Source organism: Mytilus californianus, unplaced genomic scaffold (assembly GCF_021869535.1).
Source record: "Mytilus californianus isolate M0D057914Y unplaced genomic scaffold, xbMytCali1.0.p SCAF_4, whole genome shotgun sequence".
NCBI lineage: Eukaryota > Metazoa > Mollusca > Bivalvia > Mytilida > Mytilidae > Mytilus > Mytilus californianus.
In genome coordinates this window covers 79,227,171-79,340,288 of record NW_026262690.1, presented here as the reverse complement: position 1 = coordinate 79,340,288, position 113,118 = coordinate 79,227,171, and the positions used below count along the sequence as shown (strand labels likewise).

General features: G+C 33.1%; 2 protein-coding genes and 2 long non-coding RNA genes across 4 annotated transcripts; all 4 read left to right on the top strand.

Moving 5' to 3' along the window:
• The first annotated feature begins 7,938 nt into the window (after window positions 1-7,938).
• LOC127738579 (uncharacterized) lies at window positions 7,939-37,266 on the top strand. The gene is made up of 30 exons (XM_052249887.1): window positions 7,939-8,010; window positions 9,425-9,466; window positions 11,425-11,585; window positions 12,941-13,189; window positions 13,361-13,513; window positions 13,809-14,004; window positions 14,213-14,459; window positions 14,910-15,075; window positions 15,426-15,599; window positions 15,888-16,037; window positions 16,252-16,827; window positions 17,075-17,418; window positions 17,905-18,087; window positions 18,375-18,636; window positions 19,084-19,228; window positions 19,662-19,919; window positions 20,341-20,598; window positions 20,815-21,049; window positions 21,566-21,782; window positions 22,493-31,114; window positions 31,565-31,897; window positions 32,212-32,374; window positions 32,555-32,739; window positions 33,231-33,481; window positions 33,675-33,768; window positions 34,258-34,345; window positions 34,863-35,065; window positions 35,312-35,639; window positions 36,148-36,347; window positions 36,861-37,266. Exons 1-30 carry the CDS (start codon window positions 7,959-7,961, stop codon window positions 37,146-37,148), a joined length of 14,823 nt encoding a protein of 4,940 aa, XP_052105847.1. The 5' UTR covers window positions 7,939-7,958; the 3' UTR covers window positions 37,149-37,266.
• Window positions 37,267-65,102: 27,836 nt separating this feature from the next.
• Window positions 65,103-66,286, top strand: LOC127738632 (uncharacterized). Its single transcript, XR_008000126.1, has 3 exons — window positions 65,103-65,292; window positions 65,489-65,735; window positions 66,146-66,286. It is a non-coding gene; the product is annotated as an uncharacterized LOC127738632 (long non-coding RNA).
• A 7-nt stretch (window positions 66,287-66,293) lies between these two features.
• On the top strand, window positions 66,294-89,365 carry LOC127737090 (uncharacterized). The gene is made up of 22 exons (XM_052247624.1): window positions 66,294-66,311; window positions 66,657-66,830; window positions 67,119-67,268; window positions 68,307-68,650; window positions 69,137-69,319; window positions 69,609-69,870; window positions 70,205-70,349; window positions 71,767-71,947; window positions 73,671-73,887; window positions 74,702-78,023; window positions 79,644-79,768; window positions 80,306-83,323; window positions 83,713-84,045; window positions 84,297-84,459; window positions 84,638-84,822; window positions 85,313-85,563; window positions 85,728-85,821; window positions 86,311-86,398; window positions 86,988-87,190; window positions 87,442-87,769; window positions 88,253-88,452; window positions 88,967-89,365. Exons 1-22 carry the CDS (start codon window positions 66,294-66,296, stop codon window positions 89,252-89,254), a joined length of 10,272 nt encoding a protein of 3,423 aa, XP_052103584.1. The 3' UTR covers window positions 89,255-89,365.
• Window positions 89,366-94,554: 5,189 nt separating this feature from the next.
• LOC127738634 (uncharacterized) lies at window positions 94,555-97,453 on the top strand. Its single transcript, XR_008000128.1, has 3 exons — window positions 94,555-94,635; window positions 96,822-96,919; window positions 97,243-97,453. It is a non-coding gene; the product is annotated as an uncharacterized LOC127738634 (long non-coding RNA).
• The last annotated feature ends 15,665 nt before the right edge of the window (window positions 97,454-113,118 follow it).

Below are 113,118 nucleotides of genomic sequence, written 5' to 3'. Positions count from 1 at the left end.
AATATAATAAGGTTTGACACATACGGTTAAGATCACATGACATGCATGTTTCATTTCCCAGTGGCTTTCGACAATTGTCGTCTTTTCAGTGATACTTGAGGTAAAAACAAATATTTGAAGGATTGATTGATTGACGTCCAGTGGCAAATATTTCATGCGTGTTCAGAACGACAACAAATTGACAATAGATACGATAGCTATAGGTCATGTAATAGGCGGCCGACCAGGATGAAGTGCAGGAAATGTAGACTGCTACTTAAAAATGAAGGTACATTGGATAAGGACAGAAAACATTTTTAAATTCAATACCTAACATATACGATGAAATGCTGATGAAACTAAAAAGTATAAACAAAGACGGAACAAAGAATATGAGGTAGATCCATTTATTAGATAAAATGATTTCGATAATTCTATAACTGCTAATGAATTGTTTTTCAAGTTTCATTGCGAAATTAAAATTTTCGGTTACTAATTGACCCAGTCATCTCTACAGGATTATTAGCAGGCTCATTGGCAAGATAAGATCTGCAAATAGCCAAACATCTTCGAGATCGCAATTCCACTCCTTTATAGGAGTGAATGCCATTTTCTCGTTTTATTGCAGGAGCTATAGTAGATAGAGATATCCTCTGCATAAGATCTACTAATAGATGAACATGGCCGAAAGCTTCAGTCAACTCTTTATAGTTCTTGTCTTAGAATGAAGAGTTTTGCTTTTTTAAAATAAATTATAGTAGATCATAGAGAGAAACTAAAAAGCAAAATTGATCATCAAACTTATATCTATAAATAGGTCAACGTCAGTCGACTCCTTATAGGAGTTATTGCCCTTAAATGATTTTCAACCAATGCTGTACCTAATATCTTCAAAGCTATATATAATAGGCTGAATAGATGAACTGATAGTTTGAACAGCAATATAATGATAAGCATCGCTAGGTAATATGAATTAGCATAATCGTAAATCGATCCACTTACAGGTGCTGTTACCCCTACATCAAAATGAAATCCCATTTTGCTTATGAAAAAACCCGTGGATAGACAAAAAGTCTTGTTGCGTTGTAAAGGTATCAGTTTTATATTGAAATACCGGGTGAATGGGTATAGGTCCTTGGAGCCTCTAGTTTTATATCCAGGTTAATATTTTTTTGTTCGATAAACAATAGGTATTTTTATATGTAATATTTTCTTGGGGTATAACCATTTTTTTTTATATAGGTAGTAGAATCTACACTCAATTTGTTTTAATGAAAACAATTCAAACCTGACTGAATAATGCAATAATTTTCCAATTTTTAATAAAAGCACCCGTCACATATAATCATCGAATTTTTTTCCTCAAAAATCACAAATTCGATCTTTATTTAATTTGCTTAGCTTTACATTGTGGTTTTCGATGCTGAACTGAAACCTGTGAATTTGTATACCCCCCTCTGGGCAATTAAAAAGAATCATGTTAGTTGCAAACATGTTTATTTTTTTTAATTATTTTTTTTAAAGTTGATTGAAAGGTAACTTATTGAAACAGGAATTTGGAATTGATTGAAGAATACCAGGAGCGGATCCAGGATTTTTGAAAAGGGGGGGGGGGGGGCGTAATTCTATAAAACACAATTGATACCGCTTAAAAAATCTATAAATCTTTAACAAAGTGATATAACTATTTTTAGCGACCAAAAGGGGGGGGGCACCCCCTTTTTCCGCCACGGAATACTGAATACTAGTATACAACGGGAGCTTGTTTGAAGTAAACTTGAATAAATTATATACAAAAAATAAGAAGATAGGGTATGATTGCCAATTAGACAACTCTTCAACAGATACTGATTTTTTTTCACTTGAACTGTGGACCGTTTCCGATCTGCCTAATCTGCGGAAATATACTAGTTAAATATAGATTATAACGTACTTTATTTAATTGTGATCAAAGATACTGCTCTGTACAATGTCATACTGATATATAGTAATCAGATAATGTACTTCCGAATGTTAACTTCACACGCACACGATGCTGATGAAATGTACTGGTAATGGAAAAACGGGAAAAAAAGGAAAAAAATGTGTCAAGTTGAAAATGCTTGAACTTTGATATTATGACTCTACTACATATACATTGTACAATTGCTCCCACGAGATTCAAGTTCATATCATTTATCGCCTTCAAATATCCATAAAAACTAATGTGCGGTTAAAGCATCAGTTAACATGAAATGCATGTATATTCGGCCTTCCTTGTAATGTTTGCCAGCAAATCTTTCCCCTTCTTTCGTGCCAATTTTAAAAACCGTCGATTTTAATAGCATTTGTTAGTGGTTGTGTTATAATTCATTTCAAGTCTTTTCACATTTTGTTATTTAGCGGCGGCGTGAACTACTTATACAAACATCTACATTTCAGAAATAAAAGCTAGACAATATAGGGACAATTTTATTTTTAAATTATCTACCTCAATGGTATGGTCCAATAACTTTTACTACAATCAACGTTAAGTTTCCTTTATTATGACGCTCGTACCAGTATTTCAAAATGCCAATCTAACTAGTCTTAATTTGTCATTGTTGATATCTTCAGATATCTACATCTGAACAATACAAAACCAGAGGAGGATAGAATTTTCTGAACTCTCTTTAACAATAAAAATTATTGCTGTTGATTTTTAATCATCATAATACGTAAAATATAGTTACTTAACTGTTTGGTTGGTTTTTATCAGTACATCAATGTTCTAGAAATTCAAAATTGAATTTATTTCTACTTCGCCTTTATTTTTATTTCACCAATGAGGCATAATGAGTTAAATTGGAACTAATACGTCAGAAACTCCCTTTCAGTCCTTGCAACAATGGTACAGGCAGACATAATTTGTAAATGACTACCCATGACTATGTCAACCTGTAGTTACAACACAACATCGATATTACGCAACGCCATTTGCGAGAGATATTTACGACTGTAACCCCTGTAATTGCAAAAATCAAGGCAATGTGCTAGATGGAGTCAAAATCAGCACAAACGAAACTGAGCTCAAATCATCCGGCATTGCTTGTCGACTTCTTTGTCAACCATTAAGGTGTAGGTTACCATCAGTCATTGCCTTCGAAGGCGATGGACACGTGGCTCCCATTGATAAGGAGAAAACCAGGTTTTCAAGGCATACAACATGGTTTGAACATTAAAAGTGACAATAATTCTACTTTCGAACTGCATTTTTTTTCTAGACGACGAAGTAATGAATGACATGTATGTTTGTATATATATTTTACAAGTATTGTATATTTGAGAAAAAAGAAAGAAAAAAAAGAATCTAGTGTTGCGTCAAGTCAGTATAGCATTGCTTTTTGAAATGAATTTTTTTAATATGTGTTCTAAAATGGAAACATTTTTGGCTTCCCCACTGTGGGCTTCCCCAACTTTTTGTCATGCGCGTTCCTGGAGAGGGTTATTACAGAAACACGTGTTGTGTGCACAGACCTATAATTATTGATGCAATTATTATTTACTAATGTTATCCTTGCATGCCCCGAGTATTACTGTAACAGAACAAGTAAAAAGTACAAAAAAGGATATCTAATTTTCATGAAGTCCTGTTTTAAACCAGTAAGTTCTTTAAAAAATGTGTTGGGTTGCATCACGCAATGACATCACATGTCAATAATGTAATTCACATTGAGTGAGAATCTTTCGGCCCTTATTTTTTTAATTCACAGAATCAATATAAGGAAATTGATGATAAGTTGATTGTTTAAGAGTCTTTGCAATATATTTCAAAGATTTTTCAACATTTTAATTAAATATCTTTTAAAATCCAAATGATATTCAGTAAATAGCATTTAAATTTTTCATGTTTTGTAAAATAGAATTTAAATTTTACTTGTTTTGTAAAATAGAATTTAATCTTTTTGTCCCCCGCGTAACGCGTTGCGGGGGACATGGAAATACCGGGCGTCCGTCCGTCCGCCCGCGCTCTCACGGGTACAATTCTTGCCAGATGTTTATAAAACTTATACTATAGGTTAATATCAGCAATATCTCGGACAAGTTATATAATGGTGGCCGATCAACTTTTTTTTTAAAAGAGTTATGCCCCTTGGAAATATTAAATTTATGGAAAATGGCCTCGTTAGCGCTCTCACGGGTACAATTCTTGCCCGATTTTTATAAAACTTATACTATAGGTTAATACCAGCAATATCTCGGACAAGTTTGATAATGGTGGCCGATCGACTTTTTTTAAAAGAGTTATGCCCCTTGGAAATATAATTTATGGAAAATGGCCTCGTTAGCGCTCTCATGGGTACAATTCTTGCCAGATTTTTATAAAACTTATTCTATAGGTTAATATCAGCAATATCTCGGATAAGTTCTATAATGGTGGACGATCGATTTTTTTAAAAGAGTTATGCCCTTGGAAATATAAAATATGTGCAACGCGGGGGACATTGGAACTCTGTTCTTTTATTTTTACATGTTTTGTTAAATAGATTTCAAATATTTACATGTTTTGTAAAAAATTATAAGTAAGGACATCCGAAGGACGAAATGAATTTTGCCATACTTTGTATACAACACATTTTAAATTTTATTAATATTTCAGTGTTGATTTCTATTGCCCTTCCACATTTATTTTTAAGTGCACTAAAAATTATTTAAACAGAACAGCAAAATATCGTCCATGCCCATATCTATGATGTCTCAGGTTAGGAGGAAAGGGGGGAGGGCTATTTGGGGTCAAAGTTTAAAAGTCAAACTTCAATACGAGTCTCGCATTTAAGTCTTTAATGCATTTTTGTTTTTTGCATACGGGGGATTCGTCCGCACTCCCTTGCTACAAAGCTCAAAACACTGCAAGCTTTAACACATGTGCAGTTTTGAGACATTTATAATCATTTGTAAGTTATTTAAATAAATGTTCTCAAATGCAAAAACATCTAAATAAACAACTGAAGTTATGACACAGATAGTTTTAGGAAATATCCATAGATTTTTTTTCAGATGACCAACCTAAAAAAATGAATGCAGAGAGAAATGGTCCAGCTTATTTCCTCTGTCAAGCATCAATACACTAAAGACTAAGGTACAAGGGTAATTGCGGCTGATTTAATGTTATAATAAAGTGACCAAACTACTTCTTATGCCACTGTGATCTTGAAAAATAGAGAAAAAAATACTGTGTTTAACTTCTTTAACAACATCATTTATATTTGTTGATATTTTAAGTCGGTGTCGTTTAGGTTGCTGTCTCATTGACGTATGCCCCTCGTCTTCTTTTGTTAATAACTCGCATGTATTAAGCTTACTGCAAGTCTTTAAAAGTCCCATTTTATGTTATGTGTTAATTTATTGTTTAATATTATGAATTATTGATAAGATACGAGAAGATACAATGCATTCTGTAAAATTATGTCATTGTGATAACAGTTTATATCAGTTGTACTTTCGAGCAGAGATTTAATATGACTCATGATTTACACAGAGAGCAACCAACTTTTACGTGCGTCCAATCTAACATGAAATGTTTCGATATCGGTTTTGATCAAATTGGGTCGAAATTCGTGTGTTCGCTAACTTTTGATTTATCCTAAATAAAGGAATGTTTCGGTTAAACATCAATAAGACAGCAACCCACAAAACATTTAATTAAAATTCAAAAGCCATCACATGTCATTGTATAGAAAAATACTATACAATACAGTGCTTGCCAAAAAAAAACATACTTTTGACAAGTTCTTAATCGCCGAAACCCCCAAAACCTTTTAAATAAATGCAAAAGGTGAATACAAAAGTAAATACATGTGTTAAAGGTTAGACAGTAAAAAATTAAAGCATGTCTCGACTTATTTTCTCTTATGAATTTCTATCATTTATTTTCTCTCTTCACCTTTCGTTTGGATGTGGGAATTAACATGAGTTTCTTTTAAGTGAAATACTTGATGGTCAAATAACAGTATTCAGCGCCAAATTTTGAGAGTTCAGTTTAGTTAATTTTCTATTCTCCGTATTTACTGATAAATGGACTTTTTGTTCTTTTTTGCTTTGTTTTTGCAATTAGCATTTAGATACAGCCTAATGTTAAAGTTTTTTAAGACATCAATTACTTTGTCAAACCTGAATGGAATTTTAGGAGACTTGGATATAAGCCTCTTATATAATCAAATGACAGTATTTGGAGCAAAATTTTAAAAGTATTTTTCTTCATTTTTCCCCGTATTTTACTGATAAATGGACATATTGTTTTTAGCAGTTAAAATCAGATACCCCCCCCCCTTTTCTTTTAATCGGTAACTTTGTTAAACATTCTTAGATTATCATGAAATTTTGATAGAGGCTTTTAAATGATTAAGAGTTAACATCTTAAGAAACAAAATTGGAAAGATGTTTTTTGCTTTGCATTTTTCTGAATTTTGCTGATAGATGGATTAAGTTTTCTTGCAGTAACATTTATATACAGTTGGAGTTTAGACACCAATTACGTTGTCAAATCTCCAGGAAATTTTACACAGAAAAAGGATAGAAGTTTCATCATGATTAAGAATTAAAATCTGAAATAAAAGTGTTTTTTTTTCTCCATAATTTACGTATGAATAGACTATTTTGCCATGAACATTGTACTTTCACACGTCAACTGTAATTGCAGGCGAGAAAAGGGGTTCCGCGGAACCCTTATTAACGTATTTATATTATCTATTGAAAATAAGAATGGAGGGGCATCATACATAAACTACTGTTATTTTAATGAACAAGAACACATTAAATAAGGGGCGAAAACAAGTAGAATATTAAAGTACATCAACTAAAAAAATAAAAACAAAAAAAAACATGCATCTAGAAAAGTTGGTTCCATTCCACAAGCTTCTGTGGACTCCATCCTTGAAAAATTCCAATTGTACTTCAGCTAATGTTTTGATAATTCGGAAAATAAATACTCTGCGGAATCTTAGTTTCTTAAGAATTTCTAAATTTTGTACGTAATAAAGTATTGATAGTTATATTTTATTATTTTTTATTTTGTTTTTCCAACTTATCAAATTCTATCAGTAAACATAAAATAAATGAAATAAACCCAGTACAATTTACTGATAATCATACTAACTGTAGCTTTAAGCAATATTTTTTATCCTTTTAGAAATTTAATACAATCCTGGATTTCCCCAGTACAAATCTGGATATCCCAATTTTCACTGATAGATATTGGAATTCTGAGTTTTACTGAAATTTATTTACTACAATAAATCAGAATTCTAGGTTTTACTAGTACATATTGGAATTCCAATTTGTACAAGGAGGATCGTGTATCCTCATGAATTCCTATTTGCACTGTAGCATATACGTAAAAAAAAGTGCAAAACACGGTCGACAAACTATGTGTTTAGTAGTATTGATCAGGCGTAAGAACAAAAAAGAATCACACAATTACATTCTTATGACTGATAACTGAACAGGGACCCCCCTTTTCTTGTTAAGTCATTAAAGCCCAGTCAACACATTTATGTCAGTTTATTTCTATCTTCGTTAACTCTGCGTACAATTAAAGATAAAAAAGAAGTTCAAATAACTTCATCTGAATTGTTTTCTTTCTCAGGTTATTTTCTTTAGCGAGAATAATAAATTGTAAATAACAATCATTCACAGTTTAAAAGCTCATGATCAGGAAGTTATATATTCCTATATTTTCTATAGTGATTATTTATCAAAATATATCACCATATTCAAATGTAAATATAAAAATCAAATAGTACATCGACCTATACTTTTAATAAACATTCACATGTTCGTTGCGTAAATACATCCTGATAAAAGATAACTGACACGGTTACAAAGTCCCAAATATGTCAGCATTAATTACTGGTCAAAATTCATTAGTTAAATGTCACTTTGTACTCTGGAGTAGTATATAAGTGACTAAACCTCACATTGCTTTAGAAAACTGCGACCGAGTACAAACCGCCAGCTCCATAATGGGGCATACGTTTTTCCTACTGCTTGCCTTAGTGGCATCAACTTTGGCGGGTAAGTTGTAATTTTTTTGTGATTTTCATTTGACAGTTGTTTTTCTTGTTTAATTATGCAGAAAATTTTACTTTTTTGATAAAAAAAAAAATATATAAATTAATTTTTATAAATGTGTTATTAAACAGTGGTATATTTTTTTATTTTTTTTGTATTAAATTTAATTTTTCTGTGATAGATTTATTTCTTTCAATTATTTTATTGTCACGTTAATGTTCCTCCCCATCAGTCTTGTGTCCAGAAGCCTTTAGTTTTGATCCATTAATTTTTTTCTTTTTAGTTTTGATCGATTAATGTTTTTCTTAGGCCCTTTATTATGATTAATTTATTATGTTATTGATTTGTGAATTTATTTTCAAATTTTCGAAGGCACGAACTTTCGCGGAGTTGAATAAAGGATTCCAAGCAGTATTGCACTTCATTAATTTGCTAGATTATTTAAAATACTGTATTCGTGTAATCTCATTTATGTGCAATTTGGACGCAAGAGGTTTTTTTTTTTCCATTTTGCCTATTCTTGTATTTATAATTACTTTATCGAGAACGTGTATACTATACACGATATGTATTATCAACTACAAAACCTTTTTATCGGCGTTTTTGCCAATTTATTATCATCTACAAAAACTTTTTTCTTGGAGTCTTTGTCAAAATTACTATCAGCTACAACTTTATTTTGGCGTCTTTTTATGTTTATTGAAGATTTTAGTCAGTTGTGTTTGTATACACAGTTTTGGCTGCTGGATCCCAACATTGTCACATTAATCTATTATGTCTGTTTGGGATGCTCACCCATTTTTTTCTCTCATTATAACGGGACTGTAAACAACTGCCATAAAAGTAGGGGGTTAAGATAGCTATAAAACCAGCTTTAACCCACCATTTTCTTCAGAAAATGCATGTACCAATTCAGGAATATAATAGTTGTTATCCACTCGTTCCGTTGGTTGATAACTTTTGATTTTGTCAGTTTTTACGGACTTCCCCTTTTTGAATTTACATAATATTGGAGTTCGATAGTTTCGTTATACTTTTTCATGAACATTTGTTTTACTTATTATACGGACTGTTTGTGCTTTCCTGTTGTTGAGATCTTGAAAATTCGTTACGTGAAATACATTTTCTTTCAATAAGAAGAAATGGAGATTTTGAATTAACACCTGGATTAGACAGCAGCCCGAAAAATGCAAGCTCATCAAACACATATAATGTTTTGGTGTATTTCAATGAATTTTGTCGTTAAATCAGCTAAACTTTAAGTTTTAAAGTATGCTAAAGTAATTTTATATTATTAGCACATGATCATCAATTGTTAACATTTCAATTAGTATCCGGTTGGTGTTTCTCATAATTGTTCAATGGAGTAGATATTTTATATTTTCAAAACCATTGAACCATTTTTTTCTATTTTCAGGACCAATTATTAGCACAGGATCATGTTCAACACGTTGTACAGGTAAGATTATTTCATTTAATTAGGCGAATAATTAGAGACAAAAGTAGTATACCGAGGTTCAAATCTTCGTTATCTTCGGAAAATGCTTGTACCAAGCCAGGAATATGATAGTTGTTTTTCACTCGTTCCTTTTTAGTCCCCTACCGACGAAGTCGAAGAGGACTTTAGGTTTGCACTCTGTCCGTCTGTCCGTCTGTCCGTCTGTCCATCCGTCAGTCCGGCAACTCAGTTTTCCACACTTTTTTTCTTCGTTCTTGAAGATATTGATTTGATATTTGGTATATAGTTGTATCATGACAAGTTATAGATCAAGTTCGAATTTTGTTCCGGTCTGATGATTTAGTCCAGAGTTATGGTCCATAAAAACTCCATAACTAATGTTAGAGTACGATGTTAAACCATATATCTGTACAAAGGGAGATAACTCATTTTTTAAAAGACATTCTTTGGTAAATTGATTGAGGATTTTTGTGGCAGGTTTATATGTTATTTTGTATATTTATAATTATCTGAATGCTACATGTATATATATATCTGGAGCTGGCATGTCAGTAACTGCTAGCAGTCTGTTGTTATTTATGTATTATTGTCATTTTGTTTATTTTCTTTTGTTTCCTATTCTGACATCGGACTCGGACTTCTCTTAAACTGAGTTTTACCGGCGTACTGTTGTACGTTTGTTTTTTTCTACATTGGCTAGAGGTAAAGGGGGACGGTTGAGATCTAAAAAAACATGTTTAACCCCGCCGCATTTTTGCGCCTGTCCCAAGTCAGCAGCCTCTGGCCTTTGTTAGTCTTGTATCATTTTTAATTTTAGTTTCTCGTGTATAATTTGGAGTTTAGTATGACGTCCATTATCACTGAACTAGTATACATATTTGTTTAGGGGCCAGCTGAAGGACGCCTCCGGGTGCGGGAGTTTCTCGCTGCATTGAAGACCCATTGGTGGCCTTCGGCTGTTGTCTGCTCTATGGTCGGGTTGTTGTCTCTTTGACACATTCCCTATTTCCATTCTCAATTTTATATATATTTTTTATTAAGTGAAATCCTTTAATTAGATAATAATCTATTTTTATTAAGGTGTATATTTCATTACATTACATTGTGTAGATAAAAGTTGTTGACATTTTATAGATAAGTTACAAATCTATATTAGTTTTATGACAAATGAAAGAAAAAATATTTGGAACTACTAATTATATTTGATTGTAATTTGAAAAAAGATATACATTGTATTACATAATATCTAATTTTAGAGAACTATTAATCATATCTAATGTTAGAGTGTTATAGGTTTTCCACACTTTTTTTCATCATGCTTGAAGATATTGATTGACAATTGGTCAATAGTTTTATCATGACAAGTTACAGATCAAGTTCAAATTTTTGTTTCGGTCTGATAATTTTGTGCAGAGTTATGGTTCTTGGACTTGAAAAAATTCACTCATATATTCAGTTTTCCACACTGTTTTTAGTCATGCTTGAAGATATTGACTTGATATTTTCTTTTTGTTTACACCATGACAAGTTATAGAACAAGTTAGCATTTTGTTCCAGTAAAATGAATGTTTACCCGGTAGGGGACTATGTATTGCCATGCAATACTCTCAGAATGCTTGTTTATATAACGTTTGATTTTGACATTTTTTATGGATATCCCCTTTTTGAATTTACATTGGAGTTCAGTATTTTGTTATACATTTTTCTCATAAATCCAATAAGAACATACAAATCAAGATAAAGCAAAACTGAGGATAGCATGAAGTGAGCTCGTATAAATAAAAAATAATTTTTCCATCATTAGGTTCAAGTAATTTAAAAATTAACTCTTTTTTTTCTAATATAAGACAACCTCTATCTCTATTTTTGCTAATCCTATACTATTTCATGTTTGACTTTTAGATTATGCAGATTTAGAAAAAAATATTTTTAGCATATCGTACATACATACATTGCAGAAACAAAGAAATTTGGATACGAAACCGGGAAAACCTACGAATATGACTACACAACCGAAGTCGACACAACAGTACAAGGGGCATCCGAGGAAAAAGCCGGAATTCAGTTGACTGCTAAAGTTCACATCGATGTCGTCTCAAAATGTGAAATGAATCTTCGGGTAAATACTTGAAGTTATTCGTGTAATGAGAATTGATTTTTTCCGCTCCAAAAATTACAATATTTAATTGCCAAGATAAAAAGATATCCATGTATTTATTCACCTAAAATGCGTGAGGAGCCTTATGACTAAAATAAACTTAGAGGGGCATTAGCTGTCAAAATCATGTTCACCGATTTGACTCAAATTCTCATATTTGATTTATAACATACTAAAACTTTTATCCAAATTTTGCAATAATTCTGAAATAAATAGTTAACAATGCATTTACTCGATAATATTTATCAGAATTTCGTGTGTATTTTAGTCTAGACGCCATCTAATTAACTATCGAGATGACCTCCGAAGACTGCCGACGGTCACATAACCCGATATAAACATTTGGAGTTTAGTATGACGTCCATTATCACTGAACTAGTATACATATTTGTTTAGGGGCCAGCTGAAGGACGCCTCCGGGTGCGGGAGTTTCTCGCTGCATTGAAGACCCATTGGTGGCCTTCGGCTGTTGTCTGCTCTAATGTCGGGTCGTTGTCTCTTTGACACATTCCCCATTTCCATTCTCAATTTTATAGACATAAATATAAATAGATAGCGACCTCGTGCAATTGAACTTTTCTATGTCTGTTTGATTTCATGTAATGGGTTAAAAAAATAAGTTAATTATCGTTTTTACCTGTATAAGAATGATTTTTTGTGGATCGAATCAGTGAACGAAATGGTTCACCTTTGTTTCACTTTCAATGTTGACATTTTTTTTCCTTTTAATGGCTAAACACGACTAAAACATGCGTGACCAATCTCTAGCTAATGGGTTAAATTGAAGGTCACATGAATACGGATTGAATGAGGTCGAATTATTCATTTGCAAGTGAATAATATATCAGCTATGTTTCTTTGCTTATTTTGACAAAATTGGACCAAATTGGCTGCTAAAAGCAAATTATTATTTCATTATTTCACTTTTATTAATGATTGAACCAAACAAAATCATATTCTAATTTTTTTCGTATCTCGTAGCTAATGCCCCTTTGAAACAAATAGCCTAATTCATCTAATGTCAACTTTGCCTGAGTTAAGGAGACGGATTTCTATAAGTTTTTCTCGTTTCCGAATTCCTATATTTCTATTGTTTATTTGTCTTTTGTGCTGTTTTGAAAAATTAAACATTGTTCAATCTAACTTTGCCTGAGGGAGTTGTGGGCCGTAGTTTCTTAATAATTTCTGAATTGATCTACGGAGAATTAAAAAAAATATTATCATAAATCATGTCAGTACCTAATAACCAACCACTGAGCTGCAGTTAATTTCTGGTTTTTGATGGAAAATGAAAATTTCTTTTCTCAAATTTATAGCTCAGCAACGTCAGACTATTGGAATCAGACCCAAAAGCGCCTGAAACAAGGATAGATGCCGACAAAAGCGGAGAGTTTAGAACTAACCTTGAGAAATCACCTTTGGCATTCTCCTTCCAAGATGGTCGAATTGAAGAACTTTGTACATCCATACCTGAGAAAACATGGGTACTAAACATTAAACGTGGTATCCTCTCAGCAGTTCAAAACTCAATGGATGACCTGACACAGGATCAAACAGTCCAGGAGGTAAACAGAATTATATCATAGGTTCACTCAAACAACAAAACAAAGATAAATTTATGTTTAGAGCTAAATGATTATTATATCAGAGGTTTATTAATCTTAATAGACACAAAGAAAAAAGAGTATATAAACAACACTTTTACTATATTCACTTAGTTTTGTTTTGTTTAATAGACTGACATTACTGGGGAATGCAAAGCAGCCTATACTGTATCTAACAACGGCTGGTACTCAAGAACAATCAAGAAGAGCAAAGACTTGCTTGGATGTACAGACAGACATGGATACAATACAATGATGCAGGGAACACCATACAGAGTTCAATCTGTAAGTTATAAGTTTTTTTTTATCTTACTACTAATTCTTCTTTTTCTATAGTCTATTTTGATAAGAAAATGAAATTGAATATATTTTTTCATCTGTTTCTGCTTGGAGGGTTGACGTGAATGATCGGCGGGAATTTTTTAATAACACTGAAAAAGTGTGTCTTTTAAGCAAGAATAAAAATGTGACTAGGAATAGATAGGTCTTCCATTCACCCATAAAAGAATTTTTAAACTGTAAACAATATGCAACGTTTTATAACTGACGATTAGACAGCTCTGTTGATATACTTTTCTAGGAAATTCAGTCTCTGCCACTGATAAAAGGTACCCATGAGTGTTCACAAGACATCAGCAAGGCTGGCATACTACAGAACAGTGTATGTGAAGAAGAACATGTTCTCCGACCATTCTCAAGGGAATCCAGTGGTGCTATGACAAAGACCAAACAGACATTAACATATGTAACAGAAAGAACATCATCTTCTAGCTCAAGTAAGAAAACATTCATCGATATATCAATGAAATATTTTTTTTGATGATCGACTCTATTTAAAAATAGGAAATTTTGATAAATATTTATCTCATCAAACTATTAAAATCAAACTTTCTTTTAATACAAAATTTGTAAACAGTTCTTACAATGTATTTCAATGGAAATATATCCAAAGTTCTTATAAAAATCGGTGTACTTATATTACAGTTTCCATTGGGCACCGCGTTCCATTGACGTTTGTTCATTCTAACGATGGTAGGGGTACCATTACGGATGTCATCAGTAAACTGAATGAAATCTGCATATCTACCTCCGACAGTGTGAAACCGGATACTCCACAATTGTTCTCTGGACTTGTAAGACTAATGAAGGCTTTAGAAAGTGATGAACTGGAACAGATTTACAGAAAAGTGAAAGGAACCAGATTCTGTGCATCTAATCAAAAGAGAGTTGAGTAAGTGGCATAAAGCTGTACTTCTCAAATATTAACAAGAATGTGTCCATAGTACACAGATGCCCCACTCGCACTATCATTTTTATGTTCAGTGGACCGTGAAATTAGGGTCAAAACTCTTATTTGGCATTAAAAGTAGAAAGATCATATCATAGGGAACATGTGTACTAAGTTTCAAGTTGATTGGACTTCAACTTCATCATAAACTACCTTGACCAAAAACTTTAACCTAAAGCGGGACAGACGGACGAACTGACGAACGGACGAACGGATGGACGGACGAACGAACGAACGGACGCACAAAAACATAATGTCCCTAGGTGGGGCATAAAAACAATTGAAACGCTTGCTCTTAAGTTCTAGCTTGTATCTGAAGCACTTAGAATCTCAATAAGTTTTGAAATGATGAATTTTTATTGGTATTGATGAAAACAAATACTTTCTTTGTAGAAAATTCTTCCTTGATGCCATTCCAATGCTTGGAACAAAAGCTTCACTGAGATTGATTACTAACTTGATCAACAAAAAAGAAGTTCGTGGAATCGAAGCAAATATGTGGCTAACGACATTATCGTTCATCAAAGATCCAACAAAAGAAATGCTGAATGAAGTCAAAGTAGGTCTAATGTTTGTTTTAAACATATTAGTTACTTCAGATGTGACTTATGAATAGCTGAAACTTTTCACAAATACAAGCCGGGAATTAGTATTTAATACATTTAATGTATTTAGTTTACTTACGTTTAAATAAGCTTTGAATATAGAGGAATTCTAAAAACAAATATTTTGCCCAAATGGAGCCCCTTATATAATCTTGTGATCAATAGCACAATTATTGAAGGTCAAATTTTTATGCACATAAATTTAAAATCAGGAACTTTGTCTCAAGAACATATTTCACTATGCTCAAAATGGTTTTTGTAATAATATAGTTTTACTCTCTTTAATTTTGTTCTTTATTAACAGCCACTCATATCATCTGAGGACAATGAAGAGGCTATGCTCGGTGTATCTTCACTCGTTAATGCCTACTGCAAGAACAATGAATGTGAAAATGATATTGACATCGCCAGTATTGTCTCTTCTATAGAAGACAAGATTGGTGTTGGGTGTTATGTGGACAAAAACAATCTTGGCAAGGTATGTGCAAAGATATAGTGACATCTGACCTTATTTAATATTTATAATTTATTATAGGGAAAAAAATTTCTGGGAGTTAAAAAGCAAATATTTCAAATACTGACATAAAAAACCAAACTACTAATGTTGAGGAATTAAAATTATAAGTTTATAAAATATTTAAGTTTAATCTGACTTTAGAATTAAAGATGCTGTAGTTTATAAAATCAGAAGTATAAACTGAAGTGTTTTTTTTGGTTAAAGAAAGTTAGAGTATCGTTTAAGATTCAATTTTAAACTTTATTTTAGGTGATCCTTAGTCTTAGATCACTTGGAAATGCTGGATACGTTAATAATGCCATCAGAACAATCACAAACTGTATGACCAAGAGAGATAATCCCACAGAAGTCCGCCTTTCTGCTATACAAGCCTTCCGTCGTATGCCATGCTCAATAAGCGTAAGTTTTCAACTAGTAATATTGAAAAATGTACATATTCAGCCTGCTTAAAAAATTATAAATTATTTTTTAGTGCAAATGAATCATAAAGTTGCCTATGATAACAGCCCTACAAATAGTTATGCAAACTTTATCTTATTGTATAACATCATACATTGTGTACTTCAATATCAATAATAATGACTATTCATATAAATTATATATTCCTTTCCAGCGAGACGACGTCATGGCAATCTTCAGGAACAGAGACGAGGATTCCGAATTGAGAATTGCTTCATACCAGGCTCTTATGACATGCCCTTCAGACATTGTCCTGTCTCGTGTTAGATATCTTCTTGAATCAGAAGAGGTCAACCAAGTTGGTTCTTATGTATGGTCTCATTTAACAAACTTGATGGAGACTTCTAGCCCACTGAAACAGGAAATAAAGAATATCATCAACGACAAGGCGCTGAAGAAAGAATTCGATCTAGAAAAACTGAAATATTCCAGAAACTACGAAGGCTCCTTCTTCCTTGAGAAGCTAAATACCGGAGCTTCCATTGACAGCAATGTTGTCTGGTCTTCAAAATCTTTCTTACCAAGATCTGCCATGACTAACATAACATTCGACCTTTTTGGACATTCCGTTAACCTGTTAGAAATCGGTGGACGAATGGAAGGCCTTGAATATTTTCTGGAATCTTACTTTGGACCTAACGGATACTTCCAGAAAGATGAGATCATAGAAGTCACAAAACAGAACATAAAAGGAATCAGTAATAAAAAAATGGAGGACATTGACAGACAGGTTAATTTTATAATCATCAATATCTTAAGTATCCAGTCTGAAAATGTGTTATAGCTTTAATGTCATTTAATTTCTAATATCATTTTGACATTCCAATTTAAAAACTTTTTTGGTAGAAAATAGAGCAAAATTTATAATCTTTTTAAGCTTGGTTTGTTATATATGGCTTGTTTCGATTTAAGTTTGTTTTACTTAATTACTGAAACAAAATACAATCCTTCTTTACAAAATGAATTTACTATTGTAGTTTGACACAGAATCTGACTCACTGAAAGGAGATCTGTATATGAGAGTTTTTGGAAATGAGCTACTGTTTACAAGGTTCACCGGACTAAGTGATGTCACTGATGGTAAATCAATCAATATTCTGGACATTCTAACGACTCTTGCCAAGAAACAAGAATACTCCTTCACACAGAGCTACGTGTTCTTGGATAGCAGCGTCATAATTCCAACAATGGCTGGCTTCCCATTAAATTTGACCATTGATGGATCAGCTACCGTTGATTTACGTGCCTCTGGGAAAATGGATCTGACAAAAATAACCGACAGATCCCCAAGTCTTTCTTTGAATGGATATATGAAACCAAGGTTAGTAAAGTTCGACTAGCATATCAAAATATCAAAACTGTCTGCAGACGAAATCAAAGTAAATAACAAGGTAAAAGGCAAGATGAGTCAAATGGGAAATATCTATAACAGCATTAATTTGGTTAATTAAGGAATATGTTAGTGACGAAGAAAGACGTAGCGAACACTATCATCTGAGCATAGGTGTTGGAATTGTTGCCTAAGGGAACAGTTGTTATAAATGTAAACACTTGTAGCCAAAAAATATTTAAGAGCGGTTACAAAAATTGAAAATGACCACAAAAATCTAATAAAATTCACTCTATTCACAGTTTTTGTTATGTTTATGTATTTGTGTTTTTCATAATCATTGTTTGACAACGTTTTCTGATGTTTACAATACAAAACTTGGGGCCTCCTTATTTTTATTCCCGCCGTAGTGAAAGATATTTTCCACTGCTAGTGTATTTGTATTTTTAAATTCTAATATCGCAATTTTGTCCTCAGTGGCGCTGTCCAGATCAACAGTATGATGAGCGTGGATGCATTTGTTACAAGAAGTGGAATGAAAATGGTTTCTACTATGCATTCCTCCTCTTCTCTCGAAGGACACGTAGAACTGGCAAATGGAAAAGTACTAAGTGCACAGATTAAAACACCATTTGACAAAATGGAAGTTTTCAATGTCAAGTATGCAATATTTTTAATATTTTACAACAATTTATAATTTCGAAAAATTACTATTATTATTTTATAATTTTTATATAGAGCAATGAAAAGTAGTTTAAACAAATTATCTTTAAGATGTTCATTATGGAATTCCAAATAAGTGATTCTGGGCATATAAAAACTCTTCAAAGATTCCAGGCTTATAATTTGGTACGCAGAGCTCGTTTCGTCTTGATTAGAAATCGGGAATACAACTCAAAATACAATAATTTTAAACCTAGTTAACAAAAAAGTATCTATTATCATAGGACTGCTTTCTTCACTGTTCACCGTGAAGTTGAGAGGGAACAGAAAATGATTACTGCTAACAGACAGACAAAGAAAGTGTGTTCTGGAAACAAACTTGCAAAGATTACCGGACTGGAACTCTGTGCTGAACTTCAGTATCCGAACGCTTCATTAATAGCCGATGCTCCATACTTTCCAATGACGGGACCAGTTAGTGCTGGAATCACTCTTCTAAAACGTGACACACATGAAAGTTACAACATGGAATACAAATTTGTAAAGGTACTGCTATATCAATATTCTGTTTTATGATATAGTTAACACCCCGATATCTGTGTATCAGTGAAAGACATATATTTTTTTGAAAATTGAGCTCTTTCCTTGTGTTAATGAATAAAAGGAGATGATTATACATAATAAGACAGTGATAAAAAAAATAATCAACCAAAAGACAAAGAGATAAAAAAAAATTATACAAAAAAAAAAGAAAGTAAAATCACAAAAATACTGAACTCCGAGGAAAATTCAAAAAGGAAAGTCCCCAATCAAATGGCAAAATCAAAAACACATCAAACGAATTACAATTTTCATCAATGAATAAGTGTCTGGTATAATATAATATGCCTAAAACAACGAATGGTTGTATTCCGGACGCTTTTATTAGTGACTTCAAAGAAACAATTCCAAACCTATTAAAATGAGTTTGCAAACGTTCTTCTGTTGTTTCAGGATAAACAAGAAGCCAGAGCTAGAGTAGCCTTCAGCACTCCAGGCTCTACGGTAGACCGTGAATTGAGTTTTGATTGTCTTCTTCGATCTGACCCTCTGCTCGAAATCAGCATGATCTCACCATGGAAGAGAGTTTCAATCAGAGGTAAATGAAAGACATAAATCATTTGAATTTCTGTCGAAGTTTTGTGTTTAAAGTTTACCTTCAGATTTAAAATGCTAAAAAGATATTAACTTTACTTTGAAGATCTGTAAATATAAGGACTGATTACTGTGGTCTTTTTTAAAGATATATATAGGAAATGATAGCAAGTTACGTTTAGTTAAATGTGGTCGTAACTGGCTATCATTTCGTATAAATTAAAAATACAGCATTCAATTCTATAATACAAACTACAAGTTTCATACTTTTATACGGTACGTATAAATCGTGAACCATGATAAAATGAATATGTGTCCGCTTTTCTATGAATTGATATCAATGTTGACGAATTATTTTGAGATGTAATCAATTTATTTCACAAACCATATGAAAATTTACAGAATAATCAAATAGTAAATAAGATTGAAATGTTTAGGAGCCTTGGTTGGTGACAACAAACAGAAGCAAGTGGCGGGAAGAATTGTAATCGACGACAAAGATGAATACTCTGTGACTGGGGAATGGATCAGAAAAAGGGAAGGACAGCTTTATACTTACAATCCATACATTGAAATAATCATACCAAATATGGAAAATATAAGACTCAGCAGTTCTGTAGAATATGTCATCGGCAAAAGTTTCAATGGCGAATTGACCGTAAAAGGACTATCTAAGCAACCCATTCAGTCAAAAGGTATGTTATGGGTTTACCCTAAATATTTAATGTGCTCAAACATTAAAATAACGATAGTATGGGTTACAGGGAGGAAATCAAATTTATGAATAATCAAACCAAACCGAATGTCATCGGTTCAAATATGCTTACAAAGCATGCTGTGTACAATAATACATCAACTGCTGTAAAATTTAAGTAAATGCAATATCCAAAACCTTAAAAGAAAACCATTCAAAATGGTTTGATAATAGTTAGATACATGATGATGTTTTTCTTGGGTGAGGTTTTTGTTTGTCATTGTCCGAGCTCGGTTCAAAGTAGATAACCCATCTGTCACTTATGGAAAATAAAACGGGATCAATAAAACATGGAATACTACTAGTACTTTCAATGTTATTTTTCAACGTTATATTAGTAAACATTTACATGTTATTTTCAGTAAACCTGATTTCCAAGAAATCAATGTCTTCTATAAAAACATCCATCTCCTTTGAACCTGGGAAGGATTACAGTTTTGAAAGCAGATTGCAGAATACACAAACAAAGAAAGCCACTAAGCTAATGCCTTATTTGTCCATCCGTACACCAAAGGAGGAAGTCACAGCCCTTGGAGGATCATTGGAATATAAAAGCGGCTCTCTTATTCTTGTGGACGTTACAATTGACAGGTTATTGGATAAAACCATCAAAGTCTTCAGTAAGTTGTATAAAAAATTCATTTTAGTCATTGTTTATCAATATGATACAGTCTCAAACACCTCAAGCATATGTTCTCTTGAAATATTTAATCAATATAATAAAAGAGTATGTTTATTATAATATAAGAATCACACAACTCGAACAAAGAACTACTAAGAATAGTGTAGCTACCCTTTAGAGTAATTTGAATATATTTTTTTCATGACTGTTTTAGCCAAACTAACAAGAACCTTAAGGAAATCAAACGCCAGGTATCAGTCCAAAGTTGACATCAGAACTCCACTTCTTAGAGCAAAAGGAACTTCAAACATTGTACTGCAGAAAACTGCTGTAGTCACCAGAGTTAATCTTGATTACGTTATCCCAAGAATTAGCAGGGACAAAATAACAGTCAACAGTAAAGTCAATTATGGTTTCACCAAGAGTGTCTGGTCTTTGGCTGGCAAAGGGTAGGTATACACATATACGTGCTATTAATTTAACATGTTTTGCCTGTTACAAAAGTTACTTCCTTTCATAGTGATACGTTTAATTGAGCATCCATGTAACTGATATTATCCCAGTGTGAATTCTCTAATATTTCTGAATATTCGGTTAATGTCGTATATAGAGTCTGTCCCTTATTTTTGTGAGCTATTCATTTAACGTATTGATATACTTGACAGTTCAATCAAAAGTTGCAATCATGTTTATGTCCAGCGTCAAGAATTATTACATTTGACAATTTCATTTACCTAAATCATCATTTAATACATGAAATATTCTGCAAACAATAAATCGCATGTTAATTTCAACCATAAATATCGTCTCTAATATAAGATTGCTAAACACATAAGTTTATGTTATGCACCATAACTGCATTTAGAAAAGAATTTCTCGTCAGTGGTACCCGGAATCAAATACAAGGAATGCAATTATTGAACTAGAAGGGAAAACAATATATAATGATACTGTTATATTAACAGATCTTTAACTTTCAAGAAGAACGCTGACTATAATGTTGTAATCAACACAGACATGAACAACAAACAGAGATTGACAAAAGTGAACTTTGACCTAAGATATGGTGCAAAACCAAAAGATGAAAACAAGCGCATCTTTGTTACATCATTAGTACGTCACGAGCTGGGATTAAAGAAATCTGATATCGATATAACTGGCGATATTCGACATCTGGCTCTGGTAAGACAACCATAAGCTAAAATACGATTATATGCTTAAGTTTTCCTTTGCATTGTCACAATTTTAACTTAAGATAATTTATATTCACGAAGCTAAATGCTGGTCAGTTTTGGGAATCAAAGAGGCAATGACATACAAAATATTATATCAATATAAAATAATGAGATATGGTACGATTGCCAATTAGACAACTATCCATCGGAGTCCAAATGAAGTGGATTTAAGCCCCTGACATTAGAAAATGTAAAACAATTCAAACAAAAAACCATCTGCCTTATTCTAGACAAAACAAATAAACAAAATACAATTATGACAGACAGTAACAAACGACAACAACTGAATTTCAGACTCCTGTCACTTTTGAAGTACAATTTTCTTTAAATAAACAAGTCTGAATCACCCTTCAATGATAGTGATTAAGGAAATAGTTATGTACTGGGAAAACGCAGGACCTCCAAGGCCAAGATTGTACCATAATTAAAAGTTATTTCAGAACGCAAATTAGTCAATTACATGTAATAATACTTGATTGAAATTAGTAAAAATAATCAAGATGGCACATAACACCTGGCATACTAGAAAACTGATTCCTACTTTTCAAAAATCTGATAATGTTTGAGTTGTTCAAAATCAAATGCTTCAACATTTTGAAATATTTTTGTACCTGAGAATATTTGGAAATGATGTTATAATCATATTGCTACTTTCAGGGATTAGATCTTAAACTGAAAGGAAAGCATTCTCACAACACAAAGAGTATTAATTCTAACTTTGGGTTAGCATACGGCAAGAAGCAATCAGTATCCGCTGCATTGGTAGTGAAGAATAAGTCCAAAAAATTTACAGCCTTAACTGGTGATGTTAGCCTGAAATGGAATGATAAAGACTTTTCAATTGCAAACAACTTCGAACAGAAGAACAAAAGAAGATACACAAATGAGTTGATCTCAAATATTGCTGGACACAAAACAAAAGTTGTAAGTGATCTAAAACTTTCTGATGAAGAGTATGACGTCAGCACTGACATTAGTATGTCCGGGCAGAAGCCAATCCATCTAGAAGCACTGCTCAACCTGGATCCTAGAAACTTCCGTGTCAAATCTCGACTTAATAATGACTATTCGGCAGAATTTGGTTCTCAATACAAAAAAGCAGCACTTCTACGACTTTCTGGTGATGTATCTGTGCCCTCAAGAAGAGTCAAAGGTGAATTCGAAGCAAAGAAGAAGGATCCAATCTACGTTGGACATTTGGACATTCAATGGGATGCTAATGCAGACAAGGAAAAACAAATATTTCTTGACACTCAACTGACATACAAAACCAAGAACGAAATTGATGCTGTCCTTGTATTCAAGAGTCCACTGCAAAATAACAAGATCAACATCAATCGCAAAAACGAAAATGCACATTTTGACATAAAATCCGACGGAAAAGAACAACTATCTGTTGATGCATCTTTAAAACAAAAAAATGGTAAAGATCAAGTCCAAATCGAGGGAAGCTTAACAGTACATACTGCAGTAAAAGGATTAAGATATGTTAAACTTGGCATGAACCATTTGTCAGAACCCCGTCAATATAAAACAATTTTTGATGTCAACTGGAAACCAGATAACCAAATATCGGCTGCATTTTCACTAAAAAAGCCATTTAGCATTCGTCAATTCCAAGGATCTCTCAACCTCAAGACACCATTTAAGGGATTCAAAACATCGTTCCTGGAAATTTCTCATGATGCAAAAGACTCGCTGAAGTCCTTTGTAAATGTTCAGGTAAACAAGAATTCTTTACAGTTTGATGCATCTGCAAAGAAGGAAAACAACATATACTCAGGACATGCTGGTGTCAAATCTAACATTCGATCCATCCAAGCTGTTTCTTTAGATCTTAGTCACCAAAGTCGGTATAAAACTAACGAAAACAGTCTTGTTCTAAATATTAATGGAAACGAATACAGATATGAAGGTAAACTCACACATGACAGAGCAGGTCTTATGGTTCAGCAGAGCGGTAAAATAACTCTATCTTCACCAACAAGCCGATACGATTCTACATGGCAACACAGTAATACACTCAATGATGTAAAAACAGTGATCACAACCAACATGAATGGACAGCAGTATGCCTTTAACATTAAGGGCAGACATAATCTTGCATGGAAAGAAGCATCCATCCAGTATACATTGACCTCCGAAACTCCATTTGGAAAGGGACAACTTATGGTTAGTCATTTACATAAAGACAGTTCCATGGACACCATTCTCTCGATGAGCCAAAATAGCAAAAACCTATTTACAAGTGAAGGTCATCTTAAAACCGAAAATGGGGAACTCATTGCTACTGGGAACCTCCTACTTAAAGGTGAACAAATGGTTGCACTAGAAGGACGATTGAAAACAGGATCTCAGAAATATGTTTTGATCACATTATCTACTCCATTTGAATCATTTAGAAGACTTAGAACAGAGATGGAATTTGAAGGAAACATGAAGTCAATGACCTCCTCTGTCAGCTTTGAACTACAACCAATTGTAAGAAGAATTCGACTCTTGTCTACATTCAACAGAATTGGGGGTGTGTCCGGTAATGTAAGACTCGAAACCCAATACCAACAACTTCCATCCAGTGAAATAACATTCTCAAACCGCCCTGAGAATGACAAATCGAGAACCGATATCAAGGTTGAGTACTTACCAGGAAAGATCGTATCATTGACATCCAGAACTCTTTTAGATGGACAAAAGCTAAGTGCTGATGTCAGTATTGCAACTCCTTTTGAAAAATTACAACGTTTAACAGCCAGTATAACACATGACCCAACCGTTAAAGGATGCATAACGAAAGTTGAAATGGAGTATCCAGAGGGAAAATCCTACAATGCTGAGCTTGTTGTTGAATACAGAGAAAACTACCACTCTTCAGTCACAATACGTCTTCCTAATTACCATCCAGTAACCGCTTCTTTGAGCCACAAAGGAACATGGAATCAATTTTTATCTGGGGCTTCCTTGCAGTATGACAGAAATGGCAAACATCAACTGGATATCAGTTTCCATAATGGAAAAAGCCTCCAAGGTTCATTCACTATGAAGTCGTCTCTGGCTGAAGATACCTTTGCTTCCTTCTCTCACAGTGGAAATAGAAAAAGCATTAATTCTAACATTTTGTTAAAATACGGGAAGAATAAGCCAATCAATGTAGACATAGAAATGACAAATGCCAAAAGAATGAAAGGAACATTAAAAGTTGTATCTCCCATCATGGATGATATCACAGTTCTCTTGGTACACAAAGGCAAAAGTACAAGCTTCAAGACAAAAGCAAAGATTGGATGGGGAAAGAAGGAGGAAATTGAAGGAGACCTCACATTCAACTTTATCAAAAATCTGAAGACAGACATTTCAATATCCACACCTTTCAAGAGCATCAGAAAAATGTCAGCTTTTGTATCACATGAGGGAAATTTACGCAACTTCAAATGTCAGTCCGAATTGAAAATTGGAAAAAATGTTTGGGGTGCTAATGTAAAATCAAACGTTGATCCAACTTTAACAACAGAGCTTACTGTCAACACACCTCATGACGGATATGAAAAGATGAGAGCCTCCTATACGCACAACGGCCAACTTTCTGACTTTAAATGTCATCTGGAAGTTACAAAGAACAAGAAAGACATTATTGGTGATTTGCAATTTTCATCTCAACCATTGGTTCTATCTGCAACTCTTCAAACACCGGTGAAAAGGTATGGCAATCTAAAGGCGTTACTTAGCCATGTTGGGCCGCTAAGCAACTTCCAGACTAAAGCTGAAATAACTTACTCTGATTCTAAAACTATATCACTAGATACATCTGTCAGCACAAATGACCGATTGACTGTTTCTGTTGATATCAAGACACCATTCAAGGAATATGGAGAAATGACAGCCAAACTTTCGCACTCAGGAACATCTAATAATTTTGCCTCTCGATTAGAAACACTTCTTCAGAGGAAAAGAAGTCAATTGGACGTTTCATTCTCTAGTCTTGGTCCAATTGAAGGAAAACTTACTCTACTTACTCCAAAATATGAACCTGTAAAGATGTCGTTATCGCATAGTTTTGAGTCATCCCTCAAAAACCAAATTTCAATTACATATGGAAGAAAAGATATTGTTAACAGCATAATTTCGTATCAAAAGGAACCAAGAATGAAAGGAGAAGCTACTTTTATATCCTCCTTTACACCTGACATGTCAGTATCCTTTGAACACAGCGGGAACCTTCAACAATGTGTTTCAAACATCAAAGGTGCATATGGAAGAAAATCAGCACAAGTAGATCTAAATCTTAGTATTACAGATGACTTTTCAGTTCGACTGAACTTGAAAACACCATTCGATATTTTGAGGTCAGGAGAACTGAATATTAACCATAAAGGACAACTTAATGACTTCGAGAGCACAGCAGATATAGACATCAATTCCAAAAAGATCAATGGAATAGCAAAATTTACAAGCAAAAATGGAATTCAAGGAAGAGCCACACTGACTACTCCATATGCAATGTTCCGTACTGCAGAAATTTCATTCAAACATTCTGGACAGTTGAGAGACTTTGAATGCTCAGGTGAATATGTACAAAATGGAAAGAGATCAGAAGGACAGCTAACACTGAGAACTTCTGGAGGTCTCAATGCAAGGGCCTTCTTGAAAACGCCATACTCTGAAGATGTCACTCTTAAGTTAAATCATGAAGGAGAATTAAGACGGTTCTTATCTAGTGGTGAATTGAGTTACGGTTACAAGACAGGATCTGCCCAGGTATCAGTGGATATGGTAAGAGATATCAGAATAAACGGTTTCTTGAAATCTCCATTTTCACGTGATGTAGTTATTAGTACTGAGACCACAGGACAACTGGTGGACTTTACATCCGTATCCCAGCTTACTTACAGTGGACAGAAACAACACGAACTTGAAATTTCATTCAATGTTGAAGGGTCAATCAAAACATGGAAAACAAATTTTGACGGTGCATACAATAAGAAAAAGGTTACTGGAAAATTCTCGTTCAGCGCACCAAATGGAATACAAGAAAAGATTGAAGCAACTGGGCGAATTGAAACACCAATAAGTGAACCAGTATCATTTTCACTTTTGTTCAACACCAACAATGAACAAAGAAACAACTTTGGCGTCCAAACAACAGCTGATCTTACATACAGTGGTCGCAAACAACATGAAATCTCTTTTACCTTTAATCACGATGGATCATTTAAGAAATTTACCACCAGCTCCAATATTGTTTACAATACAAAGAGAGTAACTGCATCAGTATCATTTGATAAGACAAATGGAGTTCAATCCACATTTTCATTGAACACTCCTATGACCAAAGACATTCGTGTATCATTTTCACACAATGGTATATGGGTCGATAATAGAAATCAATTTCATGTGATATATGAAGGGTCTAAAATTTATGAGGTAATTACAGTTTTCAAATTTGACGGCGAATTGAGAAAATTCCAGTCTTCGGGGTCAATAACTTACAACAGTAAAAAGATTTCGAGTGATGTGAATTTCGATATCTTGAACGATCCCGAGGGATCAGTTACTTTAAGAACACCCTTCACTGATGATATAACAGTTTCTTTCTCTCATCAAGGTACTCTACATAATTTCATCAGTCATGGAGAGATCGGTTACAACGGCAGAAAACAGCATGAAGCCAATATTGAACTCCAGAATCGTGACAATAGAGTATTTGTAGAAATGTCATACAACACTAAGGTAGCATCAATAGAAGCAACATTAGAGCAATCTACAGGAATACAAGGCAAAATTATAATCAAAAGTCCATATACAAAAGATATCGAATTGAAAGTAGACCATAGAGGGGAGCTGTTGAACTTTAATACGAAGGGAGAAATAATCGTCAGCGGAAAGAAACAACACGAACTTTATGCTGCATTTGAACACAATGGAGACATGACAAATTTCAGAACTTCAGGTGAAGCATCTTATAATTCCAAGAGAGTGTCATCAGAACTACAATTCGACTCAACAGAAGGTATCAAGACAAAGGGCACTTTGATAACTCCATATACCAACGACATAGAAATTATAATTGACCATAAAGGTACTGCTAGTAATTTCAAGTCACACGCTGACATTTCATATAGTGGATCCAAACAACATGAAGCCGTCATAACATTTAAAGGGTCTGGTGCACTACAAAAATTCCAGCTATCGGGAGACGCTACGTATAATGGCAAGAGAGTCACCACTTCAGTTGAAACCGATTTTACCCGTGGGTTAAAATTAGAGGGACGTTTGTCAACACCATTAACTGAGGATATTGAAATCTTCCTTGACCATCAAGGTACTTCAACTGATTTCAGATCACAAGCAAGTGCAACCTACAGTGGAAGTAAACAACATGAAGTTGTTTCGACATTTAAACGTAGCGGCACACTTAGACAATTTCAAGTATCTGGTGAAGTTCAATACAATAATAAAAGAACTGCTCTAACTGTCGACATTGACACTACCTCAAAATTATCCGCAAATATGGCCCTTCAATCGCCATTATCGAAGGATATTCAACTAGAAGTTTCCTTAGATGGAGAATTTAAAAACTTCAATTCCAAAGCTGAGCTTCAATATGGTGACGAAAAGCATGAACTATTAACAGATTTCAATCTTATTGGAGAAATACGTAACTTTGCAGCAAACGGTAAAACAGCTTATAATGGTAAGGAACTATCTATCGACATTTCTGCAGATACCAGAAAAGATGTTGATGGCAAAGCTACACTAAAACTGCCATATTTTGATGACATTATAGTTATTATTAAAAAAAGTGGAAATATATTTGACTTCAACTGGGATTCACAAGCTGAACTATCTTACAGCGGATTAAAACAGCATGAAGTTACAGCTAGCATGAAACAAACAAAGTCTGACGAAATGTTAAAATCATTCAGTCTTTTCACATACAACAGAAAGGCATTATCATCTGATATCTCCATTGATTTAACTAATGGTTTAGACATGAATATCGACATACAATTACCTTTCAGAAACATGAAAGCATCTGTTTCCCACGAACTCCAAGGTACATTGAAAAATTTCCATTCAAATATCAAATTGACCCTGAATGACAAGGAAATCAAGGCAAAAACAAATCTTGATATTGCTAGTGGACTTGAAATTACGTTGGAGACACCTTTTACTGGATATGAAAGAAATAAGGCTTCACTGACATTTTCAAATGTGCAATCTCTCATTTCTGGAAAGGCAGTCGCGCAAATTGGAAAACATACAACTCAACTTAATGGCAAAGTTGATATATCAACTGGTTTGAAAATCGAGCTGTGTCTAAAAACGCCACTAACGGAAGACTTTGAAGTTATTATCAACGGAAATGGAGGTATGCATGCATTCCGATACGAATCGTCTGTTAGCTATGGAAAAGAAAGAGTCAGAGGAGAAGTCAATCATGAGTGGTCCTCCATGGCAATCAAAGGGAACATGCTGCTATTAACACCTATTCTAGAAGACATCAAAATAGAATATGGCGTAAACGGAAATATGAAGTCCTTCGGAACAACAGTAAAAGCATCCATTGGTAACATGAATGCAATTGAAGAAGTAACAAGGGTCAGACTTGGAGAAATGTTTGTAGACTTCGAAGCAACACTGAAAACCACTTTATCTGGAAATGTTAAACTGTCTGAGCTTAGAATTTCACATGATGGTTACATTTCAAGCTTTAAAACAAATATTGAAGCGAAATATGACGACCAGACAATCAAAGCAGATGCATCCTTTAAACACCTTCCATCTATCGAGGGCTCACTAAGCTTCCAAACACCATTTGAGAAACTAAGAGATGTTAATGTCAAGATTGAACATTCTGGATCTCTGAAGTCTTTCACAACAATCGGAAGTCTTCAATATGCACCAGACAAAAAGATAGAAGGAAATGCTAGATTCACAATGTATCGACCAGAAAGTTTGTACTTAAATGTCGATCTCCAAACTCCATTCACCGTAATTCCTCATTTGAACGGTAGATATCGTCATGATTTGAAAGCAAACAGTCTCATATCATCTGCATATTTGACGCTCAGTGAAAACAATCCTCTAATTAACGGAAACCTCAAAATAACACAAGAAATGATCGATATTTCCTTGAATACACCGCAAAGCAGATACTCCGTCTACGCAGACATGAAAATGCAAGGCGACACCTACTCACTGTCCGGAAATGCTGCAAATGGAGGAAAAAAGATTACTCTTGCCATGGAAAAAACGCTATCCTCATTCAGCATTAATCTTGATACACCAATCCGAGGATATAAGAGAACACAGGTTAAAGCATCTGCATCAAGAAAACCATACCATGCTGCACTGAATATACAGACATCATACCTACCTGAAATTGACTTTGATGTACGCCTAACTGGCAACCAGTTCGATGATTTAGATGGATCTCTTACACTTAAAACAGGATTAGATAATTTGAGAAATATACGAATGTCCATGAAAAATGAAAAAAATCTTGGAGAATTAAAATCCCACATTGAAGCATTTTTCACTGAGCGCAACGGAATAACTATAGATGCGTCTCTCACTAAAACAGACTCCTCACTGTCAGTGTCTACTCCTTGGGAATCTCTTCGAACTGCTTACGGGTATGTAAAATACGACTGGCGTAGCCAAACAAATCATTTGATAGTAGCAACAAATATGAAAATCAACAAAGAAACATTGTACGATGTTGATTTGGAAATGGATGCTGAGAAAAGAGAGGAAATAACACTGATAATTAATGTCAATGAACCGAGACCAATGAGGTTTGAAATAAATAAACTGTTCTCCTCAGAAACATACATGCTTGTAAATTGGAACAAGCTAGATAGAGACAGCAGTTGCAGAATGGATATTACATTCAATTCAGACTGGTCTGACAGGAAACAGATTGCTAGCTATAGAGGTGTGTGCGGGTCTAAATCTTACGCCATTGGAGCATCGTATCACCGTCCTGATGATTCGTCCAAAATTGTTCTATTTATAGAGAAAGATGATGTCAGAACACATGGATTAGAAACAATACATGAAAACAACGGACAAGCCAAATACACTCTACAGCTACCATCTAGGACAGTTGTATTATCAACTGTATCATCATCAGGATACGGAATAAGCAGTCAAGTATTCGATTTCTCGTGGGATGCAGAGAGAGACCAAAACAAAAGAGTAGCAATAAAGACTACAAAAAATACCAGAACTAATGGAGATGAACTTACATTGGGTTTAGAAATGCCAAGTCTCGGGAAGGTAATTCAAAATATTTATTATTTTTTTTCAAAAAAACAAAACAATAATTTAAGTTATCAAAATACGATATTATTTGAAGAACATATGGTTTATAAAGAATAATGTAGAATGTTTAAACTCGAGACTACATTAGTATCTTTTGTATTGCAGCAAATCTAATGATTCAATTATTTAAACCATCTGTAATATTAGTTATCTAATCATATAATATTTACAGTCTAATCTTTTGTATTGCAGCAAATCTAATGATTCAATTATTTAAACCATCTGTAATATTAGTTATCTAATCATATAATATTTACAGTCTATTCTATGGCACAAATATTCAAGTACAGATCAAAATTACTCGAAGGCACTGAAATTCATTTAAAAAAAATACAGTTTTATTTATTTTATTATTTTATTTTCTCATGCATGCAGTTTAATATTAGTGTTCTTGGTATTTTATAGGATATCCAACTTGATTACAAAATGTTAATTGGAAATGGAAACGTCATTTATGATGGCCGTACAGCATTCAGATACTCAAAAGATTCACGTAAAACTTTTACATTGAGTTCAAAATTAGAAGATGTATCAGGACGTGGGGAGGATTACAAGTTCTTACTTGGTATAAGTCACCCATATACTACAGTGGACATTCAAACTAAGGCAATATTCGGAAAATCTGACGACAAACTATCAGCTGGATTTGATATCCAATACCTGACTGCAAGACGTCAAACAAAGAACATCGCTTTAATAACCGAGATTGATAAACTTAAACGTCAACTGAATATACAGGTATGGACTTAGTTAGACTTAAGATATAAATATAAACTTATATTGTGTGAATATGTTTCTGTTCATTTCCTTCCATACTGGTTGAATAAAGGAAGAAACAAAAACACTAATTTTGTTTTGATATTTTGTAAATAACTTTGTTTTTAAATGTTATTTAGCAAACTTGAAGTGTTAATCAATAAAAAAAAATTTATGAGTTTGTGTTTCGTATATGAAGTGAAACTTCTTACTGAAAATCTACTTGAATATACTTTTAATTCCTGATCAAGTGAAAAGTTAACCCCGAATTTTAATCTTTGAATTTTGTACCACAGGTTCGTTCTCCAATCAAAACAATGAAAATGGATGCTAGTGTTGAGACATCACCTTTCAAACTGACAATCAAAAATCTTTATGATGATACCAAGCCAATCAATACAGAGCTGACAGTTGATCCTAATGATGGTAGCCTGGACTTCAACATGAACTATGATATCAGTAAGTCATTCTTCCCAAATAAGTTGCACTTTAGATGCAAAAATCAAAAATAAGCGTTCAATAATTGGATAAATAGAGTCATTATTATTTTTTTTAAGTTGAATGGTTTAAAGTGATACCTTATATTCTTTTCTTACAGAAAATTCTCTCAATTTAAATTCTTGATCTGTCTATTTTCAGAAAACCCAGACAATACACTCCATGTGAATGCTAAATTCTCTGACGAGAAAGGAATATCTGCAGAACTGTACAGAAATGTAAATCAGAAGAAAACTGTAGACAGCTTGCTTAATCTCCGATTAAAAACATCCAAGATTCTTCATACACGTGTTCACTGGCGTCCATCAATTATCAGTGATCTCAAGGTATATTTGTAATTTTTTTCAACAACTTTGAGATATATCAGTTATATACAGATAGCGAACAGGTAACAAAATCTAACTTTGCATATGAATAAATGTCTTATTAATCATTCCCGTAGTGTAGTTAATGTCTTATAGAAATAGGAGCAAAAAGATGACAGGGGTAAACAGGAACAATAAGAATAAGAAAGATATTGAACACCACAAAAAACACGTCCAACCTAAAAAAACCAAAGACAGCTGAAAAGTCAATGATGTCGTACAAAAACGTATGAGCGACACAAACCATGCCAGAATGTTAAAGTTGAAAATGAAAATAGAAACAGTTCATTTTTGTATGGTATTCCACTCCAGTGGAAGCTAAGCTTTATGGACATACACATCCGCTTCGGTTTGCTTTCTGTTTATGCAGTATTAACCATCAACATATAGAAAATTGTTTTTTGAAACATTCAAAGAATTAGCAAACTTCATTTAGTTCGTACATCTTTCAGGCTGAACTAACAAAACGAATTGAAGAATATGGCATAAGATCTGGTATGGCAATTGAAGCGTCTTCTGATGAAATTAAAAAAGAAATATTATACAAGAGACGATTATTCCAAGCTTCCTATGCAGAAGAAGTCAAATCATATGCTGATGCCATCAATGACAAACTGTCTGAACTCAGAACATTGAAAGCAGACAATGCCTTTTATCTTCAAGACATTTGCAGTTCTGTTGATACTACCATGACAAGAATCGGGTACGTTTTTATTAAAATCTCTCCACTGAAATATAAATATCTCACTCGAAAAAAGTTGTTTTATTTAGTTTTTGAATTTTGCGGCCAAACTTTAAAGACTAAATAGCAGTTAGAGTATCGAAGAATACAGATGAACTAAATTGCTTAAAGACTGCCACAAGTGTAACAACATATTTATTTTTATTGTTTTTAGTGAATTTGCAGAAGATTTTAATGAAGCTTGGGGGAGATGCCCAGTCAAACATAAAATTGATGAATATATGAACAGTCTTGAACATCTACAACAGGTTTGTAATAATTTTAACGGTATCAAATTTACTGCACCAGCTATGCATTTTGTCAATGTCTCTTCAATGATGCTCGTGTTCAAACTATTTGAAACCCCAAAACCTGGTATAAACGATAAAGAGACGATAAAACATTTTTGGCTAGTGTCATTAGTTAAATTTATTTACTTTTCACAATTAAAAATAAACTCTTTAAAAATCTGTTTGTACTCCAGATGATTCCTTACTGCATGTAAGAACAATCAGAAATTGTCAACGTATGTATAAACGTAGATCCCTCCGTCATTCGGAGCACCCCCGAGGGCTGAATGTACAGTTGAATCCGTGTACACTCCCTATCCGAATTAATGGAGATGTGTCACTAACGTGTATACAACTTAAACACAGTATACTCGAAAATGTCACAAAAACGACTTTCTTATGAAATTTATTTGGATTACCTGCAGAATGTCAGAAGATTTATTTTACACTGTTACTTTTATGTTTCAGAGACTGGATGCCTATTCCAAAGATACTTATATCAACATGGGTGGCCATTTGAACAGCATTACAGCAAATTCTTATCAGAGATTACTTGGTAATTGTTATCTATTGAATACCTCAATTCATTAAATTAAATTCAGGGGATAACTTACAAAATAAATTTTTTGCTATTTCACTGCACCAGATGCACATTTCGACAATGTCTCTTCGGTGAGACTCGAGGACAACATATATGAAAATCTTCAATTTATTACACACGTAAAGGACGTAAAGTATAGCCAAATCCGGACAAGGAATGAGAGCTTTTATGAGGGAGATATATTCATTTGTTCAAAATGATTTCAAAGTTTTATAACAGCAAATAAGATTTAAGCATACAAAAGCTGCGTGCAGCGTACTACGTAATAAGCCTTACATTGCATCTTTGATCATAAACTCGTCACAGTGTTAGAATCAGAAAATCATCAACAACAAAAGATTGTTGATATAAGTTCACATAAAAAAATAGTTTCGTCTTTTATACAAAGGAACTATATAAATTAACTTTTGTATTTTTTTTTTGCTTACACATCTATATATATTTATATTTATATAAAATCTTATAATTTCAGATTACAAAAACTCTGTTGGAAATCACCAAACTGTTGTCAATTTAAAATCGAAATATAACACTTATATGGATCAGCTTAAAAATATGAAATTAAATGAGCAATGGTCTAGCATTGCCAACCAATACACATCAAGCATATACAACATCAGAGAGGGGATCAACCAAAGACTTGTCAACTCGTTACCGACACCAATGTACAACATGGTAGGCTGATTTTTTAAAAATGTTACGAAAGTTATTTACGGATTAAGAGGTAGGACCGATAAGAAATTAAATTTTAATAGCATAAATGTTATTAATTGCTTGAACAAAAGTGAAAAACTGAAAAAAGATATTAAATATACAAAGATATATTAAAGTAACAACATTTATATATATGATAGTTAAAGTAAAACAACATTTATATATATGATAGTTAAAGTAAAATTAAATTCACATATTCTTTTGAAGGGATCATCTGCATACAAATACTGGGAATTTGAAGAAAACGTAAATGCTTTAGTTGACAAAATATTTGAAGAATTGAAAAAAGATGCTACCAAGGAGATGTCTGTTTTAAAAGAGGTGTTCGGAAATGTACTCAAATCCAAAGTTATTAAATATGATATACCAAATGGAGAGATTATAGTAGATTTGTACCTGCCTGTTGATGTACGCACTCTCAGCTCACTAAAAGACATTTCTTTAAGACAATACTTGCCAGATATGAGCTTTCAAACTCCAAAACTGAATTTCTTTGGATCTTTAGAGGATTACATGCCACACATGACCTGGACAGGTTTGTAATAAATTTTCGAATTTTTGTATACTGAGAAACTCGATTCAATTTTTTGAAGAAAAATGAAGAGAAACAAGGATGTTGTGATAATGCATATATAAATTTATTTTTTTTTTGAAATAAGGACATAATTTCTTTTATCTTATCACTGTACACCTTGGAAATGGAGTATTTCCACTACAAAACGGCTTTATCTAATGGTAACACTATGACTTTTACGAAAAATATTTAGTATGTGTGGTGTATGTGAACTCCTGAATGTGTAGCTATTTGTTAACAGTGTTTGTCTTTTCGTATTTAGTCGCGAAGTTTTCGTTCTTCTACTTAGGGTTTTTTTAAAGAATTGTTATTTATATATCATACTAAACAAACATGTAAAAATTAGCAAAAAAATATAGAATGATGATGCAATTACATGTTTTTTTCTATTAAATTGTATGTTTTTAAAAACTATTTTCTTTATTATAAAAATAAAAAAATAATTGTATATTTAATATAATTTCTACAGCAAGTGCAAAAGTACATGGCCGACACTTTACAACTTTCGATGGTCAAGAATTTGACTTCAGTGGGCGATGTAGCTACGTTCTTGCACGAGACTATGTAGACGGCAACTTCAGTATCATCATGAACTATTTGGGCAGACAAAAGAAGAAGTTGATTTTGACTTCTCGCCATCAAAATGTTCAATTATCACCAAATGGAAAGGTAACTATAGCTCTTTACATATGAGGAATATTAGTCAATTTTTATATTTTCAATATACATGAAATATTATGTGTGTATCCACAAATTTATGTCGAGAATATTCTTTGCAAGACTCCATTGAGAAAATTAAAATATGATGTATGTATAAGTAGTGAAAAGATTATCAAATTGTGATGATTTAAAAATGGCAGTAAGGTTTACACTGCATATAAAAAAAGAAGATGTGGTATGATTTCCAATGAGACAACTCTCCACAAGAGACCAAATGACACAGACATTAATAAGTATAGGTCCCCATACAACAATGAGCAAAGCCCATACCGCATAGTCAGCTGTAAAAGGCCCCGAAATGTAAAACAATTCAAACGAGAAAACTAACGGCCTAATTTATGTACAAAATAATGACTGTATGACTCAACTAGACATTTGAATTTTGCATGTACATGATTGTGTTTTTGCTCTTGAATTATAACAAAAGGATTCACCTTATTATACGTTCTCTCTGACTTGTAGGTCAGTGTCGATGGTGTAGTTATGGATCTACCTTACAGATCAACAGAATTTGTAGTTTTCTCTGTCGATGGTAAGGTGTTCATTGAGGGTCGTGGATTCCAAGTTAAATCCGATCCAACCGTAGATATGGTCGACATTGATTTGAGCAAGTGGTACTTTGGTAAAACAGGTGGACTTCTTGGTACTCTAAACCATGAACGTTACGATGATATGATTATGCCAAATAATCAAATTACATCCGACTCTTTCGCTCTAGGAAACGCATGGCAAGTTCAAGATCGATGTTGAATACACATTTCATACTTTGAAATAACATGAAATAGAAAACTGTGATTATTAACTTTTAATTGATATTTTGGAAATGTTGTGAAATTTTTAATGAAATAAACTAAATTTAAGCATTGCACATAGTATTTGTTAAGTCTTTTCAATTTTACTTGGTTCTAGGTATATCGAACAATTTAGTACGGACACTAGATGAAGATAGGTTATTGATTTCGAGTTGTCTTGTTGGGTTTATTGTGTGTTTTTAGATGTTGTCTTCTTGGGTATACACGATATCTATTTTTTTCTATTGTCCATAGGAAATGTTTAAACACTAATTCTCAATATATCTTATACTTGAATAGGAGAAATAATGAAAGAAACATGCACTCATCAAATCAACTAGGGAAAAACCCCACAAAATAAAAGATATTTACACATATAAAGGATATACTTGCTAAAAAATTGAATTTGACGCATTTAGAAAAATTAAAGTTAAAACACAACTTAAGGTGGCTCGGCCCTTTAACAGTGCGCATATTTAAACGCATGATTCTAACGACGAGTGCCTTGGAAACGGTCGCTTTGAGGGGTTTTCTCAAAAATAGTTTTGACGACATTGGAACGAGGGCGTATATGAGAGCACCCTTTCCCGATGTCAACAAACCATGCAAAACATTCTACAAAACAGGAAATACGTACGGTCAGAAATACAGAGTGGTTCATTTTTCACATAAAAAGGACAGAATTATACTTGATATATCAAAGCATAACATTAAAAAAAAGAAAATATAAATATTGACATGTACGACGGTATCTGGTGCGTTCACTCCGAAAACACATTCTCACCCCTTGGATCCGTTCGCACCCTATTTTCATTTTAATACTGGTTGAATATATCAAAAGATGTCAATTAGATGTATAAGTATATATATATATATATATATATGAAAATATTTTGCCAATGACGCAATGTTTAACTGTAAACAAAGGATAGCGATGTAAACAACTGCATATCACCTTACGGCTTTCAAAAACAAGTAAAACCCATATAGTATGCTATAGTATAAAGGCATCGGGGGTCATCTGCACGCTATAAATAATAAATGAATAATAATAAATAAGGTTTATTTAGAGTCGGCAAAGTATAAAAACAGAGTCAACATAAGCTCTAATGAGCTTTTAACCGTTTTATCCGTCTGGCATATTATAACATTTTGTTACTGTCATAAATCTCTTTTTTACTTGAAATATCTTCATTTCCAAGTATTGGTAGGATCTTATTCCGGAGTATGTGAAATATTTCCCACAGCAAAATTTTGATAAAAGTTACGTATTTTTATTTGCCAAAAAATTTTGAACATAATAAATCCGGAGTATGTGAAATATTTTAACACTGCAAAATTTTGATAATAGTTAAGTATTTTTTATTTTCCAAAAAAATTTTTGGACATTACAATTTTCAAACAAAGACTAAATACTTGACAGTCACACATAACATTTTTATTCAAAGATATATATACTTTATCAAATAATGGGCACGAAAATATCTAACAAATTTTCTCGTATCATGATTCTATGATTTTGAAACTCTAGTCCTATAACATGAGACCGCGGGGCCAATGTTTTCTATTTATGATATTTTCCTTTTACTTATTTTGCTATTTGTTAATTTTCTATTTTCTTTTGTATCTATCAATATGCCAACAGAGTTCGCATTAAAAAAAAAAGAGAAAATATCAGCGTAATAACTAAAATAATTGAATAGGAATGAGTTATTATAATAGTACGGAACTCGAGAAACACATTTCACTAAATTGATTATTTGTTTTACGCAGAAAAAAAAAACCCGACACTTCAATAATTTGCGGTTTTCCACCTTTGATCATGTAGATGAAAATTGGTCAATAGTAACCGGGACCTTACTAGTATTCCGACCTTATATATTGCTCTATGCTATTATTCCTCAATACCGCATGCTTTGCGGAGAAGCGCAAAATGTTTGGTTTGACCTAGTCGGGATTTTGCCTAAGAACACACATCCGCAGTCTACCGGGTAGTTCCAAACACTATCAGTTCGTGTTGCTTAGTCTTTAGTTTTCTATGTTGTGTCATCTGTACTATTATTTGTCTGTTTGTCTTTTTATTTTTGGCCATGGCGTTGTCAGTTTGTTTTCGATCTATGAGTTTGACTGTCCCTCTGGTATCTTTCGTCCCTCTTTTAAAGACATTATATATAAACAAAATCTATACTACTAACTAGGTTCAGGAACAGTTGGGATTGTAATTTTAAAACTCCGCCCAGTACACAGGGATGCTATATTAGTCGGTGATATTGGCAAACTTTAACTTCTGTCTTACTTTTTGACAGCGTTTTTTTTTCAAAAGGGAAGCAAATAAGGAAAGTTCTTGATTTAAAAAAATTAAAGTGGAGTGTGTCATTGCGGCAAAAAATATGAATGACAACTTTTTTAATGATGTGTGAACACTGGTTTGACCCACCTGCTAGCTGCAAAGAAACGTAATTATCGGCCTATGATGATAATATGGAGATGATATTATTTTTTTTTTTTTAATATTGACTTTTAAATTTAAATTTTGGTGGATAGTTGTCTCATTGGCAATCATACCCCATCTCCTTATTTTCATATCGTAGGGTTAACATGGGTATAGAAATATGACTTCCCTAATCTGACAGATAATCCCTTGCTATGACATGGTGTTCATACAGCTGGATGTATAAATACCTTTGGGGGGGGGGGCACTTCAATACTTAATTGATAGGGGTGCCGCTGGAGTTCTGCTACCCCACCTTTTTCATATAATTTATATTTCAAAAATGTATACCTTTTCATATATTGCGTAGGTAACAATGTAACCTTTTCCCATATTGTTTGGGTTTCATTAGGTGTGTAATGTACGAATGGAATACCAAAGTGTCAAAAGATAAAAATTGGTTGATAAAAACACAACCGAGAACACCAAGAAAGATGACAGTGAAGAAGTTATGGGAACTTTATTGACCTTGTCTTATATTTCTGATAGTTTTTTTCCGACCTATACACATATATTTAGGCCTGAAAAGGTGACCTTTTCCAGCGGCATGTCCTATTACCTTGTATATAGGACTAGGGGGGGGGGGGCTACTTCAATACTTAATTGATAGAGGGTGCCGCTGGGGTTCTGTTACCCCACCCTTTTCATATATTGCGAAGGTAAAAATGTATCCTTTTCCCCATAATGCTTGGGTTTCATGTAGTGTAATGTAAGACTAGAATACCAAAGTGTCAAAAGAGAAAAATTGGTTGATAAAATCACACCCGGGAACACCAAGAAAGATGACAGATGAATATAGGAAGTGCTTACCTGCTTTACTAATCATCATTCATTGATTGGTTTTATGTAGATATTCCAAAAGATAAAGTTTTACTACAAGTATCAGAACTAGATGTGTCGGCCCTGTCTCAAAAAGTTTTAAAAACTGCAATTTCAACAACACATGTGGACACAAACATGTTTGAATAGTATCAAGCTCTCAAGACCAATACTAGTTTGATGAAAATATCCTTGATCAATGAGTAGTTAAATTTCAAACTATCAGCAAACAGGAAGTGGATGTACTGAAGATGTGTTGAAACGACATGAAAATCAGCATATCGGAACGAAACATATACTTGATCTGTAACACATCATGGTTAACTCACATACTAAAAATCAACCCAATATCTGAAGGCGTTTAGAAAAAAATCCGTATAACTGTGATTTTCAACAATTTATCAAAGTCCAAAACCCGTAACTTCGTCAAAAATTAGCAGAGCGAAACGAAACTTAAACTTGATCTGTAAATCACCATGGTTAACTCACATACCAAAAATCAGCCCAATATCTGAAGGCGTTTAGAAAAAAAAGTCCGTATAATGGTTTGTTGCGGAATGACGAAATGACGGACAAGGGTAAAACTATATGGCCCCGACAACATTGTTGCGGGGCCATAAAAAATTAATATTATCAATGATCATGAAAATGAGGCCAAGGTCAGATAAACCAATCTAAGCCAGCCTTACACAGTAGCGGAATCAGAATTTTTCATAAAAGGGGAGGGGGAGGGGCTGACTGCCTAAGAAAGGCCTGCTCCAGTCATGCTTCAGTGATTCCCTATATAATCAACAAATGGGCCCTCCCCCTAAATCCGCCTCTGTTTCAATCATCCCATCAACCAAATATTTAGAAACATATATATAGTATGCCAGTAACAGACAAAACCATGACAAGAGGCTGTCAGAGTGACAGCAAACCGGATTTTCCTGCAGAGGTCGAACCCTGAACAGTTGAGCAAGTATAGACACTACATTTAAGCTTAAAACAGCTCTGAATTTGGATTGTGATTGAATATTTGACACAGCATAGGTTTGTGACACAATATACATGTGGTCAAAGAACTGAAATATTTGAAATTGGACATTTAAATACTTATTATGGTCCAATATCCAAAATCTAAATACATATTAGAATCAGCATATCAAAGAACCCCAAGAATTAAATTTTTGATGAAATCAGACAACAATTTAATTTAGGACCCTTTGGACCTCAATGTGGACCAATTTGATAAAGGAGCCCACAATCCAAAATCTCTCAATACATGGTTAGATTCAGCATTTCAAAGAACCCCATCAATTATTTTTTTGTTGAATAAAACAAAGTTTAATTTTGGACCCTGATTTGGACCAACTTGAAAACTGGGCCCAAAAATCTAATATTTAAATACAGGTTAAGATTCAGCATTTGAAAGAACCCTATATATATTTAATTTATGTTGAAATGAAACACAGGTTAATTTTATCCATAATATTTTCTGTGCAAAGGGAAATAACTCAAACTGGATAAATAGTTCTCTAAAATAAGATATGATGCAATTTTTCAAATTATAATCAATAATGTAATAACAACAACCAGTGATGACTAAGTTCTCTAAAATTAGATATGATTTAACATTCAAACATTGTTAGAATCAGCATATCAAAGAACCAAAGAATTCAATTTTGATGAAATTAAACAAAAGTTTAATTTAGGACCCTTTGGACCTCGATGTGGTATTATCTTACCAAGTGTAGATGATCTTGGGTTCTCTCATATGGATTCTGACAGTACTTTGATTATACATGTAGTTCCAAGTATTGTCGATCTTGGCTTCTAATGTTGTTCTTAAGTTTCAGCACTTTACATATAGTTCCCAATTGCAAGACAAGATGATACTGGCTTCTCGTGTAAACTCTGTCAGTTCTTTGCCAATCGTTTTCAACTTCAAGTAAAGTTGAACAATCCAGGATCTTTCACAACAAATCACTCCTTCCTCTTACATGTACTTGAAGCCTGAAATTAAATGTCAGAGAGATTCTGTCAGAAAATCAACCATGATTGACATTTAAAAGCATAATGTAGTTCATATTTTAAATAAATGGGGAATGTGTCCATGGGACACAGATGATGCCCCCGCTTGAATATAAAGTTATAAAGGAACATAACTAAAGAACGGTAAGAGTGACACTACCCAAATTTTTACTTGATCTGAGTTTTGTTGTAATAAGTAATGAGTATTAAGTAATGTATATAAGTTTCATAACATTTGGATGAGGCAAACTAAAGTTAGAGAAGGGAAACAAAAAATTCAGCAATTTTTCCATTTGTAAAGGGGCATAACTCTAGAACAGTAAAAGTGACACCACCAAAGGCAAAGAAAATTCAAACTTGATCTGTGTTTGTTGGTAATAAGCCTTGTGTATAAGTTTCATAACATTTGGTTGAGGCAAACTGAAGTTAGAGAACGGAAACCAATTTTGGGACGTACGTACAGACAGACAAAGGTAAAACTTAATGCCCCCTCCGCTACGGCATAAAAAAATGAAGAATTTGTGGCTACAATAATGAGCAAATAAAATAAAATTACATGCACAGCAAGTGTAAATAGTGATTTTGTTTTTATACATATGTTGAATACAGACTTCTCGGGGTATGCTGTTTCGCTGCCAGGGACAAGTTATGACCAGTTATTTCTCTGCCTAAAAATTCTGAAATGCAGCTGAGATACATTTGTACTCCTCATCAACCAAATTATGCTGAGGTGTCTTGTAACCTGTTTGGAATATGGGATACACAATTTTTACACAAATTTTGTATTTAAAAATACTAAGCACAAAACAATAAGGATTTTTTTAACTCAAATGTATGTGTTATTTGGTAAACAGACCAAAGAGAGACGGGGGGGGGGGGGGGGCTTAATTGTAAACAAATTGTGATCAAGACGAATCCATCAATAAAATGTATTGCCTCGTACTGTAGGGGTTATAATTTACAAATTAGGCCATTTATATTCTAAAGAAAACAAACAAAACAATTGAACCCCTTGAGGGGTTGGACAGGGGTAAGGGAACATGAGAATGAGGGATCAGGAAGCGGGAAAAGGGGGTACCATGTGCAGGTCCGTTAGTTAGCCTGGTCTGAAGTGAAAATAAAAGTAACTAGTTTGGTAGAAGTAAATCTTATGAAGATTATAAATAGAAAAGACCCTTTGATCTCGTGTGAGTCACTTTATTTTAAAACAATAAAAACAAACTTAATATATCTTTATTTTATCATGTTATAGAACTATACTAACAAAGGCCTGATTTAGAATTAAAGGAAGGGTACAAACAGACTGAGGGTGCGAAAGTGTGGGGTGCGAATGTAAAAGGGATGAACGTGAATTGGAGCGAACACGATTTTAGGTGAAAGGACAAGAATTCGAAAAGAGGGGGGATGAATAATCTGGGAAATATATTTTGCCATTTTTTTGTCTGGGAGCAAGGGGGTGGAAGAAGAAGTAAGGGGAGAAAATTTTGGAGTAAAAGGGAAGGGAAATGGGAGTTGGGGATAGGGTGTAGGAATCATGGACCCCTGTCCGAGGGAAGTTATGGGGTACCCCACATTACTAGTCATTAGACGTTAACGATAAATATTTTACTCCATTTGACCCCAACGTGGCTACGAAATTAGATTTTACGAATGACGATATAAAATCAAGACTCATTTGACGCTAACGGTAGCGCATAAAGGACATTGTGGATGCTGAAAATGACCATCCCCTCCTCTTTGGCTGTTTGACACGGATATTTTTCAAAACAGGCTATACATGTTCACAACTTGCCAGTTAAGGGTCAGATAAACACATAAATAAGATACCAACCATAACGATTATACAAAGAACAAATAATAAAAAATTCACAAGAAAGTAATTAATGGAGTGCATTGAAATCAGACCTCATGGGGTAGAGGGGTTAAACAAAAGCTCATAACTTTTTTAAAAGCCTGGTGACACCCATTTTATTTTACCTTTAAATGCTCAAAAAGTTCATAGCTTTGACATATCCGTTTTTAAAAAAAATCTACCGGGGAAATTTTACGAAAAATCGATTTAACCAATATTTTTAGCCTTAAACTTAAATTAGAAAATGCAAAATTTAGACATAAATCTGAAAATAAAAGGATTTTTAAGTCTAAAACAACCAAGGGAAACGTTTACATTTCAAATTTAATTGCTTTTTCACATAATAATCATACTGATATGGTTCTAAAAGTCTTTGAATTTGATGTAGTCGTTATTGTTGAAAGGGTGGAAAAGTTTGGTAATAGGGTCAAAATCGCACATTTCGCTTCCATTTGAGGGGAAAACGAGCCTGGTGACCCCTTTTTTCTTTGCAGTTTTGGATTCAGCATGTAACCACATGATCAATCTACCCTGTATATGCACCCCGAATGGACGATGGTAATGATGGATGGCTGTTTAACGCTCAGTTGCAAATAAAACTGCTTGAATTACTCATTAAAGGGACCAAATTTGGCGGATATTTTTCTTGAAACTCAAATGAATGTTGATGAAAGTGATGGTTTGGAAGTTTGGCTGTACCTTATAAACTTATTCCAACGGGATATTGTCCCTTTCGTGTTTTCTGAATTTTTTAAAAGAAGATATTATATGTATTATAAAACCAAAATTTTGCAACAATCGACCCTTCTTTTTAAATTTGCAGAATTTGCTCATTGAATTTTTGTCTTCAGTGGCAAATAAAACTTTTTGAACTACTCATTAAATGGGACTAATTTTGGTGGAAATTTTTCTAAAACTCAAATGAAAGTCCTTTAATTATTTTTATGACAAGCTGTTAGATCCAAAAAAAAATCAATTCATACACGAACACATTATTCTGAATCAAAGTGGAATGATCTTACTTTTTCTTCTTAATATCGCATGCTTAACAATGAAGCACTTCCTTGTAAGGAGAAAACCTCTATCAAGTAAATCATGACACAAAAAAGTAAAATAACAAAAATACCGAACTCCAAGGAAAATTCAAAACGAAAAGTCATTTATCAAATGGCAAAATCAAAAGCTCAAACACATCAAGCAAATTGAAAACAACTGTCATATTCCTGACTTCTTACAGGCATTTCTTTTGTAGAAAATGGTGGATGATTAAACCTGGTTTTATAGCTAGCTAAACCTCTCACTTGTATGACAGTCACATAAAATTCCATTATATTGACAACAACGTGTGAGCAAAACAAATAGACATAATAGGTAAAAATGTCAAAAATTGGGGTACAGCAGTAAACATTGTGTTATAATCTTAATCACTATAAAAACAAATAACTATTAAACAAAGAAAAAAAATGACAGATAGACGCTCTATAGACAAAGTATATAAGCAAAAATGAAAGACAAGAATACAAAAAATTATCATAACACAATGACGGGATGTGTATACCGAGCCACGTCAAAAGTGTATTACCAAAAATGGACTAGGCAGTAAAGGTTAAAAATATACAAAGACAAATAAAAGGAACACTATAACACGTAATTAAGATTATAAACAACGTCAGTACCTAGAATCTATATTTCAAGACAATCATGTATTATTTGTGAAGTTGATACGGAATTTTTATCAACAAGGTCTTGGTATCTTCCGATGAACTTTTTTAGAAAAAGAACGCAACGTTCATTGACATAACCCTGGTTCAAAAAGTAAAATCACAAAAATACTGATCTCCGAGGAAAATTCAAAACGGAAAGTCCCTAATCAAATGGCAAAATCAAATGATAAAACACATCAAACGAATGAACAACAACTGTCATATTCCTGACTTGGTACAGGCATTTTCAAATGTAGAAAATGGTGGATTGAACCTGGTTTTATAGCGCTAAACCTCTCACTTGTATGACAGTCGCATCAAATTCCGTTATATTTACAACGATGTGTGAACAAAAAAGACATAATAGGTAACATTGTCAAAATATGGGTACAGCAGTCATCACTGTGTCACAATCTCAAAACAAACAAACATTTAACAAAGAAGCACAGAAAGCATCTATCAAATTTAACAACCACATTCATTGCTTACCTATAAATGTATTTTAAATCAACCCATAAAGGATTGAAATATTTAAAGTCCTGTGACTGCATTCACATCTGCTCTTAGGGAGCTACCATTTGATTTTTATGGGGGGGGCTAGGATGAAATTTTTTTTAAAAAAAGGCAGGACAGGAGTTTTGAGTAAAAAAAAAGGCAGGATGAGCAACTTGGCAAAAAAAAAGGCAGGATGACAATTTATGAAAAAAAACAAGGATAAACTATTAAAAAAAAAGGCAGGACCGAATAGAGAATAAAATAAAAAGGCAGGACAGAGATTACAACTAAAAAAAAAATGCAGAACAAAATTTTTCATCCTAGCCCCCCCCCCCATAAAAATCAAATGGTAGCTCCCTTAGTGTAGAGTCGCGGGTTTGACGCCAGAATATGTAAACGTCACACAGGAAGAAATATAAAATAATTTTGTCGCTCAAAGTATTTTCAAAAATTATAATTTCACATGGGGAATAGTGGTATACAGGGTTGAAAAATCAAAAGTTTTTGTTAGAACTAATTTCAGAAAAAGACCGAGATTCAAAATTATGCAGAAGTTCTTTAGAATTTTTAAGAATCCACATATGGTTAATACCACTACGCGAATAAAATAATTTTGTCGTTCAAAGTATTTTCAAAATTATAATAGAACAATAACATAATGGTATTATAATAGAACAATAACAAAATGGTGGGATCTTTAAAAGTACAGAACCACGTCATATGTACCAAAGAAACACATAAAGTCACACATACAAAACACACCAGCAAAAATGAAAGATAATACAAACACATTGACGGGATGTAAAACAACTTTCTGCTCAGACACTGGTGACGTTGTATAAAGTCTGAAAACCAGCTGCAAGCTCTTGAATACCGAATGAGTTGGGAAATGTATATAGAAACGTTAGCTCTAAAATATTCTTTAAGCTGGAGATGTGTACTACATATGCGGCGCTACTGCTGGAATGCTGCTACATAGAAATGGGAAATGCACAATAGGACAGCTGAAATCCCCTCTTTTGTTGTATATTTTAGTTATCAATCAGTTTTCACTGTCAATTTCTAGATTCAAGATTTAAGTCAGAATTAACTGTTTCTATAAAAATAAGAAAATGTGGTATACTTGACAATGAGACAACTCTCCACAAGAGACCAAATGACACAGAAATTAAAAACTATAGTTCACCGTACGGCCTTCAACAATGAGCAAAACCCATACCGCTTAATCAGCTATAAAAGGCCCCGAAATGACAAAACCAATTCAAACGAGAAAACTAACGGCCTAATTTATGTACATAATAATGAACGAAAAACAAATATGATACACAGAAACAAACGACAACCACTGAATTACAGGCTCCTGATTCGGGACAGGCACATACATAATGTTGTATCAAGTTATATGACATAGATGCGTTCAACGTAGTCACAAAAAGTTGAATAAATCATTGAAAGGATAATGTCGACAAGAAGAGGAGTACAGTTGATACATGTCCGCATTGGAATGCAGATTGTTGAAAAATACAACCTCTAACCGTAACGAATAGGTTGTCAAATATGATTTATCTATTCCTTACTCAAGATACTTGTATCTACGTTGGTCGTTCTTTATTTATAAAACGGAGGGAGACTAATTCTTTCAATCTATCTTTAAAAAATGGCGAAGAGAAACTGACAACACCATGGCAAAAAACGAAAGACGACGATGAAGTCCACAAAAGTCTGCATAGAAAAATACAAAATGTGCAACACGAGCACCAAAAAACTGGGGGTGATCTCAGATATTCCGGAAGTGCATTAAGGTCCTGCCTTTTATAAATAGAAAATTTGACAAAAAATCAATCTAAAAGTTTTGAAGATTCTGTGAAGAAATAATTGTTGCCGAATTTTGGTTAAAACTGTATAATCTTTTAAGAATTATGGTAAATGACCCCATTCGGTTTCAACCATTGCTAAATGAATACAATACTTTATAAATTTCGTACGTTTTAAGCACTTTTCTGAATATAACTTCACCCGGAACGCTCAAACCTTAATATTTGAAAGACATGGATATATAAATAAGTAAAAACGTAATATAAGCAAATTGAATCTTATGCTGTGCTGTAACATCACTGTCACAGTTTGTGAGAGGGTTGAGCGCTCACAAACATGTTAAACTATATATATTTACGCCACATTCTATATGTACCTGTCATGAGCCGGTAATTCGGTGGTTTGCGTTGGTTTCTGGTTGTCATTTGTTTTTCATTTATTTTTTGTCCGAAATGGGGCCGTTGAATTTTTCTTTTAAATTATTTCACATTTTGTTTTGTTGGTGCATTTTATTAATGACTATACGGTATTAGTTGTGTTCATTGCTGAAGTACGTACGGTGACCTATAGTTGAATAAATCCGCTTCATTTGAACTTTGTTTAATGTTTGTCTCACTGGCAAATATACCACATCTTCTTATCTTATCTCATAAGAAGAGTAATATTCTGCTAATGTTAACTTCTCTTGACGAATTTGGAACCCTTAGTTTCTTAGTAATTACACCATTAGTTGTTAAAGAAAAGAAAAGCGGGAAAACAAAACAATAAAAAAATTCAGAAAAATTGGTGAAGATTTTATTTTATCAAAGTTTTGTCAATTGATACATGCATGCTCATTTTAAAAGTAAAAATACAACTCTAAATTTGGTATGTCCTAAACACCATCGGGATCTACCTCCACCAGAAACGCACAAACTCAAAATTTAAAAGCAAAGGATTTATAAATACTTGAAAACTTGAATACATGAACAGGTATATGACAAACAGAATTGTGATTGATAACCACAAAATTCCATTATACATGACTGCCATCGTTACAAAAAATAGAGTGAAAGAATACATATATCAATAAAACATTAACTGTTAAGAAATAAAAATGGCTACCACTGTTACAAAAAAAGGAGAAAAATAAAATACAAAACTATTTGGAGGACCAATTGCTAAAAAACTTTGGTTAAATTATATAGTGTTAATCCTCTTTTATGAATTATGGCTAATGACCATATTCGTATTGATGGCTAACACCGTTACTATAATAAAAAAGTGAAACAAAAACCAATTACTAAACACTTCTAAAAAAAACATGTCTTCACACACGACTCCCACCGTTAAAAAAAATAGTAAGATACTTAACCATTAAAACTTTGCGTGTAAACATTAAGGTAAATAACTTCAAAATTTTTCCGAGGGTATCATCAGCTCAGTAGCTACTGCTTTGGTACTGACATGATCCTAATTATATTTCTATAATACTCCGTTCATGAATTAATAATTATTATCACCTTGTGTCAAGGCTTTAAACATGGCTAAGATCGTTTCGGAAAACAGAAATGCAGACTAAAAAAAACCAATCAAATTATTCTGACAATAAAATGTCTAAAACATGATTACAATTGTTACAGCAATAGAGAGAAAAAATAGACAAGACCAATTAAAACATTGTGTATTAAGAATTGAGGCTCCAAAATGGCCGCCACTGTTATAATAATTAAAATAATAAGTAAAATAACCAGAAGTATCTTTTAAAAAATCTTGTCTGACCTTAGAATCTATTAGATGTTGTGTTACTAGGAGGTAGGGCAAGTTCTTGTATAGGTTTAAGACTTCAGTAAAGGAGGGCTGTCTATTGCTTCGAAAATTTAGTATAGAACAACATGAAATCCCAGTAAAAATATAACATGTACAATATCTTTGCTTAAATGAAGATTTTTTGGGGATTTTTACTTCTAGTTTTAAAAAAATAACAATATAAAAAAGAAGATGTGGCCAATGAGACAACTCTTCACAAGAGACCAAAATGACACAGAAATTAACAACTATAGGTCACCGTACGGCCTTCAACAATGAGCAAAGCCCATACCGCACAGTCAGCTATAAAAGGCCCCGAAATGACAATGTAAAACAATTCAAACGAGAAAACTAACGGCCTAATTTATGTACAAAAAATGAACGAAAAACAAATATGTAACACATAAACAAACGACAACCACTGAATTACAGGCTCCTGACTTGGGACAAGCACATACATACAGAATGTGGCGGGGTTAAACATGTTAGCGGGATCCCAACCCTCCCCCTTACCTTGGACAGTGGTGTAACAGTACAACATAAGAACGAACTATAAAAATCAGTTGAAAGAGGCTTAACTCATCAGATGGATAAAAAATACAAATAATACAAATACAAGTGGACGTGGCCGGGTACTTGTACATCCAAACAACAAAAAGACACTCAGTACAGATCTGAGAGTACTCGCATTTACTTACAGCTAGTTCAAAGCCACTTACAACTAATAAAAAAAATCATGCATCTAAGACTAAATGTAGGTCAACCGACTGATATACATTAATGCATACTTTAAATATAACAAATCCAGTATTTTTCACCAATATTCTCATATAGGCACTATGAATGAAGAAAACAGGAACAGGTACAGGGGAAAGAGTTCAAACTTTTTGAACACAAAACACCGACAAAATGTAAATAAATCATATATGTCTGATGATCAAAATGAATCTATAGGAAAACAAGAATACAACGTATTGGAACTAAATGTTTACCAACATGAGAAAAATGTAACGCCGGTGATTAAGAAATAACCTCCTTTCAAAGAGATATAAGAAGATGTGGTATGAGTGCCAATGAGACAACTCTCCATCCAAGTCAAAATTTAAAAAAGTAAACCATTATAGGTCAAAGTACGGTCTTCAACACGGAGCCTTGGCTCACACTGAACAGTAAGCTATAAAGGGCCCCAAAAATTACTAGTATAACACCATTCAAACGGGAAAACCAACGGTCTAATCTATATGAAAAAACGAGAAACGAGAAACACTTATGAACCACATCAACAAACGACAACTACTGAACATCAGATTCCTGACTGAGGACAGGTGCAAACAAATGCAGCGGGTTTAAACGTTTTAATGGTACCAAACCTTCACCCTTTTTCTGAAACAATAGTGTAACATCACAACATAGAAAGACACAGTATAAAATATCAACTGAAATAGCTTAACTCAATCAAATGACATATTAACACCAATGAACATACAATGAACAAATAAATTTGACCTGTGATACAATGCAAATACAAAATAAATAAACTAAGGGAATAATAATAAAAGTAACATGTTATATCGGTAAGAAATGTTAAACAATTAAAGAAAAACAATATGTTCGAACAAAAATATCAGCCATTTGCACTAACTTTAAACACAGGTAAATGAAAATAATTTTGTTGTTAGGTATACGTATACTGTTCCAATAGAGAAAGGAAATATTTTTACAAAATAAATAATTTTGATGTTCATAGTACGAAGTGAAAATTTATAGTAATACCAAACACTTATCAAAGCTGGTATATAGACCATATATAACCCTGGATAACATTAGATAACAAAAAAGCATTACAATTAGTATCGACAGGTCAAATAAACAAGAAAGTACGATTTGAGAGTACTCGCAGTTACTGACAGCTAGTTAAAAGCCAAAACAATTAATAATAAAAAATCATGCATCAGAGACTAAAGGTTTATTTGACATTAAACCGAAATATTGAAAACATCAAATAATGTACGAACCGATTTTTTTTGTAACTCCACTACAACTTATATGCAACAGTGAATATTATGAAAGGATGAGAAACTACAATGCCAAAAATAACAAACTTTTTCTATAAAATCAGATTTGAGACGGCATCTTCTCAGTTAAACCTATTATTTGTCCTACTACAGGGTTTTGGAAAATGTCTTGTGCAATAAGCCATGCATCAATGTTACCAACTTTTAAGACGCAATGGACGTCAAACTGTCATTGAAACAGATATCCGCTAATTCTAATCTAATGTTTGGATTCATTGCTGTCTGGATGAAACTAAATTGCCCTTTTTTCTAATAATCAGTTTTTAGATAGTATTAGGTAATAGCTTTTTTATTCCAAACTTAAAAATAACTATTTTTTGTCCAAAAACAATCTTTATACAAAAGCTATCTTTCCTAATCACAAGCTTTTTAGAAAAGCTATTACTTGTCTATTACAAAGTCATCAGAAAAGCTATTACTTTTGCAGTTACCTACGATGGATGCATTGTTACCAAAATGGCAACGCAATTGGCGCTATAATTCATAATTAAAACGAAAGTCGGCTTATTGAATATGTATAACGCATTTTGACAATTAAATACAAAATAATGTGAAGGATCTATTAATTGCTACTTAACTTTGGTTAAATACTACATATATACAGGTAAATTTGATCTTAAATGGTATTGAATGTTCTTTTTCGATCCCCTATGATTATAAAGCTCCTAAATTCTTAAAACATTCCTCTGTTTTAATTTTGTTTCTGCGTTCCTAATGAAGCTATATACAGAAAAGCGTTTTAGTTGCACTTCATTTCAAATGAAGCACTTGGTCGATACCCCTGCTAGTGGACTGTTAGTCTCCCGAGGTACCATCAGCTTAGTAGTCAAGTGCTTCGGTACTGATATGATTTATAGTCTACATATATCCTTTTAAACTTGAAATAAAAGATACAACAGAAACATTAAAAACACAAATATGGAGATCTGATGGGATTGCCGATGAGACAACTTTTTATTGAAGAACAAGCTACAGGTACAAAGATGTAAACACACTTGCAGGTCAGCATACGGCCTAATCAATGAGCAAAATCCAGGCCGTATAGTAATCTGTAAAATCTGTAATACTTCTTGCAATGGCTAATTGTGAAATATTCAACAAAAGAAAACTAACGGCCGGATTAATGCTAAAACAATTATGGCAAACAGCAACAAAAGGCAAAAACTGTACAGGCTCCTGACTTTCGACATGCACATGATGAATAACGGGGAAAAACATATTTGAGAACTTACCTTGGACAGTGGTTTAACAGCACAACATTAACAAAAAGCTACAAAAGTCAGTTGGAAATGACTTGGCTCATCCATTCGATACTACAAATTGAAAAACAAATTTATATTAATTAATGTAGTTCAATCAGTATAAATACATGGCTTGTACAATGCCAAACTATAAGTATAAGGCTATAGGAGATTAAGTCTGTGTTTATGTTAATAGAAATGTCATTGTGGTGGTCAAGTATTGCGATTGAATCGTGAAATATCTGGTATAGGATCGTGAAAGAAATCTTATCGAGAATACACATGCAGCGGTATTAAATAATTTAATTTAATTTATTATAATGACAAATATTGGGAAAATAAAACTGTCTGTCAAAATGGTTTAACATTATGATCAGTGAAAAATCAAGGTTTAAAAGTACTCCGTTTTACGAAACTAAAGACAGATTGCTCATCGAAATTTCAACGAAATAAAAATATGTAAAGAAACATGACTTTTTTCATATTTTGAATGCATAAACTAATTTTCTCTTAAATATATCGTTCTATATTACTTTTTAAAATGGTTCTTAAAGTTATTTTGTTTTAGTTTTATAAGAAGGGGAATACTAGTAAAAATTTGATATTTCGGATCGTAAAAGATCGGATCCAGCTTTTTGTTGATCGTGAAAAGGATCGTGAAAGATCTGTTGCCGCTTATTCGTTATTGCAAAACATTCTTTTAAAAATTGGGGGGAAAAACATTATTGTTTAAAAAACACAGGAACAACTGTCAATATTCATGCCTTGGCACAGGCATTTTCCTAAGAAAATGGGGAATTAAACATGGTTTTCTAGATAGATTAAACGCCCACTTGTATTAGAGAAGATGTTCTGTAATATTGCCAAATTGGGTGAGTAACCCAAAGACATAATTGGTTAACGGGACCAAAACTGGGATCCAGCAGCCAAAACTGTGTAAACAACATCAAAGACATACAACACAACTGAATTAAACGTTCAAACACACTTACAATTAAATCAAACAAAGACGCCAACAAAAAAAAGTTTGTAGTTGATAATACAGTCAGTATAGTAAAGCATAATGACATAATACAATTTCCCGATAAAATACAAAATAAGTCAAATATGAAAATAAGGGTTTGCTAAATGAAAACAAAACTATAAAACCCTCATGTGTCCGAATCACATCTCTGGACCAAACGCATAAGGAACGTCAAATACCAAAAGCCTGAAAGCTGGATTCACTTATAGCGAACCACAAGAGCCATACGACCAAATGGAACATGATAGTACAAATTCTACACAGAGTCAGCACCTGGAATCTATAACTTAAGACCATCCTGCATTATTTGTGAAGTTGACACTGAACATTTATCTATTAGGTCTTGGTACTTTCCAATGAACTTTTTGAGAAAAAGAGCGAAACGTTCTTTCACAAAACTATATTATGAATACTTATGGTTATACAGACAGCCTGTCGATACTTATGGTTATACGGACAGCCTGTCGATACTTATGGCTATACGGACAGCCTGTCGATACTTATGGTTATACGGACAGCCTGTCTATACTTATGGTTATACGGACAGCCTGTCGATACTTATGGTTATACAGACAGCCTGTCGATACTTATGGTTATACGGACAGCCTGTCGATACTTATGGTTATACGGACAGCCTGTCGATACTGATGGTCATACGGACAGCCTGTCGATACTTATAGTTATACAGACAGCCTGTCGATACTTATGGTTATACAGACAGCCTGTCGATACTTATATTTTGGCGTTGTAAAATATTTCGCTTTTCTAGACTGTTTATGAAGCTTTAATACTTAATTTATGGGAAGTGCATTGATTGATATCTTCAAATGGATTAGTATTCAGTATACATTAGTTGTAATTGTTTTCAAAATAGTGTTCAGTAGCTGCGATTACTCTTAGATCGGTACATGGTGTTCTTATGGGAGTACTAGTAATGGCTGTGCTCCGTGCCAATCAGACGAGTCGTATTGTTTTAATTGTGAGTAAAGATGATCATTTGATAAAATATACTTCTATGCTCTTTATTGACTTTGATTTGGTCATTTATAAAAATCTCTAGCGTAGTAATTCATGCGTAAATTAAGTTCTCAACATAAATTGGCTAAAATATCCGGTAAGAATTTATAGTCTTTATCTATAATACTAAGGACGGAGAAAACGACAACGACGACGATGATGATGATGATGATGATGATGATGATGATGATGATGATGATGATGATGATGATGATGATGATGATGATGATGTATGTCTGATATCCAGCGACAAATATTACATGCAATTTTAGGATGAATATACTTTTTTGTACAAGGCCAGCACGTTTAGTTGCATGTGTATGTGCTAGGAAACACAATAACAAGATAACATACACGCTACAAAGACACACTTTTCTTTCTTCAAGTAAACCAATCCTTGCTCTTACTCATGAATGAATCATGCTGTATGGAGAAGCAGTAAACATCAATTCTAAAGTCATTTGATAGACCAATCAGGGGGTCGAACAAAATTCTTGGACCCGTAATCGAGGCCAACATGCTACCAGTCGAACCCGATGTGGTCAATATTTAATAAAATATCTCATTTATCACTTGTACATTTACGATCTGCTTAAGTTGCAGAAATAAAGTTAAATATAGATTATTACGTTATTATAGTACTTGGTACAATGTCATACTGATATGAAGATATCGGATGTACTTTCGAATGTTGACTTCACACCAACCCAATGCTGATGAAGTGTACTGCTATTGGTAAATGGATCTGAATGTTCAGTCTCTTATGAACTATAATGATCTAGTACTTTTGTAAAATCATCAGTTAAGAAGGTCAGCCCCGCCATCGCTATTGGCCCGAGAACACAGTCATTTCGTAGTGCATTTCTTTTAGACAATAAATGCAAATAAAAAAAACCCCGCAACTTTTCTATCCCAATAAGATATTTACAGCGTAGTGTACCATTTTTGGCATAAATTATATCAAAACTATAGAAAATTCTATCAAAATATGGATAATTTAATGTAAAGGGGGTCTATAATTCCGTATGACAGCTTCAGACATACTAATTCTTTACATTTTTAACTGTAACAAATCACTGCTTTACTTCAAAATTCATGCCCGCAATTTTTTTTACATGTAATTTCATCCCCTTCCTTACTATTTTATGCATAGAATAAAAAGAAATATATTTGGAAGGTATAAGAAATAATTTGCAAGTTATATACTGTCCACACAAGCGACTATATTTATCAAAGCTTTGACAGTCATATGAATAAAATGAGGTAAGGGCATACATAGAATTGAGAATGGAAATGGGGATGTGTCAAAGAGACAACAACCCGACCATAGAGCAGACAACAATGAATGAGACAGCAAACATAAGACACAAATAACCAGATCAGAAAGTAAAATAGAGTGTTGTCAGATCCTTGTAAACAAAGCTTGAACACATAATATGTATTTTGATCAGATTTATTGAATCCATTCTACTGAATTTCGTTTTTCAGAAAATGATAAACTACTTATTTTCTTAAAGAAAATTGCCAAAAGATTGATATAAACAAAAAAGTTGAAATTGCTTGAACATATATCAAACTTGATTACTCCTTTCAAATATTCACAGTGGCAAGCATTGAGTGACACAATTTACCACAATAAGATGTCATTTTACTTTTTTCAATATTCCAAAATTGCTACGCTGTTTTCCCCTTTAGTATCAGTTAACTAAGAATACATGGTGTCAATTTTTTTCTACCTTTTTTGATCGGCAATTTACTTTATCATATTATTCATAATTGTGAATAAGAGGAGATGTACGGTATCTGTCATTGTGACAATAACACAACGACACAAACACTCAAAGGACAATGCTGTTTATGACGTCTTTGCACCAAATCCATTGCAGGTGTACTGATTGATACGTTAGAGAACACGACATACTTATTAGTTGTAAAAGGCTTTAAAATAGCTTTCAGTAACTGCAAATACTCTTTGATCGATACATTATGTCTTTTGTTTTTAAGTTAGTTGTTTTTGTGCTTCGTACCAGTCTATTGAGTTAAGCCATTTACAAAAGTTTTTTAAAGTTTGTTCTTAGGTTGTGCTCAAACACCCCTCTACAACTGTCCCACATTAGGAAAGGGTTGGGTTCTCTCAGACTTGTTTAACCCCGCCACATTATTTATATGCCTGGCCTAAGGCAGGAAACTGTGATATAGTGGTTGTTATTGGTTCATGTCAGCCATGTTTGTTTGTTTTTAATTGTTTTATTATAATTCAGATCGTTCGTTTTTTCATTTGAATTGTTAACTTGTTTGTTATTTTTACATAACGGGGCCTTTACATCTTACTTTACGGTATGGATTTTGTTCATTGTTTAAGGCGATACGCTGACCTACAGTTTTTTACAACCTCGTCCTTTGGTCTCTGGTAGTTAATTGTTTCACTTGCAATCGTACCACATCTCCTTATTTATATATCAAAGTCCTACCATCAACACCGAATTCCTTAAAGGACAACAAACTTAAAGATTCAAACAAAAGACTACAACTTACAAAGTTTCCGACTTGGACGGTATGGGTTTTGGTCCAATCACGAAGGCTATAAGATGACATAAAGTAGCTGACACCTACGTCATTTGGTGTCTGGTGAATAGCTGTCTCATTAAAATTCATACCACAAATCTTTATTTCATATCAAAATAGTAGAATGGACCAGAGCTGTGTCCGTGTTGAAGGCAATACTTTGACCTATAATTGTTTATTTTTCACACATTGTGACTTGGATTGAGGGTTGTCTCATTGGCACTCATACCACATCTTCTTATTTCTATCTATAAAGTGCCTGAGCTGTATGGGCTTTCTTTTCTATAAGGAATGTCGTAGACCCGTATAGGTTACGAAAACAAATATGTAACTGTTTCTAATACTGTTAGATTAGATGATAGGCCTTTTATATATTTAGTGTTAACAATGTAGGATGTCTATATCTTTAAACGTGATGTTTTCAAATTTAATTTTGTTTTCTCTATCGGTGTTGCTAATAGACATCGATAGAGAAAACAAAATTACATTTGAAAAACATCACGTTTAAAGTTAATGCCTCCTCATCATTAAATCAAATTTGATTTTCTTTTTTTTAACAACATTTTATTTCATAAAAATTTAAAAAAAACGCAACACATTCAGTCGTTGTTCTATTAGTATGTGGTATAAGTTCCAATGGGACAACTGTTCAGTCTATACTTTATGTCAAGCTCTACATCGCCCAAGTCGTAAAAAAGTTTTGAAAAAATACAAATTTAATTAAATCCTAAAAAACATCAAAAAACATCAAGATTTGACAACAGACAAACCTCTGACGAGGTCCGTGAATTAAGACAGGCACATAACCGTGTGGCCGGTTTAAACTATTTTTCTTTTTAGATCTCAACCCTCCCCCTGTTTAACCTTGATTAGTGATCTAACATAAAGTACACAAAAGAAGACAAAAAAAAAAAACATTACCGGAAAATTACTGAATTATAAAAAAGTCGTAAAACTTGTGTTCTGTCGAGTTTACTCTCATAACCTACGAGTTTTTTTTTTTTAGCATATTATCCATTATATAAGTTAATGTACTGGAACAAACTTTTCTTGTCATCTTACTTCATACAGAGAGTCGGAGAGATCTTTTTCGGCACGTCTTGGTTGGGCCTTCATTTTTGTGGGATTTAGGGATTAACAGTTATCGTGATACGGGGAATTAATGCTAAATTTTTAGGGATCAGGAAAAGAATGCTCGTTTTTTTTCGGGAATGCCGGATTCAGCGTTTATTTTTGTGGAAATTCGGGATGGTTTTACCAAACCCCACCCTCTATATAGGTTTTCGGCTTTAATATTCCTATGTTCCTAAATTCTAAGTTGAAAAAAAAGAGTTCATCTAAATTGTATTCTCTTTCAACATGTTTAATGTATATAATTTGACGAGAAAAAGAACAAAACAAATGTTGTAGTAAGTGCACAGATAGCAAATTATCTTTCATAATGGACTTCCTAAGCTAAGTATATAAACTCATCAAAGACAAAAAGAGAAAAACTTTGTACGCCAGACACGCGTTTCGTCTACAAAGGCTCATCAGTGAAGCTCAATTTCAAAAAGTTAAAAAGGCCAAATAAAGTACAAAGTTGAAGATCACCAAATAAAGCTTCATATGAAAGTCAAATTTTTATATTTCCTATAATAATTCATTTTTAAAATAGTTCATCATATCTAAATGAACTGTGTACATATCAAAATCAAATAGTACATCGACCTACACTTTTACAAACAAACAAAAAACACAAACATTTACATGCGTAAATATATCTCGATAAAATATGATTGACACGGTTACAAAGTCCCAAATATGTCAGCATTAATTACATATCAAAATTCATTAGTTAAATGTCACTTTGAACTCTGGGGTAGTATATAAGTGACTAAGCCTCACATTGCTTTAGAAAACTGCGACCGAGCACAAACCGCCAGCTTCATAATGGGGCATACGTTTTTCCTACTGCTTGCCTTCGTGGCATCAACATTGGCGGGTAAGTTGTAATTTTTTTGTGATTTTTATTTGACAGTTATTTTTCTTTTTTAATTTTGCAGACAATTTTATTTTTTTTATAAAAAAGAAATATATAACTTACTTTTTATAAATTTGTTATTAAACAGTGGTATATTTCAAATATGAAAAACATTTTTCATTTTTTTTTTTGTATTGAATTTAATTTTTCTGTGATAGATTTATTTCTTGCAATTATTTTATTGTCACGTTAATGTTCCTCCCCACCAGTCTTGTGTCCAGAAGCCTTTAGTTTTGATCCATTAATTTGTTTCTTTTTAGTTTTGATCGGTTAATTTTTTTCTTAGGCCCTTTATTATAATTGATTTATTATGTTATTGATTTGTGAATTTACTATCAAATTTTCGACGGCACGAACTTTCGCAGAGTTGAATAAAGGATTCCAAGCAATTTTGCACGTCATTAATTTGCTAGATTATTTAAGATACTGTATTCGTGTAATCTCATTTATGTGCAATTTGGACGCAAGAGGTTTTTACAATGTTTTTTTTTCCATTTTGCCTACTCTTGTATTTATAGTTTACTTAATATATACTTTATCGAGAACGTGTATACTATACACGATATGTATTATCAACTACAAAACCTTTTTATCGGCGTTTTTGTCAATTTATTATCATCTACAAAAACTTTTTTCTTGTCGTCTTTGTCAAAATTACTATCAACTACAACTTTATTTTGGCGTCTTTTTATGTTTATTGAAGATTTGAGTCAGTTGTGTTTGTATACACAGTTTTGGCTGCTGGATCCCAACATTGTCACATTAATCTATTATGTCTGTTTGGGATGCTCACCCATTTTTTCTCTCATTATAACGGGACTGTAAACAACTGCCATAAAAGTTGGAGGTTAAGATAGCTATAAAACCAGCTTTAACCCACCATTTTCTTCAGAAAATGCCTGTACCAATTCAGGAATATAATAGTTGTTTTCCATTTGTCCCGTTGGTTGATAACTTTTGATTTTGTCAGTTTTTACGGACTTCCCCTTTTTGAATTCTTTTCTTTCAAGAAGAAGAAATGGAGATTTTGAATTAACACCTGGATTAGACAGCAGCCCGAAAAATGCAAGCTGACCAAACACATATAATGTTTTGGTGTATTTCAATGAATTTTGTCGTTAAATCAGCTAAACTTTAAGTTTTAAAGTATGCTAAAGTAATTTTATATTATTAGCACATGCTCATCAATTGTTAACATTTCAATTAGTATCCGGTTGGTGTTTCTCATAATTGTTCAATGGAGTAGATATTTTAAATTTTCAAAACCATTGAACCATTTTTTTTCTATTTTCAGGACCAATTATTAGCACAGGATCATGTTCAACACGTTGTACAGGTAAGATAATTTCATTTAATTAGGCGTAAAATTAGAGACAAAAGTAGTGTACCGAGGTTCAAATCTTCTTTATCTTCGGAAAATGCTTGTACCAAGCCAGGAATATGATAGTTGTTTTTCACTCGTTCCTTTTTAGTCCCCTACCGACGAATTCGAAGAGGACTTTAGGTTTGCACTCTGTCCGTCTGTCCTTCTGTCCATTCGTCAGTCCGGCAACTCAGTTTTCCACACTTTTTTTCTTCGTTCTTGAAGATATTGATTTGATATTTGGTATATAGTTTTATCATGACAAGTTATAGATCAAGTTCGAATTTTGTTCCGGTCTGATGATTTAGTCCAGATTTATGGTCCATAAAAAAACTCCATAACTAATGTTAGAGTACTATGTTAAACCATATATCTGTACAAAGGGAGATAACTCATTTTTTAAAAGACATTGTTTGGTAAATTGATTGAGGATTTTTGTGGCAGGTTTATATGTTATTTTGTATAAACTAATTATCTGAATGCTACATGTATATATATATATATATATTTTATTAAGTGAAATCCTTTAATTAGATAATAATCTATTTTTATTAAGGTGTATATTTCATTACATTACATTGTGTAGATAAAAGTTGTTGACATTTTGTAGATAAGTTACAAATCTATATTAGTTTGTGACAAATGAAAGAAAAAATATTTGGAACTATTAATTATATTTGATTGTAATTTTAAAATAGGTATACATTGTATTACATCATATCTAATTTTAGAGAACTATTAATCATATCTAATGTTAGAGTGTTATAGGTTTTCCACACTTTTTTTCATCATGCTTGAAGATATTGATTGACAATTGGTCTATAGTTTTATCATAACAAGTTACAGATCAAGTTCAAATTTTTGTTTCGGTCTGATAATTTTGTGCAGAGTTATGGTCCTTGGACTTGAAAAAATTCACTCATATATTCAGTTTTCCACACTGTTTTTAGTCATGCTTGAAGATATTGACTTGATATTTTCTTTTTGTTTACACCATGACAAGTTATAGAACAAGTAAGCATTTTGTTCCAGTAAAATGAATTTTTACCCGGTAGGGGACTATTTATTGCCATGCAAAACTCTCAGAATGCTTGTTTATATAACGTTTGATTTTGACATTTTTTATGGATATCCCCTTTTTGAATTTACCTTGGAGTTAGGCGTATTTTGTTATACATTTTTCTCATAAATCCACTAAGAACATACAAATCAAGTTTAAGCAAAACTTAGGATAGCATGAAGTGAGCTCGTATAAATAAAAATAATTTTTCCATCATTAGGTTCAAGTAATTTAAAAATTAACTCTTTTTTTTTAATATAAGACAACCTCTATCTCTATTTTTGCTAATCCTATACTATTTCATGTTTGAATTTTAGATTATGCAGATTTAGAAAAAATATTTTTAGCATATCATACATACATACATTGCAGAAACAAAGAAATTTGGATACGAAACCGGGAAAACCTACGAATATGACTACACAACCGAAGTCGACACAACAGTACAAGGAGCATCCGAGGAAAAAGCCGGAGTTCAGTTGATTGCTAAAGTTCACATCGATGTCGTCTCAAAATGTGAAATGAATCTTCGGGTAAATACTTGAAGTTATTCGTGTAATGAGAATTGATTTTTTCCGCTCCAAAAATTACAATATTTAATTGCCAAGATAGAAAGATATCCATGTATTTATTCACCTAAAATGCGCGAGGAGCCTTATGACTAAAATAAACTTAGAGAGGCATTAGGTGTCAAAATCATGTTCACCGGTTGACTCAAATTCTCATATTTAATTTATAACATACTTAAACTTATATCCAAATTGAAATAAGTCTGAAATAAATAGTTAACCATGCATTTACTCGATAATATTTATCAGAATTTCGTGTGTATTTTAGTCTAGACGCCATCTAATTAACTATCGAGATGACCTCCGAAGACTGTCGACGGTCACATAACCCGATATAAACATAAACATAAATATAAATAGAAAGCGACCTCGTGCAATTGAATTTTTCTATGTCTGTTTGATTTCATGTAATGGGTTTAAAAAATAAGTTAATTATCGTTTTTACCTGTATAAGAATGATTTTTTGTGGATCGAATCAGCCAACGAAATGGTTCACCTTTGTTTCACTTTCAATGTTGACATTATTTTTCCTTTTAATGGCTAAATACGACTAAAACATGCGTGACCAATCTCTAGCTAATGGGTTAAATTGAAGGTCACATGAATACGGATTCAATGAGGTTGAATTATTCACTTGCAAGTGAATAATTCAACAGCTATGTTTCTTTGCTTACTTTGACAAAATTGGACCAAATTGGCTGCTAAAAGCAAATTATTATTTCATTATTTCACTTTTATTAATGATTGAACCAAACAAAATCATATTCTAATTTTTTTCGTATCTCGTAGCTATTGACCCTTTGAAACGAATAGCCTAATTCATCTAATGTCAACTTTGCCTGAGTTAAGGAGACGGATTTCTATAAGTTTTTCTCGTTTCCGAATTCCTATATTTCTATTGTTTATTTGTCTTTTGTGCTGTTTTGAAAAATTAAACATTGTTCAATCTAACTTTGCCTTAGGGAGTTGTGGGCCGTAGTTTCTTAATAATTTCTGAATTGATCAACGGAGAATTTAAAAAAAATATTATCATAAATCATGTCAGTACCTAATAACCAACCACTGAGCTGCAGTTAATTTCTGGTTTTCGATGGAAAATGAAAATTTCTTTTCTCAAATTTATAGCTCAGCAACGTCAGACTATTGGAATCAGACCCAAAAGCGCCTGAAACAAGGATAGATGCCGACAAAAGCGGAGAGTTTAGAACTAACCTTGAGAAATCACCTTTGGCATTCTCCTTCCAAGATGGTCGAATTGAAGAACTTTGTACATCCATACCTGAGAAAACATGGGTACTAAACATTAAACGTGGTATCCTCTCAGCAGTTCAAAACTCAATGGATGACCTGACACAGGATCAAACAGTCCAGGAGGTAAACAGAATTATATCATAGGTTCACTCAAATAACAAAACAAAGATAAATTTATGTTTAGAGCTAAATGATTATTATATCAGAGGTTTATTAATCTTAATAGACACAAAGAAAAAAGAGTATATAAACAGCACTTTTACTATATTAACTTAGTTTTGTTTTGTTTAATAGACTGACATTACTGGGGAATGCAAAGCAGCCTATACTGTATCTAACAACGGCTGGTACTCAAGAACAATCAAGAAGAGCAAAGACTTGCTTGGATGTACAGACAGACATGGATACAATACAATGATGCAGGGAACACCATACAGAGTCCAATCTGTAAGTTATAAGTTTTTTTTTTATCTTACTACCAATACTTCTTTTTCTATAGTCTATTTTGATAAGAAAATGAAATTGAATATATTTTTTCATCTGTTTCTGCTTGGAGGGTTGATGTGAATGATCGGCGGGATTATTTTAATAACACTGAAAAAGTGTGTCTTTTAAGCAAGAATAAAAATGTGACTAGGAATAGATAGGTCTTCCATTCACTCATAAAATAATTTTTAAACTGTAAACAATATGCAACGTTTTATAACTGACGATTAGACAGCTCTGTTGATATACTTTTCTAGGAAATTCAGTCTCTGCCACTGATAAAAGGTACCCATGAGTGTTCACAAGACATCAGCAAGGCTGGCATACTACAGAACAGTGTATGTGAAGAAGAACATGTTCTCCGACCATTCTCAAGGGAATCCAGTGGTGCTATGACAAAGACCAAACAGACATTAACATATGTAACAGAAAGAACATCATCTTCTAGCTCAAGTAAGAAAACATATCAATGAAATATTTTTTTGATGATCGACTCTATTTAAAAATAGGAAATTTTGATAAATATTTATCTCATCAAACTATTAAAATCAAACTTTCTTTTAATACAAAATTTGTAAACAGTTCTTACAATGTATTTCAATGGAAATATATCTAAGGTTCTTATAAAATAGGTGTACTCATATTACAGTTTCCATTGGGCACCGCGTTCCATTGACGTTTGTTCATTCTAACGATGGTAGGGGTACCATTACGGATGTCATCAGTAAACTGAATGAAATCTGCATATCTACCTCCGACAGTGTGAAACCGGATACTCCACAATTGTTCTCTGGACTTGTAAGACTAATGAAGGCTTTAGAAAGTGATGAACTGGAACAGATTTACAGAAAAGTGAAAGGAACCAGATTCTGTGCATCTAATCAAAAGAGAGTTGAGTAAGTGGCATAAAGATGTACTTCTCAAATATTAACAAGAATGTGTCCATAGTACACAGAAGCCCCACTCGCACTATCATTTTTTATGTTCAGTGGACCGTGAAATTGGGGTCAAAACTTTTTATTTGGCATTAAAATTAGACAGATCATATCATAGGGAACATGTGTACTAAGTTTCAAGTTGATTGGACTTCAACTTCATCAAATACTACCTCGACCAAAAACTTTAACCTGAAGCGGGACAGACGGACGCACAGACCGAAAATCATAATGCCCCTAGGTGGGGCATACAAACAATTGAAACGCTTGCTCTTAAGTTCTAGCTTGTATCTGAAGCACTTACAATCTCAATAAATTTTGAAATGATGAATTTTTATTGGTATTGATGAAAACAAATACTTTCTTTGTAGAAAATTCTTCCTTGATGCCATTCCAATGCTTGGAACAAAAGCTTCACTGAGATTGATTACTAACTTGATCAACAAAAAAGAAGTTCGTGGAATCGAAGCAAATATGTGGCTAACGACATTATCGTTCATCAAAGATCCAACAAAAGGAATGCTGAATGAAGTCAAAGTAGGTCTAATGTTTTAAACATATTAGTTACTTCAGATGTGACATATGAATAGCTGAAACTTTTCACCAATACAAGCCGGGAATTAGTTTTTAATACATTTAATGTATAGTTTACTTGCGTTTAATTAAGCTTTGAATATAGAGGAATTTTAAAAACAAATATTTTGCCCAAACGGAGCCCCGTAATATAATCTTGTGATCAAGAGCACAATTATTGAAGGTCAAATTTTTATGCACATAAATTTAAAATCAGAAACTTTGTCTCAAGAACATATCCCACTATGCTCAAAATGGTTTTGGTAATAATAGGGTTTTACTCTCTTTAATTTTGTTTTTTATTAACAGCCACTCATATCATCAGAGGACAATGAAGAGGCTATGCTGGGTGTATCTTCACTGGTTAATGCCTACTGCAAGAAAAATGAATGTGAAAATGATATAGACATCGCCAGTATTGTCTCCTCTATAGAAGACAAGATTGGTGTTGGGTGTTATGTGGACAAAAACAATCTTGGCAAGGTATGTGCAAAGATATAGTGACATCTGACCTTATTTAATATTTATAATTTATCTATAGGGAAAAATATTTCTGGGAGTTAAAAGCAAATATTTCAAATACTGATATAAAAAACCAAACTACTAATGTTGAGGATTTAAAATTATAAGTTTATAAAATATTTAAGTTTAATCTGACTTGAGAATTAAAGATGCTGTAGTTTATAAAATCAGAAGTATAAAATGAAGTGTTGTTTTTGGTTAAAGAAAGTTAGAGTACCGTTTAAGATTCAATTTTAAACTTTATTTTAGGTGATCCTTAGTCTTAGATCACTTGGAAATGCTGGATTCGTTAATAATGCCATCAGAACAATCACAAACTGTATGATCAAGAGAGACAATCCCACAGAAGTCCGCCTTTCTGCTATACAAGCCTTCCGTCGTATGCCATGCTCAATAAGCGTAAGTTTTCAACCAGTAATATTGAAAAATGTACATATTCAGTCTGCTTAAAAAATAATTATTATTTTTTAGTGCAAATGAATCATTAAGTTGCCTATGATAACAGCCCTACAAATAGTTATGCAAACTTTATCTTATTGTATAACATCATACATTGTGTACTTCAATATCAATAATAATGACTATTTATATAAATTATATATTCCTTTCCAGCGAGAGGACGTCATGGCAATCTACAGGAACAGAGACGAGGATTCCGAATTGAGAATTGCTTCATACCAGGCTCTTATGACATGTCCTTCAGACATTGTCCTGTCTCGTGTTAGATTTCTTCTTGAATCAGAAGAGGTCAACCAAGTTGGTTCTTATGTATGGTCTCATTTAACAAACTTGATGGAGACTTCTAGCCCACTGAAACAGGAAATAAAGAATATCATCAACGACAAGGCGCTGAAGAAAGAATTCGATCTAGAAAAACTGAAATATTCCAGAAACTATGAAGGCTCCTTCTTCCTTGAGAAACTAAATACCGGAGCTTCCATTGACAGCAATGTTGTCTGGTCTTCAAAATCTTTCTTACCAAGATCTGCCATGACTAACATAACATTCGACCTTTTTGGACATTCCGTTAACCTGTTAGAAATCGGTGGACGAATGGAAGGCCTTGAATATTTTCTGGAATCTTACTTTGGACCTAACGGATACTTCCAAGAAGATGAGATCAAAGAAGTCACAAAACAGAAAATAAAAGGAATCAGTAATAAAAAAATGGAAGACATTGACAGACAGGTTAATTTTATAATCATCAATATCTTAAGTATCCAGTCTGAAAATGTGTTATAGCTTTAATGTCATCTTATTTCTAATATCATTTTGACATTCCAATTTAAGAACTTTTTTGGTAGAAAATATAGTGCAAAATTTATAATCTTTTTAAGCTTGGTTTGTAATATATGGCTTGTTTCGATTTAAGTTTGTTTTACTTAATTACTGAAACAAAATAGAATCCTTCTTTACAAAATGAATTTATTATTGTAGTTTGACACAGAATCTGACTCATTGAAAGGAGATCTGTATATGAGAGTTTTTGGAAATGAGCTACTGTTTACTAGGTTCACCGGACTAAGTGATGTCACTGATGGTAAACCAATCAATATTCTGGACATTCTAACGACTCTTGCCAAGAAACAAGAATACTCCTTCACACAGAGCTACGTGTTTTTGGATAGCAGCGTCATAATTCCAACAATGGCTGGCTTCCCATTAAATTTGACCATTGATGGATCAGCTACCGTTGATTTACGTGCCTCTGGGAAAATGGATCTGACAAAAATAACCGACAGATCCCCAAGTCTTTCTTTGAATGGATATATGAAACCAAGGTTAGTAAAGTTCGACTAGCATATCAAAATATCAAAACTGTCTGCAGACGAAATCAAAGTAAATAACAAGGTAAAAGGCAAGATGAGTCAAATGGGAAATATCTATAGCAGCATTAACTTGGTTAATTAGGGAATATGTTAGTGACGAAGAAAGACGTAGCGAACACTATCATCTGAGCATAGGTGTTGGAATTGTTGCCTAAGGGAACAGTTGTTATAAATGTAAACACTTGTAGCCAAAAAATATTTAAGAGCGGTTACAAAAATTGAAAATGACCACAAAAATCTAATAAAATTCACTCTATTTATAGTTTTTGTTATGTTTATGTATTTGTGTTTTTTATAATCATTGTTTGACAACGTTTTCTGATGTTTACAATACAAATCTTCTGGCCTCCTTATTTCTATTGCCGCCGTAGTGAAAGATATTTTCCATTGCTAGTGTATTTGTATTTTTAAATTCTAATATCGCAATTTTGTCCACAGTGGCGCTGTCCAGATCAACAGTATGATGAGCGTGGATGCATTTGTAACAAAAAGTGGAATGAAAATGATTTCTACTATGCATTCCTCCTCTTCTCTCGAAGGACACGTAGAACTGGCAAATGGAAAAGTACTAAGTGCACAGATTAAAACACCATTTGACAAAATGGAAGTTTTCAATGTCAAGTATGCAATATTTTTAATATTTTACAACAATTTATGATTTCGAAAAAAATTCTATTATTATTTTTTTAATTTTTATATAGAGCAATGAAAAGTAGTTTAAACAAATTATCCTTAAGATGTTCATTATGGAATTCCAAATAAGTGATTCTGGGCATATAAAAACTCTTCAAAGATACCAAGCTAATAATTTGGTACGTAGAGCGCGTTTCGTCTTGATTAGAAATCGGAAATACAACTCAAAATACAATAATTTTAAAGCTAGTTAACAAAAAAGTATCTATTATCAAAGGACTGCTTTCTTCACTGTCCACCGTGAAGTTGAGAGAGAACAGAAAATGATTACTGCTAACAGACAGACAAAGAAAATGTGTTCTGGAAACAAACTTGCAAAGATTACCGGACTGGAACTCTGTGCTGAACTTCAGTATCCGAACGCATCATTAATAGCCGATGCTCCATACTTTCCAATGACGGGACCAGTTAGTGCTGGAATCACTCTTCTAAAACGTGACACACATGAAAGTTACAACATGGAATACAAATTTGTAAAGGTACTGCCATATCAATATTCTGTTTTATGATATAGTTAACACCCCGATGTATCAGTGAAAGACTGTAAATTTTTGAAAATTGAGCTCTTTCCTTGTGTTAATGAATAGAAGGAGATGATTATACATAATAAGACAGTGATAAAAAAAATAATCAACCAAAAGACAAAGAGATAAAAAAAAATTATACAATTTTCATCAATGAATAAGTGTCTGGTATAATATAATATGCCTAAAACAACGAATGGTTGTATTTCGGACGCTTTTATTAGTGACTTCAAAGAAACAATTGCAAAGCTATTAAAATGAGTTTGCAAACCTTCTTCTTTTGTTTCAGGATAAACAAGAAGCCAGAGCTAGAGTAGCCTTCAGCACTCCAGGCTCTACGGTAGACCGTGAATTGAGTTTTGATTGTCTTCTTCGATCTGACCCTCTGCTCGAAATCAGCATGATCTCACCATGGAAGAGAGTTTCAATCAGAGGTAAATGAAAGACATAAATCATTTAAATTTCTGTCGAAGTTTTGTGTTTAAAGTTTACCTTCAGATTTAAAATGCCAAAAAGATATTAATTTTATTTTGAAGATCTGTAAATATAAGGACTGATTACTGTGGTCTTTTTTAAAGATATATATAGGAAATGATAGCAAGTTACGTTTAGTTAAATGTGGTCGTAACTGGCTTTCATTTCGTATAAATTAATAAACAGCTGCGCCATGAGCGCATGATACGCCCGTCGTCTTGTGTGAATTTTTATGCAATAAGCATAAATAGTTTCTGACATACGGTGTGACATGCGAAAACCCCCTTTTTTTTACAAAAAACTCAATATCTCTAAAATAAAATTTTGAATCAAAAGCAAAACGTATACAGATGTTTAGATTAATATAACTAAGAAGTGTGTAAAATTTTAAGCAATAATCATAAATCGTTTTTGAGATACGGCGCGACATGTGAAAACCCCCCTTTTAAAAAAAAATCAATATCTCAAAAATAAAATTTTGAATAAAAACCAAAAAGTATACAGATCTTTAGATTAATATAACTAGGAAGTGTGTAAAATTTTAAGCAATAATCATAAATCGTTTTTGAGATACGGCGCGAATGTGAAAAACCCCTCCCCCTTTTTTTTACAAAATACTCAATAACTCAAAAATAACATTTTGAATCATCACCAAAAAGTATACAGATCTTAAGGTAAATATAACTAAGAAGTGTGTAAAGTTTTAAGCAATAATCATAAACTGTTTTTGAGATACGGCGCTACATTTGAAAAACCCCTCCCCCTTTTTTAACAAAATACTCAATATCTCTAAAATAAAATTTTGAATCATCACCAAAAAGTATACAGATCTTAAGATTAATATAACTAAGAAGTGTGTAAAGTTTTAAGCAATAATCATAAATTGTTTTTGAGATACGGCGCGATATGTGAAAAAAAACACACACCTGTTTTAGTTACTAAATCCCGTAACTCAAAGTTTTAATCTTATTTTCACCAAAAAGTATACAGATCGTTTGACCATCATAAGAAACAACTATGTTAAGTTTCATGAAATTTGGATAAGTAATTCTCAAGTTACGGTGCGACATGTTTACGCCGGACAGACGGACAGACAGACGGACGGACACCGGACATTTGTATACCATAATACGTCCCGTCAAAAATTGACGGGCGTATAAAAATACAGCATTCAATCCTATAATACAAACTACAAGTTTCATACTTTTATACGGTACGTATAAATCGTGAACCATGATAAAAGGAATATGTGTCTGCTTTTCTATGAATTGATATCAATGTTGACGAATTATTTTGAGATGTAATCAATTTATTTCACAAACCATATGAAAATTTACAGAATAATCAAATAGTAAATAAGATTGAAATGTTTAGGAGCCTTGGTTGGTGAAAACAAACAAAAGCAAGTGGCGGGAAGAATTGTAATCGACGACAAAGATGAATACTCTGTGACTGGGGAATGGATCAGAAAAAGGGAAGGACAGCTTTATACTTACAATCCATACATTGAAATAATCATACCAAATATGGAAAATATAAGACTTAGCAGTTCTTTAGAGTATGTCATCGGCAAAAGTTTCAATGGCGAATTGACCGTAAAAGGACTATCTAAGCAACCCATTCAGTCAAAAGGTATGTTATGGGTTTACCCTAAATATTTAATGTGCTCAAACATTATAATAACGATAGTATGGGTTACAGGGAGGAAATCAAATTTATGAATAATCAAACCAAACCGAATGTCATCGGTTCAAATATGCTTACAAAACATGCTGTGTACAATAATACATCAACTGCTGTAAAATTTAAGTAAATGCAATATCCAAAACTTTAAAAGAAAACCATTCAAAATGGTTTGATAATAGTTAGATACATGATGATGTTTAGAGTTTGGGTGAGGTTTTTGTTTGTCATTGTCCGAGCTCGGTTCAAAGTAGATATCCCATCTGTCACTTATGGAAAATAAAACGGGATCAATATAACATGGAATACTACTAGTACTTTCAATGTTATTTTTCAACATTATATTAGTAAACATTTACATGTTATTTTCAGTAAACCTGATTTCCAAGAAATCAATGTCTTCCATAAAAACATCCATCTCCTTTGAACCTGGGAAGGATTACAGTTTTGAAAGCAGATTGCAGAATACACAAACAAAGAAAGCCACTAAGCTAATGCCTTATTTGTCCATCCGTACACCAAAGGAGGAAGTCACAGCCCTTGGAGGATCATTGGAATATAAAAGCGGCTCTCTTATTCTGGTGGACGTTACAATTGACAGGTTATTGGATAAAACCATCAAAGTCTTCAGTAAGTTGTATGAAAAATTCATTTTAGTCATTGTTTATCAATATGATACAGTCTCAAACACCTCAAGCATATTTTTTCTTGAAATATTTAATCAATATAATAAAAGAGTATGTTTATTATAATAAAAGAATCACACAACTCGAACAAAGAACTACTATGGATAGTGTAGCTACCCTTTATAGTAATTTGAATATAATTTTTTTCATGACTGTTTTAGCCAAACTAACAAGAACCTTAAGGAAATCAAACGCCAGGTATCAGTCCAAAGTTGACATCAGAACTCCACTTCTTAGAGCAAAAGGAACTTCAAACATTGTACTGCAGAAAACCGCTGTAGTCACCAGAGTTAATCTTGATTACGTTATCCCAAGAATTAGCAGGGACAAAATAACAGTCAACAGTAAAGTCAATTATGGTTTCACCAAGAGTGTCTGGGCTTTGGCTGGCAAAGGGTAGGTATACACATATACGTGCTATTAATTTAACATGTTTTGCCTGTTACAAAAGTAACTTCCTTTCATAGTGATACGTTTAATTGAGCTTCCATGTCAATGATATTATCCCAGTGTGAATTCTCTAATATTTCTGAATATTCGGTTAATGTGGTATATAGAGTCTGTCCCTTATTTTTGTGAGTTATTCATTTAACGTATTGATATACTTGACAGTTCAATCAAAAGTTGCAATCATGTTTATGTCCAGCGTCAAGAATTATTACATTTGACAATTTTATTTACATAAATCATCATTTAATACATGAAATATTCTGCAAACAATAAATCGCATGTTAATTTCAACCATAAATATTGTCTCTAATATAAGATTGCTAAACACATAAGTTTATGTTATGCACCATAACTGCGTTTCGAAAAGAATTTCTCGTCAGTGGTACCCGGAATCAAATACAAGGAATGCAATTATTGAACTAGAAGGGAAAACAATATATAATGCTATTGTTATATTAACAGATCTTTAGCTTTCAAGAAGAACAATGACTATAATGTTGTAATCAACACAGACATGAACAACAAACAGAGATTGACAAAAGTGAACTTTGACCTAAAATATGGTGCAAAACCAAAAGATGAAAACAAGCGCATCTTTGTTACATCATTAGTACGTCACGAGCTGGGATTAAAGAAATCTGATATCGATATAACTGGCGATATTCGACATCTGGCTCTGGTAAGACAACCATAAGCTAAAATACGATTATATGCTTAAGTTTTCCTTTGCATTGTCACAATTTTAACTTAAGTTAATATATATTCACGAAGCTAAATGCTGGTCAGTTTTGGGAATCAAAGAGGCAATGACATACAAAATATTATATCAATATAAAATAAGGAGATATGGTACGATTGCCAATTAGACAACTATCCATCGGAGTCCAAATGAAGTGGATTTAAGCCCCTGACATGAGAAAATGTGAAACAATTCAAACAAAAAACCATCTGCCTTATTCTAGACAAAACAAATAAACAAAAAACAATTATGACAGACAGTAACAAACGACAACAACTGAATTTCAGACTCCTGTCACTTTTGAAGTACAATTTTCTTTAAATAAACAAGTCTGAATCACCCTTCAGTGATAGTGATTAAGGAAATAGTTATGTATTGGGAAAGCGCAGGACCTCCAAGGCCAAGATTGTACCATAATTAAAAGTTATTTCTGAACGCAAATTACTCAGCTCTCCTCTTATATTTGATGTGTTTCCCTCAGTTTGTAACCCGGATTTGTTTTTTTCTCAATCGATTTATGAATTTCGAACAGCGGTATACTACTGTTGCCTTTATTTACATGTATTAATACTCGATTGAAATTAGTAAATAATCAAGATGGCACATAACACTTGGCATACTAGAAGACTGATTCCTACTTTTCAAAAATCTGATAATGTTTGAGTTGTTCAAAATCAAATGCTTCAACATTTTGAAATATTTTTGTACCTGAGAATATTTGGAAATAATGTTATAATCATATTGCTACTTTCAGGGATTAGATCTTAAACTGAAAGGAAAGCATTCTCACAACACAAAGAGTATTGTTTCTAACTTTGGGTTAGCATACGGCAAGAAGCAATCAGTATCCGCTGCATTGGTAGTGAAGAATAAGTCCAAAAAATTTACAGCCTTAACTGGTGATGTTAGCCTGAAATGGAATGATAAAGACTTTTCAATTGCAAACAACTTCGAACAGAAGAACAAAAGAAGATACACAAATGAGTTGATCTCAAATATTGCTGGACACAAAACAAAAGTTGTAAGTGATCTTAAACTTTCTGATGAAGAGTATGACGTCAGCACTGACATTAGTATGTCCGGGCAGAAGCCAATCCATCTAGAAGCACTGCTCAACCTGGATCCTAGAAACTTCCGTGTCAAATCTCGACTTAATAATGACTATTCGGCAGAATTTGGTTCTCAATACAAAAAAGCAGCACTTCTACGACTTTCTGGTGATGTATCTGTGCCCTCAAGGAGAGTCAAAGGTGAATTCGAAGCAAAGAAGAAGGATCCAATCTACGTTGGACATTTGGACATTCAATGGGATGCTAATGTAGACAAGGAAAAACAAATATTTCTTGACACTCAACTGACATACAAAACCAAGAACGAAATTGATGCTGTCCTTGTATTCAAGAGTCCACTGCAAAATAACAAGATCAACATCAATCGCAAAAACGAAAATGCACATTGTGACATAAAATCCGACGGAAAAGAACAACTATCTGTTGATGCATCTTTAAAACAAAAATATGGTAAAGATCAAGTCCAAATCGATGGAAGCTTAACAGTACATACTGCAGTAAAAGGATTAAGTTATGTTAAACTTGGAATGAACCATTTGTCAGAACCCCGTCAATATAAAACAAACTTTGATGTCAACTGGAAACCAGATAACCAAATATCGGCTGCATTTTCACTAAAAAAGCCATTTAGCATTCGTCAATTCCAAGGATCTCTCAACCTCAAGACACCATTAAAGGGATTCAAAACATCGTTCCTGGAAATTTCTCATGATGCAAAAGACTCGCTGAAGTCCTTTGTAAATGTTCAGGTAAACAAGAATTCTTTACAGTTTGATGCATCTGCAAAGAAGGAAAACAACATATACTCAGGACATGCTGGGGTCAAATCTAACATTCGATCCATCCAAGCCGTTTCTTTAGATCTTAGTCACCAAAGTCGGGATAAAACTAACGAAAACAGTCTTGTTCTAAATATTAATGGAAACGAATACAGATATGAAGGTAAACTCACACATGACAGAGCAGGTCTTATGGTTCAGCAGAGCGGTAAAATAACTCTATCTTCACCAACAAGCCGATACGATTCTACATGGCAACACAGTAATACACTCAATGATGTAACAACAGTGATCACAACCAACATGAATGGACAGCAATATGCCTTTAACATTAAGGGCAGACATAATCTTGCATGGAAAGAAGCATCCATCCAGTATACATTGACCTCCGCAACTCCATTTGGAAAGGGACAACTTATGGTTAGTCATTTACATAAAGACAGTTCCATGGACACCATTCTCTCGATGAGCCAAAATAGCAAAAACCTATTTACAAGTGAAGGTCATCTTAAAACTGAAAATGGGGAACTCATTGCTACTGGGAACCTCCTACTTAAAGGTGAACAAATGGTTGCACTAGAAGGACGATTGAAAACAGGATCCCAGAAATATGTTTTGATCACATTATCTACTCCATTTAAATCATTTAGAAGACTTAGAACAGAGATGGAATTTGAAGGAAACATGAAGTCAATGACCTCCTCTGTCAGCTTTGAACTACAACCAATTGTAAGAAGAATTCGACTCTTGTCTACATTCAACAGAATTGGGGGTGTGTCCGGTAATGTAAGACTCGAAACCCAATACCAACAACTTCCATCCAGTGAAATAACATTCTCAAACCGCCCTGAGAATGACAAATCGAGAACCGATATCAAGGTTGAGTACTTACCAGGAAAGATCGTATCATTGACATCCAGAACTCTTTTAGATGGACAAAAGCTAAGTGCTGATGTCAGTATTGCAACTCCTTTTGAAAAATTACAACGTTTAACAGCCAGTATAACACATGACCCAACCGTTAAAGGATGCATAACGGAAGTCGAAATGGAGTATCCAGAGGGGAAATCCTACTATGCTGAGCTTGTTGTTGAATACAGAGAAAACTACCACTCTTCAGTCACAATACGTCTTCCTAATTACCATCCAGTAACCGCTTCTTTGAGCCACAAAGGAACATGGAATCAATTTTTATCTGGGGCTTCCTTGCAGTATGACAGAAATGGCAAACATCAACTGGATATCAGTTTCCATAATGGAAAAAGCCTCCAAGGTTCATTCACTATGAAGTCGTCTCTGGTTGAAGATACCTTTGCTTCCTTCTCTCATAGTGGAAATAGAAAAAGCATTAATTCTAACATTTTGTTAAAATACGGGAAGAATAAGCCAATCAATGTAGACATAGAAATGACAAATTCCAAAAGAATGAAAGGAACATTAAAAGTTGTATCTCCCATCATGGATGATATCACAGTTCTCTTGGTACACAAAGGCAAAAGTACAAGCTTCAAGACAAAAGCAAAGATTGGATGGGGAAAGAAGGAGGAAATTGAAGGAGACCTGACATTCAACTTTATCAAAAATCTGAAGACAGACATTTCAATATCCACACCTTTCAAGAGCATCAGAAAAATGTCAGCTTTTGTATCACATGAAGGAAATTTACGCAACTTCAAATGTCAGGCCGAATTTAAAATTGGAAAAAATGTTTGGGGTGCTAATGTAAAATCAAACGTTGATCCAACTTTATCAACAGAGCTTACTGTCAACACACCTCATGACGGATATGAAAAGATGAGAGCCTCCTATACGCACAACGGCCAACTTTCTGACTTTAAATGTCATCTGGAAGTTACAAAGAACAAGAAAGACATTATTGGTGATTTGCAATTTTCATCTCAACCATTGGTTCTATCTGCAACTCTTCAAACACCGGTGAAAAGGTATGGCAATCTAAAGGCGTTACTTAGCCATGTTGGGCCGCTAAGCAACTTCCAGACTAAAGCTGAAATAACTTACTCTGATTCTAAAACTATATCACTAGATACATCTGTCAGCACAAATGACCGATTGACTGTTTCTGTTGATATCAAGACACCATTCAAGGAATATGGAGAAATGACAGCCAAACTTTCGCACTCAGGAACATCTAATAATTTTGCCTCTCGATTAGAAACACTTCTTCAAAGGAAAAGAAGTCAATTGGACATTTCATTCTCTAGTCTTGGTCCAATTGAAGGAAAACTTACTCTTCTTACTCCCAAATATGAACCTGTAAAGATGTCGTTATCGCATAGTTTTGAGTCATCCCTCAAAAACCAAATTTCAATTACATATGGAAGAAAAGATATTATTAACAGCATAATTTCGTATCAAAAGGAACCAAGAATGAAAGGAGAAGCTACTTTTATATCCTCCTTTACACCTGACATGTCAGTATCCTTTGAACACAGCGGGAACTTTCAACAATGTGTTTCAAACATCAAAGGTGCATATGGAAGAAAATCAGCACAAGTAGATCTAAATCTTAGTATTACAGATGACTTTTCAGTTCGACTGAACTTGAAAACACCATTCGATATTTTGAGGTCAGGAGAACTGAATATTAACCATAAAGGACAACTAAATGACTTCGAGAGCACAGCAGACATAGACATCAATTCCAAAAAGATCAATGGAATAGCAAAATTTACAAGCAAAAATGGAATTCAAGGAAGAGCCACACTGACGACTCCATATGCAATGTTCCGTACTGCAGAAATTTCATTCAAACATTCTGGACAGTTGAAAGACTTTGAATGCTCAGGTGAATATGTACAAAATGGAAAGAGATCAGAAGGACAGCTAACACTGAGAACTTCTGGAGGTCTCAATGCAAGGGCCTTCTTGAAAACGCCATACTCTGAAGATGTCACTCTTAAGTTAAATCATGAAGGAGAATTAAGACGGTTCTTATCTAGTGGTGAATTGAGTTACGGTTACAAGACAGGATCTGCCCAGGTATCAGTGGATATGGTAAGAGATATCAGAATAAACGGCTTCTTGAAATCTCCATTTTCACGTGATGTAGTTATTAGTACTGAGACCACAGGACAACTGGTGGACTTTACATCCGTATCCCAGCTTACTTACAGTGGACAGAAACAACACGAACTTGAAATTTCATTCAATGTTGAAGGGTCAATCAAAACATGGAAAACAAATTTTGACGGTGCATACAATAAGAAAAAGGTTACTGGAAAATTCTCGTTCAGCGCACCAAATGGAATACAAGAAAAGATTGAAGCAACTGGGCGAATTGAAACACCAATAAGTGAACCAGTATCATTTTCACTTTTGTTCAACACCAACAATGAACAGAGAAACAACTTTGGCGTCCGAACAACAGCTGATCTTACATACAATGGTCGCAAACAACATGAAATCTCTGTTACCTTTAATCACGATGGATTACTTAAGAAATTTTCCACCAGCTCCAATATTGTTTACAATACAAAGAGAGTAACTGCATCAGTATCATTTGATAGTACAAATGGAGTTCAATCCTCATTTTCATTGAACACTCCTATGACCAAAGACATTCGTGTATCATTTTCACACAATGGTAAATTGATCGATTTTAGCAATCAATTTCATGTGATATATGAAGGGTCTAAAATTTATGAGGTAATTACAGTTTTCAAATTTGAGGGCGAATTAAGAAAATTCCAGTCTGCGGGGTCAATAACTTACAACAGTAAAAAGATTTCGAGTGATGTGGATTTCGATATCTTGAACGATCCCGAGGGAGCAGTTACTTTAAGAACACCCTTCACTGATGATATAACAGTTTCTTTCTCTCATCAAGGTACTCTACATAATTTCATCAGTCATGGAGAGATTGGTTACAACGGCAGAAAACAGCATGAAGCCAATATTGAACTCCAGAATCGTGACAATAGAGTATTTGTAGAAATGTCATACAACACTAAGGTAGCATCAATAGAAGCAACATTAGAGCAATCTACAGGAATAAAAGGCAAAATTATAATCAAAAGTCCATACACAAAAGATATCGAATTGAAAGTATACCATAGAGGGGAGCTGTTGAACTTTAATACGAAGGGAGAAATAATCGTCAGCGGAAAGAAACAACACGAACTTTATGCTGCATTTGAGCATAATGGAGACATGACAAATTTCAGAACTTCAGGTGAAGCATCTTATAATTCCAAGAGAGTGTCATCAGAACTACAATTCGACTCAACAGAAGGTATCAAGACAAAGGGCACTTTGATAACTCCATATACCAACGACATAGAAATTATAATTGACCATAAAGGTACTGCTAGTAATTTCAAGTCACACGCTGACATTTCATATAGTGGATCCAAACAACATGAAGCCGTCATAACATTTAAAGGGTCTGGTGCACTACAAAAATTCCAGTTTTCGGGAGACGCTACGTATAATGGCAAGAGAGTCACCACTTCAGTTGAAACCGATTTTACTCGTGGGTTAAAATTAAAGGGACGTATGTCAACACCTTTAACTGAGGATATTGAAATCTTCCTTGACCATCAAGGTACTTCAACTGATTTCAGATCACAAGCAAGTGCAACCTACAGTGGAAGTAAACAACATGAATTTGTTTCGACATTTAAACGTAGCGGCACACTTAGACAATTCCAAGTATCTGGTGAAGTTCAATACAATAATAAAAGAACTGCTCTAACTGTCGACATTGACACTACCTCAAAATTATCCGCAAATATGGCCCTTCAATCGCCAATATCGAAGGATATTCAACTAGAAGTTTCCTTAGATGGAGAATTCAAAAACTTCAATACCAAAGCTGAGCTTCAGTATGGTGACGAAAAACATGAACTATTAGCAGACTTCAATCTTAATGGAGAAATACGCAATTTTGCAGCAAACGGTAAAACAGCTTATAATGGTAAGGAACTATCTATCGACATTTCTGCAGATACCAGAAAAGATGTTGATGGCAAAGCTACACTAAAACTGCCATATTTTGATGACATTATAGTTATTATTAAAAAAAGTGGAAATATATTTGACTTCAACTGGGATTCACAAGCTGAACTATCTTACAGCGGATTAAAACAACATGAAGTTACAGCTAGCATGAAACAAACAAAGTCTGACGAACAGTTAAAATCATTCAGTCTTTTCAAATACAACAGAAAGGCATTATCATCTGATATCTCCATTGATTTAACTAATGGTTTAGACATGAATATCGACATACAATTACCTTTCAGAAACATGAAAGCATCTGTTTCCCACGAACTCCAAGGTACATTGAATAATTTCCATTCAAATATCAAATTGACCCTGAATGACAAGGAAATCAAGGCAAAAACAAATCTTGATATTGCTAGTGGACTTGAAATTACGTTGGAGACACCTTTTACTGAATATGAAAGAAATAAGGTTTCACTGACATTTTCAAATGTGCAATCTCTCATTTCTGGAAAGGCAGTCGCGCAAATTGGAAAACATAAAACTCAACTTAATGGCAAAGTTGATACATCAACTGGTTTGAAAATCGAGCTGTGTCTAAAAACACCACTAACGGAAGACTTTGAAGTGATTATCAACGGAAATGGAGATCTGCATGCATTCCGATACGAATCGTCTGTTAGCTATGGAAAAGAAGGAGTTAGAGGAGAAGTCAATCACGAGTGGTCCTCAATTGCAATCAAAGGGAACATGCTGCTATTAACACCTATTATAGAAGACATCAAAATAGAATATGGCGTAAACGGAAATCTGAAGTCCTTCGGAACAACAGTGAAGGCATCCATTGGTAACATGAATGCAATTGAAGAAGTAACAAGGGTCAGACTTGGAGAAATGTTTGTAGACTTCGACGCAACACTGAAAACCACTTTATCTGGAAATGTTAAACTGTCTGAGCTTAGAATTTCACATGATGGTTACATTTCAAGCTTTAAAACAAACATTGAGGCGAAATATGACGACCAGACAATCAAAGCAGATGCATCCTTTAAACACCTTCCATCTATCGAGGGCTCACTAAGCTTCCAAACACCATTTGAGAAACTAAAAGATGTTAATATCAAGATTGAACATTCTGGATCTCTGAAGTCTTTCACAACAATCGGAAGTCTTCAATATGCACCAGACAAAAAGATGGAAGGAAATGCTAGATTCACAATGTATCGACCAGAAAGTTTGTACTTAAATGTCGATCTCCAAACTCCACTCACCGCAATTCCTCATTTGAACGGTAGATATCGTCATGATTTGAAAGCAACCAGTCTCATATCATCTGCATATTTGACGCTCAGTGAAAACAATCCTCTAATTAACGGAAACCTCAAAATAACACAAGAAATGATCGATATTTCCTTGAATACACCGCAAAGCAGATACTCCGTCAACGCAGACATGAAAACGCAAGGCGACACCTACTCACTGTCCGGAAATGCTGCAAATGGAGGAAAAAAGATTACTCTTGCCATGGAAAAAACTCTATCCTCATTCAGCATTAATCTTGAAACACCAATCCGAGGATATAAGAGAACACAGGTTAAAGCATCTGCATCAAGAAAACCATACCATGCTGCACTGAATATACAGACATCATACCTACCTGAAATTGACTTTGATGCACGCCTAACTGGCAACCGGTTCGATGAGTTAGATGGATCTCTTACACTTAAAACAGGATTAAATAATTTGAGAAATATACGAATGTCCATGAAAAATGAAAAAAATCTTGGAGAATTAAAATCCCACATTGAAGCATTTTTCACTGAGCGCAACGGAATAACTATAGATGCGTCTCTCACTAAAACAGACTCCTCACTGTCAGTGTCTACTCCTTGGGAATCTCTTCGAACTGCTTACGGGTATGTAAAATACGACTGGCGTAGCCAAACAAATCATTTGATAGTAGCAACAAATATGAAAATCAACAAAGAAACATTGTACGATGTTGATTTCGAAATGGATGCTGAGAAAAGAGAGGAAATAACACTGATAATTAATGTCAATGAACCGAGACTAATGAGGTTTGAAATAAATAAACTGTTCTCCTCAGAAACATACATGCTTGTAAATTGGAACAAGCTAGATAGAGACAGCAGGTGCAGAATGGACATTACATACAATTCAGACTGGTCTGACAGGAAACAGATTGCTAGCTATAGAGGTGTGTGCGGGTCTAAATCTTACGCCATTGGGGCATCGTATCACCGTCCTGATGATTCGTCCAAAATTGTTCTATTTATAGAGAAAGATGATGTCAGAACACATGGATTTGAAACAATACACGAAAACAACGGACAAGAAAAATACACTCTACAGCTACCATCTAGGACAGTTGTATTATCAACTGTATCATCATCAGGATATGGAATAAGCAGTCAAGTATTCGATTTCTCGTGGGATGCAGAGAGAGACCAAAACAAAAGAGTAGCAATGAGGACTACAAAAAATACCAGAACTAATGGAGATGAACTTACATTGGGTTTAGAAATGCCAAGTCTCGGGAAGGTAATTTAAAAATATTTATTATTTTTTTTTCAAAAAAAGAAAACAATAATTTAAGTTATCAAAATACGATATTAAAAAAGGTAAATTCTAATGGCTTTTGAAGAACATATGGTATATAAAGAATAATGTAGAATGTTTAAACTCGATACTACATTAGTATCTTTTGTATTGCAGCAAATCTAATGATTCAATTATTTAAACCATCTGTATTGTTAGTTATCTAATCATATAATATTTACAGTCTATTCTATGGCACAAATATTTAAGTACAGATCAAAATTACTCGAAGGCACTGAAATTTATTTACAAAAAAAATACAGTTTCATTTATTTTCTTATTTTATTTTCTCCTGCATGCAGTTTAATAATAGTGTTCTTGGTATTTTATAGGATATCCAACTTGATTACAAAATGTTAATTGGATATGGAAACGTTATTTATGATGGCCGTACAGCATTCAGATACTCAAAAGATTCACGTAAAACTTTTACATTGAGTTCAAAATTAGAAGATGTATCAGGACGTGGGGAGGATTACAAGTTCTTACTTGGTATAAGTCACCCATATACTACCGTGGACATTCAAACTAAGGCAATATTCGGAAAATCTGACGACAAACTCTCAGCTGGTTTTGATATCCAATACCTGACTGCAAGACGTCAAACAAAGAACATCGCTTTAATAACCGAGATTGATAAACTCAAACGTCAACTGAATATACAGGTATTGACTTAGTTAGACTTAAGATATAAATATAAACTTATATTGTGTGAATATGTTTCTGTTCATTTTCTTCCATACTGGTTGAATAAAGGAAAAAAACAAAAACACTAATCAAAAAAATTTATTTTATGAGTTTGTGTTTCCGTATATGAAGTGAAACTTCTTACTGAAAATCTACTTGAATATACTATCAATGAATGATCAAGTGAAAAGTTAACCCCGAATTTTAATCTTTGAATTTTGTACCACAGGTTCTTTCTCCAATCAAAACAATGAAAATGGATGCTAGTGTTGAGACATCACCTTTCAAACTGACAATCAAAAATCTTTATGATGATACCAAGCCAATCAATACAGAGCTGACAGTTGACCCTAATGATAGTAGCCTGGATTTCAACATGAACTATGATATCAGTAAGTCATCCTTCCTTATTAAGTTGCACTTTAGATGCAAAAATCAAAAATAAGCGTTCAATAATTGAATAAATAGAGTAATCATTTTTTTTTAAGTTGAATGGTTTAAAGTGATACCTTATATTCTTTTCTTACAGAAAATTCCCTCAATTTAAATTCTTGATCTGTCTATTTTCAGAAAACCCAGACAATACACTCCATGTGAATGCTAAATTCTCTGACGAGAAAGGAATATCTGCAGAACTGTACAGAAATGTAAATCAGAAGAAAACTGTAGACAGCTTGCTTAATCTCCGATTAAAAACATCCAAGATTCTTCATACACGTGTTCACTGGCGTCCATCAATTATCAGTGATCTCAAGGTATATTTGTAATTTTTTTCAACAACTTTCAGATATATCAGTTATTTATAGATAGCGAACATGGAACAGAGGCTAATTTTGCATATGAAGAAATGTCTTATAAATCATTCCCTTAGTGTAGTTAATGTCTTATAGAGATAGGAGCAAAAAGATGACAGGGGTAAACAGGAACCGTAAGAATAAGAAAGATATTGAACACCATAAAAACCACTACCAACCTAAAAAAAAAAGACAGGTGAAAAGTCAATGATGTCGTACAAAAAAGTATGAGCGACACAAACCATGCCAGAATGTTAAAGTTGCAAATGAAAATAGAAACAGTTCATTTTTGTATGGTATTCCACTCCAGTGGAAGCTAAGCCTTATGGACATACACATCCGCTTCAGTTTGCTTTCTGTTTATGCAGTATTAACCATCAACATTATGAAAAATTGTTTTTTGAAACATTCAAAGAATTAGCAAACTTCATTTAGTTCGTACATCTTTCAGGCTGAACTAACAAAACGAATTGAAGAATATGGCATAAGATCTGGTATGGCAATTGAAGCGTCTTCTGATGAAATTAACAAAGAAATATTATACAAGAGACGATTATTCCAAGCTTCCTATGCAGAAGAAGTCAAATCATATGCTGATGCCATCAATGACAAACTGTCTGAACTCAGAACATTGAAAGCAGACAATGCCTTTTATCTTCAAGACATTTGTAATTCTGTTGATACTACCATGACAAGAATCGGGTACGTTTTTATCTCACTCGAAAAAAGTTGTTTAATTTAGTTTATGAATTTTGTGGCCAAACTTTAAAGACTAAATAGCAGTTAGAGTATCGAAGAATACAGATGAACTAAATTGCTTAAAGACTGCCACAAGTGTAACAACATATTTATTTTTATTGTTTTAGTGAATTTGCAGAAGATTGTAATGAAGCTTGGGGGAGATGGCCAGTCAAACATAAAATTGGTGAATACATGAACAGTCTTGAACAGCTACAACAGGTTTGTAATAATTTTAACGGTATCAAATTTACTGCACCAGCTATGCATTTCGTCAATGTCTCTTCAATGATGCTCGTGTTCAAACTATTTGAAACCCCAAAACCTGGTATAAACGATAAAGAGACGATAAAACATTTTTGGCTGGTGTTATTAGTTAAATTTCTTTACTTTTCACAATTAAAAATAAACTCTTTGAAAATCTGTTCGTACTCCAGATGATTCCTTTCTGCATGTAAGAACAATCAGAAATTGTCAACGTATGTATAAGCGTAGATCCCTCCGTTATTCGGAGCACCCTCGACAGCTGAGGGTACAGTTGAATCCGTGTACACATCCTATCCGGATTAATGGAGATGTGTCACTAACTTGTATACAACTTAAACACAGTATACTCGAAAATGTCACAAAAACGACTTTCTTATGAAATTTATTTGGATTACCTGCAAATTGTCAGAAGCTTTATTTTACACTGTTACTTTTATGTTTCAGAGACTGGATGCCTATTCCAAAGATACTTATATCAACATGGGTGGCCAGTTAAACAGCATTACAACAAATTCTTATCAGAGATTACTGGGTAATTGTTATCTACTGAATACCTCAGTTTATTAAATTAAATTCAGGGGATAACTTACAAAATAAATTTTAAGTCAAAAAGGAAATTGTATTAGGTATTTCTGTATATAGAAAGTTTAATCATTTGTTATAACATTAACGGTATCTATTTTACTGCACCAGATGCACATTTCGACAATGTCTCTTCGGTGAGACTCGAGACCAACATATTTGAAAATCTTCAATTTATTACACTCGTAAAGGACGTAAAGTATAGCCAAATCCGGACAAGGAATGAGAGCTTTCATGAGGGAGATATATTCCTTTGTTTAAAATGATTTCAAAGTTTTATAACAGCAAATAAGAGTTAAGCAGACGAAAGCTGCGTGCAGCGTACTACGTAATAAGCCTTACATTGCAGATTTGATCATAAACTCGTCACAGTGTTTAAAATCAGAAAATCATCAACAACAAAACATTGTTGATGTAAGTTCACATGAAAAAATAGTTTCGTCTTTTATACAAAGGAACTATATAAATTAACTTTTGTATTTTTTTTTTGCTTATACATCTATATATATTTATATTTATATAAAATCTTATAATTTCAGATTACAAAAACTCTGTTGGAAATCACCAAACTGTTGTCAATTTAAAATCGAAATATAACACTTATATGGATCAGCTTAAAAATATGAAATTAAATGAGCAATGGTCTAGCATTGCCAACCAATACACATCAAGCATATACAACATCAGAGAGGGGATCAACCAAAGACTTGTCAACTCGTTACCGACACCAATGTACAACATGGTAGGTATAAGTTTGTGTTCATTGATTTGAGTGGCTGATTTTTTAAAAATGTTACGAAAATTATTTACTGATTAAGGGGTAAGACCGATAAGAAATTAAATTTTAATAGCATAAATGTTATTATTTGCTTGAACAAAAGTGAAAAACTGAAAAAAGATATTAAATATACAAAGATATATTAAAGTAACAACATTTATATATATATATATATGATATTTAAAGTAAAATAACATTCACATATTCTTTTGAAGGGATCATCTGCATACAAATACTGGGAATTTGAAGAAAACGTAAATGCTTTAGTTGACAAAATATTTGAAGAATTGAAAAAAGATGCTACCAAGGAGATGTCTGTTTTAAAAGAGGTTTTCGGAAATGTACTCAAATCCAAAGTTATTAAATATGATATACCAAATGGAGAGATTATAGTAGATTTTTACCTGCCTGTTGATGTACGCACTCTCAGCTCACTAAAAGACATTTCTTTAAGACAATACTTTCCAGATATGAGCTTTCAAACTCCAAAACTGAATTTCTTTGGATCTTTAGAGGATTACATGCCACACATGACCTGGACAGGTTTGTAATAAATTTTCGAATTTTTGTACTGAGAACCTCGTTTAAATTTTTTTAAGAAAAATGAAGACAAACAAGGATGTTGTGATAATGCATATATAAATTTTTTTTTTGAAATAAGGACATAATATTTTTTTATCTTATCACTGTACACCCTTGGAAATGGAGTATTTCCACTACAAAATGGCTTTATCTAATGGTAACACTATGACTTTTACGAAAAAATGCAAATTCCTGAATGTGCAGATATTTGTTAACACTCTTTGTCTTTTTGTATTTAGTCGCAAAGTTTTCGTTCTTCTACTTAGGGTTTTTTAAAGAATTGTTATTTATATATCATACTAAACAAACATGTAAAAATTAGCAAAAAAATTATAGAATGATAATACAATTACATGTTTTTTCTATTAAATTGTATGTTTTTAAAAACTATTTTCTTTATTATAAAAATAAAGAATAATTGTATATTTAATATAATTTCTACAGTAAGTGCAAAAGTACATGGCCGACACTTTACAACTTTCGATGGTCAAGAATTTGACTTCAGTGGGCGATGTAGCTACGTTCTTGCACGAGACTATGTAGACGGCAACTTCAGTATCATCATGAACTATTTGGGCAGACAAAAGAAGAAGTTGATCTTGACTTCTCACCAACAAAATGTTCAATTATCACCAAATGGAAAGGTAACTATAGCTCTTTACATATGAGGAATATTAATCAATTTTTATATTTACAATATACATGAAATATTTTGTGTTTATCCACAAATTTATGTCGAGAATATTCTTTGCAAGACTCCATTGAGAAAATTAAAATATGATGTATGTATAAGTAGTGAAAAGATTATCAAATTGTGATGATTGAAAAATGGCAGTAAGGTTTACACTGCATATAAAAAGAAGATGTGGTATGATTTCCAATGAGACAACTCTCCACAAGAGACCAAATGACACAGACATTAACAAGTATAGGTCCCCATACAACAATGAGCAAAGCCCATACCGCATAGTCAGCTGTAAAAGGCCCCGAAATAAAAAATGTAAAACAATTCAAACGAGAAAACTAACGGCCTAATTTATGTACAAAATAATAACTGTATGACTCAACTAGACATTTGCATTTTGCATGTACATGATTGTGTTTTTGCTTTTGAATTATAACAAAAGGATTCACCTTATTATACGTTCTCTCTTGTAGGTCAGTGTCGATGGTGTAGTTATGGATCTACCTTACAGATCAACAGAATTTGCAGTTTTCTCTGTCGATGGTAAGGTGTTCATTGAGGGTCGTGGATTCCAAGTTAAATCCGATCCAACCGTAGATATGGTCGACATTGATTTGAGCAAGTGGTACTTTGGTAAAACAGGTGGACTTCTTGGTACTCTAAACCATGAACGTTACGATGATATGATTATGCCAAATAATCAAATTACATCCGACGCTTTCGCTCTAGGAAACGCATGGCAAGTTCAAGATAGATGTTGAATACACATTTCATACTTTGAAATACCATGAAATAGAAAACTGTGATTATTAACTTTTAATTGATATTTTGGAAATGTTGTGAAACTTTTAATGAAATAAACTAAATTTAAGCATTGCATATAGTATTTGTTAAGTCTTTTCAATTTTACTTGGTTCTAGGTATATCGAGCAATTTAGTACGGACACTATATGAAGATAGGTTATTGATTTCTAGTTGTCTTGTTGGGTTTATTGTATGTTTTTGGATGTTGTCTTCTTGGGTATACACGATATCTATTTTTTTCTATTGTCCATAGGAAATGTTTAAACACTTATTCTCAATATATTATACTTGGATAGGAGAAATAATGAAAGAAACATGCACTCATCAAATCAACTAGGGAAAACCCCACAAAATAAAAGATATTTACACATATAAAGGATATACTTGCCAAAAATTTGAATTTGACGCATTTAGAAAATTAAACACGACTAAATGTAACCACATGATCAAACTACCCTGTATATGCACCCCGAATGAACGATGGTAATGATGGATGGCTGTTTAACGCTCAGTTGCAAATAAAACTGCTTGAATTACTCATTAAAGGGACCAAATTTGGCGGATATTTTCCTTGAAACTCAAATGAATGTTGATGAAAGTGATGGTTTGGAAGTTTGGCTGTACCTTATAAACTTATTCCAACGGGATATTGTCCCTTTCGTGTTTTCTGAATTTTTTAATAAAGAAGATATCATATTTATTATAAAACCAAATTTTTGCAACAATCGACCCTTCTTTTTAAATTTGCTCATTGAATTTTTGTCTTCAGTGGCAAATAAAACTTTTTGAACTACTCATTAAATGGGACTAATTTTGGTGGATATTTTTCTAAAACTCAAATGAAAGACGATAAACAAGGTGTTATATCTAAAAAAATCAATTCATACACAAACACATTATTCTGAATCAAACTGGAATGATCTTTCTTTTTCTTCTTAATATCGAATGCTTAACAATGAAGCACTTCCTTGTAAGGAGAAAACCTCTATCAAGTAAATCGATTCACGCATAGGGTCTTTGCATCGGAAATAAACACATTTATTCTAAAACCAGTTGTTGGCATGAAACGGGTTATGTTCTTCTCATATATTTTATGATGGTGTGATACTAAACCCCTAACGGGAGAGATTGTACTTGTTTTTCATATGATGAAGCCATAATCTTTCAATCAGTTTAAGTGGGGTCTGGAGCTGACATGTCAGTAACTGCTAGTAGTCCTTTGTTCATTTATGTATCATTGTCATTTTGCTTAGTTTCTTTTGTTACCTATTCTGACATCGGACTCGGACTTCTTTTAAACTGAGTTTTACTGTGCGTATTGCTATGTGTTTCTTTATTCTACATTGGCTAGAGGTATAGGGGGAGGGTTGAGATCTCAAAAAGCATATTTAACCCCGACGCATTTTTGCGCCTGTCCCAAGTCAGGAGCCTCTGGCCTTTGTTAGTCTTGTATGTTTTTTAAGTTTAGTTCATTTGTATGTTTTGGAGTTTAGTGTGACGTCCATTTTCACTGAACTAGTACACAATTTTATTTAGGGGCCAGCTGAGGACCATCTCCGGGTGCGGGATTTTTTCGCTGCGTTAAAGACCCATTGGTGGCCTTCGTCTTTGTCTGCTCTTTGGTCCGGTTGCTGTCACTTTGACATATTCCCCATTTACATTCTCAATTTTATAAACAGTATCAATTTCACTGCCCCAGGTGCGCATTTCGACAATTTATGTCTCTTCAATGATGCTCGAGGTCAAACTATTTGAATATCTTAAATTCATCAAACACTTTGGGGAGCTAATCAAACCTAAAAAGGACCTAAATACAAATATAAGTAGATGTTGTATGGTTGCAAACGAGACAACAATCCACACAAGTTCAAATGAAGTGTATGTAAGCAATCATAGGCAACCGTACGATACCCATGCCGTATACTCGGCTATAGAAGACCCTGACATGAAAAATATGAAACAATTCAGTTGAGAAAACTAACGACCTAATTTATAACAAAACAGTTCTACGAAAAACAAGTATGACAGACATTAACCAACGACAACCACTGAACTACAGGATTTCTGACTTGGAAAAAAAAGTAAAATAACAAAAATACCGAAATCCAAGGGAAATTTAAAACGGAAAGTCCTTTGTAAAATTGCAAAATCAAAAGCTTAAACACATCAAACGAATAACAACAGTTACTGTTATATTCCTGACTTGGTACAGGCATTTCCTTATATAGAAAATGGTGAATTAAACCTGGTTTTATAGCTAGCTAAACCTAGACAGGCACATAAAAAATGTGGCGGGGTTAAACATGTTTGTTAGCGTTCGACCCTATCCCCTGGGATAGTGGTGTTACAGCACAACATAAGAACAAACTATACAAATCAGGTGAAACTGGCTTAACTCATCGGATCTTTACAAGGCTCCGAGTTGAAGGCCGTACTTTGACCTTTATTTGTATACTTTTTACACATTGTGACTTGGATGGAGAGTTGTCTCATTGGCACTCATACCACATCTTCTTATTTCTATAAATAAAAAAAAAAATCCAACAAAAACTCAGACCGGATATAGCAGGGTACTTATATATCCCTTACAACAAAAAAGACACAAAGTACAGAGTATTCGCAGTTACTAGCAGCTAGTTCAAAGCCAATAATAGCTAATAAAAGAACTCATGTATCTATAACTAATATATCAATCAGTACACATCTAAAGTATAGCCAAATCCGGACAAGGAATGATAGTTTAGCATGCGGGAGATATATTCCTTAATTAAACAAAAAATATGACAGCAAATGAGTTTAAAGCAGGCGAAAGCTGCGTCCAGCGTACTATGTATAAGCCTTGTATCTTTGATCACAAAATATGTACTATTTTAAGAATCAGATGGTCATCAACAACAACAAATTGTTAATATAAGTTAACATAAAAATATATTTCTTAACAAAGAAACGGAAAAAAATACTTTTAGTATTTCTTATTGCTTACATTTTTTTTTTAGTATTTCTTATTGCTTACATTTTTATAAATTAATATTTATGTAAAATCTAATAATTTCAGATTATAAAAACTCTGTTGGAAATCACCAAACTGTTAGCAATTTAAAATCGAAATATAACACTTATATTGATAAGCTTAAAAATATGAAATTAAATGAGCAATGGTCTAACATTGCCAAGTATATATACACCCCAGAGAGGGGATCAACCAAAGACTGGTCAACTCGTTACCGACATCAATGTACAACATGGTAGGTAGAAGTTTGTGTTCATCAATTTGTGTGGCTGATTTTTAAAATATGTTACGAAAGTTACAAACATATTTAGGATACGACCGATATGAAATTATATGGGAAAATGTTATATATATATATAATAGTATAAATGTTATTATATACCTATATGGATTTGTTTCCTTTCAGAACGACCGGTCATTCTTTTGAAGAAACAACCTGGACGATATCAAGGCATAAAATAATAACTGCGTCAGGTCATGATTTACCCTGATTAAAATGCAAACTACAGTGTTAAACATTTAGAGCATATTGACTTGAGTGTGTAGGTAAACGGTACTATCTTTGGTTAGCTTGCTTGCTAGCTGAACTATGAAATCATTATTAACTATGGTATGACCATTTTGTTGGAGTCAATGGTTTAGCAGGGAACCAATCAAAAGTATTAACAATATATAAATCTTGTGAAACCAGTTTTACAAATTAGTTCAAAAACATATTTTCAGGTTGTAAGTTTGTTTAATTTGTCAATTTCATTTAAATCAATTACCTAGATTGTTTACATGTGTAATTCTATATAACATTATGATTTAGTCGATTAAAAAAAACCTTTCAAATCTTATTCTATATGTAAGGATATCATTATCTTTGATTATGATGTGTGTTTTACATGGGAATTGCTACAGAAGGTGAAACATATCTTTGATTATGATGTGTTTTTTTACATGGGAATTGCTACAGCAGGTGAAACAATAAACTTGGTTAACAATGACTTGGGTCATTTATCTTTGAGATGTTCCTCTCACCATGCTTTTATAAAAATGGTATTGTATTGTTTTTGATTAAAATGAAATTGACAAATCAAACACACCTACAACAAGATTGTGAATTAGCTTATAATGGACAATAGATTTTAAATTTAGATTGAAAACATATTTGTAAACTGGTTTCACACTGTTTATACACTGTCCTTACTCTTGATTGGTTCTCTACTTAAATATATCGTCCGCCCAAAGGGAGGTGGTACCGAAACTAATAACGATTTCATGGTTCAGCTAGAAAGCAAGCTTACTTTTACCTACATACTCATGCTGCGTTCACACGTAATTCGATTAACTCGCTTTACTGTCCGAACGTCGTCAACTTTTAATTCGCATTATCAGTTAATTAATTATAAATTAATTCGAATTACAATTAGTAAAGTGTCCATACTACAGTTTAATCGAATTAAATCGAATTAACTATTCGCACCAACGAAAAGGAATTTCTAATGGGAATTGAATAATGCGAATTGGATAATGCAATTCGAATTCGATTCGAATTAAAAAAGATAGAAAAGAAGAATGTGTGAACGTGATTAGCGAATTCGATTCGCATTCTATTCGAATTTAATTCGAATATAATGTACGTGTGTTGTTGCCAATTGGGTTTTATTGCACAATTTTCTATCTTGAACATTTTTTTTAAATTGTAGACAGAAACAATCTTTTCCTCCGTTTATTAGGCTGAAAAAAATACCGTTTACCTTATCAAATGGCAAAATAATAATATAAGGGGGAATCCCAGCAGGCACACAACGTTGAACCAACGTTGAAAATATGTTGAAATTTGGTTGTAGCGTTGATCAACGTAAAATCAACGTTGTATCAACGTCAATCCTATCAACGTTTAAATCACGTTGTCGAATCAACGTTGATTTGTGGTTAAAAAATATCAACGTTGAACTGTCAACGTTGAATCAACATTGAGTTTAAGTTGATGCTTTAAATGCTTAATTAGTTGAAAATATAACGTTGAAAAAAGATTTATTTAAGGTTGATGACTTTAATGTCGACCGAAATTTCATTTAAGATGAGATTGAACCAACTTTATATAGTCCTTTTTGCTTAAATAATCACTTTTTATTTATATTGGTTTACTGATGTTTTTGAATCAATTCAATGATTACTGTTGCATATATAAATTAATCTTCAAATTGCGATTCAATATTTTAATAACGCGAAACGGATTTCTTTTTCCGATTGGCGCATGCGTATGAGGCCGACATTTCGAATTTATTTGCGCCAATTTGATTACCACGACAAGTTAACAGTTGCTCTAAGCAGTGCAAAGTAAGTATAATTTTCATTTATAATTTGCTTTTTTAATAGTTATATGATAATTTAATGTAAACAGTATTGTAGCTGTAATTATTCGCTGTCCCCGCAAGTATGAGTATAGTGATTTAAGCAGATCTATCGGATATAGTTTATAATTATACACGTAGTTGTCATAATCCAGCAGATAAGATACAATTTTTTGAAGCCTCGGGGAACACCTTAATCTTAAGATATATTTGTACAATTAATTGGGTGAGGCAACTTATAATGTATAAACTTGAAAAAAAGGGGGGTGGTTATATATGAACAATTATTTGGTAAAAAACAAAAGCGTTTGGCAAAGTATTCTATCATTGCACATTGCAGATACAGGGAGGGTGGACTTTTTAAATATCATGGAAAATCGGATGAAATTGCAGAATTTATTTATCTGGCAAATAATTATAACCAATTAATATTGAAATTCACCTATGTGATCTCAAACTCGCTCTTTTATATGTTGATGTAATCAAAAGTCAAAGATTTACAACACATGGCATTCTTGACCTTGAAACACATTTAAAACAAACACATTCTTTTCTCTAGATCAGAATAGATTTCACTCACAGCATGTATTCCGAGGATTTATTAATCATGGTATAAGTGAAGCAATACGGCAGATAAGAAACATGTGTGACCGTAACAAATTAATACACAATCTGGCCAATTTCAAAGTGGGTATATGTAGGTATATATGTCTCTGGTATATGAGAACGTCGAAATAAATGCCTGATCAATTGACCGCATTGAATTATTACAGCACAAAAAATTCAAGGAAATTGTAAATATTCCTTTAGTTTTAATATCTAAACATAACCCATATGAATGAATACGTAAAATTAAATAAGACGTATCACGAAACACTGGAATTTATTGCAGTTTGAAGAGGAATGTTAACAAAGTTTCAAAGTTGAACTACTTCATGTTAAGCAACCATGCCGAATGTATCTATTGATGAAGAATTTACTTATAAAATGACATGTATCAATATAATTAATTATACGTGAATAATATTTATTTTGAATTATATTAAAGTAAAAGCATCTTAAGATGGCCATCAAAAGCTTTATCTGCCGAAACACTCAAAAAGTATAGGGATTATATCACGCAATATAGGATGCGTTGTTTTATTGGTGTTTTATAATAACAATTGGAGTTGCTGTAAAGATCTCGGTGCTTGTTGGGCATTATTGTATCTTAAGAGGTGTGAGTGTCAAGATCTCGCTGCTTGCGGTGCATTATTGTAACTTATGATGAGTGACTGTCAAGATTTCGGTGCTTGTGGTGCATAATTGTTTCTCAAGATGAGTGACTGTCAAGATCTTGGTGCTTGTGGTGCATTATTGTTTCTCAAGATGAGTGACTGTCAAGATATCGGTGCTTGGGGGGCATTATTTTATCTCAAGATGAGTGACTGTCAAGATCTCGGTGCTTGTGGTGCATTATTGTTTTTCAATATGAGTGACTGTCTAGATCTTGGTGCTTATGGTGCATTATTGTTTCTCAAGATGAGTGAGTGTCAAGATCTCGGTGCTTAAGGGGCCTTATTGTATCTCAAGATGAGTGACTGTCAAGATCTCGGTGCTTGAGGGGCTTCATTGTATCTCAAGATGAGTGAGTGTCAAGATCTCGGTGCTTGAGGGGCTTCATTGTATCTCAAGATGAGTGACTGTCAAGATCTCGGTGCTTGTGGGGCATTTTTGTATCTCAAGATGAGTGACTGTCAAAATCTCGGTGTTTGTGGTGCATTATTGTTTCTCAAGATGAGTGACTGTCAAGATCTTGGTGCTTGTGATGCATTATTGTTTCTCAAGATGAGTGACTGTCAAGATCATGGTGCTTGTAGTGCATTATTGTTTCTCAAGATGAGTGAGTGTCAAGATCTCGGTGCTTGAGGAGCCTTATTGTATCTCAAGATGAGTGACTGTCAAAATAAAAAAGAATGAAAACCCATTAGCTTATTGTGAGGTCTCCAAACTATGATTTAGGATTAGAATTAATTATAAAGCCCTTGATTCCCAGAGGCCGAGTTAGGTACGGTGCCGGTACCCCTTTTGAGGTAAAAAAAATGGTTGATTATATAAGGAATCACTGAAGCAAGACTAGAGCAGGAGTTGACAATTTGGAAATGCTGCACTTAAAAGTGTTTTTTTTTTAAGATGACGTCTTACCAATAAACCCATGTCTGAAAAATACATATTGGGTAAAAAGAATAAACATGTCTTTGGTGGTTCAAGCTTGTTTGAAATAATAAGGGGTGAGTATTGAAATAGATACCATTGTTTTTCCACATTAAAAGTGTGTGAGATTTTGTCACAATTTCTTTTAAATGTGCTTTAGCATCTTTATCTACTAAAATCTAGTATAGTTTTTTTTTTATTAAAAATATTTATTTTTTACTATCTGAACTCAAGTTTAAAAAAAAACACATGGTCGCTCTCGATAATTTTTTAAAGAAATAACAATAGCATTGCAGAGATTATTTGTTCACATATGACAGTAGTGTTCTTTATTTGAGCTGCATAATAATATTAACCAAATTATGATAAAGATAGTACAATATGTTTTTTTCTGTTGCAGATGTTGTAGTTAAGAATGTGCAACAGAGACCACAATATGGAACTACTGTGCAAGATGCCTAAAATATGCCCCTGAAATATCTGGGAATGTGTCTAGCAGAAGGACTAATTGTTTTAAATAAAATTAAGTATTCAGTTTGTGTTTGTTTGAAATTGTAAGATGCATATGTGAGCAACTTGTTATATAATTACTGTTTTATGTCACAAACATATTTTGTGTATGACACAACAATAAAGTTTCAAATTATCTATGCCTGGTAAGGTTAACAAGTTGTGCCTGCATGTTCTTCTTGTCAAGTCTTGTATTATAAATACCAGAATCAGAAGTGAGTGGTCTCCTTTTCAGTATTACCGAAACAAAGGGAATGACTTATTTCCCATTTAATCATAAATTGTAGAAAAATATAAAAAGGGAAATATTCGAACAGGCAGAAATCTCAATTACATAAATAATGAACTATGCAACAGACTACATGTACATCAACCACCCACACATGACTACGCCCACTTAGTACATATAGTGTTGCGAAAGTTTTATTACACATGAAATGGCATTGTTGGATATAATAAGGGGTAATGATTTCAGCTGTTAACAAACCTCAATATAACCAATGTTCAACATCCTCTTCTCAACATTTACCACATTTCGAGTTTCAACTTACATCAACCCTAAAACAGTCTACCTTGGCCCAAATCCCACCTATTTTCAACACACGCTGACCACAGTTCAACCAACATTCGACCTGATTTCAACATACACTGACCACAGTACAACCAACATTCGACTTGTTTTCAACTTTCATTGACCAAAATTCAACCAGCAATCGACTTGTTTTCAACATACACCGACCAAAGGAGTAGGTCCAGTAAGACCCCTTTTTGGCCCCAAAATATAGCAGTTTTACAAAATTGTTAAAATGTAAACTTTTAGTTATTTAATGGAAAGTATAATGCTTCTGCTACATAAATATGGGCTGTTTTTGACAATTCAATGCACATATATTGGGTACTAGAATCATCAAGTCATGCTAAATTACTGAAATCTTCACAAATTTAGCATTTTAGTTAAATTTTAGACGGTTTCCGTCTTAAATGAAAGTGGCCGCATTTGTGTTGATTCTTAATATTGAAATGTAAGTTGTATTTGATGATAATACATAACATATATAAAGGTTGAGGATGAACACGGATGCGGCCACTTTCATTTTTGACAAAAACCATCTGAAAAGTGCCATTTTTCGTCATATTTGATAGATCTTTCATATCTAAGCTTAAATCGGAGCGTTTTTAATGACCAAATCAGTTAAAATTTTTCACATAAACTAATTGAATCGACTGAAATCGACAGTTAAGTGTTTAAAAAGTGTCCAAAATCTTTCGTCAGATGAACCTGAAATTTGAGGCCAAAATCGGCCCTTACCGGACCTACTCCTTTAGACCAAAATTCAACCTATTTTCAACGTTGGAAGCTGACGTTGAATCAACGTTACGTTTTCAACGTCATATCAATTTTCAATCCAACACTACTTTTCAACATTGATTCAACGTTGAAATCTGACGTTTATTCAATGTTGAATCAACGTTGCTGTGCCTGCTGGGATGAAACGTTCTTTAAAGGAGGGCTTGTGAAATATGACCCCAATTCTCAATTTTTGAAGACAAAAATTGTATTGCCAGACATAAGAGAGAAAGCTATTATTCCTTGATAAAAATGTCGTGAAACACAAGAAAAAAATATAGCACCTGCTTTATAAAGCTTAAATCATTATAAAGCTTATATGATAAATTACTTACAAAGTGACTTGTATTTTTCGTACATCTTAACAATTCATTTCCTTCTTTCTTCATGCAACAACTGTGACATTTATATCGTAACTTAACAGTGATTTCTAACGTTTATATTTCGATTAATTAGTTTGTTTAATTTCACATTTAAAATAAGCCGTAGGGCGTGCTTTTGCCTTAACACAAAAGAAAAGAATATAGCACTTCAATATGGTAAAATAGGAATCTTTGCATAAAATAATATTTTTGACGGTATATAAGTCACATAATTCATATTTTAAGGGTGTTATTGTCGTATAACACACCTCATGGGATCAGGATTGCCTATGGTCGGTCTTTCATTTGATCAATCCTGACAACCATCGGTGTGTTATACGACAAGAAAAACTTTTAAATGTGCATTATCTATAAATTAATTGCTCTAGCTAATTGAGAAACTGTATTAAGATATGAAATATAAAAATAATATATATGAAAGTAACATTAACTATATAGATTATATATATATGTTAGCGGCAATAAGTAAAATTAGGCATTAAGCTTAAATCCTAGCCAATAAGCTAACGCCTAGGCATTAAGTTATTGACTGATATTTTAAGGTCCTGAAATATGATGATTATTAAACTTATTGTCAAACATCATTTCAGGCAATAATTGAACTTTGGGATTTTTGCTTCATCTTTCATATAAATGTACATTAGATGAAATATTCTTTGTGTAAAGTATTGTTTATATTATATTCCAAATATTAATATAATTACATTAATTTAAAAGATCTTCAAATTTAAGTATTTTTCATATTCTTAACCAAATTAATTTGTATTTCTTTGTGGTATAACACACATTGAAAACAGTTATGTTTTAAACAAGTGATTGTATCTAATGAAAGGATGGGGATTGATGATTCTATCTGAAAATTATTTGAAGAAAATTCACACTTCACTGGTCGAGCTGGTTTGGTCTGTTCATAAGAAGACAAATGTAGACTTGAATTTTTACTCACATTATCTTTCCATTTCTGACAGGGTAAAATTGTTCATCGGGTCAAGATCTATCTGCCCTGTAATTTTCAGACAAATCAGACCTGTTGTTGGGTTGCTGCCCTAAATTGGTAATTTAAAGGACATTTTGCAGTTTTTGGTTATTGTCTTCAATATTATTATAGATAGAGATAAACTGTAAACAGCAATAATGTACAGCAAAGTAAGATCTACAAGTAAGTCAAACATGACAAAAATGGTCAATTGACCCCCTTAAGGAGTTATTGCCCTTTATAGTCAATTCTTAACAATTTTTCGTAAATTTTTGTAATCTTTTACAAAAATCTGATACTCTGAAACTACTGAGACAAATTTAACCAAACTTAGCCACAATCATCATTAGGGTATTTAGTTTAAAAAATGTGTCCGATGACCCCGCTTACCAGCCAACATGGCCGACATGGCTAAAAATAGAACATAAATGCAGTTTTTGGCTTATATCTCTGAAACTAAAGCATTTAGAGCAAATCTTAAAATATTCATTAGGTTAGGTTCTATTTACCCTGAAATTTTCAGAAGAATCAGACAACCCGTTGTTGGGTTGCTGCCCCTGAATTGGTAATTTTAAGGAAATTTTGCAGTTTTTGGTTATTATCTTGAATATTTTTATAGAGATAGATAAACTGTAAACAGCAATAATGTTCAGCAAAGTAAGATCTACAAATAAATTAACATGACCTAAATTGTCAATTGACCCCTTAAGGAGTTATTGCCTTTTATAGTCAACTTTTAACAATTTTTCGTAAATTTTTGCAATCTTTTACAAAAATCTCCTCTGAAACCACTGGGCCAAATAGAATCAAACTTGGCCACAGTCATCATTAGGGTATTTAGTTTTAAAAAATGTGTCCGATGACCCCGCCTGCCAACAAAGATGGACGACGTGGCTATAAATAGAATATATGGGGTAAAATACAAGTTATGTCTATTATTCTGATAACCGTTAAAAATAGAGGAAATCTGAAAAGGGTAAAATTGATCAGAATATTGAGCTCTACCAATTTTCCATATAAGTCAAAACTGTCAGACGATTTCCTGTAGGAGTAATTGCCCTTAAAGGACAAATTTTACCACTTTTTTTCATTTTTGCCTATTATCGTGAAAACTATAATAGATAGGGAGAAACTTTAAAATGCAAAAATTATCAGAAGGACAAGTTCTACAAATAAGTCTTATGGTTGAAATCGTCAGTTGACTCCTTATTGCCCTTTGATGACGATTCGTACAATTTTTTTTTGCGTTTTTGTCTTATATCTTAAAACTTATAATAGATAGAAAGAAACTTAAATGAACAAAAATGAGCAGCAAGACAAGATCTACAATTAAGACAAATGGCGGAAATTGTCCGACTCCTTATTGGAGTTCTTGCCCTTTAATGACGATTTTTACAATATTTTTTGCGTTTTGCCTTATATGATAAAAATTATAATAGATAGATAGAAACTTAAATAATCAAAAATGATAAGCAAGACAAGACCTACTAACAAGTCAAATTTTGCCGATATAATTAGTATATACTGTTACTCTTTATAGGAATTGTTGCCCTTAAATTAGGATTTTTCTTTACCCTCTTTTGTGTTTGGACCAAATCTAAATAAGATAGTGAGAAACTAAACAGACTTTAATGATCAGCAATATAAGATAAAAAAAAAAAATTTTTTTATCATTAATTCTATTCTCGTCTACAATGTTGGAGAGTGTCCTTTGTTGAATATGCATATAGACCAGGGTGAGCGAAACAGGCTCTTTAGAGCCTCTAGTTTTGTTATACACAATGTATTTTTATTTCATTTGTCAGCAATCTACCTCAAAAACTTTTATTAACCATGGGATAATGATTCAATTCATTATACAGTCACTAGAGATAAGTATATCATACAAACAATTCTAAACAAGTGACAACCATACAATATATATGCCCATTAGATATCAGTATTGTTTAACTATATATATATATATATATAGATAGATATATATATATATAAACAAGTCTAAATTGAAAACAACGTTCAAACCTATGATTGCGTTGGATAAAAACCGCAATTTTTATACGTGTGCATGCAAAACAAATTTCTTGTTAGAGGGGTCTAAATACAGCACAAACAACATTTTCCAGAAGACCAAAAAAAGTGAAAAAGTATATTTTAACAAAACGCATTAGACTAACAGGTCGAACAACAAATGTTCTTAAACCCTGCTGACTGCCATTGGCGATTGCCAAATAAACGGATCACCGATGTAATAAATGGATCTTAATTATAAATTGCATACTAAACAGAAAACAATAAACTGGCGGAAAAGATGATATACCGCAAACAAAAGGTGCAAAGGTTTTTGTACACCATATCCGGATTTCGACAATTAATGTCTCTTCAGTGATGTTAGGAATCGAAACGGTATTTGGAAGGCCATATAATTTACCTCAATTTAGGATAGACTCTTGAATTTTGAAAGAGTCGAAATAGGATGAACGGATCATATAAACCAGAAGGCAAATATAATACAAGCCCAAACGAAAAAATATAAACAAGTCTAAATTGAAAACAACGTTCAAACCTATGATTGCGTTGGATAAAAACCGCAATTTTTATACGTGTGCATGCAAAACAAAGGAGTAAGTCCAGTAAGACCCCTTTTGGCCCCAAAATAAAGCAGTTTTACAAAATTGTTAAAATGTAAACTTTTAGTTATTTATTGGAAAGTAGCATGCTTCTGCTACATAAATATGGGCTGTTTTTGACAATACAGTGCACATATATCGGGAACTAGCATCATTAAGTCATGCTAAGTTACTGAAATCTTCACAATTTTAGCATTTTAGTTAAATTTTAGACGGTTTCCGTCTTAAATGAAAGTGGCTGCATTTGTGTTCATTCTTGATATTGAAATGTAAGTTGTATTTAATGATAACACATAATATATATAAAGGTTGAGGATGAACACGGATGCGGCCATTTTCATTTTTGGCAAAAACCATCTGAAAAGTGACATTTTTGGCATATTTGATAGATTTTTCATATTTAAGCTTGAATCGGAGCGTTTTTAATGAGTAAATCAGTTAAAATCTTTCACATAAACTAATAGAATCAACCAAAATAGACACTTAAGTGTTTAAAAAGTGTCCAAAATCTTTCGTCAGATGCACCCGAAATTTGAAGCAAAAATCGGCCCTTACCGGACCTACTCCTTTCTTGTTAGAGGGGTCTAAATACAGCACAAACAACATTTTCCAAAAGACCAAAAAAGTGAAAAAGTATATTTTAACAAAACACATTTGACTAACAGGTCGAACAACAAATGTTCTTAAACCCTGCTGACTGCCATTGGCGATTGCCAAATAAACGGATCACCGATGTAATAAATGGATCTTAATTATAAATTGCATACTAAACAGAAAACAATAAACTGGCGGAAAAGATGATATACCGCAAACAAAAGGTGCAAAGGTTTTTGTACACCATATCCGGATTTCGACAATTAATGTCTCTTCAGTGATGTTAGGAATCGAAACGGTATTTGGAAGGCCATATAATTTACCTCAATTTAGGATAGACTCTTGAATTTTGAATTATATATATATATAATATTATTAAAGTAAATCAACATTTGCGTTTTCTTTTAAAGGGATCATCTGCATACAAAAACTGGGAATTCGAAGAAAACGTAAATGCTTTAGTTGACAAAATGTATGATGAATTGAAAAAAAGATGCTACTAAAGAAGATTTTTGAAATGTACTCAAATCCAAAGTTATTAAATACGATATACCAAATGGAGAGATTGAAGTAGATTTGTACCTTCCTGTTGATGTACGCACTCTCAGCTCACTAAAAGACATTTCTTTAAGACAATACATTCCAGATATGAGCTTTCAAACTCCAAACACAAATTTCTTTGGATCTGTAGAGGATTACATGACCTGGACAGGTTTGTAAACCTGAAATTTTCGATTTTTTTGTACTGAGAATCTCGATTAATTTGTTTCAAGAAAAATGAAAATAATCAAGGATAATATGATAGCCGTGTATATTTAAGATCATTTAAATTTTTTTTTGACAAAAGGACATAATTTCTTTCATCTTATCAAGATTCATAAAATATTGAATCTTGAATCTTGAATCTAATCACTGTACACACTTCGAAATGTAATATGTCCACCACAAAATGAATTTATCTTATGACTTTTACGAAATATTCTTAGTCCCGTTTTTAACAATATTGATAATAAATTGAAATTACCGTTTACAGAATACAAAGTTGTAAAAGGGGGTGCTAATGGTCATTGATAGAAGCTGATATTATTCAGATTGATGATGAAGTAAAACTTTTTGAAGGTTCATTCATACAAATGATAGACGGGCGGGCGTCTTCATTTTTTAGTATGTGTGGTCTATGAGAATTTCTGTATGTGCAGCATTTGGTGAACTGTATTTGTCTTTCATATTTTGGTCATGATGTTTTCAGTCGTTTTTCTACTTTAAAGGGTTTTTTTCAGAGAATTGTTATTTACATATTATACTGAACAAACATGATTGAATTCGAAAAATAATATAGAACGAGAATACAATTAAATGTTTTATTATTATATTGTATGTCATTAAAACTATTTTCTTTATTGTAAAAATAAAGAGTAATTATATATTTAACTTACAATTTAAATTTAAATTTCTACAGCAAGTGCAAAAGTACATGGCCGACACTTTACAACTTTCGATGGTCAATATTTTGACTTCAGTGGTCGATGTAGCTACGTTCTTGCACGATATTATGTAGACGGCAACTTCAGTATCATCATGAACTATTTGGGCAGACAAAAGTACAAGTTAATCTTGACTTCTCACCATCAAAATGTTCAATTAGCCCCAAGTGGAAAGGTAAATATAGCTCTATACATATGAGGGATATCAATCAATTTCTATTCGTACAATATAGAGGCTCCCGCAGTGTCAAAAACGACCTGCGACCTCCGGGCTTTTTAGAGGCGACTTCCGACCTGAGGGCCTTCTAAAAACGACCTGCGACCTGTAAAATTTGGAAAAAACGACCTCCAACTTCAACCACGCTAAAAACGACCTTGGTGGTATCCAGATGAAAACTTGAGAACGGATCAAAGATTTATTTCATTTGTTCCCAATTGTTCAGCACTATAAAGTACAAGTTAAGTTCGATTTTCATCTTAAATCAACATGCAGTTTTCAAATAATCAATTTTGAACTATTTGTGACCATTTGTGACCCTTTTTGTATCTATAGTCGGTAAGAAGTCTTCTTTTCTAGAGCCCGATAAGCTATCAAATTGTCAAGTTATGATCATTTTTGGACCATTTTTGTTTCTTAAAAAAGATTTAAGTTGGTCTGGGTTATTGCTTCAAATACACTATGGACACTATGGGCGATGGTCATCACTAGCGCATAGGGCACTAGCTACTAGCGTCTCTGTGTGTGCTCCAAAGAGACAAATGTATCCAAGTAAGGTTGATGATCAGTTTCATGTTTTATGTCCCGACAACATTGTTGCGGTAAATACAGTTTTTCGGTCTGTTCGTCCATCCGTTCGTTCGTCAGTTACACTTTGGTTTACCTTTGCGTTTAAGATGATTTCCTAAAAAGTTTCAAGTCGAATCTTTATGAAGTTTTGTACCGTACTCTTTATTTATCATGATATGGACAAACAACTGTGTTAAAATCCCCGGTGATTTTATAAGAGTTCTGGGGACTTGCTCAATATGAATATTGTGTTGGATTTGTGAAATACTGAATGTTTGGTTGAAACTACTGTTCTGAAAAATCGAAAATTTCAAGTCCTGTTTTGGTCTCAATATGGAAAAGAACGGATGTGGGTTAATGGCACGAAGACATCACATATTGATCATTAATTTAAATTCCACACAAAAATAAATCTAGAGCTGACGACACGAACTTCAATAGAGCAGGAACTTCCCACTTACATGCAGACAGCCATCTCTGGATGGCCTCAAAGAAAATAAGAACAACCGAACCCAAGGGCACAGCAAAATGTCCAAATATCTAATTTAAAACTAAAAGGTTTAATCAGGAACATATATGTCCCTGGTTTAATAACACAAGAATCGACACAACAATGACTTAAATGGATCCTTTAAATATAAAAACCGACTTCCGACCTCTATGTTGGAAAAAACGACCTGCGACCTGTACATTTCTCTTAAGGTTCATCATAACAAATGGACAAAAATGGCTGTATTTACACCTCAAAAACTACTCTGTGTACAGACTTACCTGTCCAGTTTGTAAAGTTTTAAGGCCTGGCATCCACTAGATATATAAAAGTTAAATGCATTTTTTGTTTCAGAAAGATATAATCACTTTTGGATTTTGATGGCCATTTTTTTTCCTTTCTGCAGAAGGTGTAAAAATAAACAAACACCTGAATTGCGTTGATACTGTCCACTCAGTTCAACCCTTTAACTCACCTATAGATGTGTAGATACCTATTGTCTATCTATTGTCCATGACAATCAAGGACAATCACACAATACAATAAAGTTGTTACCTGAGAGGGAGCATCTCAAAGTTTTATCCCAACTAAGTTTATTTTTACGCCTTCTGCAGAAAGGAAAAAAAATGGCCATCAAAATCCAAAAGTGATTATATCTTTCTGAATGACTGTATGACTCAACTAGACTTTTGCCTTTTACATGTACATGATTGCATTTTTGCTCTTGAAGTATAACATAGGATTTAACCTTACTATACGTTCTCTCTTGTAGGTCAGTGTCGACGGTGTAGTTATGGATCTACCTTACAGATCGTCAGAATTTTCAGTTTTCTCTGACGATGGTAAGGTGTTTATTGAGGGACTTGGATTCCAAGTTAAATCTTACCCAACCGTAGATATGGTCGACATTGATTTGAGCAAGTGGTACTTTGGCAAAACAGGAGGACTTCTTGGAACTCCGAACCATGAAGGTTATGATGATATGATTATGCCAAATAAACAAAGGACATCAGACGCTTTCCCTCTAGGAAACTCATGGCAGATTCAAGATAGATGTTGAATAACATTCATACTTTCAAATGCCCCGAAAAAGCAATCTGGGATTAATTACTTTTAATGTGTATTTTGGGTATTGTTGTTATAAAACTTTTAATGAAATATAAACAAAATTTAAGCATTTAACATAGTATCTGTTAGTCTTTTCAATTTTACCTAGTTCAAGGTAAATCGAACAATGTAGTAGTACTGACATTACAGCACATGAACTGGAGTATGTAGGTAAAGAAAGTATCTTTGGATAGCATGCTTGCTAAGTGAACCATGAAATCAATAAAAGTTAAAACACTACTCTCCTTAAAAAACTAATATTCAAAATATAATAATTGAATAATGTATATAACTTCAAAAGTTTAAAGGTAACTAACTAAAGTTATTGTCCGGAAACCAAATGTCTTCGGACGACGCTGACGACGTGATACCAATATATGACTGCAAAAATTTTTTGCGGTCGTATATAAAATGCATTTTACCCCTATGTTTCATTTTAGCAATAGTGGCTATGTTTCTTGACGTACAAGGAAATAAAATACAAAATTTATACTAGATACTCTGAAACTCATTCAGCCCAAGTTTGGCTGAAATTGATTCAGCAGTTTCAAAGGAGAAGATTTTTTAAAGTAAGCAAACTAGATGAACAAATTGTGAAAAATTGTCTTTAAAGGGCAATAACTCCTTAAGGGGTCAATTGACCATTTTGGTCATTAAACTTATTTGTAGATCTTACTTTGCTGAACATTTTTGCTGTTTACAGTTTATCTTTATCTATAATAATATTCAAGATAATAACCAAAAACTGCAAAATTTCCTTAAAATTACCAATTTAGTGGCAGCAACCCAACAATGGGTTGTTAGATTCATCTGAAAATTTCAGGGCTGATAGAACTTGACCTAATGAACATTTTTAACCAATGTCAGATTTGCTCTAAATGCTTTAGTTTTTGAGATATAAGCCAATAAACAGCTGTGCCATGAGCGCATGATACGCCCGTTGTGTCTTCAAAGAATAAAGTTCAATAACTTCTCAATGTTATATCAGAAGTTTATAAAAAAAAAAAATAATGGGAGGTTATCTTAATAGATATAAATCATTCATCAAAGTTTAATGAAAACTGCTCAAAGCACTTTAAGGATATCATCCAAAAACTTGAAAATCACCCCTTTTTTACGAATAAATCGGAAACGTAAAATCTAAAATTCATGAAAATCAAATTCGAGCTTACAACAATAGATTAAAAACAATTTAACAAAGTTTCATGAAAACTGCTGTAAACATTTTTGAGTTATTGTCCGAAAACTTTAAAATCCCCCTTTTTTTAATAAATAAAACCCCATAACTAGTAAACGTAAAATCTGAAATTTATAAAAATTAAAAGGGAGCTTACGTCAATAGATATAAACATTTCACCAAAGTTTCAGGAAAACTGCTCGAAGCATTTTTGAGTTATTGTTCGAAAACTGGAAAATCCACCTTTTTGTAATGAATAAAACCCCATAACTCGAACATGTGAAATCTAAAATTTATAAAAATCGAAAGGGACCTCATGTCAATATATATAAACAATTCACCAAAGTTTCTTGCAAATTGGTGAAAGTGTTTATGAGTTATTGTCTGAAAACTGGAAAATCACCCTTTTTGTAATGAATAAAACCCCAAAACTCAGAAACTTAAAATATAAAATTTATAAAAAACAAAGGGGAGCTCACGTCAATAGATATAAACAATTCACCAAAGTTTCATTCAAATTGGTTAAAGCGTTTTTGAGTTAATGTCCAACATGTTGACGACGGACGGACAGACGGATGGACGGACAACGGTATACCATAATACGTCCTGTAAACGGGCTTATAAAAACTGTATTTTACCCCTATGTTCTATTTTTAGCCATGGCAGCCATTTTTTTTTGACGAAACAGAAAATAAAACACAAACTTTATTCTAGATACCCTAAGGATCATTCAGCTTAAGTTTGGTTGGAATTGGTTTAGTAATTTCTGAGGAGAAGATTTTTTAAAGTTAGAAAACATGATAACACATTGTGTAAAATTTTACTTAAAGGGCAATAACTCCTTAAGGGGTCAATTGACAATTTTGGTTATACAAAAATTATTTGTAGATCTTACTTTGCTGAACATTTTTGCTGATTACAGTTTATCTTTATCTATAATAATATTTAAGATAATAACCAAAAACTGCAAAATTTCCTTAAAATTACCAATTTAGTGGCAGCAACCCAACAATGGGTTGTTAGATTCATCTGAAAATTTCAGGGCTGATAGAACTTGACCTAATGAACATTTTTAACCATGTCAGATTTGCTCTAAATGCTTTAGTTTTTGAGATATAAGCCAATAAACAGCTGTGCCATGAGCGCATGATACGCCCGTTGTGTCTTCAAAGAATAAAGATCAATAACTTCTCAATGTTATATCAGAAGTTTATAAAAAAAAAAAATAATGGGAGGTTATCTTAATAGATATAAATCATTCATCAAAGTTTAATGAAAACTGCTCAAAGCACTTTAAGGATATCATCCAAAAACTTGAAAATCACCCCTTTTTTACGAATAAATCGGAAACGTAAAATCTAAAATTCATGAAAATCAAATTCGAGCTTACAACAATAGATTAAAAACAATTTAACATAGTTTCATGAAAACTGCTGTAAACATTTTTGAGTTATTGTCCGAAAACTTTAAAATCCCCCTTTTTTTAATAAATAAAACCCCATAACTAGTAAACGTAAAATCTGAAATTTATAAAAATTAAAAGGGAGCTTACGTCAATAGATATAAACATTTCACCAAAGTTTCAGGAAAACTGCTCGATGCATTTTTGAGTTATTGTTCGAAAACTGGAAAATCCACCTTTTTGTAATGAATAAAACCCCATAACTCGAACATGTGAAATCTAAAATTTATAAAAATCGAAAGGGACCTCATGTCAATATATATAAACAATTCACCAAAGTTTCTTGCAAATTGGTGAAAGTGTTTATGAGTTATTGTCTGAAAACTGGAAAATCACCCTTTTTGTAATGAATAAAACCCCAAAACTCAGAAACTTAAAATATAAAATTTATAAAAAACAAAGGGGAGCTCACGTCAATAGATATAAACAATTCACCAAAGTTTCATTCAAATTGGTTAAAGCGTTTTTGAGTTAATGTCCAACATGTTGACGACGGACGGACAGACGGATGGACGGACAACGGTATACCATAATACGTCCTGTAAACTGGCTTATAAAAACTGTATTTTACCCCTATGTTCTATTTTTAGCCATGGCAGCCATTTTTTTTTGACGAAACAGAAAATAAAACACAAACTTTATTCTAGATACCCTAAGGATCGTTCAGCTTAAGTTTGGTTGGAATTGGTTTAGTAATTTCTGAGGAGAAGATTTTTTAAAGTTAGAAAACATGATAACACATTGTGTAAAATTTTACTTAAAGGGCAATAACTCCTTAAGGGGTCAATTGACAATTTTGGTTATACAAAAATTATTTGTAGATCTTACTTTGCTGAACATTTTTGCTGATTACAGTTTATCTTTATCTATAATAATATTTAAGATAATAACCAAAAACTGCAAAATTTCCTTAAAATTACCAATTTAGTGGCAGCAACCCAACAATAGGTTATAAGATTCATCTGAAAATTTCAGGGCTGATAGAACTTCATCTAATGAACACTTAAACCCCATGTCAGATTTGCTCTAAATGCTTTAGTTTTAGAGATATAAGCCAAAAACTGCATTTTACCCCTATGTTCTATTTTTAGCCATGGCAGCCATGTTTTTTGACGAAACAGATAATAAAACACAAATTTAAACATGCAAATTGGTTAAAGCTTTTTGAGTTATTGTCTGAAAACTGGAAAATCCCCCTTTTTTAAAGAATAAAACCCAATAACTCGGAAACATAAAATCTAAAATTTATCAAAATCAAAAGGGAGCTTACGCAATAGATATAAACAATTCACCAAAGTTTCGTGCAAATTGGTTAAAGCGTTTTTGAGTTATTGTGGGACATGTTGACGACGGACGGATGATCAGATGGACGGACCAACAGACAGACACACAACTGTATACCATAATACGTCCCATAAATGGGCGTATAAAAATCATGCCAACTTCAATAAAATGCTTCGCTGGACGCAGCTTGATACGACCGCAGAGGTCGAACCCTGAACAGTTGGGGCAAGTATAGACACAATATTCAAGCTTGATACAGCTCTGAATTTGGATTGTGATTAAAAATTTGACACAGCATAGGTTTCTGACACAGAAAGAATGTGGTCTAAGAACTTGAATTTTTTTAATTTACCTATTATGGTCCAATGTCCAAAATCAAAATACATGCTTAGATTCAGCATATCAAAGAACCCCATATATTCAATTTTTGTTGAAATCAAACAAAGTTTAATTTTGGACCCCAACTTGGACAAACTTGAAAACTGGGCCCATAATCAAAAATCTAAACACATGTTTAGATTCAGCATATCAAAGAACCCCAAGAATTCAATTTTTGTTAAAATCAAACTAAGTTTAATTTTGGACCCTTTGGACCTTAATGTAGACCAATTTAAAAAACGGGACCCAAAATTAAAAATCTAAATACACGGTTAGATTTGGAATATCAAAGAACCCCAATAATTCAATTTTTGATGAAATCAAAGTTTAATTTTGGACCCTTTTGACCTCAATATGAACCAATTTGATAGCGGGGCCCACAAATAAAAAATCTAAATACATGGTTAGATTCAGCATATCAAAGAACCCCATATATTCAATTTTTGTTGAAATCAAAAAAAGTTTAATTTTGGACCCCAACTTGGACCAACTTAAAAACTGGGCCCATAATCAAAAATCTAAACACATGTTTAGATTCAGCATATCAAAGAACCCAAAGAATTCAATTTTCGTAAAAATCAAACTAAGTTTAATTTTGGACCCTTTGGACCTTAATGTAGACCAATTTAAAAAGCGGGACCCAAAATTAAAAATCTAAAAACACGGTTAGATTTGGCATATCAAAGAACCCCAATAATTCAATTTTTGATGAAATCAAACAAAGTTTAATTTTGGACCCTTTTGACCTCAATATGAACCAATTTGATAGCGGGCCCTCAAATAAAAAATCTAAATACATGGTTAGATTCAGCATATCAAAGAACCCCATATATTCAATTTTTGTTGAAATCAAACAAAGTTTAATTTTGGACCCCAACTTGGACCAACTTGAAAACTAGGCCAAAAATCTAAAATCTAAATACATGTTTAGATTCAGCATATCAAAGAACCCCATATATTCAATTTTTGTTGAAATCAAACAAAGATTAATTTTGGACCCCAACTTGGACCAACTTGAAAACTGGGCCCATAATCAAAAATCTAAATACATGTTTAGATTCTGCATATCAAAGAACCCCATATATTCAATTTTTGTTAAAATCAAACAAAAAAGTTTAATTTTGGACCCTTTGGACCTTAATGTAGACCAATTTGAAAACTGGACCCAAAATTAAAAATCTAAATACACGGTTAGATTCGGCATAACAAAATAAATAAATGTGGTCAAAGATTTTACAAATCTATTGCGCCACATGTGCAATTAAAGATTACTTCTTGAAATTTTTTCAATATTTGAAATTTGAAAAAAAAGTAATATTTGAAGAATAATTCTTTTTAATTTCTGAAATCTGAAATGATCCCCCACAATTTCTTTTTACCCCCCCCCCCCCCCCTTTTTCCCCAAAAAAAATTCTTTCCCTCAAGATATAGTCATAATCTCAATTCAAATTTCCAATGGAGTCTGCAACCATAATTACCCATTTAAATTTACCATAGTGCTAACTTAATCTATTTTATAATAGAATTTAAAATATAGTGTCAAATCTTTCATATGGATTTTTTTGTAAAAAAAAATAAATATTTTTACTGGTCTTCCTTTATAAATATGCATTTCTTTAAACATAATTTAAAAGCAGTGTAAGGGAAGCAACCAAAACGTTGTATTTGG

Bases quoted from the DNA above. Each gene is read 5' to 3' on its own strand.
- LOC127738579 (XM_052249887.1), top strand. From the start codon at position 7,959: ATGGGGCATACGTTTTTCCTACTGCTTGCCTTAGTGGCATCAACTTTG. The intron at 13,190-13,360 runs GTAAACAGAATT...TTTGTTTAATAG, and splicing joins AGGATCAAACAGTCCAGGAG to ACTGACATTACTGGGGAATG. The intron at 17,419-17,904 runs GTTAGTAAAGTT...TTTTGTCCTCAG, and splicing joins AATGGATATATGAAACCAAG to TGGCGCTGTCCAGATCAACA.
- LOC127737090 (XM_052247624.1), top strand. The intron at 71,948-73,670 runs GTATGTCATCGG...TTATATTAACAG, and splicing joins AGACTTAGCAGTTCTTTAGA to ATCTTTAGCTTTCAAGAAGA. The intron at 85,564-85,727 runs GTACGTTTTTAT...TTATTGTTTTAG, and splicing joins ACTACCATGACAAGAATCGG to TGAATTTGCAGAAGATTGTA.